This window comes from Ostrinia nubilalis, chromosome 15 (genome assembly GCF_963855985.1).
Source record: "Ostrinia nubilalis chromosome 15, ilOstNubi1.1, whole genome shotgun sequence".
NCBI classification, from domain to species: domain Eukaryota; kingdom Metazoa; phylum Arthropoda; class Insecta; order Lepidoptera; family Crambidae; genus Ostrinia; species Ostrinia nubilalis.
This window is the reverse complement of record NC_087102.1, coordinates 13,059,017-13,202,721: the sequence shown is the minus strand read 5'-3', so window position 1 is coordinate 13,202,721 and position 143,705 is coordinate 13,059,017. Positions and strand designations below refer to the sequence as shown.

The 143,705-nt window shown below is 37.9% G+C and overlaps 7 protein-coding genes and 2 long non-coding RNA genes across 9 annotated transcripts; 3 read left to right on the top strand and 6 right to left on the bottom strand.

Moving 5' to 3' along the window:
• Positions 1 to 939: 939 nt before the first annotated feature.
• Positions 940 to 20,772, bottom strand: LOC135078982 (zinc finger CCHC domain-containing protein 24-like). The gene is made up of 5 exons (XM_063973590.1): positions 20,497 to 20,772; positions 9,915 to 10,109; positions 6,479 to 6,643; positions 5,820 to 5,946; positions 940 to 4,143 (listed from the first exon to the last, which is right to left on the bottom strand). The coding sequence occupies exons 1-4, from the start codon at positions 20,605 to 20,607 to the stop codon at positions 5,833 to 5,835; spliced, it is 585 nt and encodes a 194-aa protein (XP_063829660.1). The 5' UTR covers positions 20,608 to 20,772; the 3' UTR covers positions 940 to 4,143; positions 5,820 to 5,832.
• A 4,433-nt stretch (positions 20,773 to 25,205) lies between these two features.
• LOC135078711 (cyclin-dependent kinase-like 4) lies at positions 25,206 to 85,396 on the top strand. The gene is made up of 16 exons (XM_063973259.1): positions 25,206 to 25,304; positions 63,180 to 63,285; positions 64,546 to 64,686; positions 69,142 to 69,336; positions 70,041 to 70,210; positions 72,076 to 72,197; positions 73,256 to 73,433; positions 74,516 to 74,588; positions 75,947 to 76,021; positions 79,600 to 79,666; positions 80,074 to 80,153; positions 83,578 to 83,661; positions 83,769 to 83,818; positions 84,062 to 84,171; positions 84,550 to 84,629; positions 85,179 to 85,396. Exons 2-16 carry the CDS (start codon positions 63,223 to 63,225, stop codon positions 85,239 to 85,241), a joined length of 1,551 nt encoding a protein of 516 aa, XP_063829329.1. The 5' UTR covers positions 25,206 to 25,304; positions 63,180 to 63,222; the 3' UTR covers positions 85,242 to 85,396.
• On the top strand, positions 35,357 to 36,192 carry LOC135078534 (uncharacterized). Its single transcript, XR_010258639.1, has 2 exons — positions 35,357 to 35,627; positions 36,004 to 36,192. It is a non-coding gene; the product is annotated as an uncharacterized LOC135078534 (long non-coding RNA).
• LOC135078533 (uncharacterized) lies at positions 36,183 to 36,943 on the bottom strand. Its single transcript, XR_010258638.1, has 2 exons — positions 36,440 to 36,943; positions 36,183 to 36,362 (listed from the first exon to the last, which is right to left on the bottom strand). It is a non-coding gene; the product is annotated as an uncharacterized LOC135078533 (long non-coding RNA).
• LOC135078532 (microvitellogenin-like) lies at positions 76,461 to 78,210 on the bottom strand. Its single transcript, XM_063973071.1, has 2 exons — positions 77,850 to 78,210; positions 76,461 to 77,321 (listed from the first exon to the last, which is right to left on the bottom strand). The coding sequence occupies exons 1-2, from the start codon at positions 78,038 to 78,040 to the stop codon at positions 76,556 to 76,558; spliced, it is 957 nt and encodes a 318-aa protein (XP_063829141.1). The 5' UTR covers positions 78,041 to 78,210; the 3' UTR covers positions 76,461 to 76,555.
• Positions 85,397 to 109,339: 23,943 nt separating the features above from the next.
• Positions 109,340 to 112,449, bottom strand: LOC135078531 (microvitellogenin-like). Its single transcript, XM_063973070.1, has 2 exons — positions 112,381 to 112,449; positions 109,340 to 110,763 (listed from the first exon to the last, which is right to left on the bottom strand). Exon 2 carries the CDS (start codon positions 110,742 to 110,744, stop codon positions 109,479 to 109,481), a length of 1,266 nt encoding a protein of 421 aa, XP_063829140.1. The 5' UTR covers positions 110,745 to 110,763; positions 112,381 to 112,449; the 3' UTR covers positions 109,340 to 109,478.
• Positions 112,450 to 127,040: 14,591 nt separating this feature from the next.
• LOC135078530 (uncharacterized) lies at positions 127,041 to 139,757 on the top strand. Its single transcript, XM_063973069.1, has 10 exons — positions 127,041 to 127,117; positions 128,217 to 128,289; positions 129,125 to 129,199; positions 132,776 to 132,842; positions 133,250 to 133,329; positions 135,892 to 135,975; positions 136,094 to 136,143; positions 136,570 to 136,679; positions 137,058 to 137,137; positions 138,214 to 139,757. Exons 5-10 carry the CDS (start codon positions 133,258 to 133,260, stop codon positions 138,274 to 138,276), a joined length of 459 nt encoding a protein of 152 aa, XP_063829139.1. The 5' UTR covers positions 127,041 to 127,117; positions 128,217 to 128,289; positions 129,125 to 129,199; positions 132,776 to 132,842; positions 133,250 to 133,257; the 3' UTR covers positions 138,277 to 139,757.
• On the bottom strand, positions 129,639 to 131,635 carry LOC135078529 (microvitellogenin-like). Its single transcript, XM_063973068.1, has 2 exons — positions 131,031 to 131,635; positions 129,639 to 130,499 (listed from the first exon to the last, which is right to left on the bottom strand). The coding sequence occupies exons 1-2, from the start codon at positions 131,594 to 131,596 to the stop codon at positions 129,734 to 129,736; spliced, it is 1,332 nt and encodes a 443-aa protein (XP_063829138.1). The 5' UTR covers positions 131,597 to 131,635; the 3' UTR covers positions 129,639 to 129,733.
• Positions 139,758 to 140,222: 465 nt separating the features above from the next.
• LOC135078528 (microvitellogenin-like) lies at positions 140,223 to 142,089 on the bottom strand. The gene is made up of 2 exons (XM_063973067.1): positions 142,072 to 142,089; positions 140,223 to 141,544 (listed from the first exon to the last, which is right to left on the bottom strand). Exon 2 carries the CDS (start codon positions 141,523 to 141,525, stop codon positions 140,260 to 140,262), a length of 1,266 nt encoding a protein of 421 aa, XP_063829137.1. The 5' UTR covers positions 141,526 to 141,544; positions 142,072 to 142,089; the 3' UTR covers positions 140,223 to 140,259.
• Positions 142,090 to 143,705: the final 1,616 nt, after the last annotated feature.

Below are 143,705 nucleotides of genomic sequence, written 5' to 3'. Positions count from 1 at the left end.
CTTTAACCGTAACAAACGTCATGTCTTTCAAACTCCTTACAAAACACCGGTTTTAAAGTTATAGTTACGAATAAAGTTAAGGTGGTGCAACTCTGCCTAATTTGGTAGAGCTATAGAATGTACGATTAATTCCCTGCGCTACCAGTGTGGCGTTAGTTATGTGAAAAATATGAGTTGCTCAGAAAAATATAGTAGGTAAGTACATAATAATATTACCGGTACAGCGAAAGACAAATATTTTGAAAATGGCACCATTATTTTAATTATTACTGACCTACTTCTATACAGGGTGTTAGGTAAATGGGTATATGAGCCGACACTAGCCCATGTTAACATGGGTATATAAATGGTATGGTGAAGTCAGAAAATTGATATCATGTAACACGGCGCGCCCTTTTATTTACATCGAGCGACCAGCGCCGAGCCGGCCACTACGTCACAGCGAGGTCTACGCGCGCGCGCAGCCGGTTTACCCTGCCCCGAGACCCCGCACGCCGCCGCGTGCGTCACACGCGCTCACCGGCTGGCTATAAAAGGCGTGCGAGCCGGCCTAGCAGTCAGTCCTATTACCGAATTTCTGAACACAGACATCACTGCCTTAAGCACGCCAACTACTCCACAACACAGTAGCTCGTTACACCGTACTCGCCGGCGAGTACGAGGCCCTGCCTTCCATTTCGGACGGTACAGACATGTACCGGGCCGGTTCTCCCCAATCCGTCCCCCGGACACGGCCTGAGCCGAGGTCCGAGCCTACCGTGGCGCCCTCAGGCCGCGTCCGTAGTCCCCCTCGATCGGGCCCACTAGAGTGAGCCCGCCGTAGGCTGGACTTTGGTCCAACACCGCGGTGGGCAACCCTCTAGTTGGGTTCGCCACTGATCGGGCGCCTTATGCGCTCGATACGGCCCGATCGCGAACGTCGGTCTGCGACCGACGCGGACGAGCCTGGGCTTCGCTTCGCGAAGCCCACACTCGGCCTCGTCGGCACGCGCACCGACGATCGCCAAACGGCTAGAGTACCTTCTGTACTCGCCACTCTGCCCGGTGAAGCTGGAAAAGCTCCTCAAGCTACCAGCGCGCGTCCCTTCAAAAAAAAAAAAAAAAAATAGCAGTCAGTTCGTCCGCGACGCTCCGCGCTTCCGTACCACGGAACACGATGCGCCCGCCGGATTGAACTCGCACACACCGCGATGGTAAGGTCTGCTTCCGTAACACGGAACTGACTGGACATCGCGTTGTATCGTCCCATGCACGCTTCCCGTGCCTACTAGATAGTTAATAGAAATAGTAACTGTTGTCTTGTAGTAGCTAAGTTAATTACGCTAATTAGAATTTGCTCATTGTTTACATTCATGCTTAGCTCAAATGCATAATCCAATCCTGGTTTAATGACTTAGATAATTATTCACCCTTCTTGCTATAAATTTATTAAGTGAATGCTATTGTACTAAATATGGCCCTAATGCATACGCCGATCCTAGTTTTATGCTTTGCACATGCTTTTGTTGTGAACTTTATTAATTAGACGCAATTGTTTAGTTTTCAATTAAGTTTAGATCATATGCATAAACCGATCCTTGTTTTGTGTTCTAATTGAATTACTCACGCTTTTGTAATAAAGTTTATCAAGTAAATACAATTGTATAGTTTACTATTGGATCCGGCTCAAATGCATATACCGATCCTCATTTTGGCTTCAAGCTCTACCATAAGATTTATTAGTGTACGCAATTAGTATTGCTTTGTTCATATGTACATGCCGATCCTAACTTTACTGTGATCCGTGACTTGAGAGGTTGTCTGCTTTGATTGTGTAATTTAGTCATAGGTTGATTGACAATAAACACGAGATAAAGCCCTATAAAATTGGTTTTGGTCATTTCTCTCTGTAGGTTAGGTCCCCCTCTTACAAACTGGCGCCCAACGTGGGGCCCTCCTACAATCATCATTTTAATTATTTTAATTTTCATACCAATCTGATTATAATCATTATAAATTTTATTTTGTATGAACATTTAAAAAATTAAAATGATGATATGAAATTTCTGACTTCACCATACCATTTATATGCATATGTTAACATGGGCTAGTGTCGGCTCATATACCCATTTACCTAACACCCTGTATACTTGTAAATATAAAATAAAAAATACTTAAAACTACATTTGGCACATTAAGAATTCACTGGCTCTTTGGGCAACTTTAAAATTGGTTATAATAATTATGAACTTAATTTTATCTACACACACATGTTAAGCTTACATTTTTTATTTAAGGCACATAAGGAAGGAGTCCAGTTTTTAATTTCAGTTATCAAAATGATTATAGAGAGCTCTATTTTTTATTTATTTATGTAAATTGGTTGGCATAGTACCTACTATAATAGGATGTACTTATTTGTTCGAGTATTAGAATAAACCCTTTATTTGATCAAATGCGAATATTTTTGTTGTTGTTTAATTTCGATGATTAACGACTAAAACGAATGATATTTCTTTTTAGACTTATTCAACATATTAGACAGTTAAATAGTTATACCTGTTATTAAATAGGATGTAGCTGTAGTTGTTAAAAGGTACAAAATAAAATGTAAATAGTTATAAATGTTAGTTTTATAAATCGTTGGTGGCATACAATACCAAATATACATTTACTATGTACGATTCAACAATACTTAGGTAATACTTTTTAGTAATATAGATTAGTAGTTTGTTAAACTAAAATGTTTCTAAAATTAACAAATCTTTGAATATAATGGCACACTTACGACAATAGAATAATATAAATCAACACATTTGCTTATTCTAAATATACATATAAATCTTAGTAAAATAATAAGTATCTGTAATGCCTTTTGGAGTTAAAGGTAGTTTTCAAACACTTATATTAAGTAAAATGAACTCTAGATATTTTTATCGAAATATACATCAATATTTTCTTTAATACATATCACTAAAACTTTGAACCGGCGAATATAATGACTTATATTTAAAGTGAATAACATAATGTTTGTATTTCTAAATAAGCCAAGAGTTTCCACACAAAAATGTTGAGTTTTTATAACTACACTGTGGTATAAAATATCTTTTAAATACCTATTTTAAAGTATTGAGTTAATGTTAGTGATGCATTACCAGATGGGGAGATCTCCTGACGGATCCAACTATCCCCAGATCTCGTAAAGATGTTACTTTCTTTTCTTCTTATTCTTTAAAAAAAGTACAAGTCGTAGGTTCTGACCACGCAATAGTACTTACACCAAGTAGATTTGTGCTCGAGCGAGGTATGGTTTTTACCTGTAGCCCTGAATAAAGCTTAAATAGTACAGCCCCCCTAGACAAAACGCACTTTTTGATCGAATCGAAAATCGAATCCGTCAAAACTCCATACAAAAAAGGGGCTTTTCTACCATTTTTCGACTGGTTTGCGATTATAATTTGCACTTTGTCTAGACCCACAGAAAATGTCAGATTCATACTTTTGTGCCATGATAATCGAGGGTCTTAATAGTTTTTAAAATAGGTTGCTTCAATAGAGGTTTCAATAAATTAATAGGAAGAGTCTGTGATTTTTATCCATTGAAAGTCTGGTAAAACATCTCACATGCCAAGCACATTGTATGGAAACTCATGGGTATTAAAAAGTCTAATAATAGCCTAAAACTATCATCAAATTATATAAAAACTCTAATTAAAACACGTAGTTATCAAAATTATATTCTTTGGGATAAATCTTATCTAAGTAATTTAAAAAAAATAAGTAACAAAAAATAATAAAACTGATTTTATGGTTAAAACTGAAGCTTACTATGAAATTAAAACACATTTTGCAAAAAAAGCTGGATCGAAGATTTCTTAAATAAAAATGTTAGGTTTGTATTTTTATCTAATTCTGCAGGTCTTGGATCTGTAAGTCGATGTATAATTTTTTTAAACTCGAGACAATTACCTCAACATTTTACTAATTTGTTAAGTAGATATTTAGTAGGTAGGTAGTTTTCCAAGAAAATCAAAGAATTATAAGGGCCTCCTCTAAAATCCGCGCTGCTTATACTAATTTTCGATACAGTGCCGTGCGCGGGCGCACGCAGCGGGTTCCCGCCGCGGGCACCCGCTCCGTTCACCCGCGCGATTTGAGGAGAGCCTAGGGCATGCATTATTCGTTCGATATTGCTATTCGAATATTTCGAATACTAAAATTTATGGTATTCGAATACTTCGAATAAAACGATTTTTTCGAATAGTGCTATTTTCAATATAATGTAAATTAAAAGAAACACTTTTTTGACTATAATAATTTTAATAAGGATCAATTTGCTTAATACTATCATCTAACTTCAATAACTACTTTAAAAAAAAGGCTGCTATCGAAGGTATTCGAAAAAATACTGTTCAAACGAATGAAGCCCCACATCGGTGATCTGATACCTGAACACCACACTGTTTCCGGGAAAGACACTCCACAACTGAACAGGTCCACAGAACCATAAACATCGTCTCTGAAGCACTAGAAAAGAAACGATACTGCTCAGCTGCGTTCTTGGACATAAGTCAAGCCTTCGACAAGGTCTGGCATAAAGGGCTCTTGTACAAACTTAAACAGAACCTCCCATGCCCGTTCTACGAAATACTTAGGTCGTATTTGAAAGACATATGCTTTGAAGTCAGATCTGGAGACTTTGGTTCTGCCCTATGCAACATAACGTCCGGTATACCCCAGGGTAGTGTCTTGGGGCCCGTGCTATACCTATTGTTTACCGCAGACCTGCCAACAACTGCAAATACATTCACAGGGACCTTTGCTGACGACAATGTAACGATGGCAACACACGACGATCCAGTGACGGCCTCACTCTCACTCAAATCTGTGCATGTTCATGTAACCTTCACTCTCAGAAGAAACTCCTGCCCACCGGTTAAACTTAATGGTATCCAAATACCTCAGGCTGAGCCGCTGAGGACGTTAGGTAACCTGGAGAAAGCACCTAGATGCCAAACTAAAAAACATGACGTGGCTTGTCGGAGTCCAGTCACAGCTGAACACCAGTAGTAAAATGATGGTCTACTAACTAAACTATCCTTAAACCTATATGGACCTACGGGATACAGCTGTGGGGAACAGCTGCCAACTCCAATCTCGACATAATCGGGCACTTTTAGACAAAAGCCGTACGATTGATTTACCAAATGTCGTGGTATATCAGCAACAGGCTCATCTATCAGGACTTGCCATTGCCCACAGTCAGAGAGGAAATAAAGAGCCACACACTCCGCTACAAGGATAAACTTTCAAATCATCCAAACTCATCAGTCCAACAACTCATGACTATTGAAGGCTTCCTATTCAGCAGACTGCAAAGAGCTAGTGTCAGGATCCTTAGTAGATTTTAGGACAGTTGAGAAACCGGATGCCCACTGAGGGCAACTGAGTCACTGGACTCCTGCTGATTTACTACAAACAAAAAATCTCAGTACCACAGGAGATAACTACACCATAACACTAGCATCATTGGAAACCATATGCCTGGCACTTTAACCTTTTTCGCGAATATTGGTTGGCCCTTGAAGGGATATCTGCGATTGCGCGCACTTGTCCATTCATCTAACCTTACCGCTAACTTCTTGCCTGCAGTTTTAATAGTTTTAAGTTTTATTAATAAGTTTGCGGTCAGATATTTTTACAATTTTTTAATAGGAAAGGCGTATTCGTATTGTTCGAAAAGACCGAATAATTACATAGATGCTATTCGAATAATAATTGTGGCGAATATCCGAATAATATGGATATCCGGATATCCGAATTGCATGCCCTAGGAGAGCCTAAGAGCTGTCACTAGTATTCTCGCCGACAATAGTAGCCGAGCGAGCGGCACTTCTGGCACAGATGCTGAGGATGGATCTTCGACTGATCGCTCACGTCCAGTCCGTCAGGTTTCTCCAGGGGCCGCTGAAATGAAAGAAATAAAGATATTATATGAATGCCTGGTTCAAGTCGAGGAGTTGAGTTATTGCGTATTTAGGTATAACGTGATCGAAGATCCCAGATTTGATTTCCAATAAGGGTAAAAGTTTGTGTTCTTTTTGGTCGATGGTAGGGCTACTTCTAGGTCTTCTGCCTGAACCGCTATCAATATCTTACCTTTTTTTTTACCCAGGTAGTGGTGGGCGCCTTGGGTACTAGAAACGACCAAGGCGCCCTCCGCGGACGTCCCGCCCTACACGGCGGGACTCAACACGCCCCCCACCTAGTGGGGGGCCGATCAATATCTTACCTAAGTCTGTCGGTATCAACATTGTTAACAGCATTGTTGTTTTCCGGCAGTAAGTAGGAGGTATGATAGCCAGTTCTGTGGCTGAGGATTGGTGGCGCAAGTTCGCTTTTACCTTCGGCCAGATCACCAACGTTAAAAATTAAACATTTCGTGATTTGTGTTCTCTTTCCGAAGCTGAAAAAACTAAGGTGGAAAAATAGTAACTACCTGCTTATGTGGGAACACGTTGATGCGGCATTTGATGCACTCCTGCCCGTTGTTAGCCCAGGAGTTGCCGCTCATCCACTTGCGCTTGCACTTCGGACACTTGTACTCGCCGAAGCACCGCTTCTTGCCCTGGTACGGCGTCAGCCCTTCGCCTTTTGGTCTGGCCTGGAACGCAGAGAACACGCTTTGAAGTCATAATCATCATCAGATCATTTAATAATAATGCAAGAGAACCGGACACACTTGACCCGGGACAAACTTGACTCTCTGGTTGGGTTATTATTGGCGGTCTAGCTGTAGATCCTGGCTACACAGGAGTTGCAGTGGTGGGAGCGAGAGATGGGAATAGTCCCGTGCAAGAGTACACGATCTTCTAATTCACCAGAGTCAACAAATGGAGCATTTGGCTTACATCCCTACGTCAAAACATTGTTTTTAGATTTCCGTACCTCCAAAAGGTAAAAGGAATACTTACTAATTCATCTGTATGTCAAAGCTTTTTTCCCTTGAATGTCTGAAGATATCAAAACAAGTATGCTTAAAAATTTACAAAGAAAGAAAGAGAGTACGTATCCGTTAGAGCGCATAGTCTGCTCACTGTTTAGAAGAAACAATCTTTATAAAAGATCAAGTACCTACCTAATGTTTTAAGTACAGCTAGCTAGGTTCTGCTTTAGCACACTAACAAGGCTTAACTATGTTAACAGTTAATATTTAAGCAAAACAAGGTATCACATTTCGTTCCCAGAAGACGGTTGTTTTCGTCGCCTGAATGTCGAGCCAGCATTAAAGTAGTCTACATCTTTGGACCTCTTTCTAAGAACTGTGCTCGTGCGTGAGATTGCTTTGTAAGCAACTTACGAACTACATTTTATTTTTATTTTTTTATTTAAAGACTTTATTGCACACACAACAATGTTCTGTACAAAAAGGCGAGCTTAATGCCATACGTCATTCTCTACCAGCTGACCTTGAGCAAAACAGAGATATTTAGTAGGCGGTGCTAAAAAGCTACAAAAATATACACAATATAATACATAAAATATTATAATATATATTTATACAAAATATATACATAAATACATACATATAATTTATATAAAATGGATGACGAGAGGTAAGGGAGGATAGGAGAGGATAAGGGAGAAAAGGAAAGAATAAGGGAGATCAAGACGACATGATGCGTTCAAGAAAATGTTTGCGCACAGAGTGTTTGAAAACAAACTTACTAGGAGCCTGCCTGATGTTCTCGGGAAGAGCGTTCCAAAGGCGAATGGAATTGAGGAGAAATGAATTAGAGAGGAAACCATATGAGTGGTTATGGTGTTACAATTTATCAACAGCCTTGTTTGATGTTACAAAGTATCACTTGTCTCGGAGTGCCTCCGCTGCCGGCGCCGGTTCCCAAAAATATGGCCATTGGGAACCGGCGGTGATACCACGTGATACGCTGCCGGCAGGCAAAACGGCTGCCGGCGCTGGCACTCCTAAAGGTTAACCGGTAAACGAGGATTGTGAAGCGCAAAAAGCTTAGTTTCCGAAGCCGTACTTTTCATGGTGGCGCGTATTTCTGAGTCTTGTGTCGCTGCTTTTTATGTCAGCTTTTTTGGTTATGAATGAGAGGGATGGATATAATCGAAATACTGATAATTTTGACTCCCTAGAAATAATGTATATTCTAAATTAGAAGTAAGCTACTTTGGAACTGTTTCACCCACGTTCTAAGGGAGCAGCGAGAAAATTTTGTGTTATATTTTCATTTCAGAGACCTAAGTAAGTAGGTGTAATCCTAGAAACGTCATAAACTCAATACATAAATAACTTAATTTGTAGTTACTTCTTGACCGTCTTTAAAATATTTTGCGTTATCATAAAGCATGATTAGATTATACAATGAAGCTTTTGTTTAAGTCCTTTTACATCCATAGACGAACTCTGTTCTAAACAGAGAGCTATTTATAGTACGCGTAATCTGTGAGTATAAATTATTCAGTAAGGTCGAATGTGTAGTTCTATTTAATTTGGCAAGTAGGTATTTAAAATACCGTGGCGTACAATTACAGGTTTTTTTAATTTTTTCTATCCTAACGTACAACACAGAATAGGCGTTATAGGCGACAATAATACAAAAATATAAGACTTAAGAATGTTTTGAACGCGTTAATCTCAGGAACAACTGGTCCGATTTGAAAAAATATTTTTATGTTGGATAGCCCATTTATCGAGGAAGGCTTCCGGTTAGGTATATGTATCACATCACCTTACAGCCAATAGGGGCGGAGTAGTGAAGAAAAATGTTGCAAAAACTATTTTCACGCGTACCTACGAAGTCACGGGCATAGTACCTTATAATATTCGAACTTGAAAGATTTCTTTTTTCTTTAATTCAATCCAAAATTAACCCAAAGTCTAGTCAGTATAACGACTCTTCCTGAATAGAAGAAAATTGATGTGTAAAAATAATGCGCGTGTTTTGGCCGCGTGCCTGCGCGCGCGCCGATTCGCGGAAATACTATTGTGCGGGGTTAATTATCGCGAGTAGTTTGGAGAAATACGCGGCTGAAGGAATCCGGTAATGCATTGATTCATGTTCTCGATTGATTTGGACCACGGTGTGAATTAGCCACGATGTTACAATCGTGGAAAAGATTACACTACAGTTCAGTGTGTACGTCGTGGCTTTCGTCATCGTGGGTCACGGCACATGCTGAGTAAGGTCCCATTGCAAAAGGCATCGCTATTGTGACAGGGTGGTGTTCTTATGCCATTTTGCCGACACCCGTCTCAGAGACAGGGCGCCGCGGCGAGCTGCTCCGCCATGGAGCTGGTGTCGTCGATGTAGCTACATTACTTGAGAACACACAACCCAGAATTATGGGGCATACTAAAAACCAGGCTCGTTGGCCTTCACTTGGGTCCCATTGAAATAGGCATCGCTATTGCGACAGAGTGGTACTGCTTAGTACCTACACTCTTTCTTTCCTCTCCGAGTTTTTATGTCCTAATCTAATGCACTTTTGTCTTTTTTAACCTTTTTTTCTTTGTGTGATGTCCTGTGCAAGAGACGTACTTACTTGAGGACAGTCGCCAATGTAGTGGCCCTTCTTGAAGCACAGGTGGCACATGTAGGCCGGCGGCGGGGGCCGGGGGGGCCGCCTCAGAGACAGGGCGGCGAGCTGCTCCGCCATGGAGCTGGTGTCATCGATGTAGCTACATTACTTGAGAACACACAACCCAGAACTATGGGGCACACTAATAACCAGCCTTGTGGCCTTCTTCACTGTGGGTCACGACACATACTGAGTGGGATCCCATTGCAATGGGCATTACTGTTGCGAGGTAGTGGCACACCTTCTTTCCAATTTTCATATCCTTTTAAGCTACTTTTTTTACCTTTTTTTCTTTGTGTTATGTCCTTTGCAAGAGACGTACTTACTTGAGGACAGTCGCCAATGTAATGGCCCTTCTTGAAGCACAGGTGGCACATGTAGGCCGGCGGCGGGGGCCGGGGGGGCCGCCTCAGAGACAGGGCGGCGAGCTGCTCCGCCATGGAGCTGGTGTCGTCGTTGGGCGGCTGGGCAGACCCCGGCGCAGCGGTGGGCAGCGGGCCCCATACTGAACCGGGCACCCACTGAAATAGAAATTAATCCATTGAAAAAAGGTACATAGATGGTAATTTTTCAGTATTAGTTTTTTTTAAAAGACGTCGTAATTTCGTATCAATTACGCATTTCTACATTTCACACACACACAAACACGTGACTAGCATTTTATGTTTGTAGTTCTAAACTTGGGTCTATAGTTGAAAAAATTAAATACAAAAACTTGCTACGAATTTAATTAGTACATTACAGAGTTGTAGATGTGTATTTTTTCAATGGCCTTTTAATGAAAATACTTATTTGTCCAACATGACTGAATTTTTGTTTTGTTAGTCTTCGTGTCTAACGTTTATCTTACGGAATAGGAGAGATGTTTTCTGGTATAATTTGCTGATGCTCATGTCAATATCTAGCCATATGAGATATGCATGTATAGATCCGAAAATCCTGTCATGGTATTAGGGAGTAAAAGAGGGAAAGCTCAGAAGCACGTCCAATACAATATTATAACCATATTGGAATTAACCACAAAGATTTATACCATACTCTAGAAGTAGTAACAATAAATTTTCCATACGTTCTTATCCTTATTGACCCGCTTATGCTTTAAAGTAGACTTCCGAGCGTCAATGAGCGAGCGGAATGAAATCGCGGTGCGGAGTTAGTGGGCTGCGCGCGCGCATCTGTATAACGCATTATTGCCTTTTGTAGGGTGACTATCATTCACAATAAATAAGCACAATATTTTAAAAAATAAAAATAAAAATAACAATAGATATTAATTAAAACATTTTGTCATTTCGTGTAATAGCGATCTCTACAAATATTATTTGGCTTTTCAACAAAGAATTACACTACTACTAACTAAATTATTAAAACTCAAATGTCGAAGTGCCTAGTAAGTTATTCATTCGTTTTCAGATAGAAAAAATGAACATTGTCGTCTGTCGTCTGGAAAATATTCATAAATAAGATTCAAGAGTAAGTTTAAGTCCTAATATTCTTTAACTGGAGGTAGATAACTGAATTTTCCAATGAATTAGAGCAGATTATCGTACTAACCCATTAAACATTGTTCACGAAGACAGTCTTAAAACATACCAAATTCCCAGTTATTCCTTATCATATAAATATGTACATTATAAGCATAATAATTGAGTAGTATTGTCAGATTTACTAGTTAAAATAAATAGATGTTTCTCAATTTATTGAAATCAATTTTATTTTAATTACCTAATATGGTAACCCTACTCACGGTCCAATTCAAAGCGCGTGCGTTGACGCTGTGAATCATCTACGCCTATCAATTGATTGTGAACTTTACCCAGTTGTGTTACAGTTCAATCGTGTGCATACATTTTTGAGGAAGGGAATTGGGATGCTTTTTAATTCCATTGAAATAACAGCAGCTACCGAGAAAGATTAGATGTTCTGTTTGGATCTAATTTGTTATATATAAAATATACACAATAGACTCAAATTTTAATTCTAATAGAGTTAATAGTAGCCGGAAGTACAATTTTGAGACTTGAGCATGCTCAAGTGCATACAAGGCTTAACACGCTCACGCAATATTGAACTTCTTTACAGTGCGTATGAGACCTTTTCTGCCTCACAAAATATTGTTTCTAAAAATACTTTAAATATAGCTCAGGAAAGACAATATTGGCTTGAAACTTTTCTATTATAAACTTAAATAGATGTTTAACCTTAAACTAGCTTCGCCCGCAGTTATGACATTTTGGTATTGAATAAATTAAAAAAATATATATGACATCTTTTCTGCCTCATTTCGCACTGAAAGAAAGTCCAATTTTTGTCTCGACTAGGGATGGGAATAAAACAAAATTTCAGTTACCATAAAATTATAATATTTGTTTTTAATTAAAGTGTTTTTCATTAAAACAGGGCAAACAGTAGGATTTGTCACACAGAACACAAAAAGTTTCAATTTTTTTAGTTTTTTTTTTGCAGCCTGAGTGCTATTTAGTGTTAGTCTTAATCTGTCGTAGCAACCTACGCAGCGCTTTCGTTGACCACCTTTTTTAAGCGAATGTTCAGCACATCATTGTCGGCCGTTTGGTGTAGTGGTTCGAAACGGACTACTATTCCGGAGGTTGCGAGTTCGATTCCCGCACACTATTTGTGTGCATGAACATATTTGTTTGTATTGGACTGGGTGTTTTCTATGTATAATAATATGTATGTATTTAAAAAAAAAGTATTTAAGTATGTTTATATCCGTTGTCTAGTACCCATAGTACAAGCTTTGCTTAGTTTGGGACTAGAAGCGCAGTGTAAAATGTCCAAAAATATTTATTATTATTATTATTATTATCTGCCACTAGGAATACCTGAAATAAATACGTGCGTTAAGTGTATACAAATGCCATTTTTAGTTAAAAAGTCAGTGTTAATGTGTCACCGGCTAACAGCGTGCGTCCGTATCGAAACTTATCACATCACTACTCAAAATGCGCGGCGCCCGCGCCTCACTCTGTGCGGTTATGAGGCCTGCAATTTTTGAGGCAGTTCAGACCTCACGGCGCACTGAACGTGATTAATTTCTATCCAGTGCGTATGGGACCTAATCGACCTCATACAATATTTTCTACGTCATTATGCTAGGCTTCGTAAGAGAAGCAATTTGATATATTTGTCTCTGTTGTACTCATAGAAATGTTAAAATAGTCGCCCCCCGCACAGAGTGAGAGAACGCGATTATGACTGCCGCACCTGCGATAAGTTCTGCATGTGGCTTTTTAGACCTCATAACGCAGTGAGCGTGTTAAGTGCCACTTGTGGTCTAAACTGAATAAATATTTTTGATTTTGATTTTGATTTTTAAGAGACGCTGAGCCATAGGTACGTAAAAATATGAAGTCTTGGCGTTTAGGATATTACATAATTGGTTGAATAAGATACAAAATACCTACAGCAATAAAATTGGTTCCTGCTTGATTGAAAGGCGCTACCAACCGGTCATTATGGAAATCATTGGGAAGCCTATTAGATATTCAGTAGTGGACGTCCTATGAGTGAAATGATGATATTATGTTATTCAGTTTGCTAGCTGCCTAGTTGTATATGGGTCAACTGTCGGTTTTGTCATCTTACTACAACAATAACTGTTGTTAACCACTTGGTTTTATAACCGTTCATTATTACCGTTTGGACAATCATAATAGGCCTCTGTTATGAAAATACTACAGCAAGCAGCTAAACGTTAACGTTTTCTGGTACCAACGTCATTCGTGACTATATTGTGCCTAACAGCTGGTTAAAGATGTCTCTCTTGTGTGCCAACGAAATTAGGTAGCTCTATCGTACACCCAGAAAGAAATAATTTGAAGTTCGTTCGTTCGTTTCAGCCAAAAGACGTCCACTGCTGGACAAAGGCCTCCCCAAGGATTTCCACAAAGACCGGTCCTGCGCCGCACGCATCCAGGCACCTCCCGCGATTTGAAGTAAAACCCAGAATAATAATGTACAGTCGACAGCACATCAACCTATACATTTTTGTTGCAAAATAGCCTGTATTACAACGAGATAAGACGCCACTGTGTTTAGGTTGATGTGCTGTCGTCCGTACTACGGTAAAACTAACAGTTTCTCTTTTGGATTGACTTAAAATAATGTATGTAGGTATGTATTATTAAATAATGATTTAGTAAAAGTTGTATTGGAGTCTGTTGTTGTGCATTTAAAATCATCTTGGCAATAACAAATTCATCAGCTTTTAAAATAGATAGTTACCTACTTAATTACAAACTTTTGTCGTTTGGGCGAGCGGACGTCCTACGCTACTTCTTGTGGTTCCTTCATTCATGACCTTACTCAACTTTTTATCGGTCCTATGGCAGACTCCTCGACTGCGATTATAGCTTTATTAAATAAATATTCAAATTAAGGATAGAACAGAGTTTAATACTGCTTATGTATAGCGCCAATTACACTACGATTGCCAACGTTACGCTACTGTAGTTGGTAGACTGGCCTATCAGTACGGCTAGCACGAAAAACTTTCGAGTTTGAATCGTCTGCATATTCGACAAAATTCGATACTTAATCTTCGAATTAAATGATAACGTGACAATTTTGATTCTCAAAATAAGTTTCGTGCAACCATTTCTCATACTAAGTTCACTTTACACGTTCACAAGATCGCTGTTGTAGTTTTCGTACTAAATCTTTTGATGGCGATTTGAATACGCAAACGATTCCAACTCGAAAGTTTTTCGTGCTAGCCGTACAGTACTCCGGGCCAAACAAGCGAAGTCGAATGCACCGAGTTGTGCGTCTATATCGAGAGCCGTGAAGTAGTGGGCGATGAGCTTTATATTTAGCTTGTACTAAAACTGCCCGCGCGGTTTCGTCCTACTCCACAAGAATGCTCAAAGGAATACCTTTAGGAAAGGCCAATGGCAGTCCATTCATGAATGATGAGTAGTGGTTACAGGTTCTGTTCTCAGGTGAGACACAAAAGTTGGAAAATCTCACCTTGAGTTCACAGTTGGGTAAATAAAGTTCTAACATTACCGTAGGTTAGAAAGAATCCACCTAATTCTCAATATCGTTGTCTTTTTCTTTTATTTAATTGTTAGTAACTTTTAGTTAATCATTTTAATGACTTTTTAGTGCCAAAATGAAACACCTAATTGTCTGAATCATTCATATTTTATTCAAGGACACAAAATTTTAAGCATTGTCAATCCGATTGAGCCATAAAACTTATTAATAATAATATGTTATATATATCTAATATCTCTTTTTCCTTGCAAATTACTTTCAGAGCGACTGCCTGAAAGCGGATGTTCATGGATTCAGGTCCAACCTAAATAATTTGAACGAAATTAGCACTTTTCCATGTAACTGGTGGAAGCAAATGGTTCCATTTCCAACTAACAATTAGATTTTAAATAAACAACTTGAAAAAATCGAACTGCCTAAGGCGGGAATCGAGCCCACGACCTTTCGCTTGCCGGGCGACTGCTCTTCCAACTGAGCTACATGCCTACTTAGATACTGGAAAAATCCATCGAAATTTTTGATGTAGCAGTTAGATTTTTAAGCTCAAATGATAGAGATTCTTAAATTCTAAACTCAAAGGTGACTGACTGACTGATGTAGTGATCGACTGAATCGGGGACGGATCGGGCTGAAATTTGGCATGCAGGTACATGTTATGATGTAGGCATCCGCTAAGAAAGGATTTTACGAAACTTCACCCCTAAGTGGGTAAAAAGGGATCCATACGTACGAAGTCGCGGGCGGCCGCTAGTATGTAATAAAGTCATGGAAAAATCTATTTCGGCGGTCTCACAAAGATCTGAAATAATGGCTATAAGTTTGTAACTACGATATTATGTTCTCAGTTTATACTCTTATTGCAGACGCGGCGTTTGCAGGATGGGACTGTAACTGGACCTGCTGTGATGAATCATCACTGATGATTCTGGTCTCAGAGATAACGGGTTACTTGGAAATGCGTGACTTTATACTATGTTTAGTTTATTTGAATGTTAGTTAAGATTTTGCTTTGCCTAAGTAACTTAACTTGTATACCTATATCTAAAAGATCATTGATATTATACTAATGTATTAGTAACTATTTAGCATAAAATATAGGACGTGTATGTCACAAAAATGTCCATTATCTATACGTTTAAATAGAGCAAACGTTGAATTAAAGGACTAGGTTACTTAGGTAGCAAAGGGAGCCTTTAATATCACTAGTTCAGGAATTCACATGGTTATTTCAAAGTTATGTGAAAAAGTCTTATTTTGCGACTAAGGCCCGATTCGACCAAACTTTTATCCGAGAATAACTCCTGGTCCAGACTAGGAGTTATTCTCACACTGACAGTTTCACAGGGCAGATATGTAACATCCTAGACCGCATCCCACTTAACATCAGGTGCGATTGTGGTCAAATACCTGCCTTGTTATGCATAAAAAAAAAACTGACGATTTATTCTAAGATTAAATCCCCCTCATTAGGATAAACATCTCAACATTTTGTTGACTGTGGATTTGGACTCTAGTAGAGCACCAAAAATGCAAAACATAATACACTGATTGTTTGTTTAATGAATGCTTTTAATATTTATATGTATTTTATACACTGATTTAAACTCATAACCCTTGCGTCGCGCGGTCGGTCAAAAGTGTTGATTGTAATCATACATACACAGCGCGGCAACGTTCGGCCGGGCCACATGGTCGCGGCTATTTATACCGCGGCTACCGCGTTCACCTGAGTAGCCACACGTGGTCATTGTTTACATCAAGAAACTTTACTTTTGCGACTTAACTGGATAATTGTTACAGTAAATAACCCTCCTTCGGCGCAGTCGAATAAAAATAAGGCATTCCAAGCAAAACTTTAATTTTGCGACTTAACTGGATGATTGTTACAGTAAATAGTCCTCCTTTTGCGCAGTCGAGTAAAAATAAGGCATTCCGTGGAAAAATATTAAATTTTATTGTTTTAAAACAAGGCGTAAATAAATTAACTCATTATTTTAAGTTTTCAACATGTGCATTTGCTGTACATATTACAAATTACAAGTAAATCAAGATGGCAGATTATGATTTCTTTTAAATAAGCAGCCATAGGCATAGGTTTTATTTATCCTCAGATCAGAAGGGAAGTTTTATCTATTTGAAGCAGGCAAGCAGGTAGAGACACTACTTACTTCAAAACAATAGTTTTAGATATAACAAACTTCTATTAGGAGTTGATTAATGCTCCACATTTTGGAAGATAGTAGGTAGCTTTTCGTAGGCATTGAGTTATAATGTACTCGGTACGGAGTAATATTACTTCAATGTAAGTGATTTCAACCAGTCTCTCTGTCATCTGCCAAAACTGATATTCATCAAATAGTCTACAGGAAACTGTAATGAAATGATGACAAATACACAGAAATATAGCTCTATAAATACTAAAACAAACGAAAAAAATTATCTTCAAAGATCTTTCTTATCTTCTGCAATGCACTTTATTATCATTCATCGTCATCAGGATAAAATCCCCCAAATGCGGTTAAATTGTTTCATACAAATAGAAAACTGTTTGTTTGTATTTTACGTTTGGTCTTTGATTTGTATCGAGTCTGTGTACGTTTTATATTATTGAGTAAGCAACTCTTTAATACTCTGTTATCATAAGTAAAATTTTATAAAAAAAAATAAAACCGACTCCAAAAAACCTACACTAAAACGTAGAAAAATAATTACTAATTACCTACTTATTTATTAGGACGAATTATTAATATTTATGTAGGTATACCATGATTGATACTTCTGGAGTCGGTGCCAAGATTATGAAACATGTAAAGTTTGCCTGCACCGACTCCAAAAGTATCAATCATGGTATACCTACATAAATATTAATAATTCGTCCTAATAAATAAGTAGGTAATTAGTAATTATTTTTCTACGTTTTAGTGTAGGTTTTTTGGAGTCGGTTTTATTTTTTTTTATAAAATTTTACTTATTTCTTGCTTTTTAGTTAACTAATTATTACCTTGATGTTACCACTGAAGGTAGGCAGTACACTGAGACCAAAAAAAATTGGTTCATAATCGGCGGAGATATTGCGTATAAAAAAGTTCATCCCCAATTTTCCACCCTTGGGGATGAAATATTTTCTTCAAATTCGCATGAAACCACCCTTTTGATAATACCTATTCAACAAAAAAATAAACGTTCAAATTGGTTTATAATCGGCGGAGATATTGCGTATAAAAAAGTTCATCCCCAATTTTCCACCCTTGGGGGTTGTTTTTTTTATTATTAAATTTAAATGGGACCACCCTTGAGGTATTACCTATACGCCGAAAAAAGATTTGTTCAAATCGGTTCATAATTGGCGGAGTTATCGCGTAACAAACCTCCTCCTTTTTTGAAGTCGGTTGAAAATAGGAAATCATACAACGATCTTCTTTGTACTACCGAGAACAAGAACTCTACAGATTTGTGATAATTTCCTAGTTCAGTGGACGATTGTTTCAATGAATAAATTGTCACATAATTCTTGGAAACGCTTTATTAATATGAGTAATTTGTTTGAAGTTGATAACCTTTGTGCCAAAATGTAGAGCCAGTTGTTTTATTAAAAAAATAACGTTGGATTTATAAAGTGAATAAGAGATGCATGTTTTGTAAAGTTTCAATTTTGCAATTTAAGATTTAGACTCTCTAGACTCTGAGATTCGATATTATATGCATGTTTTATGTATTCACCTCCAGTTTTGTTGTTTGCAAGAGTTACACTCTCTAGAGAGATTCTGGGTCTGATTACGAGATAGGTCACGTCATGGTGAATTAAAGAAATACGGGTATAAAACACGGCACCTTGGTTAGTTTAACATGATACTCTCGTAGATTCCATGTTGGTTCATAGTGTCTGACACTACAATCAGACGATTTCAGTTAGGTTACACCTTTGTTTGTCACCTGTCATCCGCTTTGCAACGAAGGGAAGTCGAACCTTAACTTGGAACTCCTATGTTCTTCTGATTAATTTCATTGCGGGTCCAATGACAGTTTAACTTTCCCCCGGGACAAACTTGACTTTCACTGGTTGGGTTTTTATTGGCGGTCAAGCTGTAGATCCTGGCTACACAGGAGTTGCAGGAGTTGCAGCGGTGGGAACGAGAGCTGGGAATAGTCCCGTACAAAATATAAATATAGATTGTTTATTATTATTATTATTGGTTTTGGGCCTTCATTTGCGCCAGCTCGACCAGGTTTGATCTATTGTGGCAGCCCTTGTCTTTAGAGTTCACTGCTTAGTCCCGTTGAGTCTATAAATTTCCAGATTCTTTGGAGCGTGATATCTGCTATCTCATCCGGGTGCATGATGTGTCGCCCGAGATGGATACTTCTTTTGCTCATAAGCGGGCCGCATGAGCAAAGAACATGCATGGCCGTTTCTTCTTCTGTATGGCAGAATCTGTACAGAGTTTCCTCGGTTGTTTAACTACTACTTTATTATCATGACTACGAATATATTCACAATGTGAGAGTAAACATGTGCAACATGCATTTTTAATTAGTAAAAACTTCCTGCTTTGTATTCATTATGCACACTGGGAATTCCAAATTGAGACTATTAACTTATTTTTAACTGCTTGTTTATTTATAAACACAAACGTATTCATGGAAGTATTTAGGAATAGTTTCATCGGGAGTAGGTATACCTATCTTACTTCTTACTGATATTATAAATGCGAAAGTTTGGATGTCTGGATGTTTGGATGTTTGGATGTTTGGATGTTTGGATGTTTGGATGTTTGTTACTCTTTCACGCAAAAACTACTGAATGGATTTTGATGAAACTTTACAGTATTATTGTTTATAACCCAGAATAACATATAGGTTATAATTTATGACGATCTGTGACAAACTAAATTTCACGCGGGTGAAGCCGCGGGCAAAAGCTATATAATCATAAATCAAGATATTACCAGCTGTCTAAATATATCTTGATCGGGAAAGGTTAGCATGAAATGAGTAATGTTACTCATTTCATTTTTCATATATTTTTCACTGTTATTCCACGAAGGTAGGACCAGACTTGGTTGAGCTCCAGAATTCCTGACAGGTCATAGATGTGTGTCATCTGTGTAAAATATCTGTTCATATTTTGTTTTATTCTTGTTTATATTGACCTTCTAAGAGGTCATTAAGTAGAAGAAGGCCTACTCGTTCTACAACCCTTTTGTTTCTGAGGAGTTGTCTACCATGATCTGAGGTGGAATTGTGTAAAGCAATCGTTATCATTTGACAGTTCATAACGTACGATCATTCTGTCAAACGCTTTGTTTAACGGATTTTATCGTACGTTATGGACTGTCAAATGATTACGATTGCTTTACACAATTCCACCTCGATTGCCAATCAAGTCCGATTAATTACTGGATAGCTGGTCTCAGGGCCAAACTATTTGGGATTCGAATTGGGGCTCTGTTTTACGAAAGGTAAGAATTTATTGAATCTGGAATTCTGGAGATTGCAAACAACAAACTGTGGATCCAGTGGGATCTTATTCTCTCGGAAATTCGTATACAATTTTATTTAGATATCACTTACACGAGGTACGAAATATTTGGATCGATCACTGATGTCAGAGTGAATCATTACGATATTAATTTGTCTAGTTAGAGAAATAGATGCTGGTATTTTAAGGTAAGTACCTATTGAGATGTTTTTCTTGATCTTGTGACTATCAGATAGACTAATCATGTTTTTACTCTTTTGATCAATGTCTGTCGACCTAAGTCTAAGTACTACTGGAATGTTATGAAAATGGCTGTGAAATTGACTCTGATTTTCTTCTCCTATAACCCTAGAACCCTATGCAATATAGAGTAAAGTGAATGTACGTTATAAATAAATCCCAAATACCTGATCGTTCTGATCGTGCGTCAGATACAGCCAGCCCAGCAGCGCTTGAGGGCAGTTCTCCATCTTGCCGCACCATTGGGGCGGTTCGGCGCCGATGGCTGTCGGAGACATCGCTACATCAGATCACAGCACTCGCGAGTCGATGGAATGTGTCGATATTGAATCGATTGGCTTTCTTTTGTGTCGGTCAGCCCATTTCAGCGCGCCCAGTGGGTATTTTTGGCTCGGCGGGATGCGCGCGCGCCGGCCCGAGAGAGACTAGCGGCCGCTCCTTAAGATGGGATGGCGGGAATAGGCCAGGGAGACGCCTGGGCGAACGTTGTCGATGTTTAGTGATGACGCATTTGGTGGGATTCGATGGAGAGTCGAACTTTCGAGATTGTTTCAAGACTTTTTTTAACAATTAGTTCTTTCGTTTCTGATGAACAGACCATTATTTTTGATATTGATGCACCTATAAGTTTACATTTAAGTGAGATTAGTTAAAGACATCAGTATCGATTGCTTTAACAAATCTGGACTCTACCTTATAATGATCCTAATACTTAAAGCAGCAAGGTTATGATTTACATTAATTGTATTACTAGCTGGTAAAAATGATAGAGATTGCTTACAAAAATGGTGTAATGTCTCAAAAATTTACTAGTTACTTAGATACTTGGGTACTACATACACTAATTTGAGTTATACCTAATACCTTCTTGGTTACATCTCTGGTTATTATGGTATCTTATCAAAAATAATTTCACGAAAAACTAAAACTAATTAAAATTGGCACAAACAATATCGATATCAAAACACATACCCCATCACTACCGAACATGTGGGTGCACCCGACCGCGCCGGGACTCCGCGGAGAGCAATATTTTCGTTCCCCTCCTACCACGACACCCGCCGGTGAACATGCGCGGGCGCAGCTTTACGCGTAGCGACCGAAAAGCGATACTGAAACATTTCATACACATCTCGTGGTACGGAGGCGATACCCGAATGAAGGGGAGTCCGAAGAGAACTCTCTTTAAAGTAACATGTGAAATTAATGTTTATTCAGAAACAAAATGTTATTGTTTCACTTCGCCTTTGATGGAAGCGTTTTGTTATTCTCAAACGAAGGTGACTAAAATAAGGCTTATAAATTATTATTTTAAAAATACCTACCTAATAATTGAACCACTTAAGTCTAGACATAAACGTTTTATGAGTAGGTATATCATGTTTTATGAGTATGGACGACGTGCTTTACTAAAAAGACAGTTTGAAAATAAAAAAGCTACTTAACTTGTTCCATAATTCGTTTATTACACCCTTAAACAGGTAAAAAATATTTTACCAAAGATGTTTAAAGTATCATAAGTTTCTAAGCTCTTACATAATATGTCGTCTGTCCAGCTATCACGTTACAGATGAAGTACCAATAAAATATGCGATTTATTATGACGTTTTGTTAAATTTATTGCCGTAAATTAGGCAAAGGTTGACGTGCAAGGGTCCAATGAGACCACTTAGTTTAGACTTTTGAACTTTTAAGTGCTCAAAACAAACTTTTGGAGCACTTAAATGCTTCGTTTGTTACGCGAAGCGGACTGAAGAATTATTGAGACTCTTTCATTTCGAATGTGGGACCTTTTTTTGCTTTCTTCAGGAATAATATAGTCTTCTGATCAAAATCAGTTAAGCCGTTATAGAAATTTTGCCATGACCTTTTATTTCGTATGTAAATGCTATAGGTTCAGTAAGGATAAGAAATAATAAGGCTTTCGTTATTTATTTTTGTACCTAAAAAGGCTTTTACTCATAATGTATTTTTAGTTTTCCAAACCATCAGTAAAAGTTTTGAGTACTGAAACGTAACGCGTGAAAACTGTATAAACACTGTTCAAAAATGCAACGCTGTGATAGGGCTGGCACCCATAATTGTGAAAGGTTATCGTATGTTTAGGTATATTAATAGTTCACCTATTTTGCTATTACAATTAATTTTATGATATACAGCGTCAGTTACTGTAACTTTTAAAACATTGTCATTGATACAATATTATTCTGATTGTTCTGCTTTTCATTACTTAGTTATTTTGGAGCGAAATTATTAATATTTTGCTCTACATTCTACTTAAACTATTTTTTATTGTTTAGTTAATTAGACAGTTCTTCGGTGGTTGAGGATTTCGAGTGAAGCTCGCTTCCATCTTCGGCCTAATCATCACTTTTCATCAGATGAGATGCAGGTCAAAAGCAACTACGCAATGATAAAAAAACCTCAGTCATTGAACGTCTATTATAAACGCTTATTAAAAATGAAATGTTTATTAATGTATGGTGACAGCCCTAACCCCAACAGAGGTGTCGGTCGTTAGTGCGCGGTCGGTTCATTACCCTCCGCATGTATTTCAGTTTGTATGTTTACGACGAATTCCACCATTAAGTTTGGCTGAAATCAACGTATACTAGACATAGGCTGGGTTGCACCAACTTACTTTAACGGTAACTTTAACATGCGTTTTATATGAAGACTATAGCTTTCCGCCCGCGGGTTCGCCTCCTTGGAATTTTGTTTGTCACAGAAAATCTTTAGCGCGCGCGTCCCTGTTTCAAAAACCGGGATAAAAACTATTATATGTCCTTTCCCGGGACTTAAACTATCTCTATGCCAAATTTCATCACAATCGGTTCAGTGGTTTAGGCGTGAAAGCGAGACAGACAGACAGACCGACAGACAGAGTAACTTTCGCATTTATAATATTAGTATAGACTAGTTTAGATGACAAATTTTTGACGTTTGTTAAAGTTAAAGAAAGATGGTACAACCCAGCCATAGTGTTTACCTTGATAAACCGTCTTCTTTACCTACTGAAAAAGTTTTCTTGTATGCCTTGCTACAAAACGGGACTATTCCCACCTCTTGTTCCCACCGCTGTAACTCCTGTGTGGCCAGGATCTACAGTTTGACCGCCAAGAAAAACCCAACCAGTGAAGGTCAAGTTTGTCCAGGGGGAATGGAAGCTGGAACTGTCATATCTGGAGACAAAAGTTCCGAAATAAATAAAGATAAGCAAATTATAAGTTGATGATTTCTATTCTGTGAGTTAAGATATTTCACAACAAGTTTAATAGGTAAATAGTTTGCCAATAGTCCGAGCATCTGAACCAATTACAGCGGTCATATTCCTAAACCCCAAACAAGCAGGTCACTTTAAGTTCTATCAACTTCTATTGTGCACTGACATGTAGCAAATCACGATTTTACAACATCAAATTGAGTAGCATCTCAAGTCGTCCTTCCTATATTGAAGTGTGGGCCTTTTCGTCTGTCCGTGTAAGGGTATTGAACGGTACTCATTGAGTTAATTGGAAGGAATCATGCGGACCAATTGAGTTTATTAGTTGTGATGCAAGAGTTTATTTTACTGACGCACTCGTTTTTACTGCGGTTTTACTTGCGGGTATGATTTTAGTGTAATATTGGGATTACGGATTGTGCTTAACGACGCCCGTATTTACAAACGATGCTTGCTTTAACAGCAAAACGAAGGCACAGCGTTGAATAGAGCTCTGTGATTGGTTCGTGTGTCACTCTGTGCGTCCACGCGCACTGTAATACCTCATAGTATTTTTTGAGAATACGGGCGTTAGTAGCTCTACTTTCATCCGAAAAGATGATTCTCATCATTTCAGCCATAGGACGTCCACTGCTGAACATAGGCCTCCCCCAAGATTTCTACAAATGCCTGTTGGTAGCGGCCTGCATCCAGAGCCTTCTGCTACCTTTAAAATGAGGAGAGTTTTCGAAAAATAACTGAGTCTGAGTTCTTCTCATAAGTAACTCAAAACGGATGATCTTCAAGGGTCAGTGTAGGCATGTTTTTAAACAAAAGAGACCCAAATGGTCAACCAATATCTCAGCATCCAAAACATGTGTTTTATAAATCATTGTGTTCTGTCTTTTGAAATGAGTGTGACGTATTTTGTGCAATGTTACAAACATCTGGCAGACGTTTAGCCTGTAGGGAGTCTATAGGGACCATTATGTCATAAGTTTGGTTGTTTTTAATAGAAACAACAGGTACAATGAGTTACGTGTCTAAAAAATACACTGTGCGTTTGTAAAGAAGGAAGGATAGAAATAAAAAAGGGTTATTTAAAATAGTACCATCCATCATCTAATAAAAACATGTTTTACCAATTTTAACTTTTAAAAGAAAGTTATTTATTAAATTTCTTATAAAATCTAATTAGCACTAAAAACAAACGCTTTTAATTACACATAATGGCAATAACATTAAATAATGTATAATGTAGTTAATAATTTTATTTAAGTAATGTTTACTTAAGTGTTAGTTTATGTGTTTAAGGTATGCTTATAATGTAACAATGTCAGACTATAAATGCATGGTCGTCAACGTGGCGATCGTATACTTACATAAACACAAACAATTTTGAAACAAATCTTAGCTTGGGTTTATATTATCGCTTCCTTCAACCACGGTAATACTTATGATATTATTACCGTGCTTCAACTCTCGCTGCGCGACTTGTCCTATATTATTCCATTTTGCATTCATAAAAGTTAAATTTTTCCAAACGAATTATTACTCAAATAATTATTGCGCCTGGCAGTAAGGCTACATCAAAAAGGTCAATACAAAATAAATAAAAATATACTTGACATTTCGGTAAAATTGTTCCAAAATTGACAGTTATTATTTGTCACCTCAAGAATCCATTTGTTAGAGTTTTTTATTGAGTTTAAAATTGTATTTATTCTTGTTTAAACAAGTGTTTTATCCGCATTTGAACAGTATTGTTTGTTGGTAAGTCGCTATTTATTATTTTAGATCAGTGGTTCTTAACCGGTGGTCCGCGGACCACTGGTGGTCCCTGGAGGCATTCCAAGTGGTCCACGAAGACATCGTAATAAACAAGTGATGTGATGTGATGAGTCGAGTCAACATAACGCAAACGGCGTACAGTGGGCAAGAAATCGACCTCCCCTTTCATAGGATTTTGAAAAAAAGTAAGTGGTCCCTGACAAGACAGAAATTTGGTAAAAATGGTCCCTCGTGACTTAAAGGTTAAGAACCACTGTTTTAGATGTATTACATACTATGATCTTTCGTACTTATCTATGGATTGAACGGGATTGAAGACCTATGCCTTGCTAAGCTGCCTTGCCTAGGTACAATGGTATGGGCCATTGTTCCAGCTACCCATTTCCGTTTTTTCTCTCGCTCTTATCAATGGTAATTCTTTGCGATAGAACGAGACGACCTGAGAAACTAACATTACTGGAACTGTGGCCAACTCAATGGGAATTATCTTAGTGTATATTTAAGTGTATTTTGGCTGTGATATTATCACTATGTAACTATCAAATGAAGATTCGAGTCAATAGACTATTTTTTTGTCGTTTTTTCGAAAACTGAATCTTCATGTAGACTACTTGTATTTAATCTAAAATGATACAAAACGATTAGCATGTCTATTAGCTGTTACTTTACTAGATTTAATGCTACATGCATTATTCCACTTTTCACGTCATAAAAACCGGCAAGGAGCCGTAGCGATACGGCTCGGAAGCCGGAAGCCGTGTGTCGTCCTGCCGCGGAACAGGCACTTCCGGTCCGGCGGGTCACTGTGTCGTTGACTGTACTCCACTTGCAAGACGTTGCTCTTTGGAGATTTATTTGCTAACTAGCTATTGAACGCAGCTTTGACCGCGTGAAATTCAGACTGTCGCAGATCGTTATTTTTTAATTTTTCTTTATTCAGAAAACACACAGCTCTTTAATACTACAAACATTTATGTATATAAATTAGGTATGTTGTACCTTGTTGTACGTCGGGACAACATAATATGGGCTGGTGCTAAGAAGAAGTGGCGCAAGAAACTTATGCCCACTTTCACCATCAATTCCTAATTTTTGAGTGACTCCTATGTAAACAAAATTCCTGTTATTTGTGACAAGGGTCACATAAAAATTAGGGATTGATGGTGAAAACGGGCATTAGTCACCTTTCGCAGACAGACATACAAACTTTCGCTTTAATAATGTTAGTACCTAGGACTAGTTAGCTTCTGAACGTGAATTTCTATTCCGACAGAAAGGCGACCAAAATATCAATTGAAGAACGAAATAATAATTTTTGATTTCACTTGATTTAATGGATGCAAACTGTCGTCCCCTGTTGCATCCCTTGAAAGATTATTTTTTCATAAGTCTTGTCTTTAATTTTCATTTCTTTACTGAGCAGGTTTGTTATGGAATAACATAAAACAAATACCTACCAACATAAATTGTATTGTAATTCTAAATAGGTACACTACAATAAGCGAGCAAACTAGTTCAAAGTAAAACCAACATTGTTTACTAATAACTGCAAGTTTTAAAAGTTTTATTGCGAAACTAAAGCCAGCAATCTCGATGCAAGGCCTGCCGAGATGGTATCGCAGCTATCAAAATAATAACCTGAAATTGCCGCCGCTACATGCGAGGTGCGAGAATTTGCCTCGCACGAATAACTTACACTTCAAAACTTAAAAGAAACGTATATTTTTTTGCAAAACTAGTACAGAAACTACAACGCGTTCCGTGCGTCAAACAAAGGGCTAAATTAGATCTAAATTGGCCACTTTTAGCCTTCTTCTTCTCAGTCGGTACACTCTTGTCAGAGTGGACGTGGTCATCATTTTGAATCACGATTCAGAGTGATGTTCCTCGTAATACGGCGCCATTCCTCGCGGACTGCAGCTTTCCGGGTACTTTCGCTAACCGAGCACTTAGTTGCGACCTTGATCTGGTCCGTCCATCTCATTGGTGATCTACCACGTGGTCTGGTGCCCTCAACTTTTCCCTGCACTACGAGACGCTCTATGGAGTCATTACTGCGCCGAGATACATGACCGAAGAAGGTTAAAAAAAAAAACTTTTAACCTTCTACTTTTAGCCTAGGCGCAGACCAGTGATTTTTCGTCGGCCGATAGTTTAGTCGGGCAGTTTATCGGTATGGGCATGTATGGAAGTGCGCACATTACGCCGATTTTGATTTGGCCGATTCTTCATACAAATTAAAATCGGGTCCAACTATCGGCCAACTAAACGGTGGTCTGCGCCTAGTCTTAAGAGAGCTGAAAGTCCTAACGTAGTAATGTATCGTCCAGTATTGATTTTCAATTGGCGAATTGTAATGGTTGTTACTTGTTTCTTATTGACTTTCGATCCTCTAGCTAGCGAAATAGTAACGACGCGACGTCTCAAAACCGGAAAAAAAGTACTCATTAAGTTTATTCAAGCACTATTTTTGAACAAGGATTCTAAAGTACTTATAAATGTACCAAAATCATAATACCTGCCATGCAGGGTCAGTTAAAAGTTAAAAGCAGCTAGTACCAATAGCTTCAAGCTGCGACTGCATAGCAAATTATTACAGTATTCTACGTATACCTTAGTTCTTTAGAAATTTCCCTAAATGTAAACAAATATGGCCAACTGACATTGACGAATTTTTAGTCTATGTCAGTTGATCTACTAGTGATGCGACAAAATCTCTCGTTAATCGCAATGCCGTAAATGTCATTTACGGACTGCAAGTAGTTGCAGTCTGCAACAGACGATTATTAGATTTTCAAAGATAATAAATAAATAAATAAATCTTTGGACAATTTCACACAGCGCCAGCTAGCCCCAAAGTAAGCAACTTAATGCTTGTGTTATGGGTGCTAGCTTAACGATTTAAGATAGTTTGTATAATTATTAAGATCAATCCCTCTTCTGATTGATGTTGAGATCAGTAATGTGATCGTCAAAATAGGATCTTCTTAATCAAAGAAAATTTAATTTTCCCTTTTTTATTTGTTTAGGAAATATAATTTAAATTAAACTGTGGGTCTAGACAAAGTGCACAATAAAATAAAGTCGAAAAGTGGTCGAAAGGCCTTTTTTATGTGACACTCGTCTGTATAATAAAGCTGAATTCAAGGACTTCTTCGCAAAGTGTGTTGTTGCATTCAATGAAGAAAAAATACATTGTTGAATATAACCTCGTTTATATTTTATTTTAAATTAATATTATTATCAAAGTAATTGGTAATTGAAATAATTGAATACTTGAAATAAAATCGATTAAATTTACAGATTATTATCTATGAATATTGTCTATGACTTAGAGATTTTCCAGAGATAGGACCTAAATTTAAACGTCAAATGTCGATTTGACATTTTAACATGTAGCACAAATTTTCACCATCCAAATATTTTGTTAAAATATTTTGTTTTCAATGTTAGATTTCATATTTGTTTCATCATGAGAATAAAGTTGGTTTCATGAGCTTGTGAAATAATGTTTATGATATTAAGAAAACGTGAGTATTATAGTGTAATTGTGTGCACAAGTGTTTGTTTACATCGATGGAAATTTCTAAAGAATTAGGGTTTACACTCATACACGGAACTGCTCGAGCAGTTTTGACTGCTTGCAATGTCAAATTTCAAATAATTTTGACTGCAAGAGCGGTCTGGTATGTTATTATTACGTACTGCCGTCCGTGTATGGCGGGTCTAAGATAAAAATGTTTTTCAAACAATGTCAGCCATTTAATTTCTGCAAGAGATTTCATAGAAAGCTGTATCAGTGGTTTGTGACTCTCTTTGTGCCTGTACTGGGAATCGAACGATAAGCTAGGCGGCCGTCAGCAACATTGTCGTAGACTAAACATAACACCGCCGTGTTCTGTGATAGGTATGCACAAAAGTGTTACCAAGATGTATTTTCACACACAGGCTTTCGTTAAGCAAGTTTGAGAAGTTAAGAGTATTTAAGCCTTCTCATTTAGGCACTAGAAAATGGAAAGTTTTCGAAATACTAAACTCATTCACATTTAAGGTTGGTAGTCTCATAAATATTTGAATGAAAAAATATATTTCATGATTAAAGTACTTATTATATGCATTGGAACACTTAAAAGTATTAGAGTTTTTGATAGCGACTATGCCTTACCTTATCAACATTAAGTACCTTATTTGTAAGTGACTAATCTAACTAAAGTAATTGGTAACATTTTGGTACAGTAATAATTCTAAATAAGAGTTAATTCTTAGAAATACCAAGCCAACCCAAGTTTTAAAAGCCTAGTCTCCTAGTAATTTTCGTGTCTTTTAGCTAACCACAGGTATAAGCCAAGCCAAAAGCCATTTAAAAGGCAGGGTTGGCACTACATGCTTACACTTTTAAAGGCAAAATGAGTTTACGTCAAGTAGCGTTTTTTCTTATAATGACCTTCCACAGTGCATGTTCGCTTAGGTCGACGCCCCGATGTTATCGTCATAGTTCAAAGTAATTGCACAGCTCTGCAGCCAAGAGTTATCAGATGGTACAGTTTAAGGTAAAGGCCTACGTCGTGTTATTACGTGAACTGCATTTGTTGAGGTCAACAACTTGCGAATTTGTTTGACGAAGTCGATTTTTTCCAGTGGAAGTTTGGCTGGTAGTTAGGGCTTGTTCTAAGGTTCTAAAACCGCATGTATTCATGTGCACCGTTAGTGAAGAATAGGGGAGGTCCCCTGAAGCCAGTCGTCGCTTGCTCAAACGGAGTCACAGTCTGGGGCGGAGCCGCGAAAGAATGTCTAGGTCGTCTAGCTCGGATAATAACTCGCAGTTCCATCCCAAAGACTTTGGACACACCGTCCCTGGGCCCTGCCCATCTGGCAGGGAGAGCCTCACAATAACATAACCCACTGGTTCCTCCAAGCCAGTAGGTATGCAATTTCATGCATTTCCTGACGAAAAAAAGTTTTCTAAGACCGCCTGGCTAGCTAACACCATCGTACCTAAGTTTGTCGCCATAACAACAGTGTTAACGGCATTGTTGTATTCCGGCAGTAGATGCTTGCTTGAGTGAAGCAGCTAATCGAACGCACAGCGTTGAATAAAGCTCTGTGATTGGTTCTTGTGTCACCCTGTGCGTCTACGCGCAATGTGAGACCTCATTAGTCCAGTCAATGAATGCTTTAACGACGGTGTAGAGAGAAATCCCTGGAACACAATTTCTGACCTCGGGACTTTATTTAGACTAGTTAGGAGGAGAACATAGTAAAAGTCCCCGCCCTTAGCCCTTGAGCCGGCGGGGAGAGGGGGGTTTAAAGGTACAACTTTTCGGTTTTTTGCTTAATCCTCGGAAACTATGCGTCCTAGTGACATGTCTACTATGAACCAAAAAAAGCTTATTCAATTTTCTACAGGTGAGACAGTCAAGTTTTTCTTTAACTTGTATAGTTTTCGCGGCATCTGCTCTAGAAGGTCTTTAATATTGGAAATTTTAATTTTGTCTTACATATTCCCATCAGGAGAAAATCGACTAAATCAACATTAAGCAAACATTATAGACATGCGGGAGCATGTTAAGCCTAGTTCCAGGGAGGGGACTGCATCGTGCGTATATTTAGACGAACTAATTGGAGCCACTTTTGACTCCTCATCACTCAAAAAGCACTGTGCATTAACACTTCAAATTAGGCTCATGTGTTGAGACTTGCAAGATAAATATCAGCTTCAAATTTCATAAATATACCTCAAACGGTTATTTAGGTATTGACGTTCAAAAATCGACATTTAGGACACTAAAATCTATCTATCACCTGTGAAATGTTAAAATTTACTGGTTTTTTATTTGTTCCTTTGTATTTACACAACTACCTATCTGGATGCCAAATTTGAACCTTCAAGGTCATCTGGAAGTGGTTAGAATTTGGTCTTATAGGTCAGCCATGTAGATTTTTAGACGTCAATACCTAAAGAACCGTTTGAGGTATATTTATGAAATTTGAAGCTGATGTTTATCTTGCAAGTCTCAACACATGAGCCAAATTTGAAGTCTTAATGCACAGTAGTTTTTGAGTGATGAGGAGTCAAAAGTGGCTCCAATTAGTTCGTCTAAATATACGCACGATGCAGTCCCCTCCCTGGAACTAGGCTTAACATGCTCCCGCATGTCTATAATGTTTACTTAATGTTGATTAAGTCGATTTTCTCCTGATGGGAACATGTAAGACAAAATTAAAATTTCCAATATTACAGACCTTCTAAAGCAGATGCCGCGAAAACTATACAAGATATACAAAAACTTGACTGTCTCACCTGTAGCAAATTGAATAAGCTTTTTTTGGTTCATAGTAGACATGTCACTAGGACGCATAGTTTCCGAGGATTAAGCGAAAAACCGAAAAGTAGTACCTTTAAACCTCCCTCTCCCCGCCGGCTCAAGGGCTAAGGGCGGGGACTTTTGCTATGTTCACCTCCTAACTAGTCTAAATAAAGTCCCGAAGTCAAAAATTGTGTTCCACGGATTTCCATCTATAATGCTTTATTGACTGGACTACATAGTAATGTTTGTGAATACGGGCGTCAGTCAGTCTTCTGTAGTTGAGGATTCCGACTGTAGCACCCTTCCACCTCCAGCCTGATCGTCACAATCCATCAGGTGAGATGCAGGCTAAGAGCTTTCTCGTTATTCCTATAAAAACTTATTCTTCGATAAATGTTTTTTGAATTGAAACAAAAAAAGAAATGACGTTTTAACGTCATGGTGTGTGCATTAGAATTCAGAACTTCAAAAGGCACGAATACCCCCTTTCTTCCTTGTTTATGTCGCAGAATGATGCAGTGAAATGTTCACTGAATAAGTAGGGTTGGCCGTTCTTCCAATGTTATAGTTTAGTTAATTGCCCATTTCAGTCTATCTTTAGATTATTAAGTTTTAGAACCGCTAAATGTTCAGTTCAGGGGCTCCTACCCTTGAAGACTTCATAAAGACTTTAATTGCTCTTAATGACATCATGTTTTTACAGTGAGGAAAATAGGTTTATCACACGGTTCCTTTCAAAAATGACTTGCGTGAATTACCACTACCCTCTCTAGTCTTTGTCTTTGTAAAGGTTTTTTAAGTTCTTTCTATTATTTATTAATATTTTTTCCCTAAAATCATTCATTACCAATGTCACACATCTGAGTGATTTTTGCTGAGTTCTGACTTTATTTATTTCGTTCGTCTCAGCCAAATGACGTCCACTGCTGGACAAAGGCCTCCCCCAAGGTTTTCCACAATGAGCGGTCTTGCGCTGCCCCTCATCCAGGCTCTTCCCGCGACTTTTACCAGATCGTCGGTCCACCTAATAGTAGTTTATACAAACTAAATATGTGTTTGTTTGCTCAATTTTGTAAAATAATTTACGGCAATAAAATTACTTATTGTGGCGATAAAATTCCGTTTCATTCATTATTTTCACACCGGCATCGGCATTAGCTTTATCTTTGCTAATTAATCTGTTACTTCGTTAATTTCCACCTCATTACACTTGTACGAACGCCCTGGATTCGAAGTTTGTCAAATTAAGGCTACACTAGCTTTCGCCCTAGGCAGACTTGATCCCTTAATAATAGTTATTCGGATGTTTAGGGTGCTTCGTTTTTACAGTTGTGTATTTTTTGTAACTTATAAGAATATTCAAGAGTAAAGGATGATTTACACTGCTAAGCTAATATCTGACATAGGAGTACATACTTTAAAATCTAAATTTTCTTTGCAATATCTTTTATTATTTAATATGTTTACTTACGGATCAGTTTATGTACCTACTACCATTACCAGTATTTACTTTTTACCAGTTTATTATAGTGACCTCATCTTGTGATATTTTCTTGGTATTAGTCTAGTATTTGTCACAGGTGAGATATTATTGGCTTAGCTAAAGAGTTTGTAACCGTGTCCTAGACTCTTTCCCTAAAAAGTTACACCATAGTTGAACCCTGTTTTAAAGTTACCTTTAGTATGAAAATGTCCCTCTCAAACAGAGTTCAACTAGGTTGTAACTTTTTATTAATAACGTGGTGTCTGCGTAAGTAATGCGGGTTTCTTACGCGGTCAGTGCTACATTTGCTAGAAGAACCCAGCACATTCTGTCGAGTGTGCTTTGGTTTGCACGCGAGGGTTCGGCGCCCTGTCGCAGTCCGTGACCTCTGGTTGAATAACTAATAAATAATAATATTTCTTGATGGAAAGTCTCTTTTCCTCTCCAGCGGAGACCGGGGAGAATTGTGACATTGTAGAGTTTTTAGAACTTATTAACTACTTAATAGCAAACTCGTGCGCATTTTTTAGTTCAAGTCTCGAGCTAACAAATACGCAGTTAATAGGTTGCCAAATATCGACAAAGTCACAACTCTCCTTGGTCTCCCCTACACAATCCTACTAATATTATAAATGCGAAAGTTTGTATGGATGTCTGGATGTTTGTTACTCTTTCACGCAAAAACTACTGAACCGATTTTAATGACACTACATTATTATTGTTTATAACCCAGAAAATCATAAGTATAGGCTATAATTCATGACGATCTTTGACAAACTAACTACATTTCACGCGGGTGAAGCCGCGGGCAAAAGCTAGTCGTTCATAATGCGACTTATTATGCGCGGTATTGACCATTCATTTTTACCAAGTTGGTACTGGTACTGGTTTACATCACTTCTTATCTAATGTTTTTTTATGTTATCTTCGCAAACTACAACACTAAATATACAGTGATGTGTGGTCTTCTTATAGTGCTCGTAACATTAAACCCAATAAAAACATTTTCAAATTCAATTTTTTGATTGCATGTTGTTTACATTGGGTCTTAATCTAAACAACATTTATAAACGAAAATCGTTACAATCCAAGGAAATCGATTGAAAATTATAGGTCACAAGTATAACACAACCTGTTTCACATAAAATTAAAAGCCATTATAAATTAAACGGCAATAATGGGGCTGCTCCTTCATATTTCTTTGACATCGTTATAAAAAAATCTCTTTATAGACTGTTGTCAGTTTAATCTACCAATTTAGCTTAATAAACCCCTGTAATAATGAAGGTTATATGAATACATAAATACGTTATTTGATTATCGCCGAGGGGTAAAAAAGTCTTAGTAGGTATACCTACATAATTGACAAATGTACACATAGAGTAGCAAGGGTATATGGTTTCCCTAATGTAATGAACCGCTCATTTGTACATGGGCTCTGTAATAGATAACAAGTCTTTTGAATGACGTCGACGCCGATTTTAAAAGCTTTTTTAAGCAGAACTAGGCAGCATTTTACCATTTTTGGCTTTTGTGAGTTTCCTGTACCTACCTGAGACTCTGAAATTCATATCTTATTTGCACAAACCACAGATCACAGAAACTAAAGGGAGATGTGACAAGGGGGCGTGGCCGATGTCGCAGCAATATGCCCAAAAACAGAACACATTTCTTGTGAAAGTAATGATGACAGTAGCGACGTTATAATGTAAACAGCTTACATTGCTTGCGTAGTACTAAAGATTAATCGAACGATAAGTACTTATATCGCAGTGGTAAATGAGCACATATTTTGATTACTTTGTGTGTGTGAATTTCTAATGAGACACTGAGTTTTGAACTCGGCGCATTAGATGGCATCTGGTACAAACAGACAAAACTACTAGTAATACCTACTACTGATTAATTTATATCCTAGGTATTTTTCAAAAGTTTTGTCCTATATTCAATAAATTATGTGGAACTAAAGCAAAAAAGTACTGCTACAGAAATATTTTCTTGGAACGAAGTCATTAGCTGATCTAGGTCGGTCTGAATTGTCGCCTAACGCCCGATTTCAATAATCGATCTTTCGTCAAATCCAGATTGAAATATGACAGTTAATGTCATATTTCAATCTGGATTGGTGTTACCTGCTTTCCAATAATGTATCCACGACTAGAGATTGCAATCTGCGCTGGCAATCTATCTATGGGAGGGTCAGATCAGAAAACGGATAGACCCTCTATATGAAAATGACAGTTTTGTGGTTTCCTATATCCTATCCGCCGATTTTGACGTTTGCTTTGATAGGTGTTGTCATCCAAATTTGCAATCCTAAACATTTCTAGGATTTGTTACAAAAAATATCTATTTTCTTCCAAATGTGGAAGAATATTACTGTACTATAGGACATTTTGTGAAAGATGACGTCGGCGAATTGTTCTCACGCTCCAGGAGCAGTGATAGCAGTGATTTGGAGGACCTCATGATCATCAAATGATCATGTCGAGTTCGCGCTCGGAATTTCTGTAGGTAGGTACCTACCTACCTACGTGATTGTATAATTAATAATTAGAAGATCCGCAGGCATACACACACAGCCCAAAGAATTGCTAAAATCAAGTGGCAGCAGGCGAGGCACATAGCTCGCAGAGTTGATGGCCGCTGTGGCAGAAAAGTTTTCAAGCGGTGACCACAGGCCGGAAGACGTAGTGTGAGCAAGAAGCCCATTATGAGGACCGCCGATCTGGTGAAGGTCGCGGGAAGTGCCTAGATGCGGGCAACGCAGGACCGGGGTAATCGTTGGGGGAGGCTTTTGTCCAGAAGTTGACGTCATTTGGCTGATACGAACCAAGTAGGTACTATGTGCTTTGATAACTAGGTAATTATAGAGTTTTTCTAATTTCAGAACATTTGGAGTTTGGGAACGAACTCTATCTGCAGAATTATGAGAATTGAAGAAGTTCCTTCAGAAAGGTGCCAGCTGGGGACTATTATTGTGGAAAGGTGGCCTGAAGACATTGCTCAAAGGACAGACCTGACAAATAATTATTTTAGAAAGGTTTTGATAAATAAAACATTTTTCCATATACTTAAAGGTTTCTTTTATTAATATTAAGTTTCTTCACCGTTATTATCACTGTTATCACCACCAAATGGTACTTCAAAGCTGCTGGCCGCGCTTCCCAGCAAACTTATGATACACTCAAAAGTTCCGTTTCGAGGCAATGTTTCGAGGTATAAATATTCACCAGCTCCGCCACCAGTCTGTAATGAAAATTTGAGGGTAAAATAAATATATTACAGCACTAACTATGCTTCAACAGGTTATTCATAAAACTCACCAATTCCTTGTCCATTGCAATATTTTATTTAATTAATTTAGAATTTATTATTTTACAATATTTATCGACTTCACTTTGACGTTGACTGATGGATGAAAACAAAACTGACAATTTTAATTTTTTGAAGGAAAACGCAAAGACATTATATTCTGTGAAGCCTTCAGTTTTTATACAATTAATTTAAAATAAGTACTATCTTCGACGTATTTTCATTTTTTGCTGTTTAAATAGTTTAATATCTTTATATTTTGACCTATTTTATTTTATTTCGCCTGTCCACAGCGCATAATTTAATTAAGTTTATACGAGTAAAACGTAATTTGCGTAGAACTGAACTTCCGAGAGGGAAAAGATTGCCGGGTTATCCGAGCAGAACAAAGGATTGCGGCTCTTGAGATACATTATTGGAAAGCAGATAGGAGACCAATCTACAGATTGGTTTCTTAGATTAAGATTTGAAGATTGCTAAAATCTGTGGATTGAAGATCGAATATTGAAATCGGGCGTAAGTCTAGAATAAGCTGGGACTAATCTGAGAATAAATGGGTTCCTAATGTTGGTAATTGGAATGAGTAAAACATTTTACAAATGACAAGCGATGACATAAGTAATTAGATTATATGACAATACAATATTATGGTAATAAAGAGTGTTTTAGTATTTTAAAGTATTATTTTTTAAATAAAAGTAAATAAATCTTAGAGCTAAAATACTTAGACCACAATGCCGGTTAAAATACTAGTTATATATTCTAACAAAAGGTTGTAATTTTGAACTTATGAACAAGTTCCATGGGGAAAGATTGTTAGGTTTCCATTAAACCACACGGCAACGAGACAATACCCACATGGGTACGATAATTTTTTTAACCACAATTTTATTTTTGATAAAGAAAGTGCAATTTACTGGAATAATGCCTCACATTTTTTACCAATCAAACTTGAGGTGACGCAAAGAAGAGAAGAATAGGTTTCCACAGTAAATGTGTTATTCAAAACATTTCTCCACTCTGCCTTGTTGGAAACTGGTCCTTGCGATGGCGTTTTCGTCATAAATAATGGAAACAGACCCCAGTTAATGAATTGATAATGTGTAGAAAGTGGGCCACAAACATGTGGACAGAAATACATAGATTTTAATATTTAACCACATTTCAACTGCCCTAGTTTTGACACATGATGTCATTAAAGTAACGTCGGGTTATTATCTATTTACATTGAAGTTTCAATTCTGTTAAGTACTGCTTGATTAAATAATTATAGGTTAATTTCTGGGGTATCAAATAATATACTCTGCTTGAAAAAATATTATTAGAGGCTTTGTTTTGATCAAAACGTGAAATTTTTTGAAGAATTTATATTTCAATGTTACACTACAATTTGTAATAAGAATAGGGTAATTTTAATTTATTCTAATAAGTTTTTGGCTTTTAATATTTATAAATATTATAGTAATTAGTACCTACACTAAAAAAAGTAATCGATTCATAATCAAACTTTTACATTGCAATATAAAGTATCCTAGAAATAAACTTCAAAGTTTCCTTTTGTATCTATGAAGTATTCTTCAACTGCACTCCGTTAACCTCATTGCATACTTTAATGCTGTTTGCGACGTAATGTACTGACGACAGCTCATCCGGCTTTACACTTTTGTTGCAAATTCGCTCTTATTACAATGACATAAGAGTCACAGAGGTAAAGTTGATGTGCCATCAGCTGTGCCTACTGAAAAGTTTAATAGAGCGCTTGAAATGCCTCCAACTGAAAGTCGCGTTTTGTTCACAAATTGGAATAAATTCGGGAGCATTCGTTACCGTTACCGGCTTGTCGTGTCTTCGCTCGATGCAGCGTGCAATACCGGCGTAGCTAAGATAAAACAGTTAACAAATGAGAAGTCTGTAGAGCTACGGGACTATTCCCACCTTTCTTTCCCACCACTGCAACTCCTGTGTAGCCAGGATCTACAGCTTGACCGCCAATAAAAACCCAACCAGTGAAGGTCAAGTTTCATAATCATAATAATTTATTGCTTCATAAGTGTACATAGGTGGTGATCTTAAACTTAGTCTCAACTTATGACCCTGTAAGGGTATTGCAAATTTTGTTTGTCCCGGGGGAAAGTTAAACTGTCATTGGACCTACAACGAAATTAATCAGAAGAACATAGGAGGAGTTCGAAGTTAAGGTTCGTTCTGTGGAGCTAGTGCACTTTGCCCGGGCCACGATGCAGGGGACATCTTTAAAAACCCCCACTGGTGGGGGCTGGCGGGGCGTTTACCCGGGCCCATTTTGTGGAGGGCCGCTCTCGGCACTCCCCTGATTAGCAGAGCTGACTGAGCAACCTGTACAACAGGACCCCCTGGACTCGGGGGTCCTGTTGTACCAGGGCCACGAGGAGAAAACCTCTATAAAAACAAATGGAGGAGAGGATTGGGGGTTCCCTCAAAGCCAGAGAGGCTCGCTCGTGAGAGTGCTTGAAATAGCCTGAGGCGTAGCTGCTTACGAATGTCCGAGCTTGGACAATAACTCGTGGCTCCGTTTCTTTGGGCTCTCCGTCGGGTTTTAGGATTTAGGCGCAAATGTCAAAAGCGCAAAATGTCAAATCCATAAAAGTGGATAGGCCCCGCCTTTAGTGAGTAGGTGGGGAGAGTCCCACATAACCCACTCGCCCAAAAACGTCGCCTTAAATTCCGATCACGGTTTAACTACCGACGTTGCCACTCAGTTTCATTGGCTGGCTGTTTTATCCGTGCTGTGGCAGTCGGCTCCGATCTCGTGCCGTTTTTGATTTATGTCCGGGACGTACTCGGCGCAGTACTAATCGTACTTTGTGCGTGACGTTAGCATGTCTACTGTTTTTTGCTTTTTGGTCATATGAACTGGCTTTTTAAGTTTGGGTGGTGGTTACTAGTCACCTGGCTGAGTCATCTGGTTTTTAATAACATTTCTCCTTGAGTTTGTCTGATGTGTCACACTAGGCGCTGGTTGAAGTATTTTTTGTATTGTTGTTACCTACTTTTCATTTATTACATTTAGTCAAGTCATCCCATTCATTTGGTTCTCGACTTTTAGGTTCATATACTAAAATGCTGATCTAAACTAATTTTAATCTCAATCGTAAGTTTTCACATTTGAAAGGTTCATTCTAAAAGTTATCATATTGAATTCAGACAATGTTGTATTTTTTCTTCAGTCACATTTTTAATATTGGAAGTTATAATGCTTAAAAATACGTTCTCTTTTCTTCGACCGAGTTACATCAAAACAATCTAACCGTCTGACCGTGAGCAGACTCGATAAAAGTTACGCAAATTAGTATTTAAAAATAAACGCTGAAAACCGCGGTATTGGTAATAAAAACCATTTACCGGTAACGGTAACGATTATCAGGCGAAGCAGTGCAGTGTCACCGCGTGACGTAAGCGTAGATGTTTTTTGTGTCCCTAACGTAGGGTAATTTACCCTAAATTTAGGGTATTTCTACGCATTTAGGGTATCTTTAAGGTAGAAAATTATATAGGGTATTTTTCAGGGTCAATAAATATAAAAAAAATCAATGAAACGTACGTAGAAGAAAATCACTTCAGTTTACTATTCTATTACTACTATGGATGCATTCCAAGAATGTTTGGAAACCATGTAGTAGTTAAGATACTAGTTTAAAATAAGTTGTAATCGAGTAAATTGATTTGTTTTTATAAAAAGAAAATAGGGTAATTTCGCCAAATGTCAGGGTAAAAAAACATTCAGAGGTGGCAACACTGTTTTTTTGTCGCCAGTCACCTCGTAGTCGCGCTCGTAGCCTGCCGCGTAGCCTCCGTAGCGGCACAACTACGAAACTTGCTACATCGTAGCGCTACGAATGTTTACTACGAAAACTTTGTAGTTTATTTACGAATTGATTTCGTAGCGAATCCGATAAAACTTGTTCTGTGTTTTAAAAACGTTTGTAACTTTTTTATCATTATTGAAAATGATTGAGAAAAGACAAATAACAAAAGTTTTTGTGAAACAAATAGTGATAAAATTATCGAGTTTCATCTGATTGTATTGGAATAATAGTGATTTCGGTAAGTTTTGTATTATTTGTGGAAAAATGTTACTAATTGCTCTGTAATTGTTTCAAAATAAAATGAATAATTATTACTCTTTAAATCTTAGAAGTAAAATTTTATTTAAAAATGTTTCTGATATATTAAATTTTGTTTTGCGTAAACTTCCTAGTTTAAATATTACATTAAACAAGCAATTCTTTTAATTTTTTGTGACGAACTTTAAAGATTTTATCCCAGTTTTAAACCCTATATTGAGAGTATCCTTTTATTTTAAGAATTTAGCTTTTTAAGGTTGTTTTTTTGTGTAATTTTCTAAGATCTCTCGAAATTATTTATAGTAAGCTATTCGGGAATTGTCTCTTAGAATAAGTAAAAATGAAACACATAAAAGTGGCAACTAAAGAAAAACAAAAACAAAACATTTACCGCTTTTTTACGCACTCTTTTACAATACCGTTACAAGTTTTTATTTTCCGATGTCGTATCTGATTTTCGATGGCAAGTAACGAATGCAGTGGTTGAACAAACATTTTATTGATTAGTAATTTATGACAGCGCGCGAATCGAGCAGCGCACGCGATGTCGCCATGATCACACGTGGCCGACTGTACTGGTTTGACTTTCGTTGTAATAATGACCATAATCATTTAGCAATAAGGTGTAATATTACATAATTAATTCTAGTAAAACATGGGAACTGAAAAAAAACTGTAAAGAGAAAGGGCAAATCAAAAAAATTGCAAATTATGTGAAGGTCCTTTTTCATGGGATGACTGATTGAAATAAAGTCGTAGTCGAGAAGTTTGATAGAGGAATCCGCTTTTTGTCAAGCTTTAGAAAAAGTTGTATAGAAAAAAAAAACATCTGAATTGATGTTTACTGGCCATTTGCTCTTGAAATTAACTATTTAATTATCTATTTAATCTTGAAACGAAAACCACGCGTTACAAATCCAATTAGTTAGGGCTCATTTTCCAATCGTCGGATAACCTGAAGAATTAGTTTGGCACACTGACAGTTTCAGTATGGAAAATATGTAGTATTATTCTTCAGTTAAAAGCTAAAAGATATCCCGACGATTGAAAAATCAGCCCTTAGTTGGTTAATTCACAAAATTGATTGTTTGTTTCATTAATCATAAGCAGTCATTAGGTTCATAGGCATCATAAAGTTTGCTCTACGTATCTATGACTCATTTCTAAATAAAGCACTAGTTTTATTTTGAACTTCTATTTTTATCAGCGATCACACGCAAAATTTTAAATGTTATTCAAAATGGTACACTTTTTTAAAAGACAATCCCAATTATTGGTACTAGAAAACGGCCATAAACTTTGAAAAGTTATGACTGTGCCTATAACCGCTTGTAACTTCCTAAACATAAATCTCGCTATCCGCATACCGAGTTACGGGAATGATTAGGGGGCATGCATACTGCAATATTTTTACCGCGATCGCCTGTCGGGTTACTCATATTTTACGTCACGCACCGCTTGAGGGGTTGAGCTGGGGCTTGACTATCAGCGGTCTAAAGACAACATGCCAGTAAATTAAAATAGTAAGACACTGGTCTTAACGCGACGTTTATTAATGAGTTACATTATGTACTCACGGCTTGACCTCTCGGCTGCGATGCTGCAGCCGTGGTCACAATTAATAATTGCAAACCGCGAATTTTGCCGTCAAGTACGAATACGGATACTGTGAGTGTCGTGTGTCGTGGTAACATCACTAGTGGTAGTGTAACAAATGACAATGTGAGGGTAGTTGAAAATCTTCAAGCAGAACCGCCAGTCTGCTTGTGACCACGGCTGCAGCATCGCAGCCGAAACGTCAAGCCGTGTACATAATGTAACTCATTAATAAACGTCGCATTAAGACTCGTGTCTTACTATTTTAATTGAAATGGAACGCGAAAGTTTAAAATCTTATAAAACATGCCAGTAGCTGGTAACATACTACGACTGAAAGGCAACATGCCAGTAAAGGTACACTTGCATTATTAGTTCCTTGCACGTGCCATTAACTGTCATGTGTACGCTAATTGGTATCTCTACCTACCTTTTTTTATGCATTACAAGGCCTGGTGTTAAGTGAGATGCAGTCTAGGGTGATGCATATCTGCCCTGTTAGTGCTTATTTACTTTCGCCTTGAAAAGGCCCGGATTATAGTGTTCGGGAAACACAGCAGCAGGCAGCAAATTCCAGTCCCTAGCTTTATAAAAGAGTTATCGAAACGCTTAGTTCAAGCTGGTGGAATCTGGTACCTACTCGCTTGGCATGTAGCCCCTCAAGTACCAGCGAATCGAGGCACAACAGAAATCAATTGTTACCGCGGTCTCATGCGACCACTTAGGGTTCCACGAGTTAGTTATTTTAGTACTAAATACAGGCAGAGTAAATACAAATGAGTAGGTCATCTTCATAGAAACGCACCGAGCGCGGTTTGTATGTGAGCGCGCGCCAATACGTATGCGGAGCGCACGCACACACTGACAAAATTCAGTGCACCTCACCGCTAATCCACGCTAAAGGACAATGTTCGTTCTCCATACATTGTTCGCCTAAGAACCAACAATTTTGACATATTACTACCCGAAAGCGAAATAATACGATTCTGTGTGTAAGAACAATGATTCCTGATGGACACTTGCCATAAAATTAATGATTAAGAATATTAAATCACAGCGATTTTATAATATGTCGTTTATGACAACATGGCGTCTAACCCTTATTCAAATGCGAGCTGGTATGCAATTTTTTTACAAAGTTGATGTGGATTTTGGGTAATTGTGGGTCACTTATTTCATATTTTTGATCAAAATTAATAAAAAAATAGGGGAAGGGGTAGTTTTTTGGGTGGTAAATAATTTAGTCGAGAGATGGCGCCACCGCCAGTGTAAACATCGGCTCCGTATATTTCTTTAAAAATAAAAACACCAAGGATCTTTTGATGCTCACAAATAAACTCAAATTGTTAAACAACAGTGCGGACATATGTACAAGTGTTTGTGACGATAAATATTGCGGGACAGTGACAATATCTGCAACGAAATGAATGTGAAATTATGTGAACTAAAAGTAAATTAGTGACTTGCCTAAGAACTAATTGGTGAAAAAAACATAGTTAAAAAACATTCTTCGAACAGTGCAGTGTTGTTTACCAAAATAAACTATAAACAAGCTTATTTCAAACATAAAATGACTAACTATTTTGTGTGAAGGTGTAATTATAAAACTTGTAAAAAGCACTACCCGAACCCAGTAAACAATCAACTGCTACAATACATCGCATACGGTGCTTATTTACATCAGTCTTCATCAAGACGGATTGGCGCGTTGGAAACTTAAGCAGACTGGCCGAGTTGAACAAATCGGAGAGCACCAAGTTCCGATCCCACTGACATCAATAAAATTTGTTTTTCCTTTTTACTTTTTGTTTGTTTTATTTTTATTATTTTTTATTTTTGTTTTTTTTTGTTTGCTTTATTTTCTCATTTATTGAAAAATGGAGAATATAACAATTCGCAACAAAATGCCCAGATCGAGATCGGACTTCGATTTATCTCGAGTAACACAGGATCTTTTAAACTCGACGATTATGGACACGACAATGTTAAGCATACAGAACGAATCTCAACTTATTGACACTTCAAACACTTCAAACAGTGACGAATACATGAAAGAAATAGCTACATTGAGGTACACATTGGAGAGAGCGCATGATGAAATTGATAACCTAAACTTAGAAAATAGCGAATTAAAAAAGACTATTACAAAACAGGAACAACAAATAATATTACTCAAAACTATCAGCAGCGACTTTAAACGTAAAAATTTGACAATGACTCCAGTACGACATAAAATTATGCATATAAATAAAAACATATCAAGGACATCACCTATACATATGGACAAGTCTGTTATATATAATAGTACATCGACAAATATACCCGTTAGCCATAACATATCATCGCATACAGCTGAGAACTCCCACTTATCTTCCAATGATAAGAATAACTCATCGTTTAGAAACGCTAACAGTAATGCGGATGAAGACATTATTGCAAAATCTCAGATCTTCATTCTCGGCGACGAGCAAATCAAGGGCCTTTCAAGAAAACTTCATAGCAGTCGCAATCATGTAGTAAACGATCCTTACACAATCACTACCATGATGAAGACAGGAGCAACGTCGACCCAGGTTCTGAATTCATGTGACAGCATTCAAGAAACTCTTAGAAAAGACGATGTTGTGATCTTAGCAATAGGTTCAAACGATAAAAATCCCTACATCCTTCTCTCGGAATTAGGGGCAGCGTTGTATAAACTAAGAAACTTTAATGTGTTTATAGTAAATGTATTAAATAGTACACATCTTAACATAGGCTTATTGAACTATAATATTAAATTATTAGTAAGGAATTATGAAAAATGTAAATTTATAGATACTAAAAATAATAAGATGTATTTACAGGAATTATGCTTCAAATTAAATATTGAAATAGACTATTTACATTATAAACATGAGTATCTCGCACCGCAGAAAGTAAAAAATCGACTATACCAAAATAACATTACACACACAAAATTAAATATTCCTAATGATATGACTATGAGAGATAATATTAATAAGACACAAACATTGATAACAAATTATTTTCCTAAAATAGTGAAAAAGAATAACCAAAATAATGACATTGAGTTTTTTCGTTCCGGTGACAAAACTAACACTATTTCACCAAAATATAGCCAGCATCCTTAGCAAACAAGACCTATTTATGGTAACATTGGATGAACTAAACAATGAACTGAATGGTGTTGATTTTATTTGCCTTTCAGAGACATTTATCAAAAAAGGCTCTGAGAAAAATCTCAACATTAGTAACTTTAAAATGGTCGCTTCTTTTTGCAGAGGGGAACGACGTGGTGGCACTTGTATTTTAGTAAAAAATAATTTAGAGTACAAGACCTTAGACATAACTCAGGCATTACCATACACATTTGAATGTTGTGCAGTAGAGATTATACAATATAATCTTATAATTGTCTGCATATACAGAACTCCAAATTCTAAATTAGATATCTTTTTCCAACAGCTTCAGGCTCTTCTTAGCATGTTATCAAAAAAACGCAATAAGAAAATAATACTTTGCGGAGATTGGAATGTAGATATGTTGCAAAATAATAAACACAGCAAAGATTTAAAAAGTCTGTTGAGTAATTATAATATAAATAATCATATTAATTCTCCTACCCGTAAAAACGCTTGCTTAGACCTGATCACAAGTAATTTAAATGTTAACGTGACCTCAAAAATACATTGTTTATGTTTGTCGGATCATGAAACGGGGCAAAGTATAACCTTTGAACTTGACACAGACCCTAAATATAAAAAAAAGATAAAGTTTTGGTTTGAATATAGGCGTGATATGTGCAAGGAGAACGTAAAAAAATTTATCGACTGTATATCTGCACTATCATTTATGGAAGTTATTCAGGAAAGTGATATTAACAAAGCATTTAAGTACTTCCATGATATCATCATCCTATTTTTTAATCTATGCTTTCCAATCATAAAAGTAAAGGTAAAAAATAAACCTTTGAAAAATAATTGGCTTACTAAAGGTTTGAAGCGTTGCTGTATTCATAAAAGACAGCTATACCTCAAATATCGATTATCCAAAGGAAATAAAAATATAACAAAAAAAAGATACTTAAACTACACTAGAATACTAAAAAAATGTATACATCAAGCACAAAAAAATACAAATACACATTATATTGCTAATTCAAAAAACGTTTGCAAAACATCATGGGATGTCCTAAAAAAATACACACAAAATACAGACTTTAGAAAAGACATTCAAAATATAAAACTTGACAATAATAAATTAATTGACAATCCTAAAGATATATGTGACGAATTTAATAAATATTATATAGAATTGACGAAAAATAATAAAAATGACAGGGAAACGCAACTCAAACAAGCATTAAACAATATACCATTTCACCCTAATACCATATTTTTAACTCCTGTTAATGAAAATGATATATTTAAGATAATAAAAGGTCTAAGAAACACTAATTCTGCAGGTTACGACAACATCAACACAGAAATCATAAAAAAATGTGCTGAATTTGTATCGATCCCCTTAGCCTATTTAGTAAATCTTTCTCTCGAACAGGGTCGGTTTCCGGTAGAACTAAAACGATCCATTGTGAAACCCCTTTACAAGAATGGTGCTGATGATGAGCTAGGTAATTACCGACCCATTACCTTGATACCTATATTGTCTAAAATATTTGAAAAGGTTATGCATAATAAGATAACAACATTCATTTCATCTGAAAAGCTATTAAAGGATGAACAGTTTGGGTTCCGTAAGAATAGCTCAACGACGCTTGCTTGTTTTCATTTGATAAGGGAAGTAACACAAAATCTAAATGACGCAATGCACACATTAGCCATATTTTTAGACATGAGCAAAGCTTTTGATTTTGTCTCTCATAAGCTGCTACTTAACAAACTGGATAGATATGGTATAAGGGGAAACGCTCTATCCTGGATAGAAAGCTATCTAACGGACCGTCAACAGTGCGTAGAAATCACAAGAATATCTGAGAATGTTAAGAAAACATACTCATCTTCATACTGCTATAATAGATGCGGTGTTCCCCAGGGTAGCGTATTAGGACCGTTGTTATTTCTTTTGTACATTAATGACTTGCCAAATGTCACTAACCAACGATGTTTACTTTTTGCCGACGATACCACTCTTACCGTTAAATGTAAAAATAAAGAAGAGTTAGATCGTATTGCAAGTACTGAATTATGTAAAATAATAAAATGGCTTGAATGTAATAATTTGAATCTTAATGTTAATAAAACCAAATATATTAAATTTGAAGCAAAATTCAACAATGACATAAAACTACTTGACATATATTGTGACAATCGTAAAATAGAACATATAAATTCGACAAAGTTTTTAGGATTAAAAATAGATCAATTTTGTAATTGGAAAGACCATATTGACTATATAGTTAGCAAAATTGACAGATTTGTTTACGCCCTCCGCAGAGTTAGACAAGTAGCATCTAAAGATGCAGCAGTCATGGCTTATCATGGATATGTGGGATCTGTGCTACGATATGGTCTCATATTATGGGGAAACTCTGTGGATATGCCAAGAGCTTTTAAAGTGCAAAAGAAATGTATTCGATCAATCTGTGGGGTACATTATTTGGATAGTTGTAAACCTCTATTCAAGGCTCTAAACATTTTGCCACTTCCCTGCCTATATATATTGGAAATTTCGATTTTTGTTAAAAGATACATTCATCTCTTCGATAAAAACAAAGACTTTGATAGGTACAGAGGCAGGAAAACTGAAAATTTGAGAATTCCTCCACAAAGATTGACCCTCTACTCAAGGAATGTGTATTGTATGGCAATAAAAATATTTAATAAATTACCCGAAGATATTAAAACATTGACATTTACTAAATTTAGAAATAATTTATTAGAATTCTTAAAACAAAAGATGTATTACACAGTCAATGAATTCCTGACAGAAAAATCTTTTTGACATTTTGTACTTGACATCTAAAAATTTCTTAAAATATGACATTGTGTATCATTGACATTGTATGAATCTAATGTAATAATATGTTTGTGCTATTTCAATAATTCATAATCATTTTCTGACATTTGCATGACATTCAATTAATAATGATACTACTTTTTAATATTAAAAACATAACCGTATTTTTTGTAATATTTGCACATCGTATGTACGATAGAATATGTTGGAAACTTCTCTTTTTAAAACCATTTGTAACCGTATTCTGGCAAATAAATGATTTATTATTTATTATTATTATTATTTACCATTATCCATTCATGACTACCAATTATTAAATGTTGGTGGTAAAATAGTTACCATTGTTCGTCTTGGTTTGTTTTTGGTTCTTGACTAGTGACTTCCTCTTGGTTCTACCTATATTTTATTAAATATTTTGGGAATGAAAAAATTTTATTGTTTTTATAAAAAATATATTTGTTAATATTAGTTATTATGCTTACAATTATTATTCTTACCTTGAGTCTAAAACTAACAATTCACTAATTACGTAACGTCAAAACGTTAATATAAAAAAAACTTAAAATTTCTCCAAATATTTATTTAGTTTTATTTGTGCACTTACAAAAAACAACAGTTTTTTTAATATATCATCAAACTTTTGTCATGACGGGATCGGACAGTGGTAAACTATTTACCACTTCTTTAAAATGTCTAAATTATATGAATAAATCAATTGCAGACGCTGCCTATAAGTGAGATTATACAATAAATGTTATAGTTTAGGAATTTTAATCGAAAAAACACTTATCAGAATTTTCGTTGAACAAAGTTTCAAAAATACCAAAAACGCGCGCTAAAAACTTGAATTTTTTCACAACAAAACCGTTTGGTTGACTTTGACATTACCTGACAGTGACAAATGACGTTGAAAAGTTGTAAAATGGCATAGATAAGTAAAAAAATATATTTAAAAATATAAATAAGTGACCACGATATCTTTAAGTATTACCATATCGAATATTAGGATCCTTTTTTAAAAGTAAACGAAGTGGTAATATATCTACCTTTATTTGAATAAGGGCTAATGTATTGTGTGAAGGTATGAACACCGATTCGCGAAAAATGTTTTGTATTGTCGTCACGCCGAGTCGCAGCCAAATAGTATAAAATAATAGAACAAGTTTTATAAATACAACTCGGCATTCCACTTTTATAATATGCCCACATATTGCACGTAAATAAACAACATGAATCGTAGGTTGTTTCCACCCTTGTCATCTGACACATGAAATAAACTCCTATTGTATTATAGATATCGAAGCCGAATCGTATATAATAATAGAATGGGTTTTGGAGATCACTCGGGGTTCCACTTTTATAAAATACCTACATATTGCATAAAAATAACACGAATCATGAGTTTTCTTTTCACCATTTACATCTGACACGAGATAACAAACTCCTATCTCCATGACTACCGTCGTAGTCTATGCCAAAGACTACAATATTTTAAGCAAGAAGTTTCAAACCTTAGCGGCTACGGTAACCCCTGGGCCACATACATCATGATAACATTCGGTCGACACCGGAACGAAGTCTTGCGATTATGCAAAAAAGCATCGTATTCTAGTGCGGCTATATCACGTTCAACCGGGGTTTTAATTCGACTAAAGTCCTGACTAAAGACTGGAAGAAAATACGCCGCATTGTATGAGCACTTCGTGTTCGTTAAAGCGGCTTCAGATATAGAGCCCACATAGTTTTCTTTCCAATAATATCCGCAAGTAGCGCTGCATGATCTTTACAACAAAAACGGCAATAGTCATTTCAGCCACAGGACGTCCACTACTGAACATAGGCCTCCCCCAATGACTTCCACATCGCACGGTTGGTAGCGGCCTGCATCCAGCGCCTTCCCGCTACCTTTATCAGGTCGTCGGTCCACCTTGTGGTGGGTTGACATTGCAGAATATGACTTTTGATAGGTTCATCATAGAATTCGGCGGGGATATCCTCACGGAGGAAGTTCGTAAAAGGGCGGAACAAGATCTTATAATAATGCAAGGCCGAAGCTGTAACGCGCGTGCTCCTACGTGTAATCCGGCGAGTATGCAATAAATAGTAATGTCTGGTAAATAGTGGTAATACGTATCGTTCGTTCGTTCGTTTCAGCCGAAAAGACGTCCACTGCTGGACAAAGGCCTCCCCCAAGGATTTCCACGAAGACCGATCCTGCACCGCTCGCATACAGGCACCTCCCGCGACCTTCACCAGATCGTCGGTCCACCTAGTGGGAGGCCTGCCCACGCTACGTCTTTCGGCTCGTGGTCGCCACTCAAGAACTTTCCTGCCCCAGCGGCCATCAGCTCCACGAGCTATGTGCCCCGCCCCGTCTATGTCTATAATATGCGCTACGATTACAGGGTATCATTTTGCATAGTCGCAAGACTTCACTCCGCTGCTGTCAAATCAATGTCGCATAATGTTATCGCAATGTGTGTGGCCCTTGGCCAAATCACAGAAGCCTATGCGAAGAAAGAGCACTTGAATGACAATGAAGATCAGGGTTACCATTTTATAAGATCTCCTCACTATTGAGGGTAACAAAGTAACATTAATAATCTAGCCATTAATTACATTTATTACCTATACGAGAAAGTAAAGCAACATGCGGTTTTACTTTAATTTGTAAAATATTTGTAACAGTTTGTTCCAAGTTTAGTTTTACAACAGTATTGCTGTTTCAGCTGTCACTGTGAAGCTTTGGGAAAATAAATAAATAGAAAAAATATTAACATAAATATTTATTTAAGTTTTTATGTTCATTATCATAATATTATGCCAATTTAAGTTACACTGTGTGACAGTCTTTGACACTAAACAAACTCTTCAGCTTAATAATACCTACCTACAGGGCGTTTTTATAGTTACTCTTGCTGATGAAACAAGAAGGGTTGATTCTACTACTGAAATACAACTACTTTTCTTACAGGACCAATATCAAATTCTCAAAAAAATTCACATCCTCGTGATGGTGATAATTTCTATGGAGAGGTTTTTTTTTATATTCGGTCTCTTGGGATAAGTTATTCCATTTGAGCAGTAGAATTAATCGTTTTTATTTGATCACATATAAAAATAACACAAGTGTTTAGGAAAACTTCTTCTTTGGTATGGTATCACTACGGAGTTATAATGTAGGCAACTCTGTATCACTGACTTGTAACTTTCAAACAGTTCAGTTCACACACAGGCACCACATTGGTTTTCTTTCTGAAAAAAGGCTTTCACTTTTAGTACTAACCCTTTAGCACTATTTCATTGAAATAAAAATACAATAAACGCACAGAAGACTGAAATTGAGTCAACTGACGTGACATTTATAATTTGTTGACATTATGACAGTTTAACAAGACTAGGGATTGAAAAAGTTTTAATTGAAAAAGTAAAATGACAATTTATTATAGCCTGACCAGGAACATAAAAACCCTGGCATAGAGGCGCCTCAATTGCATTTGATAGTGCAACACTGAGTACAGTCGTACATGTGTTAAATTAATAGGCTAAATTTATGTATCAGGATTCAGGATTACGGGCTAATTTGATATTTTCATAAATTACCGAAAAAATATTATTAAAGGTAACCTGGTTTAAATAAATTAAATGAAACCATCAATCGAGCTAGTAGGATTTATTTTATTATTCATCAATAATCAAATTCAGAACTTGAATATTCAACTGCAATGTCTGCTCATGAACGCTTCAAACTCGGTACTTCTTTCCCAATTCCATAAAATTCAAAACTTAGAAAGTGACAAAAAACTTTAAAATAGGTAGTTGAAACAGACTACAGCTAATTTTCATAGTGGACTGTACTATACGATAAACATGTCAGTCAATTTGACAACCTTTGTCGGAAACATTATTCAATGAAAATATTGTCCGAACCGTTAGTATTTCTCTTCGACAAATACATTAACACATTGTGAACCACTTTTCTTTCACGACTATAAAAATATTTTAGCAATTTAATTCACAAAATCAATTGCACACATTTAAAATAAAGTTTGTTTACACTTTGACAACAATAGACTGACATGCAAGGTGACATGTCAATGAAGTTTTCAGTTACTGTTGCCATTAAAAGAAATTAGTACCATTAGTTTTCCGCAACATGGCGAGGGTTTTTATGTTCCTGGTCAGGCTATAAAACGATTCACAAGGATATAATCGATTAAAAATATTTATAAAATGTTCTGTTACTTGCCTGTAGCGATTATCCAATCCTGGTTTCTACTGAAAAACTACCTCGTGTCAAGATAGTAATAAAATAATAAAATCTTTATCTTCTCTTTCACAATCTATAAAAGTTCATTTGGTCTATTATTATACATGTGCTAAATGAGGGTTTTCGCGATTGAAAAATCCGCGAGATGGCAATACGTAGACGCGAGGTCCAAATGCTGCATGATTGGTGGATTTTGACATATCTGTCAATGTCATGTCAAAAATAACCAATCATGCAGCATTTGGACCTCACGTCTACGTATTGCCATCTGGCGGATTTTTCAATCGCAAAAACCCTCATTGGCATAGATTATGAGAGACTGGCAACTATACTAGGTTGATATATGTTTCTCACACTTCAACTGGCATTGGATTCAACATCGGATTCTGACACTTTTACAGTTATGATACCATGAATATCAGTTTATGGTCCTAATTATTTTTATTTTATTTACGACCTTCGACCAGTTGGACACTTTAGATAGCTTCTTGTAATAGTGTCAATATCTTATAAGCTTTTAACGCAAATCTAGTCTTCAAAGCAGTTTAATCGATTTATTTTATTTTCAAAATCGATATTTTATTGTCTATGATGGCCGCAGGAACATCACTATACATGGACTCCCAGCAATAAAGTACGGTAATGCCTCGTACAGATTTTATCGGCAAAAATTATGGAACTTGATAGGTTTTAGACCATGCCACGCACCAAAACGTCCGGAAGTTGTAATAGTATTATAGAATAAACGTTGAAAGACTTATTTATTTAATTTTTCAATGCTTAAGTGTCCATTAGAATGAAAGGGTGCTTAATGTATTAAAAAAAATAGAAAGTAATTATGATGGGTTAATGTTTTTGGGCGGTTTTTAGGCGGTTTCTGACAATGTCCTTTTGTCAGTTGTGCTTGCGCGCCGCATACGCATTGGCGCGCTCACATACAAACCGCGCTCAGGCGTTTCTATGAAGATGACCTATTCATTTGTATTTACTGATACAGGTGTGCAATGACTTAAAATCCATACAAGTATGTCCAGATTGCGCCTGTTATTACAAATAACTATTTTATACTGCGAACACCTAGGGACCGGAATTTGCTACCTGCTGCTGTCTTTCCCTAACACTATAATCCAGGCCGTTTAAGGCGAGAATGAATAGGCACTTACAGGGCAGATAGTACCGTCCTAGACTGCATCTCACTTAACACCAGGTGTACTGCGGTTAAAATTAAATACCTGCCGTGGCATTAAAAAATGAAGCTTTGTGACTTTTCGTAGCATTTCAAGAATGAATTACAATCTAGTCTCTATAATTTTATTTTCCACCAAAAAGTGCCGTGACAAAATTGGATAGAATTGCTTCTACTTGCGCTATCAGAACACCTGCCAATCGAAATCGGTACCTATTACTAGAGAGATATGGTCTAAAATTAATTAAATACAAAGAAAAGAAATACCTTCCCCTTTTAAAATTATTTTTTGAGGAAATTACTTAATAAGCATACCAATATTCGGTAATGAGAGTCGTGGAATGGGCTTGATTGAGTTTCGAAAAGTCACGTGACATATCGTGCCGATTCTTTCAACGTATTCCAGGTATTAAAAACCTTTTTCTCGTTTTGATAGTTTGTTTTTCGAAAATGGTAATTGAGATTCGACAGAAACATGCTTTAAACTTAAATTGAAGACTGTTTTAACATTTCCCCAAATAGCAACACCAATATTATATTGAACACATAAGTTATTATTATTTTCTAAAGTTTAACGTTTATAAATACGGAATTTGGGAAGCGTAGCGAAAGGCATAACTTTTATGTAAATTAAGGCAGATATTTGACCGCAATCACACCTTAAGTGGGATGCAATTTAGAAGGGTACACCTGTAAATGCCTAAATCACTCGTGTTACATAGCTACCTTATTGTATTACCTTGTCTCGGTGAATAAATAATCTTTAAATCTTTTTAAATCTATAATCAATGTGTCATTGTGATAATTGAAATTTATTATTGTCCGTGGTGCATATCTTTCTTAAAGGTTAAAACCTTTGTTTGTCACCTGTCATCCGCTTTGCAATAGAGGGAAGTCTAACCTTAATTTCGAATACTCTTCCTATGTTCTTCTGATTAATTTCGTTGCGGGTTTAAATCTTTTTAAATCTATAATCAATGTGTCATTGTGATAATTGAAATTTATTATTGTCCGTGGTGCATATCTTTCTTAAAGGTTAAAACCTTTGTTTGTCACCTGTCATCCGCTTTGCAATAGAGGGAAGTCTAACCTTAATTTCGAATACTCTTCCTATGTTCTTCTGATTAATTTCGTTGCGGGTCCAATGACGGTTTAACTCTCCCCCGGGACAAACTTGACCTTCATTAGTTGGGTTTTTAAGGCGGTCAAGCTGTAGATCCTGGCTACACAGAAGTTGCAGCGGTGGGAACGAGAAGTGGGAATGGTCCCGTGGAAAAGCGCTTTTCCTTTGGTTGACGAATGACTAGTCCCGTTGTCAGAAGTCATGGTCATGTTGAATAGCCCTCTGTCAATGTCATGGTGTCACGGCATGAATAATGGCAATATATTAGTGATGGACAAAGGGTTGACATTGACCCGGTCGCTATTACCGGCACGAAAACCGCCCTGTCCCCCATCACTAGTGATGGGGCCGAAACCTCGCCGGTTTCGGCCGAAAATCGAGACGAAGTCTTTTGGCGATGCGCAGTTACTATAGTATCTTTAGGCTGAGTTGCACCACCTAACTTTAACGGTAACTATCACGATAACCGGTGCTTTTTGTATGGAGTTTGACAGATTTTTGACGTTTGTCAAAGTTAAAGTAAGATGGTGCAACCCAGCCTTAGACTACTTTATCGGCCAATATTTGGTTTGACTGTCAATCAGTGAACATTGATTTGGTATCGCCCGATTCTTCATACAAACTATCGTATTTATGTGTACTGTAGTATCTGTAATATTTGAATGTACCTATTTCTTTGTGTAGCATGGTTTCATGATGAGATTAATAGCCGAAGTTGTAAAGCAAACTGCTTTTCTACTCAAACATAAATTTTGGTATACCTGTATGTACTTAGTTTGGCTGATAAAGTTTTTTACATTCATGATGTCAATCGCTTCTACAGTCTCGTTTTCCTCACAAAGGAGAGGAAAGATTCGAAATTAATAAATGTTTAGTCTAGATTCAATTTTCAATTTCAAAATATCTTTATTTCGTAAAATAATGTTACATTAAAACAGTTCTAGTGTACATTTTTAATCCTAGGCTGTTATAAAAATTAACATTTAACTGTTTTTAAGCTAATTCGCTTGTTAAAAACTTATGAAATATACATTTTATCTATATTTACGAATCGTAAACTGCATTAAGAATTTATTTATAACAATAAATATTTGCCTATGTAAGCTTTAGTTAAGCATTACATTTGTTAGCATGTTTTTAATTATTGTAATACAATGGAATAAAACCAACAGATAAATTTTGTGGGGGTAATCACAAAAAGCGACCGAACAAAATAGTAAAGGAGGCACGAACGAACGAGCGTTCGTAGGCAAAATATGTAAGTGAGCTCGTCAATAGGAACAACCGCCCGCGCAAGCACCCGCATAACGAAGCGCGCGCAGCGCACTCGGTCGTCCGATCTCTGCTAGTTATAATAAGATCGAGAACCGCGCGCGCAGCGCCCGCCCGACGGCCAGCGCTCGCGCCGACCACAGTTGCTATTCATCGTCGCACTCAAGAAATAAGTGATGGGGTAATTTGTATCGATTATATTTGTCGATAAATGATGTTTTTCTTTCTAGTCTTACAGATATTATTAATGAGTTTATTTTTACTATTTAAATTTTTATGAATGTAAAAGTTTTTAGATAATTTATAAATGTATTCGTAAAGTGTGGGAAAATTGATTTTTATGTGTAATTTGCGTAGGTTGGTTTTAAAGCGGGTGTTAAAAGCAGATTTTAGGGCTTTATTTTGGACAACTTGAAGCTTATTTAAATTTGTAGAACATGTACTGCTCCACACTGGGCATGCGTAGGTGATGCAAGGACGTACCAGTGTGCGATAAATACAAAGTTTGGTCCGGCTGCTAAGGCAAGCTTTTCTGTTCAGGATAGGATACAGAATATTTATGGCTTTTATGCCTTTGAGTCTAAGATTTAAGGTGTTATGGCTCCAATTGAGTGTCCTATCTAAAATAATACCTAGGTATTTAACGGAGAGGCTCCACGGGATCTCGTATCCTTCAATTTTGAGGGTACGGGAAGGAAGTGAACGTCTTCTTGAAAACATAATTGCTTCCGTTTTGGAAGCATTGATTTTTAATTTCCACTTGTTAAAATAGTTTAATAATAGGTCAAGAGATAGTTGGAGCCGATCAATAATTAGGTCAATGTCTGCGGAGGAAGTAAACGAAGCAGTATCGTCGGCAAAGCAAGCAAGACTGGTACGCGTTTGTATGGGTATATCGTTCAGGTATAGTAAGAAGAGCTGTGGGCCAAGGATAGAACCTTGCGGTACACCAGCTGGGACTAACTTAGGCTCAGAGGATACATTATTTATGTGAACTCTAAAGGAACGGTCGGTTAAGTACGATTTTATGATTTTAATTAATGAAGAAGGGACGTCAATTTTAAACAGTTTATGAATAAGAGCTTCATGCCAGACCGTGTCAAAAGCTTTCTCAATATCGAGGAGAAACATGCCAGTCGACTGTTGCAAATTAAGGCTATGAGACACCGATTCAGCCACTCTAGCTAGCTGCTGGGTAGTTGAGTGGGGTTCACGAAACCCAAACTGTTCATCAATCAGAATATGCTCAGTGGCCAGTCGAAGGCGGTAATACAAGATTTTCTCGAAAAGTTTGCCCAGACAAGGGAGCAAGCTGATTGGGCGGTAACCAACGGGATCAGACGGATCCTTGCCGGGCTTATGAATAGCAATTACTTTGGCTACTTTCCATTGGTTGGGGAAGTAGGCCAAAAGCAAGCAGGCGTTAAAAATTTTGGTCAACAAGACTATACATTTGTGTGGCAAACGTTTGATGAGATGGTTCGAAATTTCATCAGGTCCAGCAGCTTTACGTGCCTTGAGTGTGGATATGCATTTAATTATTTCTTTTGGTCTAACTAACTGAACCGGCGAAACAACCGGAAGATCACTTAGACACTGTAAAGAGGTGTTGACAGCGAGTTGTTCATCGCTGGACCAGTTATGAGTGAGGAGCATATTATTTGAAAAAGTACTGGCCAATATATTTGTCTGCTCTTCGACATTAGAACTTAGGTCACCAGCCACCGTTCTGAGGGGAGGAACTGTAAAAGAGTTCGAAGATTTAAGTCCTTTAGCAATGCGCCAAAGGTCAGAGCCGGGATTATCTACCTTTTTTAGCTTACTATTCCACAGTTCATCGCGGTGGTTTTTTAAAGCAGAATTAATTTCCTGTTGCAGGCACTTTATTTCGATGTTGAGGAGTTTACGTATGCTACTATCAGTTTCCTTGGCGGAGTAACGTCGGAGCCGATTTTTATATTTTATTTTTCTTTTGATACATCTTGGTAGCGTGGATTCCCATGGTTTTAAGTTAGTAATTGGGATATGACAATCTCTTGCTGAAATTATAGTATTTTGAAGTTGTGTGATGGTTTGGTCAATATCAACAGCGGATTTAAGAGTCTTGTTATTTAGGTGCGTATTAGCATTTAAATAGCTGCAGTAGCCTTTCCAGTCGGCTTTAGCGAAATTGAGTTTTTGTATGGCCTTACGTTGCAACTTAATAGCAATATTTACGATGACAGGTAGGTGGTTTGAGGAGAGTGCATGAAGAGTTTTGACCGATTCTACAGTATGTATATTTTTAGTAAGAAGTAAGTCGGGATTAGTAGGTGAGCTATTTTCATTGTAATGAACAAGTGTTGGCTCGCTAGGGCCGTGGACAATGAGTTCGTTAAATAACATTAAGTTGAAAATTGTTTTGCCATGGGAGTTGGCAGGACCCGGGGACCAGTAAGAATGTCTAGCATTTAAATCGCCCATGATTAGTATCTTATTACCCGAGGAGGTAAGTGCACCAATGTCATTGGAAAGTAAGGTCTTGTTTGGTGATTGGTATACTGAGTAAACAGTGATGTTACCACCAGGCAAGCTGAGAGATATACCTATGACTTCCAAATTTTGAGTGAGTGGGGTAGAAACTAGACTATGTTCTAAGTCAGCTCTGACCAAGATTGCAACACCTTGGCCGGAGCCGTCGGGTCTACCATCAGTTCTATAGCAAGTAAAACCAGGAATCTGGAAGGTTAGTCGTTTGGTTAATCTCGTTTCATTGAGTGCTATAATGTCTACATTGTGGTCACTTACCGCCAAAGCCACAAGTTCAGATCGCTTTTTGTGAACGCCGTCGGCATTCCAGTAAAGAATGCGTAGCTCATTGGACTTAGACATAGTGACCAAGGTGAGACATAATAAGAATAACCTTATCCAAAAAGGTAGCGCATTTAATGAAGTTTTCCTTGAGGTCCTTGACGGCAGTCAGAATTTGGAGCATTTCACTGGTTACCGGATCACTCTGGGTGTTGGCGGAATCTTGACACGGGGGAACAGTTCTTGAGTTCATGCGGGGAAGTTTCAGTACCTCAGGCTGCTTTGATACCTTAGATGGATGTGAGATGTGTGCCTGGGTGGTAGTAGCGCTCTTGGTGGCCTCCGCGTATGATTTTGCAGGAGTTTTGGAGCTAATAACGGCACTGCGAATTGATTCACGCTTAGATTGAATGCGTTCAAGGTACTTCAGTCGCTCATTACACTGTGAGTAATTGGCTGGGTGATCTTGATTACAGTTGCAGCAACGAACGAACTCAATTGAACCTTTGGTAGGGCACTGCGAGGTAATATGATCGGAGGAACATTTGACACACCTGGCGGGTCTGTTGCAGTTGCGCGAGGCATGGCCAAAGCCTTGGCATCGATAGCATTGGGTGCATTTATTGCCGCTTGGTTTGAAGCGTTCAATCACAATGGCGCAGTTCAATAGGTATTTTATTTGTTTGAACTTCGACATGTCAGTACCGGGCGGAAGTTGAAGGATGATCGGCAGGCATTGAACCGGCTTGCTAAGTTTGATGTGTGTAGCCGTTGCGCCTGGAAACCCTAAGGTCTCCAGTTCATCAACCAGGCAATCGAGAAGGTTGTTCGGCAATCCCTTGACAACCACTTTATGTAGCTTTTCATCCTTTCTGGTGAAGGTGTGAAACGATGCGTCTTCTTTCAGGAGACCGCTCTTGACTGCCTGATGTCCTGTAGGGGTGTAACATTGTATTTTGACTCTGTTGTTTCCCTTATACTCCAGATGATAACTTTTGTCATACTTGTCGATCACGTCTTTGATATATTGATGTGTCCAGTCCTCGCGAAGCTCAATGACAATCGGAGGAACATTTCGGGATTGCATCTTCTTAGAAGCCTTTTTAAAAGGCTCCATTGTTTCATAATCTTGATCAACGGGGAGCTTACTGAAACTGTTACTTGTACTAGTTTCATTATCTGCTGAAGGTCGTTTTGGGACAGCGATTCTCTTCGGGTATCGCCATTCATTAATCTCGTCCCCAGGTCTTTTGGCTGGGTTCGCATCCAAATTCGGGGTCGATGACGAACGTGTGACGAACTTATCCATTTTATCGATATCGATATCAGCGCATCACTAGGATTGCGGCCGGTAGAAATACGATTTTTACCGAGTGCGATGCGTGCGATCGTAGCGAGCGACCGAACCGAATTTAGTCTAGATTGACTTCTGCGAGCATGGTCGGCTAGAAGAAATACTCGCATCTTTTCAGTACCTATACTGTCAAAACTTGACCTTCACTGGTTGGGTTTTCATATTGGCGATCAAGCTGTAGATCCTGGCTACACAGGAGTTGCAGCGGCGGGAACGAGAGATGGGAATAGTCCCGTTAATCAGTCAGGCAGTATACTGTAAAACTTTTGAGATTATTCAATCTATGTGAGCTATAACTATCAAGTGCAAGAATGTTACACCAAAAAAGCCGAAACGAACAACCCTACCACATCAATATCAGGTTGAGCATATGACGTGAAGTTTTCATTGTATTTGTTTTCCGCCACGTAACCTTTGTTTAATATAATTGCCGCTGAACGCTTCTAAATGGACGTCAATTGAGTTATGATGTGTATCGAGCGGTTATATTCGAGTAGAACTATAAATTCGGCGTCAATAGCTGGCTGACATTGATACCTCGTCGAGTTGGATTAATAGAGTAGGTATAATTCCTAGGTATAAAATAGGCTACGTAATCCATCTTCGGGCACACCAGCGCCGCCAAGACAGCTAGGAGTCGGAGTGGTCGCCATGGCCGAAATCGGTCGGATGGATCATCATCATAGTTGAACGATGGTAGCGCCCCCCTGTCATTGAGTTTGGCGGGACAGTTCAGCATGGGTCATCTATAATACGATCGCTAAGGGCCCTTTCATATTAAGACTTTTTTAATTGTACTACCTATAACTTTCATGTGCGGATGATTAAGGTCATAGCGTAGTTATCAACTCGGAAAGGGATCAACCGCGAGGCGAGGCGTTTACCTTACGGTGCGGATACTGATCGCCTCGAGTTGATACGGTTACGATCCGTTTCCAGGTTGAAAAGTGTGCTTCGTTCTTTAAAGTCCGGTAAAAGAAAGATCCCGCGGCTTCGCCTGCGTGAATTTTTGTCTGTCACAAAAAAACTTTATCGCGAGCATCCCTGTTTTAAAAACCGGGATAAAAACTATCCTATGTCCTTTCCCGGTACTCAAACTATCTCTATGCCAAATTTCATCAAAATCGGTTCAGTTAGGCGTGAAAGCAAGGCAGACAGAGTTACTTTCGCATTTTAATAGTATAGATAAGTAGGGATTCAGTTTTGATTCATACATCAGTCTACTTTTATCTTGTGCTCTTGGTATGCAAGGGCAGGTAACAAACAGGTTTATATAATCTGTGACCCTGTCCTTCAGATCATTTGATACACAAAAATAGAATCCGATGCTATTGCCTGACTCGCACCATTATGTAACTTCGAAGGCTGACAGTCTAATCGTCATTGCATTGATGATCAAACTTTCATTGATTGCTTGATTCTTTAACTTCCTATTATTGGAAACATCGTTTATACATAGGTACTATTTTATTTTTAAGCATACGATTCAAAACACTATTGGTAAAAAAATGATGTCTTGTTTTCTTTTTTATGTGATTTCGTTGCGTCACCAATATGTTTTTCGTATTACTTATAGTGGTAGATAGGTATTAATTCCCCATTGAATTAAAAGGCTTTAAATTAAAAATACTTATACGTCTGATACACGATAATAACTGTCAAACGGCATTTAATAAGTCTTTCAGTTCATAATTACAGTTATAACGAAGTCTGAAACGGACATGTGATCCATTTTCTTTGTCTTCGGTTAAATTATTCAGTGGGGGTGTAATTTCAGGGAATACAGAAAATTATTTCTGCTTTTTGCCGTCAAAGTTGGACTGTTTTCAATTAATAATTATTTTGCTATTGATTTGTCGGCGGTTTGTGCTGCAATAGAATATTGAAAGACGCTTTATGAGGATGGATTGTTTGTAAATGTCACGATTTATGTTATAACTTTTGGACTAAGTGGACTGATGGTAATCACTTACCATAAAGATTAGTAGTGATTAGGTGGACCTTTTCAGCATATTTTCAAAAGATGGGTTTACTGAAAATTTCGCGGCCAGTCGCATCTGTAAAGAAACTTTGCTTAACTAATCCTGGGTTGAGTTGTGATGCTTATTACATTCCTTTTGTACCCTTTGCACCACCGGCCTGCACCACTGGTGGTGCAAAGGGTATTTTTAAATCCCTCTTGCACCACCAACAAATAGTGCTGTGCTACCATCGACTGTAAAACTAGTAGTATACTGTAAAATACTTAATAATTTAATTGTTATAAATAAACCAAAACCTACCTAAAAGTTTTAATTTGTGTGTGTGTAAGTGCCTATTTATAAACATTTCACTTCAGACCCACGATACCCCGGGCCTACATCCTACATACAACGAATAAAGTACCAGGGCAACATAACCATAAAGGAGCTATTTTATGATACATGATGTTTATTTCTCGGGTCAACCAAGAAGAATTTGATATAGCTCCTTTATGATTATGTTGCCCTGGTACTTTAGGAATTATTCGTTGTATGTAGGTATGAATGGTTGTTATTAATTTTTATGTTATGTTGTCAAATCTGTCCAGTAGTTTCGGAGCCTATTCAGTACAAACAAACAATCAAATCTTTCCTCTTTATAATATTAATATTATATGATTATCGATAATCGTTTTACAGTTAATGGTAGGGCGGCACTATTGGTGGTGCAAAAGGGATTAAAAAATACCCTTTGCACCACCAGTGGTGCAGGCCGGTGGTGCAAAGGGTACAAAAGGATTCACATTGAGTTGTCAACCGAGCCGAGTGGATGTGCGACCAAAATATTATACCTATAAATATAAATATAAAAATAAAACCTACTTATTTATTCAATTACAAATGTGACCTCAGGAAGGCATGAACTCGATTTGGGATGTCTTCTTCTTCATCGCTACACTCTTGCTAAAGTGGTCGTGGTCGTCACACCTGGTTTGGTGGCAAGCTTCACAATCCGTCGCCATTCCTCCCGCATTGCAGCCTTTCTTGTGCACTCGTGGAGTGGACCATTGACTGATTTTGGGATGTAGTCAAGCTATAAAGTTATAAATTGTTGCAGATATTTATCGTGACAAAAGTGAAGATGTCTCGCTGCTGTAGAGATGGACGCGCGCTTCTCACCCTCGCCTAGTCGCGGGATGGACAAATACGAACAGTTGGCTGTGGTGAGTTCTCTCTCACTCTCTCTCTCTTCCAAGTCTCTTTGTTTTCGCTCTTGGATAATATGTCACCGTAAAATTGTGAATTCCGTCAGATTATAATCTGACGTAGTTAAATTACAATCTAACCTTCTTTTTTTTTTTTTGTACGTGGAAAAAATGCATAAAACTGCATACCCGCCGCTGTGGTCAGGCGACGGGTTATGTGGGGCTCTCCATGCCAGAAGGGCAAGGCCTACCCACTAAAACAACCACGAATGTCCTTCTTTCTGGGCATAGGGGAAATGCCGGTATAGCGAACCTTGTCCCGATTTCGGCCTATGCCCAGTTTGTCCAGCAGTGCGGACCCACCTTTTGTGCCACAGACATCGAGTGCGCTTTCGCGCATACTATGTACAGAACTATACAAACATACAGAATATATTTACAATAAGATATTATTTACAATGACAATTATTTACAATAAGATCCAGTCAACAGGTGTAAATAGCCTGTCGACTGGCGCTCATCAGTCCTCTCCTAGTTAACTATCAGAGACGGCGCGCAAAAGCCCGCCGCCTCTGGCCCACCCTCTTGCGGCGTATGGGATCGGCAGAGGGATCCTCCTCCCTTTCCCGTTCCGCCGCCTCCTTTGTGGCAATCACAGCTTCGCAGAAAGCCTTGACCGCGTCCCATCCTGGTTTGCTGCCAACCATGGCCTTGATCATTGCCGGCAGTGTAATGTCCAATCCGATTGCCGCTTGGAGCCTGGCTCGTTGCGGCGCCCACGCGGTGCACAAATTACAATCTAACCTAACCTAACCCACTGTTAGTTTACAATCTAACGCGTTATATTATAAACTGATAGAGTTCACAATTTCACGTTGACAGATATGGATGGTATGTGATTGTTTGTGAAGATAGGTAAACAGAGGGCTTAATGTGAGTTTACTTCAAATGTCGCCACTAGTGAGCGCGTCAAAAAAATCTATAAAGATTTTACTTCTTGAAAGTATCCGCTAAGGTAATTTTTTTCTCAGTACTAGCTAGTGAAGACTTTGATGTAAACTCACGCTAAGCCCTCTGTTTGCCTCATTTTTTTCCCAACGGGTTACACGTTACAGTGTGACTGGTTGAGACGTGATGTGCAGTGCAGTGCACCCTGCACGAAATTACTTTCCGGTACCCCTATTCCTTAGGGGAAGGCCTTGGTCCAGCAGTGAATGTCATTTGGCTGGCGAACGAACCCCTATTTCTATTTTATCGTGATTTGATTTATATTTTCAGGTGGGTGAGGGCTCGTACGGCGTGGTGCTGAAGTGCCGCCGGCGGGACAATGGCCAGTTGGTGGCCATCAAGAAGTTCCTCGAGACCGAGGACGACGCCGCCGTCAGGAAGATGGCGCTGAGAGAGATTCGGATGTTGAAGGTGTGGTTTCGTGTGTCACAGACCTATGAAATTTCTTGATAATTACATTAAATTTAGGAATCTACGCTTACTAGGGAGTTAGCGGCCATTCTCAGATTGGCTAATTTTTGCGTGTCCGGGCTGTTAAATCGTTAAAAATGACAAATTAGAGACATGCAAGTATTTTTATAATTACTTAACAACCCCATCCAGTTGTGCATTAAATCATAGGCCTCTATTTTAAGTATTTGTGACTAAATTAATTTCATGAACCTCTGTTCTCTAATTACCGTTACGCGTCCGCACACCGACTTAATGTTAAAAGTTGGCTGTAATTTTTATATCGTATAGATTTGGTTCACTCCATTCAACATTTTAGAGAGTACAAAAGATTGTCTTATGCATAGCAAAATATCTATTCAATAGAACCATTCTGTAAATAATTAGAATTAAAAAACTGTTTGTCCGAGCGAAAGTCCTAATTCCCGTGACGTTTTCTGTTTTTGGGCACACAAGCCTAAATAATAATATTTGACACATCATTTACGCGTGCAGCGCGAGCCCTTAGTTAGTTCTAAGACATGTTAGCAAGTAGACGTCTATTGCGTTGGCGTACAGTCGACCAATTGTGTAAGAGTATAATTACCATATCTTTGGTTTTCAATTTTTCTATTTACCATGTCCTTATTTTTATACTTGATTTTTGAAGGTAGATCCACATTGTTGATTTAAATAGAATCAGTACTTTGGCCTTCATACGTTGTAGTAAGACAGTATTTGCATACGCTGCAGATTTTGGAAATTTTGAAGAAAAACTATCGTTTTATAATTTCCATGTACTAATTACCGTATATTTATAATCACCGTTGTATGAAATTATTATCTACAAATTGCACTCACGATTGAATAAGTATGATGATAAAATGTGAAATGTACCTAGACTTTCGCATAACAACTTTACGGACTTTTCTTCCAATCTGACATCAAAGTCTTGAAAAGCTTTCGTTAGAGTAACCTCCAAATGATTCGATTTCATGACGAATGTTCAGCTTCAGTTGCTGCATGGTTGTTGGATTTTAAAGTATATTTTAACCCCTAAGGTAACCCCACAAAAAGAAGTTAGCTGGAGTGAAATCGGGGCTTCCTGATGGCCAGGAGATGTCACCCCTGCGTGAAATATGTCTCATACCAGATATTTATTTTTATTATTAATATCATTGATATGAACATGTTAAATCATTAATTAATTCTAATATAATCTATCCATATTACCTTTGCCCTAAGAAGATGAGATTGTCCAACAGTAACACTTACCTGGCGTGATCACATTAAGAACAAAAGGGAACAAATCAACAGACAATGGGACTTTTCAAGACAAGAGTGTATAGGCATTTTGTACCATCCTAGACTGCATCCTAACTGCTTTGTTATGCATAGAAAAAACTTCGTGATATACAATGGATACTGGGCAGAAGAAGCTTGGAAAACAAACTATATACAAATGCATCCTAAGACCCACGTAGACATATGGTATCGACTTAGCCTCGCAAATGTAGAAATACTTTAACGTTTTTAAAATAAAGTATTAAAAATCTTGAGCTGTGCACCTTGGTTTACAAAGTCCACTGAAGTGATACCAAACGTCAAAGAGGGTGTAGAAAATTCATGTAAAGCTTAAAAACAAAGACTAGACCGTCATGAATCTATTTGCTGCATCCCTTCTTAATTCTGAGAATTCTGCATTCAGGCTCAACTTATTGTAAAAGAATCGAGGTGACAAATCATGGGATATGCAGAGCTGGAACTGTCATTATTACAAATTCAATTTAATCTGATAATGGGTGATGGCTGATCGCAGATTCTATAGATTAAAAAGAGGAAAAATCACTTATATGATTAATTACTTTTTCGATATATCCGGTATATATCCGGGATATATCCGATATATCCGGAAAGTCTAATTTGTGAGACCTCCTGATCCATTATTTGTACGTTAAATCGTTTGTACCACATTTCAATCAAATAAATGATGATTAAGATTTTGATCCAGCTAAATGCTCTCATTTGAAATATGACACGTAGCCCCTTCTTGCTGAAACTAAGTGTTCCTGTTATAGCCTCGATTCTTACATATATCAATAATATATCTTGATCAATATCTTGATACAATAAATAATAGAAATTAGTGTTTTTCTTTTTGCAAAGGGTTATCAAGTGTACCTACAGTGTTTTTTATGACGCTATATATTTGTATACAAATTTATCAATGCAAGATGTTGTTTTTTTGCTATTTTACATATCTTTTCTAATTACCGTTAGATTAAGTATTAGCCTTATCTAATTACCGTGACCATAAAATTTTTGGGTCTCATTTACGCGAAAACCGCTTGAAATAATTTGACGCCTTTACGATTGTTAACCCACTTACTCCTACCAGGCGTTATAACACCGCTAAAAAGTAGTTCGGAATATCCTCAGATAAATTATAAAAATTTCGAGAATTTGTTTACTGTCCCTTGTATTTTCTCTTCATTACGAATCAAACTGTAATTGAGTATGTTCGATATCGCATATTTGCTTTATTTTGTTAGTTTTTTACTATTTTGAATTCTGTTATTTAGTTTTGTGCAAAAACGTCTTATAAAAGCTAAGATATTTCATAAACTTGCTAGTAATGCCTCAGATTATACTAGTTATTATTTTATGTACAACTGTTAGCTACAAAACTATAAACTTATGTTTTTGAAAAGCTTTACATTTTTGAGACTTTTGATGACAAAATTACGATCGGTGTTTTAACACCTGGTCGCATAATCGACGTCTAACTTGTATATTAATTAAAAGTTTAGGCCACGATATAAAAGACCGCTGAGACTTCACGAAATAGTGGACGTATTAGAAAACATTGACGACGATGCCCAGATACCGAATTACATAGCAATTTTACCACCAGAAAATGCTAATGCAGAAGCAACAGATGAAGATTCTGGTGAAGAAGACCACGTTACCTTACAAAATCTTCCAGGTTAGCCTGCTTCCGTTTATCTAACTATAGTTACTTATAGCGTGAAAGTTTTCTATTGCTATTTTTCGTGAACTTCCAGGTTCTCAACTTAAGAGCCGAGGCAGAAGTGCAGTACGACCTTGGACGAATCAACCACAGTACGACAAGTCTTCTTCTGACAAAGAGGATAACATCCCGCTCTCTGAATTTTTTAAAGTAAGACGAAATGAATCTAAAGATGCCTCCAATGCAGCTAGTTCTTCTGCCATGAAAGTACCTACAGCAATCACAATTATTACAACAATGCAATATAGTACAAGTACCTTCTGTGAAAGTTTGTGCCAAAATGCCTAAAATATACATGGCAAAGCAGTTATATTCCGAAACAATATTTATGAAGAATGGCGCGACAACCAGGGTCTACGGAGCTCACATCCCTATGTACTACTGTACTTACGAGTAGGTACTACACGCAACTGACATGTAAAATTTGCAAGAAAAAATCAATTCGGTGTAAAAATGCGCCACGTACTAAAGTATCCTAGGTTATGATTTATGTCTCTACCATCCTCCTACCTCCTCTGAATAAGATTTTGGTATTTTTTTAATAAATGAGTATAACTTACAGCTCGTTTTTAACTCTTGAACCTAACAAAATCAAAGTATATTTTTTTCTCGTAGTAGTAGTCCATTCTCCGACCAGGTGTTAAAACACCACCCATTTTCCGGCTTTTCCAGTTGACCAAGAATTTTTCTAATATTTTTCTGTGGATACTTGACCTCTATTTAGAAACATACTAAAAATTCATATAAATTGACAAGGATAAAAAGTTTCAGGAGTATCTGGGTTAAATTCGTACTTTTCATGTGTTTTATATTTAAATGCATTTAAGTCAATAAAGCCAAATTTCAAAAATGATATGGTAATTAGGCTGAGAACGCCTAATCGTGAGAATGACCGTTAGTTTCCGTCCTGGACACATATCCCGGGCACGGGAGCGGTGCCTTACAACCACTGCCTCCCGCCCGTACAGGTCCAGTCATGCTTTAATAACTTTAAATTGCAAGTTATTCCAGGTTTATCGATTTTAAATAATAAATAGTAGACAATATTTTGTTCATTGGTCACCGACCCATTAGTTAGAGACCAAAATCGTCGAGTATCGAAAATTACGTAGCCTTGTAAACGTAGGGCATTACTTCTATTTTATGATTATTCCTTAGTAACTACGACAATGATCTGAGGCTGAAGCCTCTCCCACTAGCGTCTTTCGAACGTTGTCGTCCCGCCAGCATCTACGCATCGTCGATGCGGTGCATCTGCTCTCTCTTTAAACTAAATTACGCGACACCAGAGCGTTACGTAAATCCTACGTTCGGCAGCGCCGCATCTACGCTGTGCGAGCGCTGGCAAGACGACAACGCACGAAAGTCGCTAGGGCCCTTACTACGACAATGATCTAAATGTTCAGAAGCTGCGGCACGACCACCTGGTGAACATGATCGATGTGTTCCGGCGCAAGCGGCGGTTCTACCTGGTCTTCGAGTACCTAGACCACACGCTGCTGGACGAGCTGGAAGGCTGCCCCGGCGGGCTAGGCGAGGACACCGCCAAGAAACACCTCTACCAGCTCTTGAAGGGCATCGATTATTGTCACCAGAACTCTGTGAGTGATCGCCGATGTTTTTTTAGTCCATGTGGGTGACCCTATAAAGCTTCAACCACACCAATGCGAGCAGATCGCCATCGCCGGCGCGATCATAGGCCAATGACAGGTCGCGCGACCCATGACAGTCCGCGCGACCTGTCATTGGCCTATGATCGCGCCGATGGAATCTGACAATCATTGAGGGAGGCCTATGTTCAGCAGTGGACGTCCTATGCCTCACGGCCGCCTCTTTGGCCGCGCGACACTGGCCAGCAAGAAATCTGCTTTCTTTTTCTCGATCGACAATATCGATATTCTTTTGTTTTTTCTCGTTCGTCTCTCGGTTTTCCACGTGCGTCTCGAATTCGTAAATGTTGTAAATAATAATAATAATAATAATAGCTTGGGCCCTGCTCCGCTACCAGCGGATTAACTATTTTTAAGAATTTTTTTTATAATGTATTTTTAGTTTTTTTATAATTTACATTGTAAAAAAAATATTAAAAATAAGAAGGAAATTGAATAAAGAGATAATAATAATAATAATTACCTCGTATCTCTCGATTAATAATTATATCAACGACACCATATTATTATGTTGCGCTTCTAGAAATTGCATGCTAGTAAGTAGTGGTGCGTTTCCACAGTCGCGGAAATAAACGTTTCCTCACTTATTTTGAAGCCATTAGGCTCATCAACCAATACAATGATAATGATTTCAGATAATCCATAGAGACGTGAAGCCGGAGAACGTTCTGGTGTCGAACGCGGGCGTGGTGAAGCTGTGCGACCTGGGCTTTGCGCGCGCGCTGGCCGCGCCCGGGGAGCCCTATACTGAGTACGTGGCCACCAGGTGGTACCGCGCGCCCGAGCTACTGGTGGCCGAGCACAGGTTAGATAAATAAGATTTTTTTCAATACACATTGACACACAATAAGCAAAAAGTAAGCATAACAAACACAGGAGTATCAGAAAAATTGTTGCATTAGTTACCCAAAAAAAAAGAAAAACCTGCGCTAAGATGTAAGTGTTCCGCAGCGATGCAAGAAAACAGAGAGCTCAATTTAGACACTGCTCTAAGAAGGAGCAGAACACTGATTTTCAGCTCTTGCTTGAAAAAAAAAAAGAATGTAGACGCATGAGAATGGTATAAGAATAATAATAAGTACTACGTACAGAAGTTTTACTTCGCGAAGGTATTTAATAAAATGTATGCTCAATGTCATTAACAATATGGTGTAATTTAGCCTATCTCAAGAGTCAAGCACCATTTTGTTGACAAACGTCAGTGATCGGCACTGCGCCGAAGCTATAGGGCTGACTTCGGTAAAATGAAGTGACGTTAGGTGCCAAACTGCGGAAAATGGCGGAGGAAATACATGATTTAGCATGAGTTATCATGAATAATATTAACTACTTATTTACCTCTCAGTGTCTTGAGGCAACTTAAAAAAGTACATTCTGTGTTTTTATTATTATTTAGGCAGTTAAATACTGCACAGTATTTAGTATACCATTTTCTTTATTTTCTTCCATCATACACAAGAATACGCGTGCGTGAGTCAATGTTCGCTCGTATGTGAGGCCTTGTCGAATAGTATCCTGTAGGTGGGCCATCGGGCGTGTTTTGTTTTCGATGTAAACTCGCAGAGATGGACAGGCCTGATGGTAGATAAGGTGGTGAAAATTTTGTACTATTGTAAACATTTCATGGGGCCCGCATGCGTATTACGAATCTTAGCAACAAGTCCAGTTGCTAGTTGCACAATAACAAAGAGAGGGTGTGTTTGTAACGTCAAATGTCAGCGAGACTTCAGATGTGTTTCAGACTTGTATGCTTTGTCAAGTCATATGTCACCTCTCCCGTACCTTAGGCACTGACTCGGCTATGTCATCATCATCAACAGGCCCTTTACAGTCCACTGCTGGACTACGAGCCTCCTCCATTATATTCAAATTCAAATTTATTTATTTGCCAGAAACAGATAACATAATGATGGTCAAATATACATAAAATAAAGTCCATGTTTCGCTAAATACATCTTAGCATGCAATAAAGAAAACAAGATTACAATCAATTACAGTCATGATTTTCATATTCAGTTACAGAGTAAAAGGTTTTCTGTAACAACCAGGTATGTAACTCCTTCTTAAAGTCTTTTAGTGGAAGGAGTTTAATGTTCGATGGCAACCTATTATATGTATATTTTGATGCCCATAGAGTAACCATTTTTTTGGAACAATGTTAGGAGGGTATAATGGAGGGTTTTACCATAATAGGGATGTTTCCTGGGTAAAAAAGCAAGAGTTTTAATTAGTCCGTCAGTTAGCTTATCAAAAACTACTCGACACGTATTTTTCACTTTTTAAAACTAATGAAAATGTAAAGAGACAAAGCGTGCCAAAGTTCTAACGAAAAGGTCAGTGAGTGCGTAAAAGTGCAGCATTTTGTGACGTTGCGCGGAACTTCAACGCACTATAACTTTTTAATTATTTGTTTGATTGACAATTTAAAATATAGGTACGTGTCCAATATTTTTTTAAATTAAAATAGACGGACCAAAAAAATTTTTTAGGAAACTATCCTATCTCGCTGTTTTTCAGAGAGCGCTGCTGCCCGATCTCTGTTTCATGTGTAGTGCCTAAGTCGCCTCTTACGATACCCGCGGGAAGAGTAGGGGTTGGTGACAAATGTATTCTACTCTGCCGTCACCACTCAGCTATGTGCTAGATCTGTAACTGAGGTTTGTGTCACAGGTACGGCCCCGAGGTTGACATCTGGGCTATCGGCTGCCTGTTCGCTGAGATGCTGACGGGCGACCCGCTGTTCCCTGGCGACTCGGACATCGACCAGCTCGCGCTCATCATCAAGACTGTTGGTGAGACTTCATTGACACTTAATTTATTTTGCAAAATTGGCACAGTTCACACTACGAATGCCTATGGTGCCCGGTTCCCACTACGCTGGACCGGCAAACCTGCCGGACGGGTAAAAGGGCTAGCGGCTGTACAATTATGAAGCTATTGACATTGTCTCGGCATTTTTGCCAGGTTCGGTATTTTTCCTATTTTCTTGTGGGATCCGGCGTAATTTGAACACTATCCGGCGTCCGGTTTCCGGCAAATTTGCCGGTACAGCGTAGTGGGAACCGGGCCTAACGTTCAGTTTTAAATAAACAACTTGAAAAAATCGAACTGCCTAAAGCGGGACTCGAACCCACGACCTTCCGCTTGCCGGGCGACTGCTCTTTCAACATTGATGAAATAAAACGCGGCCATAACAGCGTATTACACTTGAAAATTTCGACAGGATCATCCAGTGTCTAAATAGCTCAGTTGGAAGAGCAGTCGCCCGGCAAGCGGAAGGTCGTGGGTTCGAGTCCCGCCTTAGACAGTTCGATTTTTTCAAGTTGTTTATTTAAAACTAGCTTTCCGCCCGCGGCTTCGCCCGCGTGCAATTTTGTCTGTCACAGAAAAACTTTATCGCACGCGTCCCTGTTTCAAAAACCGGGATAAAAACTGTCCTATGTCCTTTTCCGGGACCTCAAACTATCTCTATGCCAAATTTCATCAAAATCGCTTCAGTGGTTTAGGCGTGAAAGCAATACAGACAGACAGACAGAGTTACTTTCGCATTTATAATATTAAGTACTAGCTGACCCGGCGAACTTTGTTCCGCCTTAATGGCAATAAATAAGCAGACTTTTTTTTTTTAATTTCGAACGGGATAAAAAGTATCCTATGACCTTCTCCTGGCTCTAAACTACCTCCCTGACAATTTTCAGCTAAATCGGTTCAGCCGTTCTTGAGTTATAAGTGGAGTAACTAACACGACTTTCTTTTATATATATAGATATAGATAGATTTAGTTTGAGAAGCGACTCTATTCGCTAAGAAGTTTTAATAATAAGTTACGCTCGGTGTCGGTGTGGGGCAGGCAAGCTGGCCCCGCGACACCAGCAGGTGGTAGCGCGGCTGGCTGGCGGCGCGGCGCTGGCGGCGGAGGCGAGGCGCGCGGCTCTGCCCGGCGTAGGCGCTGCGAGGGACCTGCTCGCCGCGTGTCTGCGCACGGAGCCGCGAGCGCGACCGCAGGCCGCCGCGTTGCTGAGGCACAAGTACGCGTGTTAAGGCAGGGCACTCACCTGCCATGTAGCACGTAACGTAGCATGTAACGTGTCCAACCTTTAAGTGAGTACGGCTCGTCCACGGTCATCGCATATCTGGCTGCGAGCTCCTGGATCCTACTGCCGCCTTTGTGCTCGCAGTGATACCGCCAGTCGGCGGGTCGCTACGATCTCCCTGCGAACCACGCGCGAGCATCTCGCAGCGGGCTCATGCCTATGTACTCACTTGATACAGTATTTGATACATTACATGCTACACGGCTAGATATTCCTTCGGAATAGAGCAACAACCACGAGCTGTCAAACAAAACCGTTTTTGGATGACACTGGAATTTATACGTTGATTATTTCACTGCTTTGTACCAATTCAATCACTGAACTAGACACGTTTCTGAAGCGCTATTTCTCATAAACATCCACCATTTCACTCACGTAGAATCTGAAAAAATCTAACTCACATTCAGCGTGCCAATGAGTGCTAAAGAACTGTCAAATAATTGCAAAAACGGTTTTGTTTGACCTGACGGCGACGGCATCACGCATGTCTTTTTATCACACAGTGTTGCTGCTAGTGTCGTCTCGCTCGCTCAGTTCTTTGTTGATCTATTCCGCTAGGTATATAACTTTATGTTCCATTCATACTTTACATAATAGGGGACTCACCAGACCTTCGGCCATCCGTCCTGTCGCAGGGTGCCGGCACTCATGAATGGCTTGGCCTGACATTTTGAAACTCCTGAAATGGAACTTTTGAATACAAAGCAGCTCCTGGTAAAGAAGCGCCGCATATGATTTGTGTTATTTTCTCTTCATCGTCATGATTTCAGCCATAAGAAGTCGACTGCTGTACATAGGCCTCGCCCAATGATTTCCATATTGACCAGTTGGTAGCAGCAAACATCCATCGCCTTCCTGGCTACCTACATCGTCAGCCCACCGTGTGGGGACGTCCCTCACTGCACCCTATGTTTCCGACCGTGTGACAAGCATAGGAAAAATTTAGGAGCTGGTTTACGGACTAATCGGGTTATTGATTATATTCCTACGATGTTTGATAAGACTAAAACTTACAGATACTTCACTGTAGATGGCTTTGCGGAGAGCTTCAACGCGGAACTACGGAAGAAACTTGGCAAAGAGATTGAGGTATGTAATATTAAGTTAATGCTTACAGTATAAAAAAATTGGTTTCTTTCAGTGGATGTTGTAAAAGACGACTTAGGCCGACAATACACGGACAGCTCGAGCAGTTAGTCAGTGATCAACATACACGGACCGCTCTTGCAGTCAAGAGTCAACAGCTGCCAGTGATAACTGCTCGAGCAGTTAGTATTAACTGCTCAACAAATCACAAGCGCGCGCGTCGTGGAACAAAGAAAGTGGGCGGAGGTAACTGCGCGAGAGCTGTCGACAGCTCGAGCAGTCAGTGTATGGCTGGCGACTGCTTGACCGCATGGTGAAAATTCACCGTGCTGTCGACCGCTCGAATCAGTTGCAACTGCTCGAGCGGTTCGTGTATGTGCGTCCATAGAACTCTGCAGTTTACTGTGCAGTCGCAGCTTGAAGTTGTCGGATACTAGCTGCTTCAAGCTGTCCGTGTATGGCGGGCCTAAGGCCCGATTCGACCAAACTTTTATTCGAGAATAACTCTTGGTATAACCACAGAATAATAATAAGTACTACGTACAGAAGTTTTTCTTCGTGAAGGTATTTAAAAAAATGTATGCTCAATGTCATTAACAATATGGTGTAATTTAGCCTGTCTCAAGAGTCAAGCACCATTTTGTTGACAAACGTCAGTGATCGGCACTGCGCCGAAGCTATAGGGCTGACTTCGGTAAAATGATGTGACGTGAGGTGCCAAACTGCGGAAAATGGCGGATGAAATACATGATTTAGCATGAATTATCATGAATAATATTAACTACTTATTTACCTCTCAGTGTCTTGAGGCAACTTAAAAAAGTACATTCTGTGTTTTTATTATTATTTAGGCAGTTTAAAACTGCACAGTATTTAGTACACCATTTTCTTTATTTTCTTCCATCATACACAAGAATACGCGTGCGTGAGTCAATGTTCGCTCTTATGTGAGGCCTTGTCGAATAGTATCCTGTAGGTGGGCCATCGTGCGTGTTTTGTTTTTGATGTAAACTCGCGGAGATGAACAGGCCTGGTATAACTGACACATTGACAGTTTCAGTATGGGAAATATGTCAAAACTGTCGATTTATTCTGAGATTAATATTTACTCTTGTTTGGTCTAATCCACCCTATAGGACAAAAATGCGAATATCAGGCCTCCCCAAGCCATCGCGAGGAGTATAATATGCTGAATAAAATTTATCTCTGGTGCATTAGAGTTGGTGACAAAATCTGTATTGGAGGCTAAAACGACCTAATTGATGATTCTAAAGAATTTATCTCAATCAATATTATGGTTTATGAGATTTGTTCTGGTTTAATAATAATTTTTAAATCCGGGATTTTTGCTACGATTTCAGACCCCTCCTACACAACAAAGCGCGGCCCGCGTTGCGGGGAAACCGCGACAGCAATGGACTTTGAACATAATACCGGTAAGGTTTAAATTTCAGTGGCTTTAATCTAACCTTCGAATTCAAAGTAGGCATACCCGGATAGATACCATTTTACAAGTGTTTAATCCACTGCTTGCTTCAGTGAAACGCCGAGGAACTGCCCAATGAGGGCTACAGTATTAGCGCTTACTAACTGGCGTCAATTTATAGTAGAGTAGTTAGATACCTTATTTATTAAATGAATTATAATAAAGATACTGTTTGCTCGCTAGTGGTTAAGACAGTAGCCTCAACTGATGAGCGCTAAAGCTGTAGGAGGTCTATTGCATTTACTTTCACTGGGTTGGCACCACTGCCGAGTAAGGCCTTGTCTCTCGCCAACGGTACCAACTTTATGGCACAATAACGATAGCCCCCATTGAGTACATTTATCAGGGATTTATTTAAAGGTATAAAATAAAAGCAATTTAATCATAGTGTAACATTTTAATGTCAAATTAGGCTCCTAGAAATATCCTTTATTAAATACATTTCAATGTAAGAATAGGTATCGTTTCGAAGACTAATCTGTGTTTAAGGTTTAATAGCCCAAGCGTAATATGAAGGGTCTTGGTGGATTTTCCCGTTATGACCCCAAAGTTTTCGGTCACCCATGCTGTCAGCCGACATCTGCAACTTGAGACCTTGGCTGAATTGCCGGTTGATGATGTAGAAGAACATATACCCATCTATGACAACTGGCTCCAGGATCCAAATGTGCCTTTGTGTCCCATCGCCGCTAGACCCAAACGCTCCTCTGTAACCTACTTGATCTTCGTATAACTCTAACTTTAGAAACATATTATAGTCGATGTTCTTTATCTTGAAGAAGACTTGGTTGTTCTCCCAGACAGGGAGTAGTTTCCATTGTACTCGATCACTAGTCACGTCCTTTGAGTCGCCCCACGCAGTCCTGTCTCCGTCACCATCGATGTTAACACCCAGTTTCAACGCTTGACCGTACTCTTTCTGTACCAATGTCACATTATCGTCGAATATACGTTTGAATACTGTTGGCATATGGTTTTCAACGGCACGTCTTTCGTCACTAATCCATAGCTGGTAAACGTAACTCAGAAGGTTTCTGTTACCTTCCTGAGCAAGTTTTTCTACCACACTGGTAATGTATGCCGCATGGTTATTATCAATTATGTATTTGGTGGTTTTGACTGCGTGAGAGTACGACCCCTGTACGATGCTTTTGTATAGTTCTTGAGTAATTTCTGTACCGTTAAGATACGCGATATGAGCTGGTGTTGTGCTGTAAGAAGACATCGTGCTCTCCTGTTGTGATTGGACTCTGAAACAAGAATGTGTAAATTAATCATCATCATCATCATCAACAGCCCTTTACAGTCCACTGCTGGACTATGAGCCTCCTCCACTATAGTAGAGGGTTTTGCCATAATCCCCACGCTTGGCAGACGGGTTGGAGATCGCAGTTTAAAAGATCCATGTTTGTCAGAGAGCGCTGCTGCCCGTTCTCCGTGTAAATTAATACGTACATTATATTACAGTAATATTTCTTTTTACAAATAATATTGTCAGCTACAATCTCAATTATTTTCATATAACTAATAACAATCTCAAGAAACACAAGTTGGTGTGGCGCAATTTCATAATAATTATTGTAATTTATTATTTAAAGGGGTTATTCCCAAAAAATGTAAGTTCATACTTTGATTCCAAAGGCTATAAATAATTCTAATCAAATCATTTATTAATTGCAATAATAAGTATGAAATTGCGCAACCACCAGTTTGTGTTTCTTGAGATTATCAGTTTTAAGAAAACAATAAAAATTGTAGCTAGCAATATTAATACTAACCTCGAAAGGCTTCCACTTATATTAGTCTCTTTGTCAAATTTATATTTCAAAACTTGTAACATTTCTGCGTACATTTCAATGCCTTGAATCTGATCCAATGCAGTCCCCATCAAACTTGATTTCAAATAGTCAATTTTTTCCGATACTGACAATTCAGTATTTTTGTCAACTTTATCGTTGAAAACGGCCATAAATTCTGAGAAACCGCTGCTACCATCAAATTTAGGTACATCGATAGCTCGTTCAAGAGATTTAGTTTGTAATTTTTTTTCAGAATTGAGAATTTGCTTCCTTTTCAGTTTCAATTTTATTTCAGTGTAAAAGTCCTCTATGCTTTCTGTATTTTCATATTGGCATAAGAGTAAATCCCTACATTGCACATACTTGACAAAATTCATGTCGAGCAAATCTACTTTGATTTCCAACAAAACGTTGTCAGCTTCATTAAAATCTGAGCTTTTAGTGAATTCGCTAATTTTGTAAATTAAGTCTTTGGCAGAACGTTGAAGTTCCAAGTATCTATGTTTGTCTAAACTGTTGCCCTGAAGTAATTTTACGTGGGACATTTTGGTTATTGAGAATATTATATTGGTTAAAAATTTAAGACTTACCAACAATACTGTGAAACAGAATGGTGAAAAAACCGAAAACGTAACTTATTTATACTAAATTATTTCACATTTATCGCCTTGTGGTTAAACTATTTTTCCAGAAAATGCATGGGAACAATACTTGAAGCAAAATATTTTTTTGTGGCAAACCACAAAATAGTGTAGACGATATCACATCATATCAAAATTGTTATCGAAACTACCTAGGACGGGAAAAATATTTAGTTATAGATCTTTGTTATTAAGTTTTAATGCTGCAAAAAATGTATTTATTATAAAGGCATCAATATAGGCAATCGAAATCACGTTTGTGTTCTATAAATTATAATAATATGTTCTTTTCAGGGCACTTCAGTACGGCTAGCACGAGAAACTTTCGAGTTCAAATCGTTTGCGTACTCGAATCGCCATCAAAAGATTTAGTAAGAAAACTACAACAGCGCCCTTGTGAACGTGTCGTAAAGTGAACTTAATATGAGATGTGGTTGCACGAAACTTATTTTGAGAATCAAAATTGTCACGTTATTGTTTAATTCGAAGACTGAGTATCGAATTTTATCGAGTACGCAAACGATTCGAAGACGAAAGTTGTTCATGCTAGAGGTACAGGTCCCAAATATCAGTGTAAGCTATAATCGGGTCCTGAAGTGCCCCACTTTGGAAAAACACAGGAAAAACATATCAGCTGGAGCTAAGAAGTGGTGGATGAAAGTCAACCTTTGTTTATTAAAAGAAACACAATTTGCAAGTTTTTCTGATATCCTTACTAAATGGATACAACTTTGATTTATTGAATGCCTTAGCTTAGTATATTTTTGGAAAATCCTAAGAACGTAACCGTGTGGTTTGCTAATTAGTTAGGCATTGCTAAAAAACAATGTTGGGACTTGATTTGTCGTAATTTATATTGAACCCTTTTTGGCACCAAAATACACCATTTTTTTATCTGACGTTATTGTATTTTTGTGTATTTTTTTGTTTCTTTCTTTAAAATGTCTCGGTTTGACGGTCTCCTTCTGGCTGGGTTAGAACTATCGTACCTCTCTATCTTCTTAAATAGAGAGTATACTATTCAAGAGATGATTTTTGTATTTAATTAATTAAGTAATCCTAAAGAAATAAATATTTATTTTGCATAGGATCACAGTCGATCACGGACGGACAGCATCGCTGGAGAATCGCTAATCGATTACAATTATACGCCAAGTAAGTAAAATACCGTAAAATAATGTAAATATTATAGCCTGACGAGAAACGCTAATTGCCTTTTATAGTGCAATAGGTACTGTCTTTATACCTGTGTTTATTTAATTATGACACATTCTGTGCGCGCCGCGATAAACGGTTATCACGCCATTTTGTCGATTTTTCCCATACATTTTGACGTCGATAAAAGTTATCACGGCGCGCATCTTAGGCCTACTGGTCTGATTATAGAAGACATAACTGGAAGGCGCTGGACGCAAGCCGCTACCAAATACCAATCGATCAACATGGAAATCATTGGGGGAGGCCTACAATGTCTGTCTGTACCTATTTAACGTTTGACGTAGAGTTCAAATGATTTGATGGTTTCCACTTTGTTATTGTCATAATTATTATCTTGTTTTCAGCTTCAGAGATGCACCCAGAGCCAGTGGAAGTAAAACCCGCCGTTGAACAGTCCGCAGCGCCGGCGCAGGACTCCAGCGAAGTACGTACAACCCAATCGAGCTAACTGCGCACCTCGTTGGAATGCAGTCCGCACTAGTGTCGATGTGACGTCACGGCTACTAGGTGCGCAGTTAACTTGACCGGCTTGAAACAATGCTGCCATTGCATTTTTCATTGCAAAGCTGTCATTACTTTAGCTTGCCTACTCGATGGACCGACGACCGAAGACTAGATGGCAGCGATTGGTAGATTTTTTTTTTTAGATTTTTATCAACTATAAAATAGACTTTCAGGATCAGTAACCAGTTTTTTGATAATATCTTGTAAGTAGTTTAGAAATAATAGAGTGAGATCACTTGTCGTTTCCACCCTGTGTGATTATTCATTCATATTAATTCAACATAATCTCCCATCAAATTAAACTTGGTTGTTATCGAGTATACACTCTAATTCTGTGTCGCAATTGTCCGCTTTGCAATGGAGGGAAGGCGAACCTTAACTTCGAACTCCTCCTATCGGCCATTCTCAGATGAGCTAGTTTTTGCGTGTCCGGGCTGTTAAATCGTTTAAAATGACAAATTAGAGACATGCAAGTATTTTTATATGTTACTTAACAACCCTATCCAGTTGTGCATTAAATCATAGGCCTCTATTTGAAGTATTTGTGACTTAATTAATTTCATGAACCTCTGTTCTCTAATTACCGTTACGCGTCCGCACACCGACTTAATGTTAAAAGTTGGCTGTAATTTTTATGTCGTATAGATTTGGTTCACTCCATTCAACATTTTAAAGAGTAGGTACAAAAGATTGTCTTATGCATAGCAAAATATCTATTCAATAGAACCATTCTGTAAATAATTAGAATTAAAAAACTGCTTGTCCGAGCGAAAGTCCTAATTCCCGTGACGTTTTCTGTTTTTGGGCACACAAGCCTAAATAATAATATTTGACACATCATTTACGCGCGCGGCGCGAGCCCTTAGTTAGTTCTAAGACCTGTTAGCAAGTAGACGTCTATTGCGTTGGCGTACCGTCGATGAATTGCGTAAGAGTATAATTACCATATCTTTGGTTTTCAATTTTTCTACTTACCATGTCCTTATTTTTATACTCGATTTTTGAAGGTAGATCCACGTTGTTAATTTAAATAGAATCAGTACTTTGGCCTTCATACGTTGTAGTAAGACAGTATTTGCATACGCTGCAGATTTTTAGAAATTTTGAAGAAAAACTATCGTTTTATAATTTCCATGTACTAATTACCATATATCTATAATCACCGTTGTATGAAATTATTACCTACAAATTGCACTCACGATTGAATAAGTATGATGATAAAATATGAAATATACCTAGACTTTCGCATAATAACTTTACGGACTTCTTCTTCGAATCTGACATCAAAATTTTGAAAAGCTTTCGTTAGAGGACCTCGAAATAGATTCGATTTCATGACTAATGTTCAGCTTCAGCTGCTGCATGGTTGTTGGATTTTAGAGTATATTTTAACCCCTAAGGTAACCCCACAAAAAGAAGTTAGCTGGAGTGAAATCGGGGCTTCTTGATGGCCAGGAGATGTCACCCCTGCGTGAAACATGTCTCGTACCAGATACTTATTTTTACTAATATATCATTGATATTTACATGTTAAATCATTAATTAATTTTAATATAATACCATTAAAATCGATCCATATTACCTTTGTCCTAAGAAGATGAGATTGTCCAACAGTAACACTTACCTGGCGTAATCACATTAAGAACAAAAAGGAACAAATCAACAGATAATGGGACTTTTCAAGACAAGAGTGTATAGGCACTTTGTACCATCCTAGACTGCATCCTAACTGCTTTGTTATGCATAGAAAAAACTTCGTGATATGCAATGGATACTGGGCAGAAGAAGCTTGGAGAACAAACTATATACAAACTATAGACATATGGCATTGACCCAGCCTCGCATATGTAGAAATACTTTAACGTTTTCAAAATAAAGTATTAAAAATCTTGAGCTGTGCACCTTGGTTTACAAAGTCCACTGAAGTGATACCAAACGTCAAATAGGGTGTAGAAAATTCCTGTAAAGCTTACAAACAAAGACTAGACCGTCATGAAATCTATTTGCTGCATCCCTTCTAAATTCTGAGAATTCTGCATTTAGGCTCAGGAGAAAGCGAATAGCATCAATCTGAAAACTTATTGTAAAAGAATCGAGGTGACAAATCATGGGATATGCAGAGCTGGAACTGTCATTATTACAAATTCAATTTAATATGATGATGGGTGATAGCTGATCGCAGATAGATTAAAAAGAGGAAAAATCACTTATATCATTAATTATTACTTTTTCGATATTATGCATATCCGAAAAGTCTAATTTGTGAGACCTCCTGATCCATTATCTGTACGTTAAATCGTTTGTACCACATTTAAATCAAATAAATGATGATTAAGATTCTGATTCAGCTAAATGCTCTCGTTTGAAATGTGACCCGTAGCCCCTTCTTGCTGAAACTAACTGTTCCTGTTATAGCCTCGATTCTTGCAGTATACTGAAAATATCTTGATACAATAAATAATAGAAATTAATGTTTTTATTTTTGCAAAGGGTTATTAAGTGTACCTACAGCGTTTTTTATGACGCTATATATTTATTTGTGTACAAATTTATCAATGCAAGATGTTTTTTTTGCTATTTTACATATCTTTTCTAATTACCGTTAGATTAAGTATTAGCCTTATCTAATTAACGTGACCATAAAATTTATGGATCTCATTTACTCGAAAACCGCTTTGAATAATTTGACGCCTTTACGATTGTTAAATTCGTACTTTTCATGTGTTTTATATTTAAATGCATTTAAGTCAATTAAGCCACATTTCAAAAATGATATGGTAATTAGGCTGAGAACGCCTGATCGTGAGAATGACCGCTATGTTCTTCTGATTAATTTCGTTGCGGGTCCAATGACAGTTTAACTTTCCACCGGGACAAACTTGACTTTCACTTGTTGGGTTTTTATTGGCGGTCAAGCTGTAGATCCTGGCTACACAGGAGTTGCAGCGGTGGGAACGAGAGGTGGGAATGGTGACTTAGGTGACATTTTATCCGAGAAAATCTGATCCGCAGACGAGTTGTCTCCCTTTCAAATTTGTTAGGTGTGGAATCATCCGCAAAATATTTATCTTCGTATGAAACGTCACCGTTTCTAACTTGGAAGATAGATCTAATTTAATTTAATTCATATATTTCGGATGAGACGACACTCCCAAGTTAGAAAAAGTGACCTTTCATTCGAAGATTTTGATCATTTTGCGGATGGATCGACACCTAACAAATTTGAAAGGGCGACAACTCATCCGCGGGTGAGGTTTTTTCGGATGAAATGGCTCCTAAGTCGGAATGGGAATGGTCCCGTACTTCTGTGTCGGTTAAGAATTCATTTATTTTATTATTTTCAGGTGCGGTCAGTGGCCGGGGCCTCGCTGGCGGCGCGTGCGCCGCCTCTCAGGTCCCTTTCGAGGGCTATCAACGACACCTTCCAGGTTATCTCTTTGTGTTATATTTTTGCTCGCAGAAGTCTGTCAATTATGATTTCAGAAAATCTTTTTTTTCTGTACTGAATACTGAAGCACTGATTTTCGCATTACAGACGTTTCCTGTCCCAGTAAATAGTTATCCAAGAACACCCTATATCAAAAAGTAAGTATAATTGATATAGTCATATCAGTACCTATTTGTAATAAGCTACTGACATCAGGTTAAAGGTTTTTTTTTATGCAAGACAAGGCAGGTATTTGACCGCAATCGCACCTGGTGTTAAGTGAAATGCAGTCAAGGATGGTACATATCTTAATGATTAAAATTATAGACCAGTAACTAATCGTACCTTGCGGCTTAGGAGCGGCCAACGAATCCTACGTTAAGTATTGGTCTATTTTTCAGAGTGAACAATAAATTGGTGATGGATGAGGATTTGCTCCGTGGGAGGGCTGTCGCCAAAAAAGCCAGCAAAAAAACGCCACCAGAGCTGTCGCTGCCCTATGTCCCTGGTGGTAAGATCGGTCACATTTATCAGACTAATGCCCGTTTTCACCATCAATCCCTAATTTTTAAGTGACCCCTAAGAAAACAAAATTCCTGATACATATAATTTGGAACACATGTTCCAAATTGAAAAAAAATCCTGTTAAGGTCACTAGTCACTTAAAAATTAGGGATTGATGGTGAAAACGGGGTCGGCCGATAGTTGGGTTGGGCTGAATAAATATGGACATGTATGAAAGTGCGCACATTGGTATCGCTCCTTCATACAAATTAGAATCGGGCAAACTATCGGCCGACTAAAAGTCTGCAGTCTGCGGTGAGTCAAATACAATTTTAATAAGATTTAATCCTTTGGCACAAAATAAACCACATTTTACTTCTTGCAGCGAGCAACAGCCCCATGAAAAAGGCGAAGAAACCACATGTGCATCACACTGCGACTAAATCCTTCGACCCGTGGGAGTCGGTAAGTCATCTTATTAATGTCTCCACAGACTACGGACTTGAGTCGGGATGTTAGTCAGTATGAACATAACAAACACGAACTGTCAAACAAAACTGATATTGGATGACACTGGACTGGATCAGTTGTCAGAATTATTTCACTATTTTATAAATAATAGCGATACTTAAGACCGCCTAGTTGTACCTTGTGTGTTCCTTTTCTTTCTGTTCTGTTCTTTGGTGTGCAATAAAGAGTATTTATTATTATTATTATTACAAATCAATTACTGTACCAGTCACCACGTGTTTGAAGCACATTATTCATAAACATCCACGATTTCACTAACGTAAAATCTGAAAAAAATATTTCAGAGCTCAAATTTTCAGCGTGCCAATGAGTTGTAACGAACTGTCAAATAGTTGCAAAAAACGGTTCTGATACATCTCTTTTTAACACACAGTGTTGCTGTTAGTGACATTTCGCTCGCTCAGTCTTTTGTTGCTCTACTCCGCTAGGTATATGAACTTTGTTCCTCACTTAATACAGGGTGTATTGTTTTATTATCCACAGCAACGCAACATCACGGAATTGACGTCGGGCGCCAGAACCCCGACCAACCTGCCCTATATGTGACGGCACGACCGCGGCGCGTCTCGGGCCGCTTTTTAGCGGTAATACAAATTACCATACATTCAAATTAAGTAGTTGAAACCATTCAATAATTCTAAGTCACAACTGCTCCAGAACATTTTATTACAACCCTGCAAAACTAATTGGTTGTCAATTAACAACGAAAGAAGAACGGTCATCTGTGACCCAGGCCCGACAGAAACGAAACATACCTCAGTTTTTTTGTTATGTCTTAATTAGTTAAATTACATATTTTTTATATTCGAAATCTATGTATAACACCAAAATTACCCTTTGTTTTTGTTAAGGCGTTATACAAAAACTAATACAAAATGCCTATTTATCACCAAAATTGGTTAATGTATGTACCTAAATGTCTATTACAGCTGCTATGGAATGTATCTAGGTGACCTGGAGATACAGCCGGATTATACAGGGTGGAAACGATAAAAGTGATCTCATTCGATTATTTCTAAACTATACAAGATATCGAAAAACTAGTTACTGATTCTGAAAGTGCTTCACGAGCTCTTTCAAATGGTACAAATAATAGGTTACAGATTATGGAAGCTGGTAACATTGAATTTTTGGATTTTGTAACTTCTCGTTTCCACCCTGTATAATCCGGCTATATTTCCAGGTCACCTAGATACATTCCATAGCAGCTGTAATAGACATTTAGGTACATACATTTGCCAATTTTGGTGATAAATAGGCATTTTGTATTAGTTTTTGTATAACGCCTGAACAAAAACAAAGGGTAATATTTTTTGTGTTATACATAGATTTCGAATATAAAAAATATATAATTTAACTAATTAAGACATGACAAAAAAATTGAGGTATGTCTCGTTTCTGTCGGGTCTGGGTTTTTTTTGTATGGGGCGTGACCGTTCTTCTTTGATTTTTAGCTACCTAATCTATTTTAGACATGGATTTGCTCATGCAAAAGGTATTCGGTACGCGCCTTAATTTATAAAATTTACTTATTAGCGCTCTACCAATCCGCCTTAATATCACTTTGGAAACCATTGTTATTTTTCTGGTTAAAAACTATGGAATATCAACACGAATCCGAACTATTTCATGCAGAATACAAATCGTATTGAAACTACACTTAGCCTAGGCGCAGACCATCGATTTTTCGTCGGCCGATAGTTTAGTCGGGCAGTTGATCAGTATGGGCATGTATGGAAGTGCGCACATTACACCGATTTGATTCCGATTCTTCATACAATTTAAAATCGGGCACAACTATCGGCCAACTAAAAATCGATGGTCTGCGCCTAGGCTTAGGCTGAGTTGCAATACCTAACTTTGACCGTAACTATAACGATAACCGGTGTTTTTGTATTGAGTTTGACAGATTTTTGACGTTTGTCAAAGTCAAAGTAAGATGGTGCAACCCAGGCTTTAAGATCTTTAAGTAATATTAATTTGTATAAATGACACACCCCGTGCCTAATGAAGTCTACACACCAAACCCGCCGACCCGCGCACATGAGTCGTCAACTTTTGATGTTTTGTCAAAGTTATAGAAAGGACAAGTTGCCGACACCTGAAAGGCTTGGTGTGCAGAGTCCTTTAGGTTGTCAAAGTCTTTTAACTAGGACATTAGATATACCACATAATATGTCAAACAATGATTACAGTCGATTTTAAATTAGTTTTTATATATATAATGTAGTCTAATTAAATAAACAATTAGCAGAAACTACGAATACTCGTATTTCCATTTGACTGAATTAAATATTATGAAATGTAAATTTATTAATTAGACAAGTATCTATTTGGTATACATATCTAAAGACTGTATAGACTATATAAAAAGTTTTATATTGTATTTTCTTTCGTATTTATGGAATACCTACTGGCTAAGGGCGGTTTCTCGCCTAGCTATCATTTTTGCTGAACATTCGTCAAGATGCAAACAGTTCCAAAATCTAGTCAACATTTCCTAAATCTGGTCAACATTTCCAAAATCTGGTCAATATTTCCTAAATAATTACATATGGTATAATATTTCTGTTTATTTTATCTCAAATTTCTATTGTATGGAACACACACATTATGGTCTGTAGCAAAATTTCACAAAATGAGTTTTTTGATTGTTATTAATTAATATTGATTCTCTCTTTATCGTTATTCAGAATTGTGCAGAGACATGGTGGTTTCATTAATGTGTAAATATGTATAGTGTTAAATTTTAATAAACAAATATTTAATACATATTGAACTCATTTACAAACTACTTTAACTCCCTTGGAATGGAAATTCCATACTAAGGCTGAGTTGCACCTTGCACCACCTTATGGTTCCTAACCATTTATGGTTTTTAGTCACGGTTAAAATAAAGTGGTGCTATTCGCTGGGTGCGAAGTACTAGGTATCGAACATAATCGATCGCAGCGCTCATGGTGGTCAAAAGTAGAAATAATGTAAGCTCTGTCATCAGATGTATCTGTAAATGGCAAAGCGAATCTACATAATACATTTTAATATCATTAATTAATCGCATGAAAAGGGTCCTACTGGGAACTTAAATAAAAGAGTGGACTGTATTTCGATAGGGCTGGTTTAATAGCCGTTTACAATTTGGAAATAACTAGACTATACAACGTGGTAGTACAAAAATGAGTCACAGTAGTTGTTGTGCACAGATGTTTGCCTTATGATGAGAGCGTGAATTATTGAACTCTGCCCTTGTTTTGTTCTTAATTCTTCTACATCTCGGACTTGTCCAGCCAATACCAACAACTTTCCTTTAAATACGGTTTGTGGTTGGAATTTGATATTGTAACACTCACAAACCCGGTCTTCAAAACAATACTCATTTCGATCTGAAAACGATATTTAATTTATTACTAGCGATACAGGAACATTTAAATATATTTACTGTTATATAATGAAACCGTTAAAGTAGCTTTTTCTTTTTGTTTTACTGTAAAACTACAACTATAAATGATGTGCATGTGGATTGAGTGATCCTTGCTTCAATCTTAACAAAAATCGAGGAAGTTTTACTTAAAATATGTTAAAACATTGCGATGAAGTTTAAAAATTTGTTAAACCTAAGATAAAAATGTTATGGCCAATAAATAGGAGCACTCATGCCGCACGCTTTAAGAAAACGTCAAAATGTTTATTTCAGAAAATAAAGCCTTTCCACTTCTTTTTATAGTATTGAAAAATTGTTAAGAATATGTTAAAACTATTAACAAATTCCGAAATCCCTTGCACGTCCCGTTCCAAAGTTATGACGATTATTTAGGATCACTCACACCGCACACGGGCCGTATGAGTGCTCTTCAAAATCATGACTATTTATTAATAAATACGTTTTATTTCTGTTGGGAAATGTGTGCAAACTGACGAGCGAATTTGTTAAAGAATAAGTGTGACAAAACTTAAAAGCTGAAGGAAGAAATTAACCTTTATTCTTTCCTCCAATATGCCGTGTGAGTGATCCTTACTTTTACCTCTATCTGCTCATATGTAGTTCGTAGGCAGACTGAGTTAGTATCTAAAATTGTTAATCGTTTCTAACAATAAGTTGGCATATATTTTGCTTTTATTAAGGCCATAATTTAAGAAATATCAGGCTTAGATGATTCCTAAAGGAAAATGTTGATTAGGGTACATATGATTTTTTATTTTGTGAGACTGTTTCGATTCATCAGAAGTTTTCCTAAGGACGTGTACGAGCTAATTGAAAGCGTGCTAGTCGGTGGCCTGCCGTCAGTTTTGAGCCTGTGGCAGGCCTTTTTGGAGTCAAATTCTACTGCTTATATCTTAGACGAACTGTCCACCATCCACACGCTAACAGCTATCCTACGAACATTTCTGAGCTCTTGCTGGACGTCGATACCAGTCAAATGACGATTTCATAGAGAGGTTGACATGAAAAAACGGTCATTCCTCTGCGATGTGCACCGACGCTGTTCAGAACTTGGTCTCGGGATAAAGCCACCAGTCTCCCGAAAGCGTCTTAAAACTTTCGAAACCCAAGACTGGCTTAAATGTGGAGCTGACGTGCGACAGCCCGCTGGCTGAGCCCTTCTTGCAATATCGTATATCGTCATAAATTACCTATAGCCTATACAGGGTGGAATTTTGAAATGCTACCTGGAAGGATAGCACTCTTAATATTGTAGATAGAAAATTTTACTCAAAGAAAACATTCCTTTATTTTTGAAAAGAAATATAAATGCATTAAAAGATTTCCAAAAATTTGCTTGCCACACCCGGGAATCGAACCAACTAAAATCTGTTAAAAATTACACCCTGTATTTTTATTGCATCCATCGTTAGGGTTAAGTATAAGGATGAAAACTCTCTAACAAACTTAATAAATTAAATGAAAGGAAAACCATGAAATCTTAAATTATTTTAATTATTTACAGAAAAATGTTATGCTATGGTGGTGAATTTTCGAAATTTTTTGGGAAATATTTGAATGCAGTGCTTTTTCTTTTCAAAAATGAAGGAATGTTTTCTTTGAGTAAAATTTTCTATTTACAGTATTAAGGGTACTTTCCCTTCAGGTGGCATTACAAAATTCCATCCTGTATATTATTCTGGGTTATAACGTCCTTAGGAAAACTTCTGATGAATCGAAACAGTCTCACAAAATAAAAAATCATATGTACCCTAATCAACATTTTCCTTTAGGAATCATCTAAGCTTGATATTTTTCTTAAATTATGGCCTTAATAAAAGCAAAATATATACCAAGTTATTGTTAAAAACGATTAACAATTTTAGATACTAACTCAGTCTGCCTACGAACTACATATGAGCAGATAGAGGTAAAAGTAAGGATCACTCACACGGCATATTGGAGGAAAGAATAAAGGTTAATTTCTTCCTTCAGCTTTTAAGTTTTGTCACACTTATTCTTTAACAAATTCGCTCGTCAGTTTGCACACATTTCCCAACAGAAATAAAACGTATTTATTAATAAATAGTCATGATTTTGAAGAGCACTCATACGGCCCGTGTGCGGTGTGAGTGATCCTAAATAATCGTCATAACTTTGGAACGGGACGTGCAAGGGATTTCGGAATTTGTTAATAGTTTTAACATATTCTTAACAATTTTTCAATACTATAAAAAGAAGTGGAAAGGCTTTATTTTCTGAAATAAACATGTTGACGTTTTCTTAAAGCGTGCGGTATGAGTGCTCCTATTTATTGTCCATAACATTTTTATCTTAGGTTTAACAAATTTTTAAACTTCATCGCAATGTTTTAACATATTTTAAGTAAAACTTCCTCGATTTTTGTTAAGATTGAAGCAAGGATCACTCAATCCACATGCACATCTATAAATGAAGTAAACAAACCCTGACACAATCAAAATTAAACACACTTTTTGGACTTACCTCATTACATTTGAATGACCAAAATGATTTCAAAACTTATTTTCCACCCAAGTCGTGGTATCACAACAATTTATTAGTCGAAAATATTTGTTATTTTTTCATTTCGATATTTTTTCACAAATATACGACCTAAATGTCAATGTGACAGAGCCCACAAAGTTGTGGACGCTAGTTGGCGCTGTAATCGTGCACAGAGCCAATAACAGGTGTCTTTTGTATGAGGTTTCCGAGACTTGACAAAATCTTTTGACGTTTGTTAAAGTTAAAGTAAGATGGTGCAACCCAGCCTAAATGTCAATTTAAACTATTCTTAGAAATAACACCCACTACGTCAGCGTGACGTCATATCGTTCGATCCTGTTGTCTCTGTCTTAAAGAGGGAAGGCACGAGAAACCGGCCGCCCCGCGCGCCGCCACACTTTGCTCGAGCGCTTGGCTGTGACGGACGTTCTCTCGGTTCAAGGACTGTGATATTTGTGACCTAGATCATTATTTCTGCCATAGGCATATTTCTTTATTACGTTAATTTGATTTGTGGAATTATTGATTTCGGTTATGTAATAAATCGATATCTGCTGATGCCGTACATTACTTTTAAAAAGCACTCTCACCTCTGATCCTTAAGATCAGAAGTGGGATTGACCACGCGTTCTAACCGTTTTTGCCATCTATTTTTGCCTTAGTTTGTGATTATCAGTGCAGTGTTAAAAGTTAAGATGACCAGGCGTTCGTCTAGATTAAAAAAAGAACGTGATTGTTCTCGTAGACAGTGTCGTGATAAAAGTTAGTTAAACGTCGGGTTTGTTCGAATATCGAATGCCGCCGTTAAATAAATGAACGTGTGCATCGATTGAGTATTGAGTATCGAGGTAGGTCACCTAGGCGATGTGTACGCACTCCGCGTCGTAGTCCTATTGGGAATCGTGAATATTCACGTAGCCCTCATAGTGATTTTTGTAGGCGCTGTGACAGTTTGTACGGCCGCCGCCATAGCTGGCGCGACGATGTGTTTGGGAAAATTTCGTCGCGAATTGACTCGTTTGAGGGTGGATTGCAACTGTAAGTGACACCGTCCAATGTTTTTCTGGAGCTTGTTTGTGATGGAATCGTTACGTGTGTCTCATTTGCGGCAGTATGGGCAATAAAAAGGGTGGCACTGCCCAAAGGAAACTAAATACGGTGAGTGCGGTCCTACAGCGCGACGCGACTGCGAAACCGTCAACGTCGACACCGGATGATGGGAGGAGTAATAAATAGGCTTGTGTAGTACATGTACTATGTACTAATAGGAAGCAATTTCTTTAGTTCACTTTAGTACAGCCGATCACGAATAAATAGGTGTGAACGAGACGTTAAATTGGTGACAAGCGCGCGCGTGCGAGATGGATCCGGCTCTGTGAGTGTGTTGCGAGTATTTTGCGACATTGTACTTAAAGGTGATAGTAATAAAGACGTTTTTCGTCCGATCTGATTAAAAAAATCGGTGTACGAAAATGAACTAACTACATTTGACCAATTGTACTAGTTCGGAGCGATCCGTCACAGATCCGTTCAGTGTCCGAGTAAGAACAAGCCTAATAATATTGCACGTTTTGTATTGGTCTTGTTGATTCTCGCTTTCAAAAGCAGCGTTGGGGGATTCGAGTGGAAGGCGGTCTTCAAGTGTGTTTTTGCTTAGAGTCGAATCCGAGCTCAGTGGCATAATACCCGCAATATTAGTGTAAAAAGTACCCGTTAATATTTTGATTGACAACGGGTCGGACATTTCGTTAATGTCCTAATGAGTTTTGAAGCGTTTTAATTTTATTTTTATAATTCTTTCTTTCTTATTTTAATAGAATCCCGACTTATCGTGTGATGCGAGGAATCGGAAGTCAGGAGGTCGAATCAACTTCGTACCTACGTGACGACTTTTCAAAATCTTGTAAGCAACGCGATGGTTCTTGTAGTTTTCGTGATGGATCACAAGACCATGTCTTGGTGAAAATTTTGGTTTGACCAAACAAAATAATTATGTAGTGGGTAACCTTCCCACGTCTTAGCCAGTAGTACTACCGTCGACTCCAAATCAAATCAAATCATTTATTGCATTACATGTGTGGTTTGACAATATCGCGCCCTGACCCTGAGTGTCGTGCGCTGCCTTTGCTGGATTTCGAGAGGTGCATTCCTGTGGATGCGGTGGCCCCGGGGGCGTGGAACAGGAGCAGCAACTACCAGGGAGGACGTAGTGAACAGGAATATTGGTGCTTGTCTGGTTTGCTACAAACAAGGTCCTGTAACTTTTGTCTTTTTTTTCTTATCTACCCTTGTATACTCACGGACATTGCCCGCGGGTGGCGTGACCGGAGGGAGTGGCGAGCGTTCGGCGAACGAACAAGCAATGTTCGGTTCGCGAGCGAACATCGAAGAAGACGACCCTGACGAATATGTGCATAATTTTTGATATTTGATGTGCAGAGGAAGGCCGAGCGTGTATTTTGAAGTGAACGTGCTGCCCATACAAGTTTAAACGGGCGCTGGCGCATCACCGCTATGACTTGGAGTTGCTGGCTGGGTTCTGCATCGAAAAACCCAGGAGGCCGCCGAGCACACGGGCTCGTGGCGCGGCGAGTGGACTCCAGGGGCTTGCAGAGCATTCTTGGAGGATGGCGAATCTTCACTTGACATGCAAATACGGCCTCTGTCAGTTTCTGGCTTTGTCCAGGCAGACGCTGACTGGTTTTTAATACCTGAAGCGTAGTGTTGACTTTGACATGCAAATACGGCCTCTGTCAGTTTCTGGCTTTGTCCAGGCAGACGCTGACTGGTTTTTAATACCTGAAGCGTAGTGTTGATTTTGACATGCAAATACGGCCTCTGTCAGTTTCTGGCTTTGTCCAGGCAGACGCTGACTGGTTTTTAATACCTGAAGCGTAGTGTTGATTTTGACATGCAAATACGGCCTCTGTCAGTTTCTGGCTTTGTCCAGGCAGACGCTGACTGGTTTTTAATACCTGAAGCGTAGTGTTGATTTTGACATGCAAATACGGCCTCTGTCAGTTTCTGGCTTTGTCCAGGCAGACGCTGACTGGTTTTTAATACCTGAAGCGTAGTATTGATTTTGACATGCAAATACGGCCTCTGTCAGTTTCTGGCTTTGTACAGGCAGACGCTGACTGGTTTTTAATACCTGAAGCGTAGTATTGATTTTGACATGCAAATACGGCCTCTGTCAGTTTCTGGCTTTGTCCAGGCAGACGCTGACTGGTTTTTAATACCTGAAGCGTAGTGTTGACTTTGACATGCAAATACGGCCTCTGTCAGTTTCTGGCTTTGTCCAGGTAGATGCTGACTGGTTTTTAATACCTGAAGCGTAGTGTTGACTTTGACATGCAAATACGGCCTCTGTCAGTTTCTGGCTCTGTCCAGGCAGACGTTGATGGTTTTTAATACCTGATGCGTAGTTTTGATTTTGACATGCAAATATGGCCTCTGTCAGTTTCTGGCTCTGTCCAGGCAGACGTTGATGGTTTTTAATACCTGATGCGTAGTTTTGATTTTGACATGCAAATAGGGCCTCTGTCAGTTTCTGGCTCTGTCCAGGCAGACGCCGCGGGTTTTTAATACCCAAGGCGTAGTGTTGGCATGCAAATATGGCCTCTGCTGACGGCAACGGGGTAGTAAGCACATTATGCAAACTTTGGGCCTCTTTTGTGCTTACTGTTCTAACTTGTCTACGGAAAATAGCATTCTAGAGCTAAATATTATTCGTAGGACTAGTCATTTATTTCCCACATTTGTAATTTTATTTTCACTAATAGATTTTTTATTATTCACCGTCTGAGTTTAGTTATTTTTAACATCAATTTTGGATCTCTTATCGCAATCACATGAGTGCACGCATGGGATTGTGCTAAAAGGCTGTGAGCCTGTGATCTTCCTAATATTTGTCAATTTTAACTTCAAGAAACGACGGTTTCACTTCGGTTCCTTGTAACTGTCATACATTGAACATACACCACTGACATTCCAGATGATAACCATGGAACCGAACATGGGTGAACCAACCTGGTGAGGGTCAGCCTCAAGCTGCACCTCAGGACTCCGAGCATCAGCTTCCTGCAGACCAGGGCTGCGATGACCAGCCTTTGGCGGGTTCGAGCTGCGCAGACCAGTTTTCAAACGTCGGCGAGGTTATGCTGTGCGTGGAAGAAGCCGTGGCTGATGGGGAGCAAGCAGCGGTCGAGGACGCCGCACGATCAGGAACGGCCGTCTTAGAAATAACACCCACTACGTCAGCGTGACGTCATATCGTTCGATCCTGTTGTCTCTGTCTTAAAGAGGGAAGGCACGAGAAACCGGCCGCCCCGCGCGCCGCCACACTTTGCTCGAGCGCTTGGCTGTGACGGACGTTCTCTCGGTTCAAGGACTGTGATATTTGTGACCTAGATCATTATTTCTGCCATAGGCATATTTCTTTATTACGTTAATTTGATTTGTGGAATTATTGATTTCGGTTATGTAATAAATCGATATCTGCTGATGCCGTACATTACTTTTAAAAAGCACTCTCACCTCTGATCCTTAAGACTATAGTCTATCCAATATAGCTTGATTAGAATGACGGCTGTCAAACGAATGTGACTAGTGTTGGGTATGTTTCGTACGGTTCACATAGATGTATCGATAAGTTTTCGAAAAAATGATATAAAAAATGCACCCAATTTTTCTTCATATCTTTATTCATAAAAATGACAATTATGATTTAAATTTAAAGACAGTAAAATTTAAAATTCATGTCAAGGGTGTACAACCTAAGTCGTAGTCATTATCATCAGTGTTCTTCAGTGGTTTTTTCCTCTCGCTAGAGGGCGGTGGGCATCTCTTCTAGAGCAACGGTGCTATGAATACCCAAAAAATTACCGGTGATTGATTTACGATGATTGATTATTTAAGAATGAAATGTTTTTTGGTTTTTAATAGTGAACATTTAGAAAAACGTATAACTTGACTTAAATATGTTAAAAAATTAGTTAGAAAAAAAAATTGTTAAATATCGATAGTGGAAATATCAATTACTGTAAGGGACAAAACACGACTTTTCAGGAGAGCCAAAAAACGATTTTTTTTTTCTTTATACCTCAATATCTTTTTATGTGATGTTACGATTTAAATAGTTTCTATGGCAAAGTTTCTTAGAATTTTCTGTTCTTTCATAATATAAACGCCAAATTTCCGAAAAATGGGTAGTTTAAAAGATAGCATGTCCCTTACATTAAAAAAACGAGCTTGACTGTACCTTACAATGTTGAAATTTCACAGTATGGAATGTCATGTATGTTGTAAGGTACATTTAAGAATAAACACGACAGTAATATTATTGTAACTTGACAATTTTAACATTGAAACCTTATGTAAGTAGAGGTTGCATTCGAGTATTCATTAACAAAACGAAGAGAAGAGATAGAAACAAGACAACTTAGTGTTCACAAATGCAGTTGGAGGCATCAAATACACATCACCAACAAAACATTTAGTCACTGATGATGCCTACGTCTGCATTTGTGAACAAGTTGTCTTGTTTCTATCTTTTTCTGTTCATTTTTATGCAGTTAGGTTTTTTTTTTTTTCAATCATCGTTCGTTCGTTTTAGCCGAATGACGTCCACTGCTGGACAAAGGTCTTCCCCCAAGGATTTCCACAACAACCGGTCCTGCGCCGCCCGCATCCAGGCACCTCCTACAACCTTCACCAGATCGTCGGTCGACCTAGTGGGGGTCTGCAGCACATTACGTCTTCCAGCTCGTGGTCGCCACTCAAGAATTTTTCTGCCCCAGCGGCCATCAGCTTTGCAAGCTACGAGCTCCATCCACTGCCACTTGATTTTAGCGATTCTGCGGACTATGTCAGTCACTTTGGTTCTCCTGCGGATCACGTCATTTCTGGTTCAATCACTACGAGCACAGCACGCTCCATCGCCTTTGACCTTGAGTCTTCTTATGAGGCCCACAGTAAGCGACCACGTCTCAGATCCATAAGTTATCAAAGACTTTTGTCTTGAGACAGTGCGATATTTCAGACGTGAGAATATCACGAAGCTTCCTGAACGTTGCCAGCCGAGTTGGATTCGACGATTGACCTCTTCCTCGAAGTTAGACCTACCTAAGGCTGGTTTTAGTGTCACGCAGACCGTCAGTGCGGATCGCTCCGCACAGCCAATCTGTATGAACTGATAGGGAGCGAGCGATTCCTGCGGACCGCATTACTCTAAAACGCTTCCTCGAAGTTTACAGATCGGCTGTGTGAAGCGGATCCGCACCGGACGGTCCGCGTGACACTATAACCAGCCTAACTGGACTGTTTGTACTAGGTATATATAAGTGTCAACAACTGCCGAGTGTAGAGTATCCAACCTTTAGAGGAGTGGGTGCAACACGGACATTTGACATGATTTTGTCTTGTCCATGTTTCATTTTAAGACCCCCTTGTTGAGAGGCTCGACTCAGGCCATTGTGCATTGTGCCTAGATCTTCCACGGTCTCAGCCATGGCTATCATATCGTTTTCGAATCGAAGGTGGGTTATTTACTCACCGTTGATATTTATGCCGAATCCGTTCCAGTCCAGAAACTGTTTCGGAGTTTTCAGTTCCCCCTGTCTGCTGCTGCAACTGGTTTCGAGTCTTGATCCTGGAGACGGAACGACATTGTGGCGTTTTCGTACAAGCCTTTCAACATTTCGATGTATCGATATAGGTAGTCAATTTGACACCGTTGGAGAAACTGTAGTAGGTACTGCCCAGGTCTCGATCGAAGCTTTCTCATAGTCCACAAACGCCAGGCAAAGTGACTGACTATACTCCTCGGTCTTCTGTATAATCTGCCGTGGCGTATGTATGTGGTGTACTAAAGCGATTGAGAGGCTGGAAGTCATCGAGCTTACGAGCGAGACGATTCGTAATGACTCTCGAAAACAGCTTGTAGACATGGCTCGGAAGTGAGATGGGTCTATAATTCTTCAACAAGGTTTTGTCGCCTTTTTTGAAGAAGGGTGTCACCACACTTCTGTGCCATACCGTAGGCGTTTTTCCTTCGAGGATGACGGAATTGAACAGCTTCTGAAAAGCCTGCAGCCCCTCGGTCAAAAACCCAACTGCGTAAAAATGAACAGAAAATAGATAGAAACAAGACAACTTAGTGTTCATAAGTGTAGTAGGAGTGGGAGGCATTAAATGCATATCACCACCAAAAAAAGTAATTGATATCCTATATGCATATTAACGTAAGGGCCTAATTATAATAAATCAAAAAGTTTTAAATGAAGTAAGGTTCAATGAGTTCAAAAGTTAAAACCAACAGTTTAGGGTAAGGGCTGAATTGTATTATTAAAAGGAATTTACGTCCTTTAAATCATTTGTTTCCCCAAAAGTCGTATTCAGACGACTAAAAATGTTTAAGGTAAGGGACATTTTTTTAAAGATATCAACATTTCAAGTATACCAATCGATAGAGCCGAAAATTCTGAATGCGTTGGTATATATAACTCATTTTGGCCAAAATGTCCCTTACATTAATTGATATTTCCACTATCGATATGTTAAAAAAATAGTTTTAATTTAATATGACATTTGTCGATATGTCCCAACACTAACATTTTTGTAACTCGAGATAACCTTGTAGAGACGTCGTTAATACTCTAGCTTGATTTTTATAATTTCGAATTACTACTTATTGGTGTAATTTAACGCTGCATATACACGAAATTAACATTTTTATTAGAAGCACTGTCGTCGTCGAAAATATTTATAATAAAATAAAACGACTGTCTTCTTTGAAAGCAAGAACACGAGTGGATTTATTCATAGATAAATCAGATACAAAGAAACATAGACAAAAAAGGTTTGAGTTATTGTTTATGATATTTTACAACACCCCCACTATATCTAAACAATAATCAATCACTAACTACCACTCAACATTAATTTACACTGTTAGTTAATATTTTGAATTCCTAACCTTTTCAAATAATTATAGTGTTTTATACTGTTTAAAGCTTTTGTTAGCAAGTCAGCCGGCATATCTGACGTACATAAATAATTTACTTTAACAACATTCTCATTTAGTAACTCTCTACAATAATGATATCTAACATCGATATGCTTCGTTCTATTGTGGAACACAGGGCTTAACAATAGTTTTTGTGCACTTTGGCTATCATTGTATAAATTAATTTCATAAAAATTATTAGTAACTTCATACTGCAAGTTTCTTAAGTACACAGCCTCTTTGCAGGCTTCCGAAATTGCCACATACTCTGCTTCTGTACTAGAAAGTGCAATACATTTTTGTTTACTACAACTCCAAGAAATAGCAGACCCCGACAAAGTGTAGCAAAACCCCGTATAAGATTTTCTATCGTTAACATCATTGCTCCAATCAGCATCCACATAACCTTCAATTTCAATATTATTATTTTTACAATATTTCAGTCCTACATTTTTGGTTTTCTTTAAATACCTCAATACTCTCTTAGCATAGAGCCATTGCTCTTCATTACTGCAGTTATTAAATTGACTCAGGTAGGAAACTGAATAAGCTATGTCAGGACGCGTGAGGACAGCTAAATACATTAAGCTCCCAATAAGCTGCTGATATGGATTCTGAGTTTTACAATTTATATCTTTTTTACATTTCAAGTTTGCCTCCATTGGAGTATTAACAGTTTTACAATTTGTCATGTTAAATCTGGCTAACAACTTATCAATATATTTCTCTTGACTTAAACTGACTGTGCAATTCTGTTTATCAATGTTAACTGACATACCTAAACATTCTTTTATTTCTCCTAAATCTTTTAACTCAAAATTACTATTCAACATCTCTTTAAGATTCTTTGTTTCAGACTTGTCATTTGAGAAAACTATAAAATCATCGACATACAAAGTTACTATGGTTCTACTACTGCCAACAATTTTAGTATACAAACATGGCTCCAATTTAGATTTATGATAACCATCCTTTAACATACAGTCATCTACCTTTTTATGCCACGCCCTGGATGCCTGCTTGAGACCATATATGGCTTTGTTTAATTTAAGAACTTTTGAATTATCTTTACACTCAAAACCAACAGGTAAGTGCATATATATTGTCTCATGCAAGTCTCCATTCAAAAAAGCTGTCTTTACATCAAGGTGTGTTACATCTAGGGTTTCTGCTCGAGCTTTCTCGAACTCGAGAAAACTCGAGAAATTTGGCTTCATTCGAGACGAGAAAAAAATTACCGGAGCTCGAGAATTCTCGAGTCTCGAATTTGAAGCTTTAATATTCTTGAAAGCCTATTTTCTTAGACAAAAGTAAGATTTTAATTATTTAATAGGTGAACGTTGCTTTTAGACTGGTCTAGTCTTTCCTTTTTTACCCTACTGCGTGACGCAAAGGAGTGATAATGTGTTTAACAGCCTATGTTGTATGTTTTTTGAAGCACTATAGAGACCAAACTCCTGGGTCGATTTTTATGATTCGCACATCAATCGATTCCTCTCAGTCCGGCGAGTGTCACTAAAGACTATCGTTAGATTTGTTTTAACTGTAAATATATTAACATGGCCGATTTTTGGCGCTATAATATGTATTAAAAAAATATCTCAAAACCTATCGAGTGGGGTATCAAAATAAAGGGTTTTTAAATAGCTTGCAAAATGTATTTTCTTTAACTAAAAAATTTAAAATAAAAATATTATTGAAAAAAAAACCCAACTGGGTAAAAATGAACTGAGAAGATAAAAACAAGACAGTGTTCACAAATGCAGTCGGAAGCATCAAACACTTATCATCATCATCATCAACAGCCCTTTACAGTCCACTGCTGGACTATGAGCCACCTCCGCGGGAAGAGTAGGGGTTGGTGACAAATGTATTCTATTCTGCCGTCACCATACGGCTTATCACCCACTACTTATCACCAACAAAAAAAATAGTCATTGATGCCATCGACTGTATTTGTGAACACTTTGTCTTGTTCCTATCTTTTCAGTTCATTTTTACGTAGTTGGGTTTTTGTTTTTTTGTACATTAGATTTAAAAAAACCTGTGTTTTTAGTAAATTTCAATCGATTTCAACAATTTTAATTAAAAGACTCGAGACCCGAGAAAACTCGAGACTTTGGCCTCGAGAATTCCCGAAACTCGAGAAAAAAAATAGGTCGAGAAATCAGAAACCCTAGTTACATCCAAGTTCAATTGTACTGATAATGCAAATAGTAATCTAAGTGTGGTGTGCCGCACAACTGGAGAAAATGTCTCGTCATAGTCAACACCATATTTTTGAGAACACCCTTTAGCTACAAGTCTGGCACGATACCTTACATTGTTTACACTTAAACAATCTCTTTTCTTTTTCAAAACCCATTTACACTTTACAATATTTACACCAACAGGAGCATCAACAATGTCCCATGCATTGTTTTTCTCAAAGCTTTCCAGTTCATCTTTTACAGCCTGTTTCCAATGTTCTTTTTCTGGTCCTTGTAAAGCTTCTTCGAGTGTCAGTTCATTGTAATGTTCATCATTTTGTTCTGAACACAAAAAACCATATCTATCTGGCTTTCTTCTCTGCCTTTGAGGTAGTATTTTTCTACTTATAACTTCTGGAACTTCTTCATCAGTAGTCACAGATTCATTCACCACAGTCTCTTCCATCTTATCATCATTTGCTGTAGAAGTAAACGAATCCCCATCTGTCATGTCTGCGATATCCCCCACTGAATCTTGACATACTGAACTCTCTTTGGGTTCTTCTGCTACTTCAACTTCTAGATAAGAATGACCATCTTCCATTACAATGACATCTCGACTGGTTGTGATTGTTCGAGTTAAAGGATTATAAACTCTATAACCTTTAACATCTTCAGGATACCCAATTAGAATGCAGTGCTCAGATTTTTTGTCCCACTTACGTCTTTTCTCCTTAGGTATGTGCTTCATGACTGAGCTGCCAAATATTCTTACATGACTTAGGTTCGGCTTTGTCTTTGTCCACAGCTCATATGGTGTGCGATCATTCAATCCAGTTTTCACAATTCTATTCTGTAAATAAACAGCAGTGTTAATGGCTTCAGCCCAGAACTCTTTACCCAGCTTAGCTTCAAACAAAAGACATCTGGCTTTTTCTACAAGTGTTCTATTCATACGTTCGCAAAGCCCGTTTTGTTCAGGTGTGTATGTGTTCGATTTCTGATGAATAATGCCCTGTTTCTTCAAATAATTATCAAAATCATTATTGCAAAACTCCTTGCCATTATCACTTCTTAGGATTTTTATTCTTTTTGAAGTTAAGTTCTCTACTTTGGCTTTGTACTCTTTAAAACATTGCAAAGCTTCATTCTTAGTCTTTAGAAAATAAACATAAGTCATGCGGCTGTGATCGTCAACAAAGATAAGAAAGTACCTCGATCCTCCTATAGAGAGATTCTCCATAGGCCCACAGATGTCACAGTGTACTACTTCCAACAGCTCAGCACTCCTGTTGCCTTCATGAGGAAAAGGCAATCGGCTTTGCTTCCCTTCGCAGCACACGACGCAGTTCGACTTACTGATGTTGACCTTTTTATCAAACAGCACTCCCTCCACAGCTTCCTGCATTTTGTTCATGTTAAAACTGTTGGCATGCCCCAATCTGCGATGCCAAACTTCTGCAGATTCAACAGGGTATTTCTCCGGATCTGGATTATTTAGTTGATTACCCCGACCTTTTTTATTTTTGAATTTAGAGTAAGTTTAGGTAAAACATTTCAAAATAGACATTGTTACGTGCATATATTTTATATTGGCCCATCTGTAGCAAGCAGGAATAAAAAGTTATGTGACATCAAAATTTTCATGGTCGGGGTAATCAAAGTTGGGAGTCAGAGTAATCAAAAATAAAACAAAATATTTTATTTTCTAAGGTTTTTTTTAAGTTATGGTGAAGTAAATGTTATTAAAACTAGCCATTTGTTATTCTGATGTATAAACGACAATATTGTAAAGTTTCAACAATCTGTTAAGTAGTTGTTGCGTAAAAGAGTAAAAACCTTTCGCTTATACATATAATATTAGTGACTCAATGTCCTATGTCTCCTATATGGGACAGAAGGCGTCCACAACACAACAGTCCTCCATCGCACTCGGTCTTGAGCTTCGCGTTTGATCTCGCTCCAAGTCTTGCCGATCTTCTTCGCCTCGTCTGCTACAGTGCGCCGCTATGTTTTTTTGGCGCGACCACGTTTGCATTTTCCCTGGGGGTTCCAATCTAGAGCCTGCTTGGGGATATTATCGGGGTCCCTTCGGAGAGTGTGGCCGATCCAGTTCCACTTGCAGCGTTTGATCTGCTGGCCGATCGGTATTTCGTAGCAGCGTTCCAAGAGTTTGTCGTTTGGAGATTTTGGAGAATTCGGCGAATACAGCGGCTGAAGAAGATCTGCAGCTGGTGCGAGATACCCTTAGTGGCCTTCCACGTTTCACACCCATAGAGCAGAACTGATTTGACGTTGGACCCGAATATTTTGATCTTGCGTGGGTCAATTTCCGTAATTGCCATACGGCTCGAAGTTGTGCGAAGGTAGCTCTGGCCTTGGCAATGCAGTGTTTTAGAAACCCTCAAAATCGGACATGATTAAGTTAATGCCATGAGTCGATAGCGTCTTATGTTTCAATCACAAGAGTGAAACTCACGTGTGCTCATTTTACTTGGTTTTGAGGGTTTCTAAAACACTGTGCAATGCGCGAAATGATGTCCTTTTCGGTACCTCCAGGCTCTGACGATGCTCCCGAGGTAAGTGAAATTGTGGACTCGTTCCACAGCCTCTGCACCAACGGTGTGCAATTCCTCACACCAGATCGCATCTCTTGGGTCTTCCGATACTGATACCCTTGCTTTACCCTTTTTTCGGCACAATAATTAGAAGCCCCTTATGCCAGTCATCTGGGAGTTCCTCTTCCATCCAGATGTTTTCGGCGACAGGTGTCAGGATGTCGACGGCGGAGTTTACATCGGCTTTCAGCATTTCTGCGGTGATAAAGTCGAGTCCGGGGGTCTTGCCAATTTTGAGAGACAGGATAGCCTTGGTCACTTTGTCGCGGGTTAACGTTGACGTCGAGCACCCTAGGTGGAGTAGAGTGTCTCAGGTCCCACAGTATCTCAGGCGTGGTGGTGGCGACTGTTACACCGGTAGGGCGGAAGATAGGATAAGATATTATTATCATTAATAATATGTATTAACAGGATTTCATATAAGTAAATGGTTATTTTTGCTTATTAAACGTTATTTAGTTAATCATTCATTAGTAAAATTACAGTTCTATTGATTACCCGGTGACAAAAGTCGGGGTAATCAAGGTCGGGGTAGTCAAAAAATTAAGGTTTATCCTGAGCCCTGCCCAATCTGTAAGTTGAATCCCAAATGTTTTAATACACAAAAATGCGGTTACATGGACCATTATTCCTGTACATTCTCAAAAACTTTCCATGTAACGAAACCTAAAAAAACAGGATAGAGTAAATCAACCGTGCACTGAACCAAGGTCTGGGTAATCATATTCTTATCTCGATAACTCCGAAATCTTGCAACGAGTCGCATTACCGGACACCTCGGAACGGAGGCCACCACTAAAGGTTCACGGGGGAGGATAGAGCTCGTTTCTAAATTGCGTAGCTAAGGACGTAGGCGCACATTAGCGACTTGTCGGGGTAATCACGGTTAACGCCCGGACACAACTTCAAACAGTTATTTTACAAAACCTTTTAGTGATATAGTTATATCGTATTTAATTTATCAATGTTTATTTAATCAGTAATCGATTACATAAGCATTGAAAGCGTTAATAATAACGGATTAATTTATACGAGCAAATTTGTTCTGAAATCGGGAGCGCGGACACGTCGTGGTAATCAATTTTTGACGACTTACGATTTTTTTTTAATTACTTAATTAACTATTAATAACTATCTCTGTGGTTTAACAACAAGAACCAAAGTTATACTATTAGATAAAAATATTTGTTACTAAAATATTATGATATTCGGGTACTTTTTGGCCTCGGACACGTGATTTTCTTGGCCGGTGGAATGACCCAACAACAGCAGCCGTCAAACACGTAGGTGTGTCCAACTTGTAAACACCATTAGTCAGCGAAGCAGTAGCCACCAAAATCCCTTGACGATTCATAATTTCACATCCATTGCTTGTGAAATGTACTTGATTGCCTTGTTTTATCAGTTGACTGACTGACAATAGATTGGTCGATAAGTTCGGGACGCATAAAACCTTTTCAACAGTTACGTCAAATTCGCAATCTCCAGCCGATGTTGTGATTCTCACATTTCCACAACACAACACGGGAATTATTTTCTGATCAGCAACCATGATGTCTTTTGAAAATCCGGAATAATACTCGTCCATCATCCAGTGTCTATTAGTCGTAATATGCGAACTGGCACCATTGAGTTATAATGTACTACGTACTAGAGAAGACATGTCAACTAGACTGTTTCTGGCACGCAAATCGGTCCATGGACCGAAATTCAATTAGTATGTGCTCAGCGGTTGCTGTGACAACACGCTTGAGTGCAGTTTTGTTTTTTGAAATATGCCATCCTATAGACGAAAATACTGTTCAAATAACTCCAGATACATATTAAGTAAAAATCAAGGAATGACTTTTTACCATTAAGTTGTACATTTATGCACTTTAAAACACTAATTTAATTTTAATTTGTTAATTACAAGGCGTCACCGCGGCGGCAGCCATTTTACGAAAATTTCAAAGAATAAAAATCGCAGACTTGACACTGACGCATAAATTAGTATACGAAAGGAAGGTTAAATACAGCAATAAAAAGATTTTTTTAAAGATTATAAGCACTTTGTATTGCACAAATTACTAATAGTCCCGTCCAGCCCCTTGTGTTAAGCTAAATAAGCTTGGGTTACGGGTGGGTTCACACAATAGTCGTGCGGCATCATGGATCAAACTTGTTTGAATCTCACTGCTGTTGTTCGTATGCGACTGGTTAGTTAGTAAATCACCCTAATTATTGACACCTAGCTCACGAGATAGGCTAAAATTATAATAATTGTACAGTGTGTCTGGTCACCAGTGTCCGACCCGTTAGGGCGCAGTAATATGATCAATTTAATCGACAAATCCAGTATTAAAAAATTACAGCTATTTTATTTTTTTTAGTTTCTGAGTCCGGACTCCGGATGGATTCATTTATTTACCAAATCTACCGATGTACAGGACCTATGAGTATAAAAGTGATTCGTTCGACAGCTGAAAAAGTAAGCAATACGTTGTCATCAAAAGCTTCCATTTAAATTTCTTAGAAACACCTGAACGTAAAAAAAATGATGCTTCTTTTTAGATTTTTTCAATGTTACAAAAAAACTAGAAAGTTTTACATTTTTAGATGCACTAAGTCATTACCTAAAAACTGATATACCTTGGCTTTAAAAATCAACACTAGTCTAGGTGCTAGCTACACAGGAGATGCAGCGGTGAAAAGGAGAGGTGGGAATAGTCCCGTAACTTCTACCTCACTGCTATTATACGTGTACTAAACCACTTAGATAGTTAACAATAGAGACAATAAAATAACTGAAAGTTTCTGACTTTCAGTTATTTTATTGGTTCTGGAGTGAAGGCGTGGGTCATCCCTAGCTTTGTTCCTACCGTGACGAGTGGGAATTTTTCTAAAATCTCAAGATGGACTGACTGAAGATAGCAGGAAGACGCTGGGTGCAGGCCACTATCAACTGGGCGATGTGAAAATCATTAGAGGAGGCCTTTGTTCAGCAGTGGACGTCCAGTAGCTAAAATGATGATGACGATATTTCCTTACAGTATCCAATTCAATAGGCAGAAACTAAACGTAAACGAAGTGTCGCCTCTGTAATGGTATCATTATCTATAACTCATAATATTTCGTGCGCTGTTGGATGACAGTTTTAAACTAGAGATGGGTAATTTTTTTATCGAATTAGAAAATACCAGTTAACGATTCTCAAGGCGATTATCGATTACATTAGATTTTAATCGGGAAGAAAAATAATTAATGGCTTAAGCATCAGTATGAAGCCCATACGCACTTGTAGCACAAGTAACACGATTAGCCTCAGTCCCCTCAGTTGTGAATTCGGAATCGCCAGTTGTAATTTTAAAATCGCATCACAGAGTGAAGTAACTAACACCAAAAGACGGCAGAGCGAAGTGATTTCGAATGTTTCAACTGCTACGTTTTGTCACTTGTCTAGGAGGGCTAATTTTAGTCTAAGGGAGGGGAGCTTAGATTACATTACAGGAAACGCACAATATAATAAAAGAAAATATTAATGTAAGTAGCTGAACATTTTTGCTATTGAGCACCATGAAAATTTAACACAATTTAGCCGATTTGTTTATTTTCACAATCGATTCACAATGTCTATGATGAGGCGACTGCAGGAACGTCACTATTCGTGCAATCCTATCAATGAAGTACGACATTTTCTGGTGCAGATTTTATCGCCATAAATTATGAAACTTGATAGTCATGGATTTGACTGACAGCTGTCCGTCAAATTCCCGCCCCGCACCCCGCTCTGTACATATTTTGTTCGCGATGTCTGTTCTATACGTAGTAATATTACTTCAATGACTGGCACCTGAATCCACGTACCAGTCACACTTGTCAAATTTTCCGCTCATAAACACTGCACTGAATGCGTTAGTCGTTTGCAGTATTTTATTTTCTGAACTGCCTTGCTCATTCTTGGACGAATTATTTTCTGTGTTAAATCTGCACTGATTGCGAAAATGCCCAAATTTACCACAACAATAACATTTGACATTTCGTTTTCCTTTGACAGTCGATACCATAGACTCCGCATTTCCGACATTTTTGTTCTCGTCATATTGACTTTTGTTGTGTTGGTACTTGTTCTTGTCTCGAAAACACGCAAGTGCATTGCTTACATCACGATCTTCCTGTTCCGGTTCCATGTCTAATAATTTTGCTTTAATGGCGTCCGTTGAAATTGCTATCCCCGAGTGTTCTATGGCCATAATCATTGGCATATATTTTTCAGATAGCCCTGCCAGCATGATAGAACCAATCCACTCGTCGGTAATGCCAAATCCCGTTCCAAGTAGCTTTTGGCCAGCTTCAACTATTTGGTTCACATATGACGTCATCGAAGTGCAATTTTCCAGTCGAATAGAGATTAGATTTCTCAAAAGATTTATTTTTCTGGTAAATCCTGAGTCGTCGAATAGCATTTTCAACTTATCCCACAATTCTTTCGATGTACTGACGGTTTTGATGTGAACGTAGATACTGGGGTCAATTGTGAGGATCAATTTCGCCTTTGTTTTCGCATCATCTGCAGTTCCTGGGTGCCCCATCTCAGTTTTTATACACCCAAGCATTCCTTCTAACACTAAGAAATTTTCTGCCGCGAAACACCATTCTGAATAGTTCTCACGCCCTCTGAGTAGAGGCACATTAACTAAAAAGTTCGACGCCATCACAGACCCAACTTCACAATTCATACAACATGAAAATTAACGACCACTTCTGGGCCCATAACCTATAATCAAATAAAACGACTGTCTTCTTTGAAAGCAAGAACACGAGTGGATTTATTCATAGATAAATCAGATACAAAGAAACATAGACAAAAAAGGTTTGAGTTATTGTTTATGATATTTTACAACAATATTGTTTGTATAGCCTGACCAGGAACATAAAAACCCTGACATAGAGGCGCGTCAATTGCATTTGATAGTGCAACACTGAGTACAGTCGTACCTGTGTTAAATTAATAGGCTAACTTTATGTATCAGGATTCAGGATTACGGGCTAATTTGATATTTTCATGAATTCACGAAAAAATATTATTATAGGTAACCTGGTTTAAATAAATTAAATGAAAACATCAATCGAGCTAGTAGGATTTATTTTATTATTCATCAATAATCAAATTCAGAACTTGAATATTCAACTGCAATGTCTGCTCATGAACGCTTCAAACTCGGTACTTCTTTCCCAATTCCATAAAATTCAACACTTAGAAAGTGACAAAAAACTTTAAAATAGGTAGTTGAAACAAACCACAGCTAATTTTCATAGTGGACTGTACTATACGATAAACATGTCAGTCAAATTTGACAACCTTGTCGGAAAAATTATTCAATGAAAATATTGTCCGAACCCTTAGTAGGTATTTCTCTTCGACAATACTTTAACACATTTTGAACCACTTTTCTTTCACGACTATAAAAAGATTTTAGCAATTTAATTCACAAAATCAATTGCGCACATTTAAAATAAAGTTTGTTTACACTTTGACAGCAATAGACTGACATGCAAGGTGACATGTCAATGAAGTTTTCAGTTACTGTTGCCATTAAAAGAAATTAGTACCATTAGTTTTCCGCAACATGGCGAGGGTTTTTATGTTCCTGGTCAGGCTATAGGTCAGACGTGAATTATTTCTTGTCCGCCAATATTTAGCTCTCATTGATCGCTACTACAAAGTTATGTCGTTACTTTTGATGGCAGCTGTCATTCTAATCAAGCTATATTTGATAGACTATAGAGATCAACTCAAGTTTATCTTTTTGTAATAAGGGGGGATATTAGTCGTTAGAAAAGCTATACAAGTAGGTATACGGTCATTTAATCGAATAGTTTATATTTATCAAAAATAAAACAGGTTTCGTGGTCAAAAGTCATTTATTTCAATGTTTACAAGTCTCATCCTATACTAAGGGATGGATGGATGTTGGATCGGATGATAATAATAACAAATACAATGGTAAGCTGTATATGTTTTACTATACAAAGAATACAGATTTACTTCGCTGCTTTGATGTACCAACCAAAGTGGCCAGGGTTATTGTGGACGTCTGCGTTATGGCCCCACAGCGCCCGGTCTCCCATGGAGTCCTGGCGCACGGCTAGCTTGAGCCCCAGCTGGTACTTGTTGCTGACAACAAAGAACATCAGCTTACCGTTAAGCATCACAGGGTCCAGGCGCCAGGTATGATGCTCATCGTCACAGCCATAAGAGCCCCACGCCTCTCTATCGTGAATGCCATCCTCATACTTTGCCAACTTCAGGAACATCCCAAACTCCACATTCAACAACTTGAACAATACCCTATTGTCTCTCCAAACCGGCATGATCTTCCAGTTTACTCTCTTGCCTTTTTTTTCGTCGTTAGCGCCCCAGCCTCTTCTGTCCCTGTCGGAGTCCAAAGCTACCGCCAATTTTAAAGCCTGATCAAACCTGTTGTTCCAAATCATCACATTCTCCTCATTCATGATCAACTTGAATTCTAAGGGAAAATATTTAGAGACGATCCTTTGAGTATCGCCATTCCACAGTTTATATGCAAAGCTCATGACTTGGCTGTTTCCCTCATGGAGAAGATCGTTTACGACTTCGCGGATGCTATTGGCGTGACTGCTGACCGCAAATGCCTTTCTGATATCCACAGCTTGCTCGTAGTTGGCATTTTTAATACTGGATAGAAGGGTCAATTTCAACGCAGTATTATTGGCAATAGAGCTAAAGAGAGTTACTTCTTGTAGCGTATCAGGCAATTCGTATCCGTCACATCGAATCAGGTGCTTCTTTACCAGATCCGTATTGAGGTTTTTTATATCTGCCGAGGTATCTTGGAATCCGAAGACGATCACTTTTCCATGATCTTCGTTGACCATTCTAGCGATGTCTTTGGAGCAGCTGTTATTGATGGGGGCGCCCATGAGAGTGACGGTTTTGACGGAGTCGTCTTTTATGTAGCTACTGGTGTCACAATTGGTGTAGCTCTGGACTGGTACTCTGTTGGGGATCTTCCTGCCCTTGTCGGCTCCGTTGCTGACGCATTGTGAGGGATGGTTCACGTTGTAGCAGTCTGGGAACCCGCTTGCTCCACATTGTTCATCGATTCTCCCCTCACCCCAGTAGTCGACCAATTCTAACAAATCGGACCCCTGTGGGATCTTAACTAGTTTATATTTGCCGATGTACGGCACTTCAGAGTAAGGGTAGATTTTGTCCACATTGACTCCGTAGTTTGGGGAAGGTGCTACTTCCCATTTAGATGCTGCCATTTTCTTCAGATGTTCTGATCTGAAAATTAATAGGAGTAGTTTATATGTGACTAGCTTTTGCCTGTGGCTTCACCCGCGTGAAATTTAGTTTGACACATAATAAATTATAGCATATTATATGTTAATCTGGGTTATAAACAACGTACAGTTGTACAACCTTAGATTAATAAAACCTAGATAGATAGTCAGTGCACGAAAGGTGAGGCAGATTTTAGTAAGCCAGAATGGCTTACTCGTAAACGTCACATGAACTGTCAAAGTGAAAAATTGGTAAACACGTCCGACGACTTTTAATTAATTAAGACGGTTTGTGCTGTGAAAGGGTGTCTAAATACATCAGAAAAACTAAAGAAAGTGACCAGTGTTACATTTCATAAGTAAGTACTACGATTCGACGCGTATTTTGCTTGAATTTGGCTTTCAAAAATCAAATACGGGAATGATACCAGTAACAAGAAAATTTATTTCCCAATTGTTCGCCGTACAAATACACTTCCTTTTTTATGAAATCGAGACTTTTCAGTCGATTTATCTTATTGTAATTAGGTAGGTACTTTGAATTCAATAAATAAGTAAGTACATGATGCGTTTTGTTTTTGTTAGTTATAAAATAATTAAAAACGTATTAAAAATTTCCCTACTTTCGGGAAAATCGCCTTCACTGTCTACACTCCCCAACAAAATTGACACTAATGACATAAGATTTTTGCCTCACTCTTGACGAAGCGTTTGTATGAAGACTATCCATCTAGGTTTTATTAATCTAAGTGTACAACAAAGTAAAGTTTTATCAAAACACGTTCAGTAGTAAAAGAATAACAAACATGTTAACATCCCAATATGGAATACTTTTATGATTGGAATTTTTAGACTTACAATACATTTTTTTTTCAAATAAATTAGAACTACGAAAATTTAAAGCAAAGGGTGACTGTATACAGGGTGTTTGGTGGAAGGTTAGACAAACTTTGTGGGTGTATAGGTAAGGTAATTTTAAGAATACAAGTTCGCTCATTTGACTCTAAGTGAGCTACTTTTTTTTAATAGAACTGATGAATTTTATTTCAATATCTAATTGCTACATGTGATTGGAAAGAAGAGAAGCTAGAGATATTTTTAAGATCATTGACAATCCATTATCACTATTCATTTTTTTTTAAATCTAATTCTAAGTTGAATTTTTTATCGTGGTTTGTACTTTTGTTTAACTTTGGCGGCTCGTAACTAGCTATCCAATCATTATCTGGATCAGAAATTTATTTTATTTGACTAAATACATATTCGATATACATATCAAATAAAAAAATCGTTTGAAATCACACGAGAAAAAAAAATTAAGCAGTTTTAAGGTCATATTAAAGAAAAAAATAATTAAAAACAAAAATATCAATTAAAAAAAGTTGCTCACTTAGGGCCAAATGGGCGAACTTGTGTTCTTAAAATGACCTTACTTATATAAATAAATAAATAAATAAATATTTTTTTTAAATACATAAATATTATACATAGTCACACCCAGACCCGTCACAGAAATTAAAATTCATCATTTCAATTTCTTATATACCCACAAAGTTTGTCTAACCTTCCGCCACACACCCTGTATAATATGATTGTAATCTAAAGTTATATTACTTACCGTTCCAACTGTTGAACACTGTTTAATTCGTCTAAAATGTGTGTGCTTTTATATACGTATAGTTCCCTTATTTTCGCACGAATGTAAAAATATGATATCGCTAAAAACCACAAAAACGTTCTACCGTAAGTATGGAATAAAAAACATATTGCGGATGTGGTTTACGTAACTTTAAAAAATGTTTTTCTGGTTCGCCGTACCTTTTTCTTAAAACGACGCTGAATTCATGAATATAATAGCTACATTTTGCAGGGCATTTGTGCAAATAAATAAACAAATAAATCGAAGTAACTACACTCGCCAGCAAAAGTATGGAATCACTTACATGAAGTTGTTTCCACGCGATCTTGTGTACTAATGAATTTGTTGGTAACAAAAAAAGTGGCACCATTTTAAAGATTAAACTGTTAACTTTAAATTGATACCAAATTCATTTAAATCACACCAGCATTTAAAAAGATATCACGGCTGATGTGAAGAAGTAAGGAAAAAGACATGTATCATCTGTTTGATACTTCGCGAGTTGCAGCCTAATTACCCCCTATAAAATTGAAAGCGTGCTTATCGGTGACCTGCCGTCAGTTTCGAGCCTATGGTAGGCCTTTTCAACCGACTTCAAAAAAAAGGAGGAGGTTCTCAATTCGACCCGTATGTTTTTTTTTTTTTTCTATGTTTGTTACGCGATAACTCCGCCAATTATGAACCGATTTGAACAAATCTTTTTTCGGCGTATAGGTAATACCTCAAGGGTGGTCCCATTTAAATTTAATAATAGAAAAAACAACCCCCAAGGGTGGAAAATTGGGGATGAACTTTTTTATACGCAATATCTCCGCCGATTATAAATCAATTTGAACGATTATTTTTTTGTTGAATAGGTATTATCAAAAGGGTGGTTTCATGCGAATTTGAAGAAAAAATATTTCACCCCCAAGGGTGGAAAATTGGGGATGAACTTTTTTATACGCAATATTTTTAATTTTTAGTTTTTTTTTGTGTTCACGCATTTGAAGTCGGTTTAATTTTTTAAAAAAGTTAATTATTGGAGTCAAAATTCTATTGCTTATATCTTAGACGAACTTCCACTTGCTAACAGCTATCCTACGAACATTTCTGAGCTCTTGCTGGACGTCAATACCAGTCAAATGACGATTTCATAGAGAGGTTGACATGAAAAAAGGTCATCCCTCTGCGATGTGCACCGGCGCTGTTCAGAACTTGGTCTCGGGATAAAGCCACCAGTCTCCCGAAACCGTCTTAAAACTTTCGAAACCCAGGACTGGCTTATGTGGAGCTGACATGCGACAGCCCGCTGGCTAAGCCCTTCTTGCAATAGTGCAACGATTTGTGCTGCTTCTGAAGGTGTAGAATCCCAGGTAAAGTGTCAAAAGAAGCGAAGATGTGTATAGATTAACGTGTGAAAAATCCGAAAACACGTGCTTTTATAGGGGGTAATTAGGCTGCAACTCGCGAAGTATCAAACAGATGATAGGTAGGTACATGTCTTTTTCCTTACTTCTTCACATCAGCCGTGATATCTTTTTAAATGCTGGTGTGATTTAAATGAATTTGGTATCAATTTAAAGTTAAAAGTTTAATCTTTAAAATGGTGCCACTTTTTTTGTTACTAACAAATTCGTTAGTACACAAGATCGCGTGGAAACAACTTCATGTAAGTGATTCCATACTTTTGCTCGCAAGTGTATACCTATATAACAATAATTTAAATATGTATTATGTGAGGTCATCCAAAATATAGTTTCGTATTCTTTCTTGACCTGCAACTGAACCTGGGACCTACAAATTAATTATATTCAACGGGGAAAAAAAGCGGTAAAAAAAACATAACCTTATTTTTTAATTGGCAGTTTATTATTGACTACGGTATACAAATTGAGGACTCAATACTAGAACTTATTTCTACAATATAATAGGCTTATTCTACAAACGACATAAATGGCATAAGAAATTATCGCTTTAAAAAACTTTTATAATTTACCTTTTAGGTAGGTACGGCTAACAAAATCATTGATCACCTTTTAGGATGTTTACTGTGAAAAATACATGTGTGCCTTGAACGAATTTAATTAAATAAAATTAAACATTTGATTATTAAGGTAAAAGATAGCGATATACGGCTCTTCACCCCTTTTCTCAGGAGCGCGATTACAAAATTTTGAGTTTTTGAACGAACTATTTACCTACAAAAGTTTGTACGGAACCGTTGAGCTGGTCCGACTCGCACCTTCTTAAGATAACCTTAATATCCCTCTCCATCATCATCATCACCTCACCACTACCAACTTTAGAAAAGACACGAACTAATCCAAAAGTGATCAACATTTTTGCAACTCTACCGTACCTCTGAATATACTTTGGTCTCCTGATTTAGGTGTAAGCTCTAATACTGAAGCGAATGTGTGAAGCTTTATATCACAATAAATAACTACAGTAAGTTTGTTCTTAACTTTAATACATCTAGCTTGTATAGTAAAAATGCATTACCGTGGATTACAAATAACTTAGAATTTAGAATCGAGATCCAAATGAGGATTTCTTTGGGTGCCCTGGCTACATCATTTAATTTTCTTCTAAATGAAAAGAACAGGAGGAAAAACTGTCATGCAGAAATTGAGTTAATTCCTCTTTTTAGGGTTCCGTACCTCATAAGGAAAAAACGGAACCCTTATAGGATCACTTTGTTGTCCGTCCGTCCGTCTGTCAAGACCCTTTATCTCAAGAACGCGTGAACGTATCAAGCTGAAATTCACATGAAATACTCAGGTCTATTGTCCCTTTAAGCTGTGAAAATATCAAACTTCTAAGCCAAGCCAATCAAGAGATACAGCCGATTATGTCGATATTTTCAACAAATTTTCGACACTCGCAAAGGAATCAAAACCTACAGGATACTTCCCGTAAACTCAGAATCTTGAAATTTGGCATAAAGCATTGTCATATAATGCAAATATAGGAAAAATTGCGAAAATTTCATTTTTTTAGTTATATAATATAATAAAAATATTTTTATAAAATGAAACTTACTACCTTATTTCTCACGAACGAATAAAGGTATCAAATTGAAATTTATACCAAATACCTAGATCTATTGTCCCTTTAAGAAGTAAAAAAATCTAACTTCTAAGTTAACGCGATCAAAAGATACAGCAGTTTATACCGACACCTTAGACGAATACCTACAAGGTACTTCCTGTAAACTCAGAATCTTGAAATTCGGCACGAAGCAACGTTATATAGTACAGATAAAGGAAAAATTGCGAAAATGATAAATTTGAAGTTATATAAAATTTAAAATATTATTTTTGCTTACATGACATAAAATATTTTTTTAATAATTATAAACTTACTACCTACCCTTTTTCACATGAACGCGTAGAGATATTAAAGTTGAAATTCATATCAAACACTTCTTAAATCTAATTGCCTCTAAACTGTGAGAAATTCTAAATCAACGCAAAAATTCAAAACGCTGAGGTAGGTTACCTACCTATAATGCAAATATAGGAAAAATAAATAAATAAAAAATAATCATACCGCATATTTTGAAATTCGCCACTACTCGCAACGGAATCAAGTAAGTAATTTGATTTAATACGTCATAAATTGTAAACCGCTACGTTTGTACGGCGGAACCCTCGGTGTGCGAGCCCGACTCGCACTTGGCCGGTTTTTTCTGTTTGCGCTACAAGCTTTCGAAATAAAGCTTGTTTTTAAAAAAGTTATTTTTTTATTATAATTTTATTTGATACTTTTTAGTTGTATCTCAATCTCTGGGCCCTGGTCATCATTTAGCACCAAAGTGCTCGGGAAGTTGAATCCAACGAACCCAAACTCAATAAGTTTCCGCTGTTTCGTTTAGGAGTTCCTATGGCCACCTCCTGACTCCATCATCAGACCAGCTCAATGGTACCATAACATTGCATTGTCATCGTAATTACATAAGTACACCAAATTTCAGCTCAATCGGTTGAGGAGAACTGGTCTTAAATTCAGTTGCAAGATTTGTCCCACACATACTAACAAGTGAAGTCAATATAAAGCTTGTAATAAAAAAAAAACACCCAAGTCTGTGAAATCCTCATTTCCCTTAAAACTGAACATTGTGGATGGTGAAAGTGATGTAGGGAGAGTGGCAAATAATTTTAAAAACCACTTTCATTGCACCATGCAGGAAACGTCGCGGAGTTTCGATGCGGGTATCAGGGATGGAGATGAAGCTACCTACGTTACGGCTAGACATGTCAAAGAAGTGTTGAGAAACATGATGCGTGGAAAATCTCCGGGACATGATGGTATTAGCGTAGAACATCTGCAATATGCTGGTTTCCACTTGCCACGTGTCCTGGCCATGTTTTTCTCTTTTTGTATAGAACACTCTCACTTACCTTCTGACTTTATGAAGACGATTGTTGTACCAATACCAGGCCTGTTCATCTCCGCGAGTTTACATCGAAAACAAAACACGCACGATGGCCCACCTACAGGATACTATTCGACAAGGCCTCACATACGAGCGAACATTGACTCACGCACGCGTATTCTTGTGTATGATGGAAGAAAATAAAGAAAATGGTGGACTAAATACTGTGCAGTATTTAACTGCCTAAATAATACTAAAAACACAGAATGTACTTTTTTAAGTTGCCTCAAGACACTGAGAGGTAAATAAGTAGTTAATATTATTCATGATAATTCATGCTAAATCATGTAGGGCAGGTGACCCGGTTTTGGCCATTTTAAGAATTTTTTAGACTTTGAGGCTATATCATTTTACAGTTTTTGTTATCACGGACTTATTTCTTGTAAAAAGTGATTAAGTATATTTAGATCTAGCCTAAGAATACATTTTTTTTCATAATGATTCAATGGAAAAATAATCCTGTAGAAAAGAAAAAGAAATGGGAATTTGTGCCATTTTTGGCCAGCTTTACCCCATTTCTGGCCACAGTCATGTGCCAGTTCTGGCCATCAAAATTCATAAAAAAAAACAAAAACTACTCGACGGATTTTAACGAAACTTGGTACAATTATTTTTCATACTCCTGGGCAGGTTATAGTATACTTAGGAATTCACACGGGAACAGGAATTAGCGGGAAAATCCTTTTGTATGAAAAATCTAAACCGCTTAAGTTAGACGCTTAAAATTTGGCATGTAGGTACCTTAGTAAACTTAAAGCTTAGTTACAACAAGTTATTCCCGAAATTCCCACGGGAGCGGGAATTAGCGGGAAAATCCTTTTGTATGAAAAATCTAAACTGCTTAAGTTAGACGCTTGAAATTTGGTATGTAGGTACCTTAGTAAACTTAAAGCTTAGTTAAAACAAGGAATTCCCGATATTCCCACCGTAACGGGAATTCGTGGGAAAATCCTTTTGTATGAAAAATCTAAACTGCTTAAGTTAGACGCTTGAAATTTGGTATGTAGGTACCTTTGTAAACTTAAAGCTTAGTTACAAGGAATTCCCGAAATTCCCACGGGAACGGGAATTCGCGAGAAAATCCTTTTGTATGAAAAATCTAAACCGCTTAAGTTAGACGCTTGAAATTTTGCATGCAGGTACCTTAGTAAACTTAAAGCTTTTTTACAACAGGATATTGCAAAATTCCCACGGGAACGGGAGTTAGCGGGAAAAAACATTTGTACGAAAAAATTTAAACCGCGTAAGATAGATGAAGGGGGTAAAACGGGATCCACGCGTACGAAGTCGTGGGCGGCCGCTAGTATGAAATATAATATCTCAGCTTGAATTGAAATTACAATTAAGGAGATCAACATTAACCTATAGTATACGTTTATGCGGTTAGTACTGGAACAATTTTCTTTTCACAACACCGATTTTTTTAGTATTTGGTTTCGATGGAGGCATTATAATCGTAACTCTGAAAATGAATCGATTACTTATATCAAAATAGCTAAGTAATTAAATTGAAAAAATACGATAAAAACTAAATGGCCAAAAGTGGGGTTCTTCGTGCACCACTTTTGGCCAGTCATGTGGCCAAAGATGGGAAAATTCATTTATTCTGGCTCCATTAGTGGCCACCTCTCATAAACCCACTTAATAAACAAATAGCGATAAAATATCATTAGAACCACTTAGACAGTGTATTCTTTATTAAGGATTAACATAAACATTTAAAAAAATAAGAAGGATTTAGAAAATAATGATTGTTTACTCACCCGCTCGCCTTAGCCTTTTTGATAAGACTTAAAACAATTATCGCTTCTCAAAAAAGAATGACTTGTTGGATTGAAGTGAAGCTTGACACATCAAAGCTGTTAACGCTATCAGTGTTGCTAATATTAGATATTTTTATTCCCGTAAACCATAGAGTAATATATTAGTCTTTGCCTTAGTTATAACGATTTGAAGTTCTAAATGGCCACAAAGGGGTCGGTGGCCACAACCGGGTCACTTGCCCTATTTCCTCCGCCATTTTCCGCAGTTTGGCACCTCACGTCACATCATTTTACCGAAGTCAGCCCTATAGCTTCGGCGCCGTGCCGATCACTGACGTTTGTCAACAAAATGGTGCTTGACTCTTGAGACAGGCTAAATTACACTATATTGTTAATGACATTGAGCATACATTTTTTTAAATCCTACCTTCGCGAAGTAAAACTTCTGTACGTAGTACTTATTATTATTCTGTGCCAATACTGAAAAATAAAACTGGGGGCCTGGGGATACGTCTGACAAAACCAACTACAGACCTATTTCACTGGCCACTACTATAGCGAAAGTGATGGACGGTCTGCTTGATAAGAAGTTACAAGCATCTCTTAATCTTTGTGATGCACAATTTGGTTTTCGACCCCAGCTATCTACAGAAAGTGCTGTGCTTTGTCTCAGGCACACCGTCCGTTACTACACAAACCGTAAGACACCTATTATAGCTTGTTTCCTAGACCTTTCGAAGGCTTTTGATACGGTTCAGTATGATGTACTTTGGAAGAAGCTGGCTACTGAAACTTATGACTTTCCTAAAGATCTGATAAGTCTATTTCAGTATTGATACAATAATCAACAGAATCGGGTGAGGTGGGCAGGAGTGCTCTCTGAGGCGTATGGGCTTGAGTGCGGGGTAAGACAAGGCGGCCTGTCTTCTCCTGCGCTTTTTAACCTCTACATGAACTGTCTGATTGGTGAGCTCAGTGGTAGCGGAGTCGGCTGCTCAATTGATAATATCTCATATAACAACATTAGTTACGCCGACGATATGGTGCTGCTGAGCCCATCAATTAGCGGTCTGAGAAAACTGCTCAATATATGTGAGGGGTATGCGACAGCCCATGGCCTGCGGTACAATAGTAAGAAGAGTGAGATTGTGGTTTTTAAATCCAAAGGTAGGAACTACAATTCTCCTCCTGTCACTCTTGAAGGGTTACCATTGAAAAGAGTGACAAGTTTTAAGTACCTGGGGCACTGGGTAAATGAAAGTATGTCGGATGAGGCTGACATAGAAAGGGAGCGCAGAGCTCTAGCTATGAGAGCGAACATGCTCGCCCGTAGATTTGCACGGTGTAACACTGAAGTTAAACTAACTCTTTTCAGAGCCTATTGCCAGTCTTTCTACACCTGCAGTCTATGGGTTGAGTACACACAGAGGACGTTTTCAGCCCTCGTTCGTTCGTTCGTTTCAGCCGAAAGACGTCCACTGCTGGACAAAGGTCTCCCCCAAGGATTTCCACAAAGACCGGTCCTGCGCCGCTTGCATCCAGGTACTTCCCGCGACCTTCACCAGATCGTCGGTCCACCTAGTGGGAGCCCTGCCCACGCTACGTCTTCCAGCTCTGTTTCCAGTTTTCAGCCCTGCGCGTCCAATATAATAATGGGTTCAGGATGCTGATGGGGCTGCCTCGGTACTGTAGCGCGTCAGCTATGTTCACGAGTGCATTACCGCAGCAAAATTTTTATAAATGTTGTGCTTTAGAGAGTCGAGAGTATAGCAGATAATTAGTCCATCGTGAGCAGAAATTTGTCCACTAATAGCAAAATTCGTTCAAATTATAGTTTTAAAGTTATTAGGAAAAAACAGATTTTGCTGGGGTAATGTTTGAAACGTTACCCCAGCAATTTTTTTCTTTGAAAGTCGTTCTATCCCGGAACCAAATACATGGATAGATAGCTTTTGTTGCGTAGTAATTTGTCCACGAATAGCGAAATTTGTTCGTGTTCCGGTTCTCAAGTTATTCAGAATTTTGCTGGGGTAATGTTTTGTGATGTCCCAGATCTCGTAAATGGCTCAACGCAGAAGTTTGAAAAAAATACCAATGATAGACCTTGATATGTCCAAATTAGTTCAAGCATTAGTCATTGATTTGAATGATAAACACCAGTGTAATTAAATGATTTCGAAAATCAGATAAAACGGATTTGTGAGTAAACCAGTACTCTGATAATCGAATAAAAAGGTGTAGCATGTACCCTTGGTACACCTTTATAACCACAGTAAATATAAATGATGTGGCTTTGCGCAAAGGAGAGATTTCAAGAAATTTAATTTATTTTAACAGTCTTACTTTCGTGGCCGAATACGCAATTCCCTTATAATAAGGGAACATGGCATACAATGGACAAATTAAAATGTTCTTTGAATAAGCTATCCTGTTAATTTCAGCTTTATATTACGGCTTATAAGAAAGTTATCGGACTGCAAAAAAATATCAGGAATTCTTCTATAAGCCGACCAAATTATAAAGGTCACTGAAAAGCGACCGTTCCATACATAAGGCTTGCCATCTTAAATCAACGGTATGATATCGAGCTTTCGTCAGTACAGTTGCGAACAAAGGTGTTGTGTTGAGTTGAGAGGTCAGATTATTGAAATAATAAAACGAACATTTTATTTTTTAAATACATTTTAAAAATAATTTACATTACAGATAATAATGAGAGGATGACATTGCAAGGTGGTGCCAGTCCAGTCTTAAATCCGTTGACATCTGCTGCATCTGCCATCTTTTTGGCTAGAAGATTCTTCCATCTTGCAGCGTAGACCTTTAGCTACAGACCTTAGACAGTATTTTTGTGAAAATTCTTACGCATGGTGGAGGAAGGGACGCTCTAGACACTCAAGTCTACGATGAGTCACATGAACTCCAGTTTTAAATCCGTTGACATCTGCTGCATCTGCCATCTTTTTGCTTAGAAGAATCTTCCATCTTGCAGCGTAGACCTTTAGCTACAGACTTTAGACATTATTTTTGAAAAATAAAAAAAACGCATGGTGGAAGGACGATGGAGACTGATTAGAAATTTAATATTTAAAAATCGTTTGCACGAATTACAATATTCCACGTAACTGTACAAAACATTGACAGCTAAGCTACTAATTTGCGAAGTATACCTGTATGTATGGAGTGATCGCTTTTCTGTAACCTTTATAATTTGGTTGGCTTATAGAAGAATTCCTGATATTTTTTGCAGTTCAATAACTTTCTTTTAAGTCGTAATATAAAGCTGAAATTAACAGGATAGCTTATTCAAAGAACATTTTAATTTGTCCATTGTATGCCATGTTCCCTTATTATAAGGGAATTGCGTATTCGGCCACGAAAGTAAGACTGTTAAAATAAATGAAATTTCTTGAAATCTCTCCTTTGCGCAAAGCCACATCATTTATATTTACTGTGGTTATAAAGGTGTACCAAGTGTACATGCTACACCTTTTTATTCGATTATCAGAGTACTGGTTTACTCACAAATCCGTTTTATCTGATTTTCGAAATCATTTAATTACGCTGGTGTTTATCATTCAAATCAATGACTAATGCTTGAACTAATTTGGACATATCAAGGTCTATCATTGGTATTTTTTTCAAACTTCTGCGTTGAGCCATTTACGAGATCTGGGACATCACAAAACATTACCCCAGCAAAATTCTGAATAACTTGAAAACCGGAACACGAACAAATTTTGCTATTCGTGGACAAATTACTACGCAACAAAAGCTATCTATCCATGTATTTGGTTCCGGGATAGAACGACTTTCAAAAAAAAATTTTGCCAGGGTAATGTTTCAAACATTACCCCAGCAAAATATGTTTTTTCCTAATAACTTTAAAACTATAATTTGAACGAATTTTGCTATTAGTGGACAAAATTCTGCTCACGATGGACTAATTATCTGCTATACTCTCGACTCTCTAAAGCACAACATTTATAAAAATTTTGCTGCGGTAATGCACTCTATGTTCACTGAGGCTCGCATAGACAGTTTCCCAGTCGTCATGCGCAAGCGGGTTGCCTTGCCTCCGCGTGGCGCCGCGTCCGAGACAGCTCCAACAGCCTCCTGGTGGCGATAGGGAGTCTCTATTGCTGTCCTATCTTGAGACACTGGAACAGCGTCCATGTCGGCTCGAGACCTGCTCGGGTAAATGTAAAGTAGGTTAGGTTTTCTCCATTCACTTTGTTTTAATTACTAACACTAGCTTATAAGTACATCTGTAACTACTAACCCACTATGGAAAATATTTTTTCTGAAATAAAAATTTATTATTATTATTATACGTTTCTTGATTTTTTCTCCACCTTTTTGGGGTTGGTTATTATATCTGTTATGCGGGCCTCAGCCAAGCATAACAGCGGTGAATGACGATATGTCCGAGGAAAGGAATTTACGGGTAAGACGGCAGGTGGTTAATATTACGGCTTTTTGTATAGTTCATTCAACTTATGATGGTGATTTAGACAGATAAAACGTTTCGTTTTATGATTCTAACTTTCTACGAATAAAAATATTGAGTTGTAAAAATCGATTACTTTTGTGTGTTTTCATCCTTCCAAAATATCAATCACTAGTCTTTCTCAATTAACCTAAACAAGAATTTCTAATTATTTATTAGTTTATTATTTAGAAAAAATTGTGAAAAAATATTAAATGAATTGCTTCTGCGTTAGTCGGAACTTTTGCTCATAGGGATGGGACATAAACAATCGCAATAAATCAGTAATCAGCATGGTGGTCATCTTAAAATCGAATCACGATTATTATCTCAGGCAGGTCAAAGCTAAGTCAGTACGTGTGCGTTTGCCTTTGATGACGGTTTTGTTTTATGCGATTTCTCCACGTATTGTTTGTTATTGTTATTTTGATGTTTTATTGAATAAAATGCATATATTTAATTCTTTGTGATTTATTTTGTACCACTAAGAATATTTACGTTTATTCCATTTCCAGATAGTTCAAATTCATAGATATAATTTTGATCAAGATTAAAAATCAAACAAAAATAAAAGGCGATTAGATTTCTATAGAAAATATTCTCGATTCTAAAAAATATCGATTAGGTTTATAAGGAGCGCCTCACTAAATAGAACTGTCATAATCACCATCTTACGCTGAATGGACTATAGTAAGTATGTTATGTTAACATTTAATTCCAGAACTTTAAGACTTTTTGCTAATGTTTTGGGTATTACTCCTGTAGATGATATAACTATAGGTACAATGTAAACAGCATTTGCTTCCCATTGAGTTTTCAGTTCTATGGCTAAGTCATGGTACTTAGTAAGTTTTTCTGAGATGGTTGTTTGTATATTATGTGTATTAGGAATGGCAATATCAATTAGGTAGGTATACGGTCTATTCAGATTTATTATGTATTGTAATGTCGGGTCTATTGTAATGTATGGTTTTGTCTGTGATTATAGTGCGGTCCCAGTAGATTTTTAGTTCGCTATTGTCAAGTATGGTTGATGGTGTATATTTGTAGTACGGGGATTTTTTGGAATAAATTTATGTCTATGTGCTATGTATTGGTGAATGATAGCTGCTACTTGGTCGTGTCGATGCTTGTAGTCGGATTGGACCAGAGATTTGCAGGCGCCGGTGACATGCTGAATGGTTTCCGGTGCGCTATTACATCTTCGACATAGATCCACCTGCAATTCTTTAGTAATGTGCTTGCGATAGTTACGCGTCGCTTCACCTGGTCCTGTATCGCGAGCATAAAAGCCTCCGTTTCAGGGAATAGCTCGCCGCGCCTCAGCCATGCGTTCGATGCTTCCTTATCGACATGTGGTTGATTGAGGTCAGCTTTATGCCTTCCGTGAAGAGTCTTTTGAGCCCATTGCGTAGCTTTGTCCTGATCAAGTGAGCATTTTTCATTTAATTGTGTGTTTTTGTCGTGTAGGTTTAGGGGTGTCAGCTTGTTATCAAACGTTTCTGTAATATTTGCTAGAGTGAATAGTTCTTCTTTACCTACTGCTTCCATACAACTTTATGTCATCCATGTACATCAAGTGAGAGAATGTCTGGTGATCATGTTGAACTGAAATGCTGTATCCTAAGTTAGCTTTGTTGAGCAAATGCGAGAGTGGGTTTAATGCCAGACAGAACCAAAGTGGGCTTAAGGCGTCACCTTGGAATATTCCTCGTTGTATTCGGATAGGTTCGGTCGTTAATGAAGTGCCATTTTGTTTGATCTTAAGTACGGTTTGCCAATTTTGCATTGTGGATTTCAGAAAATTAACTATGGTAGGATGTACTTTATATATATTAAGGACGTGTATCAGCCAGCTATGAGGAACAGAATCGAAAGCTTTTTGGTAGTCAATGAACATTGTATGAATATTTTTCTCTTTCTCTGTGCCTCCCTCATAACTATTGCGTCAATCGTTAACTGTTCTTTACACCCTTGACTGTTTTTTCTACAGCCTTTCTGTTGTTCTGCCAGGATAGAATGTTCATCTAAGTGCTATTATTATTATAAATACGGAATGAGGGAAGCGTAGCGAAAAGCTTAGGTATTATGACTAAATTTATTTTTTATGCAGAACAACAAGCCAGGTTCATTTGACCGTAATCACACCTCATGTTAAGTGGGATGCAGACTAGAATGGTACATACCTTCCCTATAAATGCATATTCACTCGTGTTAGGTAAATTTTTTTATAAAGATTAGTAATTTATTTACACAAATTACTAATAGTCCCGTTAGCCCCTCGTACTAAGCTAAATATGCTTGTATCACTAGTGAGCTCACCACAATAGTCGAGCGGCGGCGGGGACCGAACCCGTGTTCCCTTACATTGTGAATTGTACGCGCTTTTTCCTTTGATTTACGAATGTCTATAGATGCTCCCGTTGTAATGTCATGGTAATGTTGAATAGCCCTCTGTCAATGTCATGGTGTCACGGCATGAATAATGGCAATATTTTAGTGATGGACAATGGGTTGACATTGACCCGGTCGCTATTACTGGCACGAAAACCGCCCTGTCCCCCATCACTAGTGATGGGGCCGAACCTCGTCGGTTTCGGCCGAAAATCGAGACGAACTTTTTCGGCGATGCGCAGTTACCATAGTATCCTTAGGCTGAGTTGCACCACCTAACTTTAACGGTAACTATGACGATAACCGGTGCTTTTTGTATGGAGTTTGACAGATTTTTGACGTTTGTCAAAGTTAAAGTAAGATGGTGCAACCCAGCTTTAGACTACTTTATCGGCCAATATTTGGTTTGACTGTCAATCAGTGAACATTGATTTGGTATCGCCCGATTCTTCATACAAACTATAGTACACATAAATACGATAGATTTATGTGTACTATAGTATCTGTAATATTTGAATGTATTTCTTTGTGTAGCATGGTTTCATAATGAGATTAATAGCCGAAGTTGTAAAGCAAACTGCTTTTCTACTCAAACATAAATTTTGGTATACCTATACTTAGTTTGGCTGATAAAGTTTTTTACATTCATGATGTCAATCGCTTCTACAGTCTCGTTTTCCTCACAAAGGAGAGGAAAGATTCGAAATTAATAAATGTTTAGTCTAGATTGACTTCTGCGAGCATGGTCGGCTAGAAGAAATACTCGCATCTTTTCAGTACCTATACTGTCAAAACTTGACCTTCACTGGTTGGGTTTTCATATTGGCGATCAAGCTGTAGATCCTGGCTACACAGGAGTTGCAGCCGTGGGAACGAGAGATGGGAATAGTCCCGCTTGTCAATGTCAAAAAGGCAGACAGTATACTGTAAAATTTTTGAGACTATCTAATCTATGTGAGCTAACTATCAAGTGTGAGAATGTTACACCAAAAAAGCCGAAACTAACAACCCTACCACATCAATATCAGGTTGAGCATAAGACGTGAAGTTTTCATTGTATTTGTTTTCCGCCACGTAACCTTTGTTTAATATAATTGCCGCTGAACGCTTCTAAATGGACGTTAATTGAGTTATGATGTGTATCGAACGGTTATGTTGTTTATATAAAACTAGCTTTCCGCCCGCGGCTTCGCCCGCGTGGAATTTTGTCTGTCACAGAAAAACTTTATCGCGGCGTCCCTGTTTCCAACACCTAAATAAAAACTATCCTATATCCTTTCCCGGGACTCAAAATATGTCTATGCCAAATTTCATCAAAATCGCTTCAGTGGTTTAGGCGTGAAAGCAATACAGACAGACAGATAGAGTTACTTTCGAATTTATAATATTAAGTATAGATAGATTTAGTTTGAGAAGCGACTCTATACGCTAAGAAGTTTTAATAAGTAACACTCGGTGTCGGTGTCGGGCAGGCAAGCTGGCCCCGCGACACCAGCAGGTGGTAGCGCGGCTGGCTGGCGGCGCGGCGCTGGCGGCGGAGGCGCGGCGCGCGGCTCTGCCCGGCGTAGGCGCTGCGAGGGACCTGCTCGCCGCGTGTCTGCGCACGGAGCCGCGAGCGCGACCGCAGGCCGCCGCGTTGCTGAGGCACAAGTACGCGTGTTAAGGCAGGGCACTCACCTGCCATGTAGCACGTAACGTAGCATGTAACGTGTCCAACCTTTAAGTGAGTACGGCTCGTCCACGGTCATCGCATATCTGGCTGCGAGCTCCTGGATCCTACTGCGAGCCGCCTTTGTGCTCGCAGTGATACCGCCAGTCGGCGGGTCGCTACGATTTCCCTGCGAACCACGCGCGAGCAGCGAGCAACGGGCTCATGCCTATGTACTCACTTGATACAGTATCTGATACATTACATGCTACACGGCTAGATGAGTACCCTGCTCTATATTCCTTCGGAATAGAGCAACATCCACGAACTGTCAAACGAAACCGTTTTTGGATGACACTGGATTTCATCTGTGTGTCACAGTTGATTATTATTTTATTGTTTTGTACCAATATCAATCACTGAACCAGACCCGTTTCTCACTCACGTAGAATCTGAAAAAATCTAACTCACATTCAGCGTGCCAATGAGTGCTAAAGAACTGTCAAATAATTGCAAAAACGGTTTTGTTTGACCTGACGGCGACGGCATCACGCATGTCTTTTTATCACACAGTGTTGCTGCTAGTGTCATCTCGCTCGCTCAGTTCTTTGTTGATCTATTCTGCTAGGTATATAACTTTATGTTCCATTCATACTTTACATAATAGGGGACTCACCAGACCTTCGGCCAACGGCCATCCGTCCTGTCGCAGGGTGCCGGCACTCATGAATGGCTTGGCCTGACATTTTGAAACTCCTGAAATGGAACTTTTGACTGCATTAATACAAAGCAGCTCCTGGTAAAGAAGCGCCGCATATGATTTGTGTTATTTTCTCTTCATCGTCATGATTTCAGCCATAAGAAGTCGACTGCTGTACATAGGCCTCGCCCAATGATTTCCATATTGACCAGTTGGTAGCAGCAAACATCCATCGCCTTCCTGGCTACCTACATCGTCAGCCCACCGTGTGGGGACGTCCCTCACTGCACCCTATGTTTCCGACCGTGCGACAAGCATAGGAAAAATTTAGGAGCTGGTTTACGGACTAATCGGGTTATTGATTATATTCCTACGATGTTTGATAAGACTAAAACTTACAGATACTTCACTGTAGATGGCTTTGCGGAGAGCTTCAACGCGGAACTACGGAAGAAACTTGGCAAAGAGATTGAGGTATGTAATATTAAGTTAATGCTTACAGTATAAAAAAATTGGTTTCTTTCAGTGGATGTTGTAAAAGACGACTTAGGCCGACAATACACGGACAGCTCGAGCAGTTAGTCAGTGATCAACATACACGGACCGCTCTTGCAGTCAAGAGTCAACAGCTGCCAGTGATAACTGCTCGAGCAGTTAGTATTAACTGCTCAACAAATCACAAGCGCGCGCGTCGTGGAACAAAGAAAGTGGGCGGAGGTAACTGCGCGAGAGCTGTCGACAGCTCGAGCAGTCAGTGTATGGCTGGCGACTGCTTGACCGCATGGTGAAAATTCACCGTGCTGTCGACCGCTCGAATCAGTTGCAACTGCTCGAGCGGTTCGTGTATGTGCGTCCATAGAACTCTGCAGTTTACTGTGCAGTCGCAGCTTGAAGTTGTCGGATACTAGCTGCTTCAAGCTGTCCGTGTATGGCGGGCCTAAGGCCCGATTCGACCAAACTTTTATTCGAGAATAACTCTTGGTATAACTGACACATTGACAGTTTCAGTATGGGAAATATGTCAAAACTGTCGATTTATTCTGAGATTAATATTTACTCTTGTTTGGTCTAATCCACCCTATAGGACAAAAATGCGAATATCAGGCCTCCCCAAGCCATCGCGAGGAGTATAATATGCTGAATAAAATTTATCTCTGGTGCATTAGAGTTGGTGACAAAATCTGTATTGGAGGCTAAAACGACCTAATTGATGATTCTAAAGAATTTATCTCAATCAATATTATGGTTTATGAGATTTGTTCTGGTTTAATAATAATTTTTAAATCCGGGATTTTTGCTACGATTTCAGACCCCTCCTACACAACAAAGCGCGGCCCGCGTTGCGGGGAAACCGCGACAGCAATGGACTTTGAACATAATACCGGTAAGGTTTAAATTTCAGTGGCTTTAATCTAACCTTCGAATTCAAAGTAGGCATACCCGGATAGATACCATTTTACAAGTGTTTAATCCACTGCTTGCTTCAGTGAAACGCCGAGGAACTGCCCAATGAGGGCTACAGTATTAGCGCTTACTAACTGGCGTCAATTTATAGTAGAGTAGTTAGATACCTTATTTATTAAATGAATTATAATAAAGATACTGTTTGCTCGCTAGTGGTTAAGACAGTAGCCTCAACTGATGAGCGCTAAAGCTGTAGGAGGTCTATTGCATTTACTTTCACTGGGTTGGCACCACTGCCGAGTAAGGCCTTGTCTCTCGCCAACGGTACCAACTTTATGGCACAATAACGATAGCCCCCATTGAGTACATTTATCAGGGATTTATTTAAAGGTATAAAATAAAAGCAATTTAATCATAGTGTAACATTTTAATGTCAAATTAGGCTCCTAGAAATATCCTTTATTAAATACATTTCAATGTAAGAATAGGTATCGTTTCGAAGACTAATCTGTGTTTAAGGTTTAATAGCCCAAGCGTAATGTGAAGGGTCTTGGTGGATGTTCCCGTTATGACCCCAAAGTTTTCGGTCACCCATGCTGTCAGCCGACATCTGCAACTTGAGACCTTGGCTGAATTGCCGGTTGATGATGTAGAAGAACATAAACCCATCTATGACAACTGGCTCCAGGATCCAAATGTGCCTTTGTGTCCCATCGCCGCTAGACCCAAACGCTCCTCTGTCACCTATTTGATCTTCGTATATCTCTAACTTTAGAAACATATTATAGTCGATGTTCTTTATCTTGAAGAAGACTTGGTTGTTCTCCCAGACAGGGAGTAGTTTCCATTGTACTCGATCACTAGTCACGTCCTTTGAGTCGCCCCACGCAGTCCTGTCTCCGTCACCATCGATGTTGACACCCAGTTTCAACGCTTGACCGTACTCTTTCTGTACCAATGTCACATTATCGTCGAATATACGTTTGAATACTGTTGGCATATGGTTTTCAACGGCACGTCTTTCGCCACTAATCCATAGCTGGTAAACGTAACTCAGAAGGTTTCTGTTACCTTCCTGAGCAAGTTTTTCTACCACACTGGTAATGTATGCCGCATGGTTATTATCAATTATGTATTTGGTGGTTTTGACTGCGTGAGAGTACGACCCCTGTACGATGCTTTTGTATAGTTCTTGAGTAATTTCTGTACCGTTAAGATACGCGATATGAGCTGGTGTTGTGCTGTAAGAAGACATCGTGCTCTCCTGTTGTGATTGGACTCTGAAACAAGAATGTGTAAATTAATCATCATCATCATCATCAACAGCCCTTTACAGTCCACTGCTGGACTATGAGCCTCCTCCACTATAGTAGAGGGTTTTGCCATAATCCCCACGCTTGGCAGGCGGGTTGGAGATCGCAGTTTAAAAGATCCATGTTTGTCAGAGAGCGCTGCTGCCCGTTCTCCGTGTAAATTAATACGTACATTATATTACAGTAATATTTCTTTTTACAAATAATATTGTCAGCTACAATCTCAATTATTTTCATATAACTAATAACAATCTCAAGAAACACAAGTTGGTGTGGCGCAATTTCATAATAATTATTGTAATTTATTATTTAAAGGGGTTATTCCCAAAAAATGTAAGTTCATACTTTGATTCCAAAGGCTATAATAAATAATTCTAATCAAATCATTTATTAATTGCAATAATAAGTATGAAATTGCGCAACCACCAGTTTGTGTTTCTTGAGATTATCAGTTTTAAGAAAACAATAAAAATTGTAGCTAGCAATATTAATACTAACCTCGAAAGGCTTCCACTTATATTAGTCTCTTTGTCAAATTTATATTTCAAAACTTGTAACATTTCTGCGTACATTTCAATGCCTTGAATCTGATCCAATGCAGTCCCCATCAAACTTGATTTCAAATAGTCAATTTTTTCCGATACTGACAATTCAGTATTTTTGTCAACTTTATCGTTGAAAACGGCCATAAATTCTGAGAAACCGCTGCTACCATCAAATTTAGGTACATCGATAGCTCGTTCAAGAGATTTAGTTTGTAATTTTTTTTCAGAATTGAGAATTTGCTTCCTTTTCAGTTTCAATTTTATTTCAGTGTAAAAGTCCTCTATGCTTTCTGTATTTTCATATTGGCATAAGAGTAAATCACTACATTGCACATACTTGACAAAATTCATGTCGAGCAAATCTACTTTGATTTCCAACAAAACGTTGTCAGCTTCATTAAAATCTGAGCTTTTAGTGAATTCGCTAATTTTGTAAATTAAGTCTTTGGCAGAACGTTGAAGTTCCAAGTATCTATGTTTGTCTAAACTGTTGCCCTGAAGTAATTTTACGTGGGACATTTTGGTTATTGAGAATATTATATTGGTTAAAAATTTAAGACTTACCAACAATACTGTGAAACAGAATGGTGAAAAAACCGAAAACGTAACTTATTTATACTAAATTATTTCACATTTATCGCCTTGTGGTTAAACTATTTTTCCAGAAAATGCATGGGAACAATACTTGAAGCAAAATATTTTTTTGTGGCAAACCACAAAATAGTGTAGACGATATCACATCATATCAAAATTGTTATCGAAACTACCTAGGACGGGAAAAATATTTAGTTATAGATCTTTGTTATTAAGTTTTAATGCTGCAAAAAATGTATTTATTATAAAGGCATCAATATAGGCAATCGAAATCACGTTTGTGTTCTATAAATTATAATAATATGTTCTTTTCAGGGCACTTCAGTACGGCTAGCACGAAAAACTTTCGAGTTCAAATCGTTTGCGTACTTGAATCGCCATCAAAAGATTTAGTAAGAAAACTACAACAGCGCCCTTGTGAACGTGTCGTAAAGTGAACTTAATATGAGATGTGGTTGCACGAAACTTATTTTGAGAATCAAAATTGTCACGTTATTGTTTAATTCGAAGACTGAGTATCGAATTTTATCGAGTACGCAAACGATTCGAAGACGAAAGTTGTTCATGCTAGAGGTACAGGTCCCAAATATCAGTGTAAGCTATAATCGGGTCCTGAAGTGCCCCACTTTGGAAAAACACAGGAAAAACATATCAGCTGGAGCTAAGAAGTGGTGGATGAAAGTCAACCTTTGTTTATTAAAAGAAACACAATTTGCAAGTTTTTCTGATCCTTACTAAATGGATACAACATTGATTTATTGAATGCCTTAGCTTAGTATATTTTTGGAAAATCCTAAGAACGTAACCGTGTGGTTTGCTAATTAGTTAGGCATTGCTAAAAAACAATGTTGGGACTTGATTTGTCGTAATTTATATTGAACCCTTTTTGGCACCAAAATACACCATTTTTTTATCTGACGTTATTGTATTTTTGTGTATTTTTTTGTTTCTTTCTTTAAAATGTCTCGGTTTGACGGTCTCCTTCTGGCTGGGTTAGAACTATCGTATCTTATCTTCTTAAATAGAGAGTATACTATTCAAGAGATGATTTTTGTATTTAATTAATTAAGTAATCCTAAAGAAATAAATATTTATTTTGCATAGGATCACAGTCGATCACGGACGGACAGCATCGCTGGAGAATCGCTAATCGATTACAATTATACGCCAAGTAAGTAAAATACCGTAAAATAATGCAAATATTATAGCCTGACGAGAAACGCTAATTGCCTTTTATAGTGCAATAGGTACTGTCTTTATACCTGTGTTTATTTAATTATGACACATTCTGTGCGCGCCGCGATAAACGGTTATCACGCCATTTTGTCGATTTTTCCCATACATTTTGACGTCGATAAAAGTTATCACGGCGCGCATCTTAGGCCTACTGGTCTGATTATAGAAGACATAACTGGAAGGCGCTGGACGCAAGCCGCTACCAAATACCAATCGATCAACATGGAAATCATTGGGGGAGGCCTACAATGTCTGTCTGTACCTATTTAACGTTTGACGTAGAGTTCAAATGATTTGATGGTTTCCACTTTGTTATTGTCATAATTATTATCTTGTTTTCAGCTTCAGAGATGCACCCAGAGCCAGTGGAAGTAAAACCCGCCGTTGAACAGTCCGCAGCGCCGGCGCAGGACTCCAGCGAAGTACGTACAACCCAACCAAGCTATCTGCGCACCTTGTTGGAATGCAGTCCGTACTAGTGTCGGTGTGACGTCACGGCTACTAGGTGCGCAGTTAACTTGACCGGCTTGAAACAATGCTGCCATTGCATTTTTCATTGCAATGCTGTCATTACCTTAGCCTGCCTACTCGATGGACCGACGACCGAAGACTAGATGGCAGCGATTGGTAGATTTTTTTTTTAGATTTTTATCAACTATAAAATAGACTTTCAGGATCAGTAACCAGTTTTTTGATATCTTGTAGTAGTTTAGAAATAATAGAGTGAGATCACTTGTCGTTTCCACCCTGTGTGATTATTCATTCATATTAATTCAACATAATCTCCCATCAAATTAAACTTGGTTGTTATCGAGTATACACTCTAATTCTGTGTCGCAATTGTCCGCTTTGCAATGGAGGGAAGGCGAACTTAACTTCGAACTCCTATGTTCTTCTGATTAATTTCGTTGCGGGTCCAATGACAGTTTAACTTTCCACCGGGACAAACTTGACCTTCACTTGTTGGGTTTTTATTGGCGGTCAAGCTGTAGATCCTGGCTACACAGGAGTTGCAGCGGTGGGAACGAGAGGTGGGAATGGTGACTTAGGTGACATTTTATCCGAGAAAATCTGATCCGCAGATGAGTTGTCTCCCTTTCAAATTTGTTAGGTGTGGAATCATCCGCAAAATATTTATCTTCGTATGAAACGTCACCGTTTCTAACTTGGAAGATAGATCTAATTTAATTTAATTCATATATTTCGGATGAGACAACACTTCCAAGTTAGAAAAGGTGACCTTTCATGCGAAGATTGATCATTTTGCGGATGATTCGACACCTAACAAATTTGAAAGGGCGACAATTCATCCGCGGGTGAGGTATTTTCGGATGAAATGTCTCCTAAGTCGGAATGGGAATGGTCCCGTACTTCTGTGTCGGTTAAGAATTTATTTATGGCATGTATTTAAATGATCTTTTTAAATTAGCAAAAACGGCAAATAAAAAAATCTAAATGGTTATCTATTTTAATGATTGATCCTCTTTCTTTGAGACATAAAATAAATGAAATCGATCGATATTTTAACCTCTTTTGAACTACGCAAAAAAAATTCGAGATTTAAAAATTATATCTGATCGTTACTTGTTGGTCCTCAAAAATAAAAGAAATGAGCACCAAATATTCAATACTAGCTTTCCGCCCGCGGCTTCGCCCGCGTGGAATTTTGTCTGTCACAGAAAAACTTTATCGCGCGCGTCCCTGTTTCAAAAACCGGGATAAAAACTATCCTATGTTCTTTCCCGGGACTCAAACTATCTCTATGCCAAATTTCATCAAAATCGGTTGCGAGGTTTAAGCGGGAAAGCGTAACAGACAGACAGACAGACAGACAGACAGACAGAGTTACTTTCGCATTTATAATATTAGTTGGGATAGTTGGGATTGTGATACTTTTTTAAATAATTCGATTTGTATAAATTATTTTTGTCTATATCAAATAATCTTCAAAATAATTATGTTATGGTACTTATTTTTATTAATTTGTAGTCAAAGGATGGAAACTATTTAAAGGCACTTGATGTTCAAAGATTTATTTTTTTATTAAAAAAGCATACTTAACACGTTCACACTGCGTTATCGGGTCGAATTGACCTTAGGTGCTGGATGCGTTGGTGCGGGATGGATATATTCGGTCTTTTCAGTAGTAGCTACGAAAGATAAATATTGTTTTGCAATTGTTTCGTCAAACACAGTAAATATTTGGAAAAAAAAACTTATCAGGTCCTTACGACCCGATGTCGCACTAAAAGTAAACAAATATCGTTTAGTGCTTTTATCGTGTCTAATCAACCCGTTGACAGATGACTTTATGGTCACTGATCACGGTCGAGATCGGTATACTAATGAAAATCAACCTTGCGATTTGAAAACAAAATAAAGAGGTAAAAATTATGATGTCGGGTTCAGGGATGTCAGAAGTAAGAAATTATTTTACATAGCGCCTCTAGTCCCAAACTAAGCAAAGCTAGTAATTTAAACAAACATGGCAATGTACCATTCTGCTTGCTTATTGGCCGCTAAGCCCTTGGCCAACTCAGTGACCAAAGTACCGCGTAAATTAAAATATATTTTTTTATTAAAAATATTAACCAATAATATTTTTAGTTAGATCAAATATATTTTAAAGTTAAGTTATACATAGATCGAAATGTATTTATTAGGTGATCAATATTAAAAGGCAAACTTGATATAAAAATCATCAAATTAACAAAATTAAAGATCAATAACTAAAAAAGAGGATCAAATATTATTTTTGTTTACCAAATATTAAAAGAGTATGTAAAACATAAATATTATGTTACCTTAAATGAAGATCATTCATAATTTATCCGTAGATCAATTAATATAGACCCAATAATTAATATAAAGATAAAATATAATAAAATACATCATTTATTTTTAAAAGTGCACATACAAAAAAGATCAATTAGTTTTTAGAGGATCAAATAATATTGTCCCTTTATTTATTTTATTATTTTCAGGTGCGGTCAGTGGCCGGGGCCTCGCTGCCGGCGCGCGCGCCGCCTCTCAGGTCCCTTTCGAGGGCTATCAACGACACCTTCCAGGTTATCTCTTTGTGTTTTATTTTCTCTATTATTTTGCCCGCAGAAGTCTGTCAATTATGATTTCAGAAAATCTTTTTTTTCTGTACTGAATACTGAAGCACTGATTTTCGCATTACAGACGTTTCCTGTCCCAGTAAATAGTTATCCAAGAACACCCTATATCAAAAAGTAAGTTGAACTATTTAATTGATATAGTCATATCTATACCTACTTATAATAAATCTGTAGAGAGGTCAATTCTGTACATGAAATATATTTTCAAAATAACTATCAGGGGGTGATTAGTGTCGATACTGATGCCAAAAATGTAATCAATAAAATTTTTGTCTGTCTGTCTGTCTGTTGCCGCGGCTGCTGTCGAGCGGGCGGCCGCTAGTCAGTACCTATTTGTAATAAGCTACTGACATCAGGTTAAAGGATTTTTTTATGCAAGACAAGGCAGGTATTTGACCGCAATCGCACCTGGTGTTAAGTGAAATGCAGTCTAGGATGGTACATATCTTAATGATTAAAATTATAGACCAGTAACTAATCGTACCTTGCGGCTTAGGAGCGGCCAACGAATCCTACGTTAAGTATTGGTCTATTTTTCAGAGTGAACAATAAATTGGTGATGGATGAGGATTTGCTCCGTGGGAGGGCTGTCGCCAAAAAAGCCAGCAAAAAAACGCCACCAGAGCTGTCGCTGCCCTATGTCCCTGGTGGTAAGATCGGTCACATTTATCAGACTAATGCCCGTTTTCACCATCAATCCCTAATTTTTAAGTGACCCCTAAGAAAACAAAATTCCTGATACATATAATTTGGAACACATGTTCCAAATTGAAAAAAAATCCTGTTAAGGTCACTAGTCACTTAAAAATTAGGGATTGATGGTGAAAACGGGGTCGGCCGATAGTTGGGTTGGGCTGAATAAATATGGACATGTATGAAAGTGCGCACATTGGTATCTCTCCTTCATACAAATTAGAATCGGGCAAACTATCGGCCGACTAAAAGTCTGCAGTCTGCGGTGAGTCAAATACAATTTTAATAAGATTTAATCCTTTGGCACAAAATAAACCACATTTTACTTCTTGCAGCGAGCAACAGCCCCATGAAAAAGGCGAAGAAACCACATGTGCATCACACTGCGACTAAATCCTTCGACCCGTGGGAGTCGGTAAGTCATCTTATTAATGTCTCCACAGACTACGGACTTGAGTCGGGATGTTAGTCAGTATGAACATAACAAACACGAACTGTCAAACAAAACTGATATTGGATGACACTGGACTGGATCAGTTGTCAGAATTATTTCACTATTTTATAAATAATAGCGATACTTAAGACCGCCTAGTTGTACCTTGTGTGTTCCTTTTCTTTCTGTTCTGTTCTTTGGTGTGCAATAAAGAGCATTTATTATTATTATTACAAATCAATTACTGTACCAGTCACCACGTGTTTGAAGCACATTATTCATAAACATCCACGATTTCACTAACGTAAAATCTGAAAAAAATATCTCAGAGCTCAAATTTTCAGCGTGCCAATGAGTTGTAACGAACTGTCAAATAGTTGCAAAAAACGGTTCTGATACATCTCTTTTTAACACACAGTGTTGCTGTTAGCAGGCCTGTTCATCTCCGCGAGTTTACATCAAAAACAAAACACGCACGATGGCCCACCTACAGGATACTATTCGACAAGGCCTCACATACGAGCGAACATTGACTCACGCACGCGTATTCTTGTGTATGATGGAAGAAAATAAAGAAAATGGTGTACTAAATACTGTGCAGTATTTAACCGCCTAAATAATAATAAAAACACAGAATGTACTTTTTTAAGTTGCCTCAAGCAAGACACTGAGAGGTATTAAATAAGTAGTTAATATTATTCATGATAATTCATGCAAAATCATGTATTTCTTCCGCCATTTTCCGCAGTTTGGCACTTCACGTCATATCATTTTACCGAAGTCAGCCCTATAGCTTCGGCGCAGTGCCGATCACTGACGTTTGTCAACAAAATGGTGCTTGACTCTTGAGACAAGCTAAATTACACCATATTGTTAGTGACATTGAGCATACATTTTTTTAAATACCTTCGCGAAGTAAAACTTCTGTACGTAGTACTTATTATTATTCTGTGCTGTTAGTGACATTTCGCTCGCTCAGTCTTTTGTTGCTCTACTCCGCTAGGTATATGAACTTTGTTCCTCACTTAATACAGAGTGTATTGTTTTATTATCCACAGCAACGCAACATCACGGAATTGACGTCGGGCGCCAGAACCCCGACCAACCTGCCCTATATGTGACGGCACGACCGCGGCGCGTTTCGGGCCGCTATTTAGCGGTAGATAATACAAATTACCATACATTCAAATTAAGTAGTTGAAACCATTCAATAATTCTAAGTCACAACTGCTCCAGAACATTTTATTACAAACCTGCAAACCTAATTGGTTGTCAATTAACAACGAAATTTGATTTTTAGCTACCTAATCTATTTTAGACATGGATTTGCTCATGTAAAAGGTATTCTGTACGCGCCTTAATTTATTAAATTTACTTATTAGCGCTCTACCAATCCGCCTTAATATCACTTTGGAAACTATTGTTATTTTTCTGGTTAAAAACTATGGAATATCAACACGAATCCGAACTATTTCATGCAGAATACAAATCGTATTGAAACTACACTTAGCCTAGGCGCAGACCATCGATTTTTCGTCGGCCGATAGTTTAGTCGGGCAGTTGATCAGTATGGGCATGTATGGAACTGCGCACGTTACACCGATTCGATTTGGCCGATTCTTCATACAATTTAAAATCGGGCACAACTATCGGCCAACTAAAAATCGATGGTCTGCGCCTAGGCTTAGGCTGAGTTGCACTACCTAACTTTGACCGTAACTATAACGATAACCGGTGTTTTTGTATGGAGTTTGACAGATTTTTGACGTTTGTCAAAGTCAAAGTAAGATTGTGCAACCCAGCCTTTAAGATCTTTAAGTAATATTAATTTGTATGAATGACACACCCCGTGCCTAATGAAGTCTACACACCAAACCCGCCGACCCGCGCACATGAGTCGTCGACTTTTGATGTTTTGTCAAGTTATAGAAAGGACAAGTTGCCGACACCTGAAAGGCTTGGTGTGCAGAGTCCTTTAGGTTGTCAAAGTCTTTTAACTAGGACATTAGATAATAAACCACATTAATAATGTCAAACAATGATTACAGTCGATTTTAAATTAGTTTTTATATAATGTAGTCTAATTAAATAAACAATTAGCAGAAACTACGAATATTTCCATTTGACTGAATTAAATATTATGAAATGTAATTAATTAGACAAGTATGTATTTGGTATACATATCTAAAGACTGTATAGACTATATAAAAAGTTTTATATTGTATTTTCTTTCGTATTTATCGAATACCTACTGGCTAAGGGCGGTTTCTCGCCTAGCTATAATTTTTGCTGAACATTCGTCTAGATGCAAACAGTTCCAAAATCTAGTCAACATTTCCTAAATCTGGTCAATATTTCCAAAATCTGGTCAATATTTCCTAAATAATTACATATGGTATTATATTTCTGTTTATTGTATCTTAAATTTCTATTGTATGGTCACACATTATGGTCTGTAGCAAAATTTCACAAAATGAGTTTTTTTTATTCTTATTAATTAATATTGATACTCTATCGTTATTCAGAATTGTGCAGAGACATGGTGGTTTCATTAATGTGTAAATATGTATAGTGTTAAATTTTAATAAACAACTATTTAATACATATTGAACTCATTTACAAAGTACTTTAAACTCCCTTGGAATGGAAATTCCATACTAAGGCTGAGTTGCACCTTGCACCACCTTATGGTTCCTAACCATTTATGGTTTTTAGTCACGGTTAAAATAAAGTGGTGCTATAACCGGTGTGTTTTGTATGAGGTTTCCGAGACTTTTGACAAAATCTTTTGACGTTTGTTAAAGTTAAACTAAGATTGCACCATCTTAGTTTAATACATATACATAATAATAAAACCCAGCCTAAATGTCAATTTAAACTAGAGATCAACTCAAGTTTATCTTTTTGTAATAGTATACGGTCATTTAATCGAATAGTTTATATTTATCAAAAATAACAGGTTTTGTGGTCAAAAGTCATTTATTTCAATGTTTACAAGTCTCATCCTATCCTATACTAAGGTATAGATGGATGTTGGATCGGATGATAATAATAACAAATACAATGGTAAGCTGTATGTGTTTTACTATACAAAGAATACAGATTTACTTCGCTTCTTTGATGTACCAACCAAAGTGGCCAGGGTTATTGTGGACGTCTGCGTTATGGCCCCACAGCGCCCGGTCTCCCATGGAGTCCTGGCGCACGGCTAGCTTGAGCCCCAGCTGGTACTTGTTGCTGACAACAAAGAACATCAGCTTACCGTTAAGCATCACAGGGTCCAGGCACCAGGTATGATGCTCATCGTCACAGCCATACGAGCCCCACGCCTCTCTATCGTGCATGCCATCCTCATACTTTGCCAACTTCAGGAACATCCCAAACTCCACATTCAACAACTTGAACAATACCCTATTGCCTCTCCAAACCGGCATGATCTTCCAGTTTACTCTCTTGCCTTTTTTTTCTTCGTTAGCGCCCCAGCCTCTTCTGTCCCTGTCAGAGTCCAAAGCCACCGCCAATTTTAAAGCCTGATCAAACCTGTTGTTCCAAATCATCACATTCTCCTCATTCATGATTAACTTGAATTCTAAGGGAAAATATTTAGAGACGATCCTTTGAGTATCACCATTCCACAGTTTATATGCAAAGCTCATGACTTGGCTGTTTCCCTCATGGAGAAGATCGTTTACGACTTCGCGGATGCTATTGGCGTGACTGCTGACCGCAAATGCCTTGCTGATATCCACAGCTTGCTCGTAGTTGGCATTTTTAATATTGGATAGAAGGGTCAATTTCATCGCAGTATTGTTGGCAATAGAGCTAAAGAGAGTTACTTCTTGTAGCGTATCAGGCAATTCGTATCCGTCACATCGAATCAGGTGCTTCTTTGCCAGATCCGTATTGAGGTTTTTTATATCTGCCGAGGTATCTTCGAATCCGAAGACGATCACTTTTCCTTGATCTTCGTTGATCATTCTAGCGATGTCTTTGGAGCAGCTGTTATTGATGGGGGCGCCCATGAGAGTGACGGTTTTGACGGAGTCGTCTTTTATGTAGCTACTGCTGTCACAATGGGTGTAGCTCTGGACTGGTACTCTGTTGGGGATCTTCCTGCCCTTGTCGGCTCCGTTGCTGACGCATTGTGAAGGATGGTTCACGTTGTAGCAGTCTGGGAACCCGCTTGCTCCACATTGTTCATCGATTCTCCCCTCACCCCAGTAGTCGACCAATTCTAATAAATCGGACCCCTGTGGGATCTTAACTAGTTTATATTTGCCGATGTACGGCACTTCAGAGTAAGGGTAGATTTTGTCCACATTGACTCCGTAGTTTGGGGAAGGTGCTACTTCCCATTTAGATGCTGTCATTTTCTTCAGATGTTCTGATCTGAAAATTAATAGGAGTAGTTTATATGTGACTAGCTTTTGCCCGCGGCTTCACCCGCGTGAAATTTAGTTTGTCGCACATCGTCAATCGTCATAAATTTTAGCCTAATGTTAATCTGGGTTATGAACAATAATACTATAAAGTTTTATCAAAATCCGTTCAGTACTTTTTGCGCAAAAGAGAAACAAACATGTTAACATCCAAACATCCACACAAACTTTCGCATTTATGATAAATGAAAGAAACAAGAAAAAAAGTAAAAAAAAAGTAATTTATTTGATGCTAGTAGGTACATCCTTAAAAATAAAATAACAACTAAAACTACAAGTACCGATTACTAAAAAGTAGTGATGGGCCGACTATTAAGTAGGAAAGTCGGGTGTTCACTTGGAATACTTATGATTGGAATGTTTACACTCTTTCAGTACTTTCAGTTTTTTTTTTTAAATTAGAACTACGAAAATTTAAAGCAAAGGGTACCTATATGATATGATTGTGGGTAATCTGAAGTTATATTACTTACTTACCGTTCCAACTGTTGAACACTGTTTGATTCGTCTAAAATGTGTGTGCTTTATATACGTAAAGTTCCCTTATTTTCGCACGAATGTAAAAATATGATAACTTATCGCTAAAAACCACAAAAAACGTTCTGCCGTAAGTATTGAATAAAAAACATTTTGTGGATGTGGTTTACGTAACTTTAAAAAATTGTTTTTTTTGGTTTGCCGTAACCTATTTTTTTAAAAAACGCTAAATTCATGAAATCATGAATATAATATCTACATTTTGCAGGGCATTTGTTGCATAAATAAACAAATAAATCGAAGTAACTACATAACATTATTTTAAATCTGTGTGGTCATCTCAATTTTGAGCGTCGTTAGGGGAATTTGAAAAAAAATAGTTTCGTATTCTTTCTTGACTTGCAACTGAACCTGGGACCTACAAATTATTATATTCAACGGGGAAAAAGGGCGGTAAAAAACATAACCTTATTTTTTAATTGGCAGTTTATTATTGACTACGGTATACAAATTGAGGACTCAATACTAGAACTTATTTCTACAATATAATAGGCTTATTCTACAAACGACATAAATGGCATAAGAAATTATCGCTTTAAAAAACTTTTATAATTTACCTTTTAGGTAGGTACGGCTAACAAAATCATTGATCACCTTTTAGGATGTTTACTGTTAAAAATACATGACGTGTGCCTTCAACGAATTTAATTAAATAAAATTAAACATTTGATTATTAAGGTAAAAGATAGCGATATACGGCTCTTCACCCCTTTTCTCAGGAGCGCGATAACAAAATTTTGAGTTTTTGAACGAACTATTTACCTACAAAAGTTTGTACGGAACCGTTGAGCTGGTCCGACTCGCACCTTCTTAAGATAACCTTAATATCCCTCTCCATCATCATCATCACCACTACCAACTTTAGAAGAGACATAAACTAATCCAAAAGTGATCAATATTTTTACAACACTACCGTACCTCTGAATATACTTTGGTCTCCTGATTTAGGTGTAAGCTCTAATACTGAAGCGAATGTGTGAAGCTTTATATCACAATAAATAACTACAGTAAGTTTGTTCTTAACTTTAATACATCTAGCTTGTATAGTAAAAATGCATTACCGTGGATTACAAATAACTTAGAATTTAGAATCGAGATCCAAATGAGGATTTCTTTGGGTGCCCTGGCTACATCATTTAATTTTCTTCTATTAAATGAAAAGAACAGGAGGAAAAACTGTCATACAGAAATTGAGTTACCTTATTTTTACTTATTTTATAATAACAGCTTTCAAAAGGACTGCGCCTGCGTTAAAAAAAACAAAGGTGAATCTCAAAAAACACCCAAGTCTGTGAAATCCTCATTTCCCTTATAACTGAACATTGTTAACGCTACAATATTTTTAGCACCATCTTATAAATAGAAACGTCCCAAAGCAAGCGTTAGTTTAAATTATCTTAATTTATTAAGGACTGATTTTTCAACCGTCAAAGATTCGACGTTTATTCACCGAGATAGTGTGGTATATCGTCAAATAGTAGTCAAAAAGTTCGCAACACGTCTTTATTACAATGGGGATGTTGCCTGGGTCAAAAAGCAAGAGTTTTAATTAGTCCGTCAGTTAACTTATAAAA

What these genes read in the sequence shown, in the direction of transcription:
- LOC135078531 (XM_063973070.1), bottom strand. Translation starts at nt 110,744, where the DNA reads ATGGCAGCATCTAAATGGGAAGTAGCACCTTCCCCAAACTACGGAGTC.
- LOC135078982 (XM_063973590.1), bottom strand. Translation starts at nt 20,607, where the DNA reads ATGTCTCCGACAGCCATCGGCGCCGAACCGCCCCAATGGTGCGGCAAG. An exon ending in ACATTGGCGACTGTCCTCAA is followed by an intron (nt 6,644 to 9,914) that starts GTAAGTACGTCT and finishes TCTGCGTTCCAG; the next exon opens with GCCAGACCAAAAGGCGAAGG. An exon ending in ACGTGTTCCCACATAAGCAG is followed by an intron (nt 5,947 to 6,478) that starts GTAGTTACTATT and finishes CTTTCATTTCAG; the next exon opens with CGGCCCCTGGAGAAACCTGA.
- LOC135078530 (XM_063973069.1), top strand. Translation starts at nt 133,258, where the DNA reads ATGCACCCAGAGCCAGTGGAAGTAAAACCCGCCGTTGAACAGTCCGCA. An exon ending in CGGCGCAGGACTCCAGCGAA is followed by an intron (nt 133,330 to 135,891) that starts GTACGTACAACC and finishes TATTATTTTCAG; the next exon opens with GTGCGGTCAGTGGCCGGGGC. An exon ending in CCTTCGACCCGTGGGAGTCG is followed by an intron (nt 137,138 to 138,213) that starts GTAAGTCATCTT and finishes TATTATCCACAG; the next exon opens with CAACGCAACATCACGGAATT.
- LOC135078532 (XM_063973071.1), bottom strand. Translation starts at nt 78,040, where the DNA reads ATGGCCGTTTTCAACGATAAAGTTGACAAAAATACTGAATTGTCAGTA. An exon ending in ATAAGTGGAAGCCTTTCGAG is followed by an intron (nt 77,322 to 77,849) that starts GTTAGTATTAAT and finishes TTCTTGTTTCAG; the next exon opens with AGTCCAATCACAACAGGAGA.
- LOC135078529 (XM_063973068.1), bottom strand. Translation starts at nt 131,596, where the DNA reads ATGTCCCACGTAAAATTACTTCAGGGCAACAGTTTAGACAAACATAGA. An exon ending in ATAAGTGGAAGCCTTTCGAG is followed by an intron (nt 130,500 to 131,030) that starts GTTAGTATTAAT and finishes TTCTTGTTTCAG; the next exon opens with AGTCCAATCACAACAGGAGA.
- LOC135078528 (XM_063973067.1), bottom strand. Translation starts at nt 141,525, where the DNA reads ATGACAGCATCTAAATGGGAAGTAGCACCTTCCCCAAACTACGGAGTC.
- LOC135078711 (XM_063973259.1), top strand. Translation starts at nt 63,223, where the DNA reads ATGGACGCGCGCTTCTCACCCTCGCCTAGTCGCGGGATGGACAAATAC. An exon ending in CGGCGCAGGACTCCAGCGAA is followed by an intron (nt 80,154 to 83,577) that starts GTACGTACAACC and finishes TATTATTTTCAG; the next exon opens with GTGCGGTCAGTGGCCGGGGC. An exon ending in CCTTCGACCCGTGGGAGTCG is followed by an intron (nt 84,630 to 85,178) that starts GTAAGTCATCTT and finishes TATTATCCACAG; the next exon opens with CAACGCAACATCACGGAATT.